The sequence below is a fragment of the Myxocyprinus asiaticus genome, chromosome 35 (assembly GCF_019703515.2).
Source record: "Myxocyprinus asiaticus isolate MX2 ecotype Aquarium Trade chromosome 35, UBuf_Myxa_2, whole genome shotgun sequence".
NCBI lineage: Eukaryota > Metazoa > Chordata > Actinopteri > Cypriniformes > Catostomidae > Myxocyprinus > Myxocyprinus asiaticus.
In genome coordinates this window covers 9,140,999-9,285,177 of record NC_059378.1, presented here as the reverse complement: position 1 = coordinate 9,285,177, position 144,179 = coordinate 9,140,999, and the positions used below count along the sequence as shown (strand labels likewise).

The following is a 144,179-nucleotide window of genomic DNA, read 5'->3' as shown; positions in this document are numbered from 1 at the left end:
TACTTAGCTTTCATGATTAATGCCTTGATGTCTGTTGTCCATTGTGTGACCCCTTCTTTCTTTTTAAATGAAATAGTTTCTTACATGTATTCTTACATTTATTTTCTTAAAATGGTTGAGGTGTCCAATAATAATTATATTATTTTCAAAACCTAAGATTGACAGTATTTTATCATGGAATATTTCTTCCCCCTCAAAGTCCTCAATATAAAAGACAATGAGGTGCAAATCTTTGTAGCCTTTTCATCCTCCAGAGACTCTGGATGCACTGAAAATTTCTAAATTATTAAATGAAAATATTTAAATTGTGCTAATGTATAATACAACAAAGGAATTGAAGTAGGAGCCTCTTCCTGTCACATGTAGATGGAAACACAACACTAAGGTCCCTTTGAATTCACAGAGTTTTGGGGAATGGGGAGACAACCTGCTGCCAAGTTGTTGTCAGCCATCTGTGGTCTATTGTATCTGAATCTGAATGCAAAATTATCAGGTTAAGGAGAGATGCAGGGGTAAGCACTATTTGGGGATCATGCAAAGAGCATTCATAAAATTCTCCTCTCATCTACTGTCAAACTCTGGGTCTTTGACTATGACTCCAGACATCAAAGCCAAGTAGCTCAGTGTGACTTTCAAACACCTCCATATTGTTCAGATATCACATGAATAATCAAGTATGTCTCTGTTATGGTATGTTTGGTTCATTCAGTCTTGCATGGATGACACAAAAGCAGACATTTATGCTTTTATGTTCCATTTAAAGGCCTCTAAGCAATTCTATACTAAATCTAGTTCAATACTCAAATTAGGTTTTGTTTATTTTAAATTTTTTGCTTCAAATAAAATAACAAGGCATGCGCTAAAACCGCTCAGGAAAAACTTGTGCAGCCTTTGCTTTAATGAATGAGAATGGGGCTCATGATTTTGTTTCCCTATAGTCCCTTTATCCACTACTATCAACCTAAATTTTGCACCCCACCACATTCATTCTCGGTACACTACAGTCGTTGCTGGCTGACCTAAATAATTCATGAGATCTGGGAAAGGCAAACCTACATTAGCTTTATGGTACCCATCATGGTATGATACGAAAATCTAGAAAATAAATTCTCCTCTCCACAAACTGTTTCTAGACCATGGCAAAATGAAAAGCATTACCCTGCATTTTCAAAGGTTTTCTCCTCGCCACTTAATTGCTGAAACTGGGCCTCAAAATTGTTTTGTGCACCATTATAGCTTGTCTGAATCAGTGTCAATGTTTAATTGGGTTACACTTTATAATAACATTCATAAAAAATTCATCAAACATTGATATACACTCACTAAACACTTTATTAGGAACACTGTGGTCCTAATAAAGTGCCTGACTTGGTCTTCTGCTGTTGTAGCCTATCCGCCTCAAGGTTCAACGTGTTGTTCATCATGAGATGCTATTCTGCTCACTACAATTGTACAGAGTGGTTATCTGAGTTACCGTAGCCTTTCTGTCAGCTCGAACCAGTCTGGCCATTCTCTGTTGACCTCTCTCATTATCAAGGTGTTTCCGTCTGCAGAACTTCTCCGTTACTATCATAACCTCCGTTCCCTGATGGAGAGTACGAGATGTTGTGTCAATGTAGTGACACTAGGGGTCACCCTTGGGAGCCCCAAACACCTCAGATCTTTGAGAAAAGGCCAATGAGAATTGGCGAGTGGAATTTGCATGCCACTCCCCCAGACATACGGGTATAAAAGAAGCTGGCTCGCAACCACTCATTCAGGTTTTGTGCTGAGGAGCCGAGACAGGGTCCCGGCCATTTCAGCGGGTAGTACAGCATTGTGGCAGGGGGGACACAACGTCTCGTTCCCTCCATCAGGGAATGGAGGTTACGACAGTAACCGAGACGTTCCCCTTCTGTCACTCACTCGATGTTGTGTCGATGTAGTGACACTAGGGGTCCCTATACGAAATGCCACAACTAGCTGAACCGTGTTACATGGACTGCCGGTGCAGGTGCAAGCAAGCTGCTGCGTGCGTAGTAGCAGGTGCACCGGTCTGCACGTAGCCTCCCCCAACTCCCCAAAAAACGTTGTATAGTTCCCCACATCCCTGGGGGGGAAGAGACGTATCTAGTATGGAAGCAGGCTGCACCAGCCGCGGCCTTTTCTCTCTATGTTTTCTTTACACAGAGTATTCAGTTATTTAGCTGGGGCCATTTAACGCTCAATATATGCGCCGGGGAAGGTGTTCTTTTCCTATCCTATTCTTTCAGGGGGAAAAGACCCCACAGAGACCACATCCTGCCTGGAGGAGAGGTAACGTGGCAAGCACGTCATGTGGGCTCAGAGCCGCACATGGAAGAGGCACGGTGGTAGGTCCTGCTTGATAGGGGAGGAGCTCTACAAACATGGTGACTGGGACAGAGAGGGCTCTGTTGAAGGGAGACGCAGGTCTGCCGACAGGGAGACCATACTGCGGAAAATACATCACAGGGGGTTACCGGATTAACCGGCACCTGTGGAGCACCTACCTCAGTAAGGGCATATTAGCACACGTACTGGTTCTGGCTGTGAATTCTTCTGCTGAATTCACGAGCCACAAGGCTAGGAAGGAAGGACATCCAGGGTTCATGGGTTCGTGAACTCGCATGGGAAAAGAAGCGCACATCTTCGCCTCTTTGGAGGGGAAAGGCGCTATATGCAAGCGATACACCCGGCCAGCTGTCCATATTCCCGAACTTACTTGTTCGTACCTGACAGAACACGGGACGTAACCAGCTCAACCCGAAGATTGTAAAATCTTGCAAAGGTATTGGGTGTCGCCCAGCCCGTTGCCCTGCAGATGTCTGCTAGAGAGGTGCCATGGGCCAGTGCCATGAGGATGCCAGACTCCTTGTGGAGTGTGCTTGTATTCCCGAAGGGGTGGGCATGGCCTGGTCCTGGTCCTGGTATGCGATAGCAATGGCATCCACGATCCAGTGGGCAAGCCTCTGTTTGGAGACAGCGTTCCCTTTCTGCTGTCCACCAAAGCAGACAAAGAGCTGCTCAGAGCATCTAAAGCTCTGCGTGCGATCCAAATAGATGCGCAAAGTACGCACCGGACACAGCAACGACAGGGCTGGGTCTGCCTCCTCCTGGGGCAGCGCTTGCAGTTTCACCACCTGATCCCTGAAGGGGGTTGTGGGAACCTTGGGCACATAGCCCGGCCGGGGTCTCAGGATTACGTGAGAGTCACCCGGACCGAACTCCAGGCAGGTATTGCTGACAGAGAATGCTTGCAGGTCCCCGACCCTCTTGATGGAGGTGAGCACAATCAGGAGGGCCATCTTCAAGGAGAGGGCTTTCAACTCAGCTGACTCTAGCAGCTCAAAGGGGGCTCTGCGAAGGAGGACCACGGAGAGATTCCATGAGGGAGACAGGCATGGCCTAGGAGGATTCAGCCTCTGGACGCCTCTCAGGAACCTGATGATCAGGTCGTGCAGGTGTGCCGCTATGGTGGCCACATACACCTTCAAGATGGAGGGGGACAGCCATTCCTCCAGCCTCTCCTGCAGGAAGGAAAGCACTGACCCGACTGCGCATCTCTGAGGGTCTTCAGCTCAGGAAGAACACCAATTCATGTACCGACACCACTTCAGGGTACAAAGCTGCCTCATGGAGGGAGCTCTTGCCTGAGTGATCGTGTCTACCACTGCTGGTGGTAGGCCACTTAGGTCTTCTACGTCCCATCCAAGGGCCAGATGTGGAGGTTCCAGAGGTCTGGGTGCGGGTGCCGGATGGTGCCCCGTCCCTGAGAAAGAAGGTCCTTCCTCAGGGGAATTTGCCAGGGAGGGGCTGTCGCGAGGAGCGTGAGGTCTGAGAACCAAGTCTGGGTGGGCCAATACGGGACCATGAGGGTGACCTGCTCCTCGTCCTCCCTGACCTTGCACAGGGTCTGTGCAAGTAGGCTCACAGGGGGGAATGCATACTTGCGCAGCCCCTGGGGCCAGCTGTGTGCCAGCATGTCTGGGTTGAGGGGGGCCCCCATCGGAAAATACCAGAGCGGGCAGTGGGAGGTTTCTCGGGAGGCAAATAGGTCTACATGTGCTTAGCCGAACTGATTCCAAATCAGCTGGACCACCTGGGGGTGGAGTCTCCACTCTCCCCTGAGCGTCACCTGCCACGACAGCACAGGTTGCTCGGGATGTGAGTGGCCCACAGCGACCTCAGTCGCCGCTGACTCCATAGGAGGAGACGGCGGGCAAGTTGCGATATGCGACGTGAGTGTAAGCCACCTCGTCAGCTCGTCATGCACTTCCGGGAAGAAAGGGACCGGGGGGGGCGTGGCTGTGAGCGCCCCCCAAACCTAGGAACCAATCTTCTAGCCGCGAGGGCTCAGGGGAGGGTGGAAGGTTCCACTCCAACCTGACACACGCGGCAGCCCGGGCAAGCATGGCGGTCATCTCGCTGTCAGCCTCAGACTGGGCGGGCCGACCCGAAGGTGGCAGCCCATTCGAGTCCTCGGCATCTGACATCACCAGTACACTCTCCGATGCAGTGATCAAGCACTCATCCTGCTCCTGAGCTCCGAAAGGGACACTAAGTTGAACCTGAGGCGAGCTGGTCTCCTCTCGGAACTCGCCGGGGCAAACGAGTGTGCTGGGGAATGGGAGCTGTGCCCATTGAAGAATCCAAATCACCTCCAGTGCCAGCCGGGCCGGCCTCGTACCCGGAGGTAGAAGGCTCGGCACGGGGGGCGGCTAGAGTGGCTTTCCCCCGGAAGAAGGAAAGCCACAACCGCAACGTTGCCATGGTCATATTCTCGCAATGGGAACATGAACCATCCACGAATGCTGCCTCAGTGGGATTATGACCCAGACACTTGAGGCAGCGCCCGTGGCCATCGGAAGTGGAGAGATAGCGACCACATCCAGGAATCACACAAAGACGGAAAGGCATCTTGAAAAAGACATGTCTTTAAAAAGACGTTCACATCAATGTGTTTGCTCTAATAGAGAAAATATACTCTTTGCAGGAATATAAACTCTCTTAGTGCTGTCGAAGCGCCCAGGGGCATAATCTGCACAAATCTGTGCAGAAGGAGAGAAAAGCTGCTGGAATGTGCTGTATATCCAACAGCAAACACTTCTTGGGAGGTGAATGGACCGGTAGTGGAAGACAGCTTGCTGACACACAACCGCTCGGCTCCGAAGAAAAAATCTGAATGAGTGGTTGCGAGCCAGCTCCTTTTATACCCGTATGTCCGGGGGAGTGGCATGCAAATTCCACTCCAATTCTCATTGACCTTTTCTCAAAGATCTGAGGTGTTTGGGGCTCCCAAGGGCGACCCCTAGTGTCACTACATCGACACAACGTCGAGTGAGTGACAGAAGGGGAACTGCCACTTACAGGATTTTTTTTGTTTTTGGCACCATTCTGAGTTAACTCTAGAGTCTGTTGTGTGTGAAAATCCCAGGAGATCAGCAGTTACAGAAATACTCAAACCAGCCCATCTAGCACCAACAATCATGTCACAGTTAAAATCACTGAGATCAAATTTTTTCCCCATTCTGATGGTTGGTGTGAACATTAACTGAAGCTCCTGACCTGTATCTGCGTGATTTTATGCATTGCACAGCTGCCACATGATTGGCTGATTAGATAATCACACGAATAAGCAAGTGCACTTGTTTTTCTACTTGTTATTGACTGTAATTTTATATGTTGGAGGTTGACATTTAAAGTAAAAGGGTTGTTGATGTATAAATTTTTTATCAACATCCATATTTTAGATTAAAACCTATATAAGGGAAAGTGTATCTTAGGTCCTGCAACTGGTCACAATTTCTATTAAGTTCTTTTTTAATCACTTTTTGCCTTCGCTAGTTCATTTGAAATGATCCTGCTGTGTGAAAAATGAATCTTTAAATGTACAAATATTCCATGTAGTATCAATTAATGAGTTCATAAAAGCTGCATGCATGATAATTATAAGAGAATCAGTTAAATGTTGTTTAAAATAATTTTAGATTAATAATAGAGTGTCACCACAGGACATGTTAACTTTATAAAAATATTTCATGTCAACTACCCATGTGCACCAGCAAAAAAAAAAAAAAAAAAAAAAAAAGATTCAGCCATTTTCTCTCTGTCTTAAGTAGGTGAGGATGTGTTTGTTGTGGTTTGCCCTTTTTAATTCCAAACATCTAAGAGAGTGCGTATGTGTGGGAGGATGTCTGTGTGCTCACAAAGATGTGTTTGCATATGTGTGAAATTCAAGGGAGGGTATACTTAGTATTTAAAACCTCAATGAGTCAAACTTATAAAACAGATGTTATGCCTGTAAATTCTCCCACTTATCACCTCTATTTACTCTCTCTCTCTCTCTTTCTCTCTCTCTCTCTCTCTCTCTCTCTCTCTATTTGTCACTGTTGCCATATTGGCCTGGTCACCACCCTCTCCCAGTCTAAGAAGAGTCTCGTGAAGCATTATTTGCTCATGGACTAGAGTTCAGTCAGCCAGAAACAGCCAGAATCAAGATGGCAAGACTCCAAATCTCAGCCACCTCCTACGTAAAAAACGGGTATTGCACCTTCCCCTTCTCTGTCTGCTCCCCAATGCTTCCCCCTCCATTTCCCTGCAGCCAAAATTTGGGGGACGAAGGGGGATTTGAAAAGGAATTGGGGCAGATAGATTGTGAAAACCATGACAGCTGGAGCAGACCCTGGGAGGTTCCATCCTGTTAATCTATGCAGTGTTTCACTCACCTAATTGTTCCCATTTCACTCTGAACAGCAACATATATGTTGAAATATTGAATGCGGTGTGAAGCTTCTCTGCCTTTATTGAGCAAGTGCTGTCTTTGGAGGTGGGCTGCTAACCACAAATTGAGTTGGGTACCCACGTGTGGTGTGCCATCACAATGCACGCTGAACTCTCTCTAGCCTACACGGCACACTTCTGCATCATAGTACAGTATGCACTTGTTTTGACTTTTCCATTCCGTTCAAAGCTCATATGAGTTCATAATTTTCCAGCTGCTAATTAGAATAATTTTAGGGAGGGAATAAAGTAAAAAAGACAGGCAAAAATATATATAGAAAATCTTGGTCAAGATAATTATTAATCTGTGGGATTACATCATTCAGTTCAGTGCCGTGATGACCTCACTCATCTCTTTGGACTTACATCAATGCAGCTCTACAAATGTGCTTTTATTTCTTTTATCTTGATGATCTTCATCTATTTGCTGAACAGAGAGACCTAAACAGTCTCAATAAATAGATTCTGTTGCTTGGTTTCTAATGCTGTGCAAGGCACTGGTTAAAACTGCCCACAGAGATTTTTGATTGGTCCAAAATCCAGCTCTACATAACTGTATGTTAAACATCATACATCCTCTTATTGGCTGTGACTGTGTCATATTGCGTAGAAGTTTTCCATTTAGTGTGGACAGACATGTTGCTTATCATTGGAAACTTCTGGTTTGTCGCATCATGCTGCTTTTGAAACATGTCGATTGGTTTATAGTAGTTTGTAGTGATAGTTCAGTCCAACATGATCACAGTGGAAGTCGACATGTTGCTACCGAATGTTTCAGTACCTTGATATCGACCCCATTCTGCCGAGTTACTGACAAGCATCATCTCCTATTAGACACCTTTGCATCAATTTAAATGTGTTAACCTTTTCCTGTGTTTTTACTGAGCAGTGTAGAGACACTGGACAAACATGGGTTCACATAAACAATGATGAATGTGATTCAGAGATTCAGATTCATTTTCCCTCTGATATTAAATTTTTACTCCACTGACGCTTTGGTGTAGGGTTGGGGTTTGGGTTAGGCAGTAGAGTTAATAAAATATGCATTCCTGTTGACTGTATTACATAATCTACAGCTAAAAATACAACTCTCTTTTGGCGCCACTCTGTGGACATTTCACCCTGTAACTGGAGCTCACACTTGTTCATACGTTCAACAAGACTTCTAGCTTTGGCCACTGGGGGCAGTGATTCGAATTTTGGTAAGCACAGACCGACTTTAAATTACACTTTTGGTGTAAATCACTTTTTTCATTTCATTTATGGTGTGTCCAAAGACTCACAACCTCAACCAAGTGTCAATTTAGCAAACCTCAACCCAGACAAATGTATTGGATCAAAGATCAAAACAAATACTCTCCACTGATACAGAAAGGGAGACAGAACAGAACTGAATAATATACATTTAGTTAACCTGCAAAGCCAAAGGTGTTTTTATTTTTTGTTAAAGGTCAGTTTAAAGGTTAGTACAAATCATCAATGTGCTGGTCATCACTTCTTCTTTTTAAATTCATTCTTAAATTGAGTTGGGGGACTGGGTGTTCAGAACTGGTCTAGAAGGGTGAAACAGGGAGTAAAGAAAGGTGAAGGACATGTCCAATCTCTCCAGGCCCTGGTCTGTGTCCATATGCTTAGCAAGGGTCAAGGAATCGGTGACCAGGTTGAAGGTGAGAGGAGAATGAAGGCCAGCGTTACATTACTGAGGCCTAGACTACAGCAAGAGTGCCCTCAGCACTACAGATATCTCAGTCTACTGGAGATTTAATTAACCTTGCATTCCTTTGTCCTTTTGGCAGCTTTATGGTGGGCAGTAGATACAATATCAACTGTATGCTCCAAAAAGGATAGAAAAGAATCGATTAAGTTCTTAGAATATATTTGGAGTATTTGGAAACTTGAATGGATGGCACATTTTCAATATAAGTTAAGCTCAATTGACAGCATTTGTTCCATAATGTTGATTCCCACAAAAGATTAATTGTGTGTGTGTGTGTGTGTGTGTGTGTGTGTGTGTGTGTGTGTGTGTGTGTGTGTGTGTGTGTGTGTGTGCATTTTGGAGCTTCAAAATTTTGGTACCCATTTACTAGTATTCTAAAAATCTTTGCTTGTGTTCATCAGAAGAAAGAAAGTCATACAAATCTGGGATGGCATGAGGGTGAGTAAATGATAAGAGAATTTTCATTTTTGGGTGAACTATCCCTTTAAATGTCCAAATACTTTTTGAAAAGTATTCGGATTCCGTTAATTCCGAAAAGATGTTAATTTAAAGTATAATAGATCTAAAATATGTTCCCACATAGCCTATTATCGTCCCATAAAATAATGTTTTGCAAAGAGTACTAACACAGTCAACGGATATGGTGTAACATTCTAAAAATATGTTGTCGTCTAAAGACACAACATTGTCATAGAAAACCACCTGTTTCCCAGAGAGAGAGAGTTAGAGATAACTCACAGCACCACAGGTGCCAGACACTGTCTGCAATTGATTTCCTGTTTCACAGAGACACAATTTCAAGAATTTCAGAGCTGAAACAAAGTTAACCTATGGTGGGTACTGGATATCTTTTAATCTTATGATTAATCTAACCCAAATTAATCTTATGAGCAGTGGATTTGTTGTTAGTTATGGTGGCTCATGCAATCACAACTAAATTTGCCACATCTAAATCTTAAAAGCACTTCCAGTGCACTATTGATTCAGATCATATGCACTGCTAGACCCTATTTAGGGAGGCATCAGCCTGACAGTAAAAATTTCATCTCAACTCCCTAAAAATCTTTGACTCTGCAATCAGCACGCAAATTTGTGATTGCCTATTTTAAGTTCTTAAACAGTTTAAACACCTGCAGTACTGCACTAGTTTGGAGCGTTAGACTGCTATGGTCTATAGCTCGAGTCAGTAGCATTCGAGTTAAGGAGTGTGGCAGATCACTAACTCTCTTATGAAGGAGGAAGCGGGGGCCAGGTAAACAATCGATGTAAATCTTTAATTTGCAACAGTCACACACACAAGACTGCTGCGTACGTCGCTCTCTCTCCCCACTCCGGCAGTTTGGACTGCCCTGATATTCCTCTCCAGCTCTCACTGCAAACACAAACAGCTGTTAAGAGATGATTTCTAACAGGTGTCAATCCTTACAATTCTCTCTCTCCCGGCCATGCTCTTCACAGACGTTGCTCGGCCATGCCCATATCTCCACAAGGAGCACATCATTAGTTTGACTCATTGAATGAATATGCCCCTGTTTTTACGGAACGTATCCGTTATCAGCGAGGATCAGCAGGATCTGTTAACTGACTGAACGAGAGGAGGCATGTTGTTCGTTCAGTTCGGTAATCTCATTCAACAAGTAGAGAAAGTGCTTCAGCATCTTTATGAACTTTGTGAAGAAGTGATACCGTTTTTAATTTATGTCAATTCAGAGCTTGCAAAGCACTTTGACGACATATACCTAGCTGATATATTTGACAGGTTGTAACATGGTTTAAAATGGGCAAGGAGGGCTTGATGATGGGTCTCCTGGATGCTAGCCAGGGCACGGATGATTTCGCCCAGCGGTGAGGTGTCCATGGCGGCCAGTATTCTTCGCACTCCTGGGTTTCGGCACCAGTGTAAAGGGGTTCCAGAAGGAAGGAAAACGGGAGCCAGGGTTGCAGTCCAAGTAAGTGGGTTTTTCTTTATTTTTCTTGTTTAACTCAAAATTATGCTTTTCAGCCAGACATTTACTTTTCACACACAGCTTCAGTTTAAACAGTTCACATAACTACAGTTCAGCTTCACAGTGTGGCTCAAGGGTGTGTGTGTGTGGCACCAACTCTCTCTCTCCCGGTCTGTCACTCTGGCAGCCTTTTAAAGCCCATCTCCGTTGTCACTGAAACGAGACACAGGTGTTTAATATCAACAATCACCAGGTGATGGCCCTTACCGCTTCCTCTCTCCCCAGTGACAGACACACGACCACGTCCCGCTCCACATAGGTTTAACATGCTCAACACGTCCGTGCAGGGTAGTGATGCAAACCTTCTGCTTCTTGCTGACAAAATCAGTGCTCTTATTTAAAAATTGGAACTCTGGCGTGAACGTCTAAATAAAAATGTCACCATGTTCCCATGCTTTTTCTATTTTACAAAGGAATTAAACAGGTCTCTCCTGTCACACCTGCAATAATTGAGCATTAAATGCACTGAAACAGCAGTTCTGCTCCTATTTCTCAGAGGACTACAGTTCCTTTTTCATGGTTTCAAGATTCATTTATTTGCACAGCCAAAGATCTTACTTTGGGAATGGAAAAACAACTTTTCGAATTAGTAAATGACAGCAGGTTAAAACATCTGTTTGGCACTTGCTTCCTTACCTTGTTTTGGGTGTCATTAATGGGTGAGTATCCTCAGATGTGTTATGCAGCTATAAAATTGCTTTTGCCTTTCGCCTCTACATATTTGTGTGAATCAGAGTTTTTAAAGTTGACGACAATGAAGAAAAGATATCGCAATCATGCACAAGTCGAAGACGATCTCAGACTGTCCCTGACCAATACTGAACCATGGCAATAATTTAAATAAAAACATAGTTTTTTAAACATTTGACTGCATTTGTTCTTGGATGCATTTAATCAAGCATATACAAAAGCAATCATAAATAATGATTTGCCTTCATTAATTAATTGTTCTTTTTCAACAGTTCATTGTTCTTTATTCAAGTTTAAATTCAGATACAATTTCGAGTTCTTATCCAAGTTCTTATTCTTCAAGTTCATAATGCCTCATCCCAAGGACATATTACAGCTATATAACAAACTGCCAGACACATCATCGGAGGTGAGCTTCCCTCCCTCCAGGACATATATACCAGACGGTGTGTGAAAAAAGCTCGGAGGATCATCAGAGACTCCAGCCACCTGAACCATGGGCTGTTCTCACTGCTACCATCAGGCAGGCGGTATCGCAGCATCAGGACCCGCACCAGCCGACTACATGACAGCTTCTTCCCCCAAGCAATCAGACTTCTGAACTCTTGATCTCTCACGATCAAAATACATCAGCACTGCAATTTATTAATCTTATTATCTCACACTGGACTCTCATAAATTATATTCTCTCTTAACAACACACTGGCAACTTACTATCAACCGACAGTCTGAATGTCAATACAGTACAATACAACCTACTGTATATTTTATATATACTATATATACTATTTTTTTTATTGTATAATGTGTATTCTATATTGTGTGTATTGTATACTGTACATTGTATGTTATTATTTGTATATTGTGTTGTGTGTAATTATGTGTATATTAGATTTTAAATTGTGTTGTGTAAATCTGATGTTTATTGTAAATTGGCATATGTCTCATCACTGTCACAACTACTATATTGATCGGAACTGCACCCAAGAATTTCACACACTATTGCACTTGTGTATATGGTTGTGTGACAATAAAAGTGATTTGATTTGATAAAGTATAAAAAAACAACAGTAAAACAATAACAAAAGAAAATATAAAAGAAAACAATATTACTCATAATAACCCATAATAATATAATCCACAATTTTTTTACAGTCACTTTGGGTGGGTGAGGAAGGGGGGCATTTTATGTAGAGCCTTTCTGGGGGGCCTGACTTACTTACTTGGGACCTCATTCCACCCCCTGTACCTAATTTTTCGGAGTTATGCCCACATCTCTTTCGTATTCCTCAACTTTTCTCTTATGAATAGTGTAACAAAAAAATTACCAAAATGACAGACAGTATTTTTTTTAGCATTGCTTAATTACCCAAATTTTATAGGGTCATTAGTGACCCGAGATATGTAATAGTTTCACTTTTTATTTTATTTTTTATTTTTTTGAGCTTCAATAAATCTTATTTTTAAGATTATTTCATATCTATATAAGTTTACTATCACAGAATATATATTTTTTTAGTTTATTACAAGATTAATGAGTACTGTATTCACACAAATGACTACTACACAGCAAAATCCCCAGTGTTAAATGAACACTCTTTGGTGTCTCCACGAGTAGACACACTCTGTGGACTCGTGGAGACACCAAAGAGTGTTAATTTAACATCTGGTATTTTGCTGTGTACGGAATATCACATTGATTTTCTGCACACAGACGGTGAATTATCAGTATACCATATGCGTGGACACATATATAGTATACATACTATTTGTTACTCGAGGTCGCGCAGTTGTTTTAGTGTTAGACCTGATTTACATTTGACATTGCTATTTGATGAAGAAATGTGGAAGTATACAGTAGCAATGAATCCTGTTCTGTGATTTATTGCATCATCTCTTTGATATATGAAAAATATAACATCAAAATATATCAGAATATAATCTATCAGCAATGAGACCAGAGATCCAAGTGCAGAGGCAAAACAAGACTTTATTTAGTAAACTAAGCAGAGCTGGCGGAGAGTCAGGGGGAACTCCAGCACCAACTGCAGCAGGGTGATGGAGAGTGTGTTCTTAGGCTTGTGTGCGTTGTGGTAGTGCGGAGAGCAGAGTCGATGTAGGGCGAAAACCAATGAGGTAACCTCAGGAGAAGAATCAGTGATATCAGAGCAACCGACAGGAAGGTAAGCACAATCCAGGTGCACAAGTGGGGACTGGCAACCAATTCGGAAAACAAGAAACAGGACCGATTAGGGCAGAGAGAGAGCGAGGTGAGTAACTCAACACATAACAACAATCTAGCAAAGAACACAAAAAGGAGTGGGGCATATATAGGCAGAAAGCAAATCACAATCAGGTGCCGCTTGCTCTCTGAAAGTGGAATAATCAGTGTCACCACGAAAACACTCAATGTTCCCATGGCGATGCTGATTCCGCGATCCGAGCAGCACCTGACACACATGAGAAGAAACGTAAACACAGGGGGAACAAACCCGCGGGCTCACCGACCGTGACAATATTCTGTTCTGTTTTTTATTTTTTTTTTAATAATTTTTTTTTAATTGTCTTGAAAATTATTTGAAATTTTTACACTATCTGTGCAATTTGTTTATCCATTTGTTATAGATATTTGTGCCAGGTTGCTAAAGACCCGAGGTATGTAATAATGTTTGGTGAAACACCCATGTATTTAAGGTTTAATTGTCATTTTAACTGTTGTTTTAGGTTTAGGGTGTTATGTTGCCATGGCAACTAAGTTGTCAAATTTAATATAACTACACAAAAAAAGGTTAGTAAGCAATTTTATCACACAAAAATCATGTTAACACTCTTATTGTTTATATCTTGTGGCTATACTCTTGAAACAGTCTATATTTTTATGTTTACAGAGTGCCCCCATTCACTTCCATTGTAAGTGCCTCACTTTAACCCAAATTTTTGCTTTTTTATTTTTTTAAAGAAAACGAGGGACAAGTCGAAATTTGTTTTTGTAGCAATCAACATGAGCTTAACTAGCATTGAACCCAGAATATTCCTTTAAATGTGTCGAGTCAGGTCATTTTTATTTGTATAGCACCTTTCACAACACACATCTTTTCAAAGCAGCTTTACAGAAAATCATGCATTAACAAAAAAATCAAACCATAATATCTATAAAGTCTTAGAGTCATCATTGTGTAGTTTGATTAAATTCGATTATGAAGTTTGTATAAAAATAATAAAATAATAATTGTATTTAGAAACCCAGTGAGCAAGCCGAAGGCGACTTTGGCAAGGAACACAAAACTCTATAAGATGTTGGTTAATGGAGAAAAATAACCTTGGGAGAAACCAGGCTCACTGTGGGGGCCGGTTCCCCTCTGGCTAACAGCATGAATATAATGCCAATATTACTTTTTTATGTACAGTACAAGTCATGGCTTATAATTATTAAACTAAGTAAGTGTTAAGGGTCAGTGTTTAAACAAAGATTTTGTAAGAACTGTAAGAATAATGACTAAAATCTTAGAAGTTTATCCTGGATTAACTGCAGAAGTTCATATAGATGCATTGTCCTTTGTTAGTTGGCTGATGAAGCCTTTTGTTGGCAATTTATTGATAGTCTATGTATTCCATTATAAGAGTGTAGCCCATCATTAGACCAAGGTGATGCAGGCCAGAATCAGTGAGGTGCATCGCAGTTCAGCCGGCCGGTAATTTTGGTGAGGTCTAACCTAAATTCAAGGTTCAGGTAATGGCATATAGAGTATCCCATGTCTTATGGTTGGAATTGGCATCAGTTCATCCTCTGAGGTCCATCGCAATAGACTGAAGTGATGTCTGGCTGGCATCAGCTGCATTTTGTCGTTATCACTCAGAGACACGTAGCAGAAGAGTCCAATACCAAGCAGGAATGGAGCTGGATCCGGCCGGTTCTGGTGACCTCGGGATAGGAGTCCCGAGGTTGAGACAATTATCGGCACCATGAGCAGCAAAAGAAGTTTTGTGACATGTTTTTGGTTAGAGTCCGATGAACAGTGCATGAGGAGTTAGAAAAAGTAAACTTTCAATCATAAAAAACCCATTTATTTTAAAAATAACTAAAAATAGCTACTTCTTAGAATTTCTTTCCAGTATGTGGCGCTGTTCTGAAACTGCTCAGGTAGTATCTGGTCATGATGGTTATCATGCAGGAAAGCGTTCAAGAGTTATAAGCCAAAATAGCCAGTTTTCTATCTCCTGACCAGTAGGGGCAGTGCCTCTAGATGATGCAGGCCAATTTTCATGCAAATTGGACGAACAGTCTAGGAGGAGTTCGAAAAAGTAGGTTTTCAAAACATTTAAAAATGGCGGACAGGAAGTTTGCTCGATCATGACATAATTGGTATCATTGTTCTCGGCATGAACCACGGAATATATCAAGACCATTCTCATGACAGTAGGCAAAAGGAGTCAATAGCTATTAGCATTTATAGAAATAGAATTATAATTTGACCACAAGGTGGCGCTGTCCCGAAACTTTTTCAGTCCCTTCAGAGCATGGTGCCAAAGACACATACCAAGTTTTGTAACGATACACCAAGTCATTCGTAAAATACAGCATTTTATGTCTAAATTCAAAATGGCTGACGTCCAAAATGGCCGACATAGGAATTCTTCATATCGCTGGACTTGATACTAATGAGACCAATTTGATGATTTTATGACAAACTGTTCAGAAGTTATAAGCAAAAATGTGCTTTTTTCATATCTCGTGACCACTAGGTGGCACTGTTCCGAAATTGAGCAGGCACCCTCAAGTCATAGGAGTCATAGGTTTTTCAGAAAATTCTAAATGACGGAAACATTTTCATGACAGAAAATTACGTTATAGGGTGCAATCGAATCATCTTGAGCCAAGGAATCAGAGGAAAACGAATTTCGTTTCTAGGACTCACAGTTCAAAAGTTATTAACATAAACGTGAGTGCAAATTTGGGCAGTTGGTGGTGCTAGAGGGTTTGAGGTAGAGACGCCAAATTTCATAACTTTCCCGCAAGCGGATCTATGGGCTGCCATAGACTCAAGAGCAGAAGAAGAAGAATAATAAGAAAAGTAACGAAAACAATAGGGGTCTTTCGCCCCTTCGGGGCTTGACACCTAATAATATTAGCGTAGATGCCATACTTTTCTTTTTTCTTTTTTTTTTTTTGCAGAGTTATAGATCAATTATTAATGTTTCAGGTTCCAGCAGACCTAACTAAAGCAACCTAATTGTGAGTTGAAGGATAAATTAGGTGTATGCCTGGCTAAATAGATGAGTCTTTAGTCTAGACTTCAACTGAGTGTGTCTGCATCTCAAACAGTGTAAGGGAGACTATTCCATAGTTTAGGAGCCAAATAGGAAAAGGATCTACCTCCTTTTGTGGATTTTGATATTCTAGGAACTATTAACAGGCCATCTTATAGTGCATCTTATAGTGTATCTTACTGTATAGTGTCATCGGTGGCTGAGTCCCCCTAAGATTGAAACCCTAAAATCGGCCATTATTCAGATGTATTTTGTTTTCTTTTAATCATAGCTGGAGTGATGCTGGCCATCTTCAGAGTAATGAATAATTAAAAAACAGCATCAAGCACCCATTTGATGATAAATTATTCATGGATGCATAAAGAATTCGCATTTGATCAATTGTGATTCATATTGTCAACTGAAAGCATTTTAAAGGACACTTTTGCAGAGAGTAAATATGATGAAATGGCATTTTATGTCCCCAGATAAATTGTGCCTATCTTAAATTGCAAAGTTATTTTGTAAAGTTGTTGTGAGTAGGCCAATGTGATGAGCGTCTGTGAGTATCATATGTGTGTAGCAATGAGCTATACATGAAAGAAACTGATTGATTTGAAAGACATTGCAAATCTAAGGTAATTTCATGACAGCCCTGTCATGAAATATTACTGGAAAATAACACTACACAGCCTAAGTGTGATTATGATGTGTGCAAATAACTATCAGTTTGTGCTTGATTCAGCTGTGATATGATAAACCATAATAAACAAACTGTAATGCACAGATGTGTAATATTATAGTTTATTGTAAGAGAGTGATGTCACATGGTAATGTTCAGCCAACTAAACAAATCACAGACATTGCAGCAATAAATACAGACATACAAAATATAATAGCATAGTGTTCCTTAGTGTAAATAACAGTCTGTTTTGGTAACCATTTTTATGTTGCTATTACTTTCATGTGTATTAAATCTGGTTTGGTCTCAGTCTCAATTAGCCTATACATAATATGAACGCTGTAGAGTTCAAACCATATGTGTTTGTATATACCATATGCTCTTACTATATATCTGACTAGATCATCATGAGTGTATAAACTTATCCATATGCAATTCATGTAGTACAAACAACAGTTCTGATCAAAATATCCTGGTTATGTATTGCATATTTACAATATCCCTTCAGTGTGTGTCGACATAACAGGCCAATGTGGCTGGTGTGCTGAGAATAACTTAATAAGTTAAGATTTAGTGACATCTACTGTCCAATACTGAAAATCATTCAGAAGATAATCATAGATGTGCTGGCATTGTGTTTAACAAGTATAACTATTAAAACTCATATGTTTAAGAGTACTGAATTTCAGTGGAGATTATCTTCCTATTTAATTCATGTTCTTATTTTTATACAGTGTCAAGTGAATTAGACAGTACACTTAAGGGAATGAAAAAACAGTTTTAAGCATGATGAATAATAGAACAACATGATGGAGGCTGAGAGAGAAGGCTAAATGAAACAAACTCTCCTTGATATGAAGGGTCTGTTGATTTGTGGAGTGCCACAAAGAACTAAGAAATGCATGAATGAGCACAGTTGGTGCAGAGGAATCAACTGAAATCAAGAGCTATCTAGGGTCTCCCAGAGTGCTTTCTTGGTCTCGATCTCTCTCACGTTCTCCCCCTTTTATTGCCGCAACTACTGAACTGCAGTGTTGCCAGGAAAAGTAGAGCAAGTATGAATTTATCTGGCAAAATAATTATAAAAAAGTCCTTTAATTATATTAGAATACAAATGATGGAGAGAAGGGTGGAAGAGAAAAAACAACACATTTATTTATAGCCACTTGGTTAATGTATAGCTGCAAAGTATTTTGCTATGTGGCTGTAGCATACAGAGGTCTGCTACCTGACCCCAAACTGGATGGTACCCAACAAACTGGTTCAGATCACTTTTTCAAGTAGGGCTATAACTTTGGGTTTGGGCTGGGTTTGTATATTGTTAAAGAATATTAATTAAAGAAATTATTGTTATTATTATAAATATTTGGATAGTATTATATATATATAATGCTATCCAAAAAAAATATATATATTATATATATATATATATATATATATATATATATATATATATATATATATATATATATATATACATACATACACAGTAACGTAACTTGTTTTGCGCCATTCTACTTCCACGAAACTGTGCCGCTGAATCAGTCACACCCCCTCTTTCCAAATCCCACACTCCAAAGATCAAATGAGCTCTATTGAGACCAACACCAAGCAGAAGCAGGTGTCAAAAACAACAGCAGCAAAATAGTGCCCTCAACTGACAACTGTTATTAAAAACGTGGCATAAAAATGGCATTAAACCTCAATAATTTTACTGCAACTACAATACTATGAGAAAGCGCAAAATGATTGACAGACAGAAAGCGCCTGAGACCGCGGCCCACAGACAAATGTTTGTTTGTTGTTATTACAGAGTCTAGAGCTGTCACAGAGACCGGTGAAATACCTCACAACACTTTTTTCAGGATAATTTCCGTCTGCAATAAGTGACCCTGTGTTGAACCCTTTGTTGAACTCCGATTCAAAAAGGCTTTAAGAGTAGCGATATGGCTGGATGAAAATGGAAGAATTATGCAAATTATAATACTATAACTTCACAACTTTGCTTTAGAATGGACTTGTGAAATTTATAGATTTTTTTTTTTTATTATTTGGTCTGTATTTGGTCTGTATTTGAATTTTTTCAATGTCTGTGTTTTTATTTATATTGCCGCTAGCAAGTATGGCAGTTTAGCAGTAGTTTGTTAGTTACAGATGCCTGTGTAGAAATGCATTTTTCGCAGTTAGCCATTATTAATTTAATCTGTGAGTGAAAGTGTCCGATAATAAGGGGTTACTGAGATAAAGTGAGTAGCTGGTCATGTGATCTCAACATGGCGGCCCCTATAAGGCGAACCACTACACATAAAGTAAAGCTACTTATATGGCCGAGTCTTCATCTCATGTGTGTGTACATGACTTTAAACATATTTTTCAAAAGTATTATTCATTTCTTTATGGGTAAAAGTTTTTAAATGAGACTAAAATTACTGAGTGCACCTTTAAAGAGAATAATTCTTTATCTTAATGAAAAACATGGTAAATTGTGTATCTGAAAGTAGATAAAGATGTTTATAATAATGCTGAGGAGAAACATAAATATAACTTAAGAAAATGTGTAATAAATGTGGAATTATGGGACTGACAGGCTCCTGATGTACTCAGCTGCTGTAGGTGCACCAACCACAAATTACCCATCTGAGAGTTTGCTCTGTCATAACACTACATACCACTCTTACAGACTTCATGTAAGAAATGTCTCCATACCTTTGAGTGACAGTGCCATGTCCCCTTACTGTGAGTACAGTCAAGTGTGACCCCAACACTGGGCCCCCCTCAGCCTGTGTTGGACTTCCCCACAGCAGGGGTCCCATTATTGGACTCAGCCAGCCGAGTGTCAGCAGTCCACTCCTAATTCACACCGACAGTGCGTTCACTCACATATTACACGGATACACAGCTCCAGCTGAGGTGGGGGCCAGAGAGACCAAAACATTCGAACAAATCTATAGATTCAGTACATGCAATGTGGAATGAACTCTAGTGTGTGTATGTCTGTGGGCGGGTTTGGGTGGTTTACAAGGACTTTTTTTTTTTTAAATTAAATCAAATCAAATCACTTTTATTGTCACACAACCATATACACAAGTGCAAATTCAAGTTCAAATGGTGTGTGAAATTCTTGGGTGCAGTTCCGAGCAACATAGCAGTTGTGACAGTGATGAGACATATACCAATTTATAATAAACATCAGATTAACACAACACAATTTAAAGTCTAATATACACATAATTACACACAACACAACACAATATACAAATAATAACATACACTGTACAGTATACAATACACACAATATAGATACACATTATTCAATAAAAAAAGTATATATAGTATATATAGAATATACAGTAGGTTGTATTGAACTGTATTGACATTCAGGCTGTCGGTTGATAGTAAGTTGTTAAGAGAGAATATAATATAATAATAATATAATTTATGACAGTCCTGTGTGAGATATAAGAGTAATAAAGTGCAGTGCTGATGTATTTTGATTGTGGGAGATCAAGAGTTCAAAAGTCTGATTGCTTGGGGGAAGAAGCTATCATGAAGTCGGCTGGTGCGGGTCCTGATGCTGCGATACCGCCTGCCTGATGGTAGCAGTGAGAACAGCCCATGGCTCGGGTGGCTGGAGTCTCTGATGATCCTCCAAGCTTTTTTCACACACTGCCTGGTATATATGTCCTGGAGGGAGGGAAGCTCACCTCCGATGATGTGTCTGGCAGTTCGCACCACCCTTTGCAGGGCTTTGCGGTTGTGGGTGGTGCTATTGCCGTACCAGGCAGAGATGTAGCCAGTCAGGATGCTCTCTACAGTGCAGGTGTATAACCGTGTGAGGATGTGGCGGTTCATTCCAAACTTCCTCAGCCATCTCAGGAAGAAGAGGCGCTGATGAGCCTCCTTCACAACGACTTCAGTGTGGATGGACCATGTGAATTCCTCAGTGATGTGGACACCCAGGAACTTGAAGCTGCTGACTCTCTCCACTGGTGCTCCATTGATGGTGATGGGACTGTGTTCTCTGTCTTTTCTTCTGAAGTCCACCTCAAGCTCCTTTGTCTTACTGACATTGAGGGAGAGGTTGTGCTCCTGACACCAGTGTGTCAGAGTGCGCACCTCCTCTCTGTAGGCTGTTTCATCATTGTCAGTGATCAGACCTACCACCGTCGTGTCATCAGCAAACTTAATGATGGCATTGGAGCTATGTGTTGCCACACAGTCATGTGTGTACAAGGAATACAAGAGTGGGCTGAGAACACAGCCCTGTTGGGCTCCAGTGTTGAGTGTCAGTGATGAGGAGATGTTGCTGCCTATTCTAACCACCTGGCATCTGCTTGACAGGAAGTCCAGGATCCAGCTGCACAGCGAGCTGTTTAACCCAGAGCCCGGAGCTTCTCATCAAGCTTGGAGGGCACTATGGTGTTGAATGCTGAGCTGTAGTCTACAAACAGCATTCTCACATGAGTGTTTTTTTTTTCCAGGTGGGAGAGAGCAGTGTGTATTGTAGATGCAATGGCATCATCAGTGGAGCGGTTGTTGCGGTAAGCAAACTGCAATGGGTCTAGTGAGAGAGGCAGCACAGAGCAGATGTAATCTCTGATTAGTCTTTCAAAGCATTTGCTGATGACGGGGGTCAGAGCAACAGGACACCAGTCATTTAAGCAAGTGATTTTGGATTGCTTTGGAACAGGCACAATGGTGGATATTTTGAAGCATGTGGGGACTACAGACAAAGAGAGGGAAAGGTTGAAAATGTCCGTAAAAACACCAGCCAGTTGTTCGCGCACGCTCGATGACGGAATGCCGTCTGGACCCGTGGCTTTGCGGATATTCACCCGTCGGAAGGATCGGGTTACATCTGCTACAGAGACGGAGAGTGAACTAACCTCTGTACCTTCGGCCATGAGAGCTCTCTCCATGAGGGCGGTGTTATTTCCCTCAAAACGAGCATAAAAAGTATTTAGCTCATCCGGGAGAGATGCAGCGGTGTTCAAGGCGGAGTTTTTATTCCCTTTAAAGTCCGTGATGATGTTAATTCCCTGCCACATGCTTCTAGAGTTGGTGGTATTAAACTGTCCTTCAATCTTGCTCCTGTACTGACGTTTTGCTGTTCTGATAGTTTTTCGGAGGGCATAACTGGCTTGTTTATGCTCCTCCGCATTCCCGGAATTAAAAGCGGTGGTCCGCACATTAAGTGCCGCGCGAACATCGCTATTAATCCATGGCTTCTGGTTCGGATAGATCCGTATTGTTCTGGTCAGAACGACATCCTCTAGGCACTTTCTGATGAAACACATTACGCTATCAGCGTAAAGCTCGATGTTATCATCAGAGGTGGACCGGAACATCTCCCAGTCTGTGTGATCAAAACAGTCTTGTAGCGTAGAGTCTGATTGGTCCGACCAGCACTGGATCGTTCTGAGGGTGGGTGCTTCCTGTTTCAGTTTCTGCCTGTAAGCGGGCAGAAGCAGAATGGAAGAGTGGTCCGATTTGGTGGGCGGGGAAGGGATTTATAGGGAGGGAGAGTAGCAATGGTCCAAAACCCGGTCCCCTCGTGTGTTGAAACTTATGTGTTGGTGCTATTTTGGTGCGACTTATTTGAAACTGGCTTTATTAAAGTCCCCGGTCACAATGAACGCAGCCTCAGGGTGCGCAGTTTCCTGCTTGCTTATAATCCCATACAGTTCCTTGAGTGCCCAGTCTGTGTCGGCTTGTGGCGGGATGTACACAGCAGTGATAATGATCGCTGTGAATTCCCTCGGTAGCCAGAATGGTCGAAACAGAAGCATGAGAAATTCCAGATCAGGAGAGCAGAAAGACTTGATAGAATGTACGTTCCTCTGATCACACCAGGATTTGTTGATCAAAAAACATACACCACCACCTCTGCTTTTACCTGAGAGGTCTTTCGCTCTGTCCGCTCAGTGCACGGAGAACCCCGCGGGTTCGATGGCTGAGTCTGGAATCTCCACAGACATCCAAGTTTCCGTTAGGCAGATAATGCAGCAGTCCTTCATCTCTCGTTGGAAAGAGATCCGTGCTTTCAGCTCGCAGAGCTTGTTATCCAGAGACTGAACATTTGCCAGTAGAATACTGGGTAGCGGGGGTCGATTTGCGTGGCGTCTTACTCTGATGAGAACGCCGGCTCTGTTTCCCCGTTTCCTCCTGCGTTTCTGCGGCCAGGCAGCCCAGACAAAGGGCTCCGCTTGCGTGTTTGTAAACAGCTGTTCGGCATTGAGGAATTTGAAGTTCGGTTTACGGTGTGTAATTGCTGAACCAATGTCCAAAAGTGTTTGTCTGTCGTAGACAATAAGGCAGACAACATCCAAGACAAAAACATAAGAATTGTAAACAAAACAAACAAAACACTACCATGTTGTGTCGGAGCTCGCAACGCAGCAGCCATACTCGGCGCCATCTTGAGCATTTTCAGCGCCATTTTAGGTTACAAACTGGTAATTACAAGGCTATCATGCTATAAATGTGGTTTATGAGGACATTTCTAGTGTCCCCATAATTCAAATCACTTTAAAAAACATACTAAATGATGTTTTTTTGAAAATGTAAAAATGCAGAAAGTTTTTTGTGAGGTTTAGGGTTAGGGTTAGGGTTAGGGGATAGAATCTATAGTTCGTACAGTATTAAAATCATTATGTCTATGGAGAGTCCTCATAAGGATAGCCACACCAACATTCTGTGTGTGTGTGTGTGTGTGTGTGTGTGTGTGTGTGGGTTTGGGTGGTTTACGAGTATATGTTTTTAGGTTACAAACTGGTAATTACAAAGGTTACCAATACAAACATTTTTGGTAACACTTTATAATAAGGTTCTATTTTTTAACATTAGTAAATACATTAGGTATCATGAACAGCATTTATTAATCTTTGTTCATTTTGATTTATAAAGATACAAAGAGGGCTCACGTCACCCCATTCTTTATATCACTCCACTGGTTACCTGTATCTGCCCGCATCAAATTTTAAGGATTTGACTCTGGCCTTCAGGACAGCCTGTGGAACAACACCATCTTACTTCAATACACTCCTCCAGGTCTATGTCCCAACTCACTCTTGCAGTCAATGAATGAGCGGCGCCTGGTGGTCCCGTCTCATTGAGGCAGAAAGTCTATTACACGATCATTCACTTTCTCTGTTCCACTTTGGTGGAATGAGCTTCCAACCTCCACACGATATGCTAAAACCATCTCAACATTCAAGAACCAGCTGAAAACACATCAGTTTAGAGAGCAAAAAATATATATTGTCTGTCTCTTTCTTCTACACTAGCTTCTATACTACTCCAGCCACATTGAGAACTTGCCAGTATGATACTGCAGATATTGTTAACTTTTGTACAAGAAATTGAAGTTACTTTGGATAAAAGCATCTGCTAAATGACTGTGATGAGGAGGAGGGCCTGGCCGGGCCATGAGGGTGCACGGCCAGCACTGAGTCAACTAATCAGCAGGAGAGAGAGATAAAGGGGAGCCGGAGACGCCAGTTCGGGAGAGAGAGAGAGAGACACACGCGGCTGCGCTGTGTGTGTGTTTATGTTTGTTTTATGTTGTTTTAAGGTAAGTTACATCATAAAAACTTATGTTGACTGTTCTGCCGGTTCCTGCCTCCTCCTTTGCTCATCCGGAACCCGTTACAATAACAAAATGTAAATGTTATCCGGTGTGCGCAAGTGTTGTGTGCATGACTATTCACGTTTTGACGTCGAAGGCAGAGAATAACACGATAATTACAAATCTCCTGTAAATGCGTTTTTTCTTGCGTTGTCAGATTTTTTATTTTTTTTTTTATCTCTAATTTTGGGTAGTTATCAACGTATTGGTGTGCACACACTCACTGATTCTTTTACCAATAATACCCTTTTTATTTTAAACATGAGCAGTCTGTAACACATTGTTCTGGCTGATAAGAGTGAATAAATTATAAGACATTTTCCCTCCCCAGCATGATCTGTATATAGAAAGTCCCGTCTGGTAGGCAGCGAGGACTTCCCACAGGAGCAAGACTGGCCTGACATGCCTGTTTGTGTTTGTATGCATTTGTATAGGTGTGGAGATAGCAGCCATGCCCTTCTGAGCCTTGCCCTTCTGTCTGCCACTTCCACTTTGACATAGAAACTGTACGAGAGATTATGCCCAGCACTGCTAATCTAGAATAATCCGCAGGGGAGTACTCTGGTTACGAGAACGGCTACTGAGTGATACTAAAACAGAGCATCAAAAAAGTCCCATTGAGCCAAACAGCAATGCAAATCCTCCTGGCAACCCAATAAACACTTTTTCTCGAAGTCTTGTTTAAAGAGTATTAGTGGAATGTTTGTTGTGTTTGTGGGTTTATAGGCCCTACTAGGGGCAGATTGTCAACTTTGAAATCCTCCCAAATAAAAGGGGTCACATATGGTTTGAAACTGCAATCACTGAGCAGTGAGTGTGTGTGTGTTTGTGTGTGTGTGTCACAGACGTGTGCGGCAGCTCATGGCTCAAATTGTTTGTGTGTCTATTATGTGCATTTGAGTGTATTAAGCATTCATGTTTATGATGGTGGATATATGCCATCATTTTGCTCCATATCTTGAAGACCCCCAACAGAGGGCTGACAGCCATGGCAACAATTAGAGGCAATTACAGACAGGACAGTTTTATAGATCCTTAGCAGGGCAAAGAGTTGATTTACCGTAACTGGGCGAGGTGAAGTGTATCCTATCCTTCACTGACATCTGAAACTGTACTCAAGAGAAGTGGTTCTCCTCTTGTGTACTATATTTCTGTGCAATTGGACAATTAAGTACCTCTTAACTTCCCTTTCACTCCCCACCTCCTGTGTTTCATTTTCTGAGAAGCAATTATGTCCTTTCTTTTCACATGGCCGATTATCAGTGCAGTCCATTAAAATCAGATTTGCATAATATAGCATGCACTGTAGCATCAAGATGAAATAACACATTAATCAAGCAGACTTAATCAAGGTATCACTGAAGAGGAGGATATGTGACTTTCACTTAAAAATACATACAGTATCATACTGTTTTCTGTAAGACAAAGTAATCATTTAAGACAGTAAAAGGCCATCTGAGGTCCACGTGTTCTGGGTGGCATTAGGTGGGTCGTAATTTCCAAGTGTGCACCCTTGATTGTCGCCCTACATGTTTGCTGGCTGTCCTTGGTTCTTGGCAACCGGCAGTGGAGCCAGATGTACATGGATGACCCTGATCCATATGTGTTCCTGAGGATTAGGGTCAGCTGTTTAAGATTCAGAACCAGACTGCCGTTCTCTCTCACCTTCATATGGCCTGTGAAAGGGAAAAGGGGAGAAGGGTCTTTTGGCTTGGGTCAAGTCAGGATGAAATGTCACATTGTAGCTTCTGAATTAAAGAAATATTCCAGTTTCAATAAGTTAAGCTCAATAGACAGTATTTGTGGTATAATATTGATTAGCACAAAAAAAAAATTTGACTCATCCTTCATTTTTCTTTATGAACAAAGAAAAACAATCTGGGTTACAGAGTGGAATTTACAAGTGAATGGGGCGAATCCGTAAACCTTAAGCTATACTTACTGTTTCAAAAGTATAGTCATAAGACATAATATGTATGTTAACATGATTTTAGTGTGATAAAATCACTTACTAATCTTATCTGGTTTACAGCTCAAATAATAGGATACACAAGTTTTAACATAAGAATTATTGCATTTGCTTTTATAAAATTATAAGCTTCACATTTCTGCCTTTAAACCTTCCAAAAATTGGCCCAATTCACTTCCATTGTAAGTGTGTCATGGAAATACAACGAATACGGTGAGATGTGGTTCAATCCAATTGCAGAGATTTTATTGACAGCAGCACAGAAATCACACATCAAAAAAAGTTTCAGCACAGAAACACAAATGGGAAATGAAGAAATGATAATACACACAACGAAGAACACAGTTCACATGACAGATGATGAAGGTAATAATCCACAAAGTTGACAAATAATAATAATCCACAAAGATGGTGAGGATAATAATCCACAATGAGAATACTGAAGCTGAATAGCAAACAGTATGGTCTGACGAGACTAGACAAAGACCAAGTGACAAGTGGAGCGTATCAATAGAGTCCAGGTTGAATGTAAACATGTGTGAGTGATAATGAGTTCACTGAAACCATTAGAACGAGGGAGAGTTAGAATGGGTGATGGCAGATGATGGGGAGACCGACAGAGGCATAACAATACCCCCCCCCACGGCCGCTTCAGAGGCATGGAACACCCGACGTCGAGGCCGGCCATGTCCACGGGGAGCTGGGCGGTCAGGGTGATCCCTGTGAAAATCTGCAAGGAGAGTCGGATCAAAGATGTTGTTCCTAGACACCCACAACTGCTCCTCAGGATCGTATCCTTCCCAGTCAATGAGGTATTCCAGCTTCCCCAGGTGGCGTCGAGTGTCCAAGATGGCTCGGTCTAGCGGTGGAGGAGGTTCACAAACCCCATCGGTCTCTGCAAGAGAGGGTGAAAGAGATTGTAGGTGAGGTTTTAAAAGTAATACATGAAAGGTAGGCGCAATATGATATTGTGGTGGGAGTTGGTTCTTCTGGCAGTATGTTCATAGGAATCTGCTAATCTCCTGGATCTTACTCTCTGTCTGTCCGTTAGTTTGAGGATGGTAGCCAGAGGATAGACTGATGGAGACACTCAGGAGACTGAAGAAGGCCTTCCACACCCTTGAGGTGAACTGTGGACCCCGGTCTGATACGATGTCCTCTGGGATTCCGTAATTTCGAAGGCAGTCTCGAAGGCAGTAGGTAGCTCTTTTAGAGGGATCAGACGGCATGCTTTTGAGAAATGGTCCACAGCCACTAGTATACAGGTATACCCCTTTGAGGGGGGAAGGTCCGTCATGAAGTCGACTCCCAGATGAGACCATGGTAATTGAGGTATCGGTAATGGAAATAATTTACCAACTGGGAGAAGACAGGGGACTTTGGACGTCACACAGTCCGGGCAAGCTCGAAAATAGTTGGTGATGTCCTGAGGAAGATGAGGCCACCAATACCGGTTTCTAACTAGTGCAGCCGTCTGGTTGACTCCTGGGTGTCCAGATCCAGGAGATGAGTGGAGCCATTCCAGGAGCTGATGACGGAGAGATGAAAGGATGTAGATGTGATCGGAAGGACAGTTGATGAGAGCAGGGTAGTCGGTGGTGGCCTGAGCGATCTATTGTTCCATATCCCAGGAGATGGGGCTGATGAGCACAGATGATGGAAGGATGGGTTTAGGAGGAGATTAAGTCGGTTCAGGAGAGTAGAGCTTGGACAAAGCATCGGCCTTAGTATTCTTTGATCCCGGCTTGTAGGTGACTGTGAACTGAAACCTGGTGAAGAAGAGGGCCCATCTAGCCTGACGAGAATTAAGTCTCTTTGCGGATCGAAGGTATTCCAAGATACGGTGGTCAGTGATAACCTGGAATGGGAAGCGAGCCTCCTCAAGCCAGTGACGCCATTCCTCAAGTGCCACCTTTATGGCCAATAGCTCCCTGTTTCCAACATCATAGTTTTGTTCGGCCGATGACATCTTGGAGAAGAAGACACAGGGATGGAGTTTAGGGGGTGTGCCTTGTCTCTGGGAGAGGATGGCTCCGATTCCAGTAATTTATGCGTCGACTTCAACCACAAACGGAAGGTCCGGATTGGGGTGCTTTAGGATTGCAGCAGTCGTAAAGGCTGTCTTGAGGCTTTGAAAGGCCTGGATGGCTTGAGGGTCCCTGTGAATAGTTTTGGGTTTGTTCCTCATCAGGTTGGTGAGTGGGGCACCTACTGTGCTTAAAGCTCTGATGAACCGACGATAGAAGTTGGCAAACTCAAGGAAATGCTGCAACTCCTTCAAGGTATATGGTTGAGGCCAGGTGGTAATGGCTTGTACTTTTGCCAAGTCCATTTAGACTCCCTCTGAGCTAATGAATTACCCCAGGAAGTGAATGGAGGTTTGATGTAACTGGCATTTCTCGGCCTTGAGGTACAGACGGTGTTCTTGAAGGCATTGCAGGACCAGTCTTACATGATGATTAGCCGAAAATATCAGGATGTCATTGATGTAACCGATGACAAAACGATGGAGATAACCCCTGAACACTTCATTCATGTAGGACTGGAAGACTGAGGGGGCATTGACCAGACCATATGGCATGATGCAATATTCATAATGACCGGTAGATGTAATAAATGCGGTCTTCCATTCGTCCCCCTCACAAATGTGCTCGTGCTCCGTAGGTCCAGTTTGGAGAACATGTTAGCCTCTCTCAGTAGCTTGAGTGCCGTGGGTACCAAGGGAAGAGGGTACTTGAACTTGATGGTTATTTCATTCAGAGCATGGTTGTCGATACACGGTTGGAGCCCTGTGTCCTTCTTGGCCACGAAGAAGAAGCTGGAAGCAGCTGGTGAGGTAGAAGGATGAATATAGCCTTGCCACAGAGCCTCTTCGAAGTACTCCTCCATCGCTTGCTGTTCAGTTAGTGACTGCAGGTAGATCCATGCCCGGGGAAGAGGAGCACCAGGTAGCAGATTGATGGCACAGTCTCAGGGTCGATGTGGAGTAAGTTGAGAAGCCTTCTGTGGACTGAACACATCTCGGAACACTTCATGCTCAGGTGGAAGGTTGGTGTTGCTGGTGGTGGGATTTCGATTGATGTAGAAAGGCAAGGCAAGGAGGGCTCTGACCAGATAACAACGTCAGTGTGTGGAGAGTGAACAGGTAAGGAAAGGCAGTGCTTTAATGATTGCTCCAGGCCACCAGTTACCTTTGAGACAATGAGATGGCTGGATCATGATGTACAAGCCAAGTACTACAGAGGTGGAATATTCCAGTACCATCAGTGATGCCCTCTCTAGATGGAGCGCACCTGGAGAGTGATGGGTTCAGTATGGTGAGGGATCTGGCCAGAACCGATGGGTTGCCCCACTACTGAGTGAATGGGTAATGGTGTGGAGCTACGGATCACCCGAATGTTAAGGTGGATGATGAGGGACCGGGAGATGAAGTGCCTAGCCGAGCCTGAGTCCAAGCATGCATTAACACAAAGAGATTGTTGAGAGGTAGAAATCAACAGATTCAGGTGGAATGATTGAGTTATGACAGTAATGCATTGAATGGAACTTAACCTCAGTCTCGGTGGTCAGACAGGGCAAGAAGGCATCAGGTGCTCCACCGCTCCACAATAAAGGCACAGGTGATTTTCTTGACTCCTCCTCCTTTCTGCTGGCGTGAGATGGGCGGAGCCAAGCTGCATAGGCTTGAGCGGGAAACTGGACCTCCTTGGTTTATTGTTGCGTAGCCCCCTGTGGTGCTCTCCCATTCAGTAGCGAGACGATGTATGCAATCTTCGTTCGATCACTGATGAATCGGTTGGGTTGCATCTCAAACACCAATGAACATTGAAGCAGGAAGCCACCACACTCTTCCGCAGTGCCTGAGTAACTGGATGGGTTCGCCAGAGGAGTACAAGGAGGAGGAGCATCAGGAAGTTCCGGAATGGCTGGCGGGACAGGAGCAGGTGCTCTCGGAGCTGCCACCGTGGCTGCAGTGGCACCGGATGGTGAGAGAGAAGGCATAGACATTGTTCGCAGCACAGCATCGAGAGCACTCCGAATCTGATGTAGCGCATCCTCATGGTGTTTCAAAGCCTGGTCTTGTGCGGCGATACTTTGCTGGAGCCGATCAAGTACAGCTGGATCCATCTTGTACCGGTCTAGTCTTCTGTCAAGGAAAGACAACGAACACAGTGAGATGTGGTTGAATCTAATTGCAGGGACTTTATTGACAGCAGCACAAAAATCAGCAAACACAAATGGGAAACTAAGAAATGATAATCCACACAATGAAGAAAACAGTTCACACAACTGATGATGATGGTAATAATCCACTATGCTGACAAATAATAATAATCCACAAAGATGGCGAGGATAATAATCCACAATAAGAATACTGAAGCTGAATAGCAAACAGTATGGTCTGACGAGACTAGACAAAGTCCAAGTGACTAGTGGAGCGTATAAATAGAGTCTATTAATATATTAATATAATGCATTATATTAATGCATTTAATTAAAAACTTTTGCTATTAAACTTAGGGAAAATACTGAATGTCATTGCTCCCGTGCTGGGTTTTTTTTATGCACTTCGCAGATGACAAGTTGTCTTTTACTGCTCTCAGTGGTGCCTTTTTTTTTCCTCGTGATATCAAATCATCTTAATTTATTTTTCTTAATAGGAAAGCTATTTCACTATACATAGAACATTTTTGTACATAAATAAAACAAACAGACTAATAAGATAAGTAATATAAGATAAGATATAAAAATAATATAAGATACATGTTAACGTGAACATTACTACACTCAGTCATTACCTATACAATGCTTAACAGTTTATTTTGTATAAGGTTATGTTTGTATTGCCGTTTTACTGTTAATTAATAGAACAGTTAATCAAACCTATTAACTGAAATAAATATTTATCTATACTCGATAAAATCCTCAATAAAATCACAGTATGCCCACCTCTTCAGTCACTAGTACACAAATGGGTGCAAGTGATAATGAGTTCATTGAAAACATTAGAATGAGGGAGAGTTAGAACGGGTGATGGCAGATGATGGGGAGACCAATAGAGTCGTGACAAAGTGCCTCACTGTAACCATATTTTATAGATGAGTCAAAATACATTTTTGTGGTAATCAACATTAAGCCACAAATGCTGTCGATTGAGCTTAACTTGTATTGAAACCGTTTATTCCTTTAAGATATTATTTCGAACCAAAAATTTGATTGATTTAACAAACAAAAGAAACAGCACCAGATAAAACTCTAAAACAGATTTGATATTTTTTCATATAAACATACACAATAAAAAGTTAAAATGTGCCATAGTTTCTAAGCTCTACCTTATCTGACCTTTTAAAATGACTTTACTTGGTGTGACCTAATGTATCCCAGTTGATTTAGTTGTTACCACATTAAGCACACTTTTAGGTTACCTGACAGAATTTATTTTTTATTTTTATTTTTGTATTTTTTTACAGTGTAGACATTACAGTGATACTAAAGTACTGCTCAACACTATAATATTACAGATGTAATGTACACTAGTAATCTCATAATGTACTGCTTACTGGAAAGTGAGATTCCTATGTCAGTTTTTAAAGTGAAGTAAAAAGCTTTGTTACATTAAGGAGCTACCTTGCAACATAATCACATGGGAAGCTGACATGCTGCTTCTGAATGTTCATGTACACTAAAATCACCCCCATTCTGCTGAATTACTGACAAGCACCATCCCCCATCAGATAAATAAAATATGCATTCCTGTTGACTGTACTGCATCATTTACAATTCAAATCACTTTTGGCGCCACTCTGTGGACATTTCACACATTCACGCGATGCACATACGTTCAACAACACTTCCAACTTTGGCCACTGGGGGGGCAGTGATTCGAATTTCTGTAAGCTCAGACCGATTTCAGCGGCAGAACTTTTGACCTCCTGTCACCAAATTTACAGTGTGATCAGTTTGACCCTTAAAAATGGCATTGTTCATTTCAACCTAATTAAGTCTGGTTAATTTATTTAATCAAATTTTTTAACAGTGCATAAAAAACACTTAATCTGTGTGGTATTGTTATGTATTCTAACCTTTTCCTGCCATGTCGGCTCATAAAAGCAGCTAAGATACAATGAATGAAAAGAGAAGAAAGGTCAGGGTTAGGATAAGGACTCCACAAGTCACAAGTTTCCCAGAAGGTTCACTAAACTCCAATTACTGCACACCTCCCATGACCAACCCATTTTGAGCACATAGAGTGAGTATTGTGGAGCACGTGAAATGCCTCGCGCATAAGAAATGCCTGGCACGTTCCAAAGCACAGTGCATTTATTTTAGTAGATAATGCAGGCTCTGATGGCTTCTTTTCCATGTTTTAGCCATTTAGGATGCATTAATATGACATTTAAGTTAAGTTGATACTTTTTTATAAAAAAAAAATAAATGTAAAATTGTTTTTAAAAAAAATACATTTGTCTTATGTTTATTGCATAGAATACATTAATAATTACCGAATTGGGCAATTAGATTCCAGTGGGTGAAATCACATGTGCCTCATAAGCCACCGATTACTTCTGAGCAGATGGAGCAAGAGAAAGAGAAGGAGAGATGAACAGGGTATGCTTGGCATTTGACATTGTTAATGTAGTTACAGAAAGACGAGTACTCTCTCTCTCTCTCTCTCTCTCTCTCTCTCTCTCTCTTTCTCTCTTTCTGTCTATCTGTCTTCCTCTCTGATTACATTGTGTATCTCACATGAGCCCAGTTAGATTTGACCCGTTATGCAAGTTTGACCATGTCTTCTTGGGACAAAAGGTTTTCACATCTCTGAGAACTATCTACTCTGATAGTAAATTGCATTGTCAGACTGCTGGTATGTGAGAGAGCAATGGCAAAAATGTCAATATTATAGCCTAGAGCTGAATGTTCCCTTTGGAAGAGTTTCTACTATAGATGGAGTTTTAGTAGGAATTGCCACAGTAAATTTACAGGATTGAGACAATTCTAAAAATCAAACTGCTGGAATAAGTCATGGTCAGGAGCTTCAGTTAATGTTCACATCAACCATCAGAATGGGGAAAAAATGTGATCTCAGTGATTTCGACCTTGGCATGATTGTTGGTGCCAGACGGGCTGGTTTGAGTATTTCTATATCTGCTGATCTCCTGGGATTTTCACGCACAACAATCTCTAGAGTTTACTCAGAATGGTGCCAAAAACAAACAACATCCAGTGAGCGGCAGTTCTGCAGATGGAAATGCCTTGTTGATGAGAGCGGTCAACGGAGAATGACCAGACTGGTTCGAGCTGACAGAAAGGCTACGGTAACTCAGATATCCGCTCTGTATAATTGTAGTGAGCAGAATAGCATCTCAGAATGCACAACACGTCAAACCTTGAGGTGGATGGGCTACAATAGCAGACTATGTCGGGCACTTTATTAGGACCTTAGTGTTCCTAATAAAGTGATCAGTGAGTGTATTTTATATATATAAAATATGGGTCTGTTGAATGCTTCTGATTGGTTGACAGATGTTCTAAGGTATGTAATTATTTTTCAAGTAAACACACGGCTGTGAAGTAGTCCCAGGTCTTGACTGCATAACGGTTCCATATCACTTCACCAAATTATTTCAGTTATTTCAAAGAGCCCTACAGGCTACCACAACAAAATTACCAATTAAAACTAAGACATTGGTTAAGTACGTCGGATAAGAATGACAAACAATGTCTATAATATCCTACATTTATTTAAATTTCGGTTGAAAAGCTCCCTCGTCTCCCCCGCACTAACACACATTCACACACATGCATACGTACGCTCATGCTCACACACACACACACACATTGAGACTCGTGTCGTGACCAACAAATAGAGCCTCACCCCCCACGACTTGATCAATACAACAGTTTCTGTTATCCAAAATAACTTTAAATATGTGAAACTTTTTATGTTTCAATGTATTTTGCCCTAATCAGCCTCACATATCTATAATGGAAAGCACCACGCTACTCCTCCCCCCACCTCCTCTCTCTCTCTTTCTCTCTCTCGCTCGCACACACACACACACTCACACACACACACACACATGCACACATACACACACACACACAAACACACACTACCTTGTTACTCCAATGCTGAAAAGCAGTGCATCCTCCAGTGCTAGTTCTAAAGTGACATTTTCGAACTGAATGAAGCAATGAAGGCTTCAGCTGTATCAGAGCTAGATACACTTGATCAATAAAACTTCTATATTATCTGAAATATCTGTGGGAAACACCCTCAACCCCCCTCCCCCTCTCTTAAACACTCACACACATGGACACATATACATATATGCATTTCGCACACACTTACTCATGAGCGAAAAACAGAGCCATCATGTCAGCGCACACCTGCATCTTAGTAGGGCTGAAAACAGTTGTTAAGGTTTACAACAGAAATATGGCGACAGAAATATGAGATAAAATGTCTTGAGGTGCAACAGTTATGACTCGCAGCAGAGTTACCACCTCTGGTGTGCATTATTTTTCAATTATTCAGCGGTCCGTCATCAATTATTCCTTATATATACAGTTTATATATATATATATATATATATATATATATATATATATATATATATAATTTTAGCCATTTTAAGTGATGTTAACCACCAACAGATCTCTATTGATGAATAGACTCTTATTTCATGGCTCTCTGAAATACTTCATTTTGATTGGTCAGTTGTTGAATTCTGTGGTTAAATATTTTTGTAACTGAACCACTAAACTGTATAATCAACTGTTGTCCCAAGCCGCTGATTTCCTACATAGCTGTGCTTTTTTTAAAGTATGTATCTTTTTACATTTCGTGGTCTATTTCTTTTCACATAATAAAATATAAATCTCTGTTTTATGTCCATTTATTTAGCTAGTAAGAGGTCATGTAATAAGCGGCACAATGCTTACTGATGCTCCCACGTCAGGGTTTATTTTGTGATAATGACCAGCTGACTGTACATTATCACTTATATGTGAGATGTTAAGTTAATATGATGGATTTGTTGTCTGGTTTTAAATTATTATTTTGTTTTAACAATAGAGATCATGTCACAAAAAACAGAGCAGGTATGGGAATCACCATTAGAGATGGATCTATTCTGTTTATTTACAGTTATTTTGAGTTGTCTGTCCCAAATATTGCCATCTATAATATTGAGTATAAAGTCTTTCAGCACTTTTCAACTTTGGTCCAGGATCCCATAAATCCACAAGACTGCATTTATACTTTTGAAATGGTTTTACATGGCTTTGGATTTGGATCTAAAAGCAGAAAATTGCTTGCAATCAAACTAACCTTGTGAGGTACACAAATTGAATTTTTCTGGTCCCATGCTTTGGATTTAAGGGGGAAACAGTACCCCAGGTAATGGGCTTCACATGTTTCTGATCCTATGGCAGAACTCAAGATCGCCACATTGGCAGCTTCAATTGGAAATTTTATGGTGCAACATACTTTAAGGAACATCTAAGATCCTGCAGTATTTTTAATGAAAAGAGTTTTCAAACTGTTTATCACTGTGTCAAATAGCAGTTTAGACATATTGTAGGTTTTGCGGAAAATGAGTGTGTCTAATTTTTATTAGTTATCTTATATAATCTCTAGTGACATGGTATTATGGATTTATGCATTTTTTTATTTTATTTACAAAAATTTTCAGAGTTTACAGACTTGCCTAAAACACATGCAAAAACATTATGTAATGTCACAATTCTTTATGAATATCAGGTCTAGATACTCTTGTGGGGTTGGTTTTAAAAGCTTACTTCCCACAAATCTGATTGAAAGTTCAGTTTGCCTCTGATATTTAAACTCTGACTCACCTACAAATTACAAGGCATTTCATTGGCATGACTAACTGTAACATTGAGTTGTAACCAATCAGAGTGTTTGTGTGTGTTAGTGAGGTCAGGCATTGGGTATACTTAAATCAACAGGAGAGAGCTGCTCTCATTCACATATTGCTCAAGTTCAGGATCACACTATAGTTTTCGGTGTTAAACTTTCTTCAAGACAAACACAACATCAACCAAACCATGCATAGTAAAGATCAAATCTGGTAAGTTATGTTTTTTTTTTTTTCTATCTTAAGGTTGAGATTATACATTTTGGGTGTGCATGAAAAAAAACGTTTTCTTCTTCTTCTTCTTTTTAAGACTACAAAAATATAAATCATGGTTAAAACATTAGCTCTGTTTCAGACTGCTGTTCTATAAAGTGTTCTTAAAATGAGCAAAATCACATTTTTGTATGTAAATCTGTTTTCATTTTAACAGTATGAAACATTCAAACATTCTTTGAGCAAAAGATAGTAAGCAAAGAAATATGGTTTTTAAATCAATCATACCAGCATTAAATAGCACAGTGTGAACTATCTCTTTAACATCACAATAGTCATAAAATAGGGTAAGATAGTTATTTCAAAATGGTACTATTGCATTGTTAAAAAGGTTGTCCACAGTGTTCTTCAGATGAATGAGTTGCAGTCATATCTGATAGGATTATACACAGCCAGTCTCTTTTTTTTTTTTTTTTTTTTTGTAATTGATGCACTAAATTCCACAATTACCTACAATGAAAATAGCCTTTAAGTTTAATAAAGAAGTTTTTCTCGTCAACAGCTTTGAGGACTACCAGAGAACTGCAGACTGGCTTCTGTCCCAGACACATCACAGACCAAAAGTAGCCATCATCTGTGGATCTGGACTTGGCATGCTGGCAGACGCAATCAAGTGCCAAGACTCATTCAAATACTCTGACATCCCTGGCTTTCCTCAAAGCACAGGTGAGACACATCAGACCTTGCAACTCTAAAATTTGCCATTGTAACTGAACATCATATTATGATTATTTCAGAACTGCTGTTATGTAACATGTAGTGAGGCTTGTATATGTCCTGACTGTATGTTTGTACGTGAATGTAAACAGTGAAGGGCCATGCTGGAAGGCTGATTTTCGGGGAGCTTAAAGGGAAGACTTGCGTGTGCATGCAGGGCCGATTCCACATGTATGAGGGACATTCACTGTGCAAGGTTAGTCCTTTTAAAACCAACGATGTGCCTCGCATCTTTCACATGAATTAGGCAATATGATTTTATTAGTTTTTCACTTCAATTCACTTTGATTATTATATATCATTCTTGACATTTTAATGTCGTATTAAAGGGATAGTTCTCCCAAAAATAAAAGTTCTGTCATTTACTCACTGTGGCATGGGGGACGTGGTCTCTCTGAGGGAGAGAGAGAGCGCGGTAAGGCTCGTCACCTGGTTCATAATTATCTCTAACACCTGTCTCTCATTATAGTGATGGCAGAGGGAGACTTGAAAAGGCACACCAGAGCATCAGAGAGAGAGAAAGACCGACACATGACCACGCCCCCATGCCACACTCACTCTCATGTTGTTCCAAACCTGTAGGAACGCAAAAAATATGTTAGGCAGAATGTTAGCCTCATCACCATTCACTTTCATTGTATATTTTATTTTAGTATACAATTAAAGTGAATAGTGACAGGCTGTCATTCTGCCTAACATCTCCTTTAGTCTTCCACATTGGAAAGAAAGTCATATGGGTTTGGTATAACATGAGGGTGAGTAAATGGTGACAGAATTTTCATTTTTGGGTGAACTATCCCTTTAAAGGAATATTCTGGGTTCAATACAAGTTATGTTCGAAGTTCATTACCACAAAAATTTATTTCGATTTTCTTTAAAAAGAGCATTATTTGGGATACAGTGAGGCACTTACAATGCAAGTGAATGGGGCCAATCCATAAACGTTAAAATACTCACTATTTCAGAAGTATAGCCACAACGACAGTAAAAACTTTACAGCTCAACACTACTATGAGTTTAACAGAATAATTAATGTAAATGTTTTTATAAAATTATAAGTGTCACATTTCTGCTTTTAAACCCTACAAACATTGACCCTATTTACTTTCATTGTGAGTGTCTCACTGTAACCTCAATTTTTGCTTCTTCTTTTTTTTTTTTTATGAAAAGGAGGGACGAGTCAAAATTATTTTTGGGTGGTTATCAATATTCTACCGCAAATGCTGTTGACTGAAAAAAACTTGTATTGAACATGGAATATTCCTTTAAGAAAAAAATATTTCTTGGCAGTTTCATCATGTGTCATAATAGAATTACATTACATTCCAAGAGTACATATAATGTGATGATAGAAGAAGGGAATTCTATTTTCTTTTTGGATGCCAAAACTGGAAGAATGCATTCACTCCTGATCATCCTGATCTAAATCACATGCTGTAATGCTAGAGCACAATTTACCAGTCAGTGAATCTTTTGTCTGGTTTACATAACACAGGGTTAGACTAACATAGCTCTTTGGCAATACGCCTGTACAGTTCAGCAGCAAGCTTATGAAGTTTATAATAATGTAAGTGCTGGTTGTTTTAAAATGGATTAACAGATTACTACAGAATTTGCCCTGATTTTCTGTTTGTGTTCCTCAGGTCACTTTTCCAGTAAGAGTGTTTAAGCTTCTGGGTGTCGACACCTTGATTGTCACTAATGCTGCTGGATCTTTAGCAGACAATTATAGCTGTGGTGATATTATGATCATCCGTGACCATATAAACTTTCCTGGACTCGCTGGACTGAATCCACTGAATGGACCTAATGATGATAAGTGAGTATCAATCTACAGGAAAGCCTTACAGTAATAGTTCACCCAAAAATGAAAATTCTCTCATGATTTACTCACCCTCATGCCATCTCAGATGTGTATGACTTTCTTTCTTCTGCTGAACACAAATGAAGATTTTTTGAAGAATATTTCAGCTCTGTAGGTCCTCACAATGCAAGTGAATGGGTACCAAAATTTTGAAGCTCCAAAATGCATATAAAGGCAGCATAAAAGTAATCCATAAGACTCCAGTGGTTAAATACATATCTTCAGAAGGGATATAAGTGTGGGTGAGAAACAGATCAATATTTAAGTTTTTACTATAAATTCTCCTTCCTGCCCAATCGACAAAAACAAAAGAAGAAGAATGTGAAAGTAAAAGTGGAGATTTAAAGTAAAAAAGGACTTAAATATTGATCTGTTTCTTACCCACATTTATCATATCACTTCTGAAGATATAGATTTAACCACTGCAGTCTTATGGATTACTTTAAAACTGCCTTTATGTCCTTTTGGAGCTTCACATTTTTGGTACCCATTCACTTGCATTGTTTGTACCTACAGAGCTGAAATATTCTTCTTAAAAAACATTTTTTGTGTTCTGCTGAAGAAAGAAAGTCATACACATCTGGGATGGCATGGAGGTGAGTAAATGATGAGAGAATTGTCATTTTTGGGTTAACTATCCCTATAATGTGAGCATACGTGTATTTCAAAGGAAACAATTAAATGTATTGTACTACAAGCTCCCATTTAAAGTAAACATTTAAAATAAAAGAAATTATGTAAAGAATAAGTAGGAAAGAAAAATATATAGTTTTATATATAGTTATATAGGGGTATGTCTGAGGAAAAAAATTTGAGTGGTATGAATATTAACAAAAATGTTAAGGCTGTTATGTATGTAAGTGGATGGTGCTATTGCAATGAGCCTGTGGGTAACACCATACATACCTAGAATAACCAGTACAATGAACGTAATTGTCTGTTCGTTGCTTCCAAGGTTTGGTCCTCGGTTTCCTCCTATGTCTGGAGTCTATGACAAAGGCCTGCGGAAGATGGCGTTTGACATCTGTAAGAGCATGGGCGTCTCCCAGTATGTCCGAGAGGGCGTGTATTGCATGGTGGGAGGGCCCAACTTTGAGAGCATAGCTGAAGCCCGCCTTTTGCACAGACTAGGAGTGGATGCAGTTGGTGAGCATTACGTCTCATTTTGAAAAATCATTGCAATTCAGACAGTATCCTTTTTGTTTGCTTTAACATGATTTTCAAGCAGCTCAAGTAGTAATTTAGCTGTATAGTGTACCTTACTGCAACACTTTTAGATTTAAAGGGATAGTTTACCCAAAAATGAAAATGCTGTTATCATTTACTCACCGTCATGTTGTTCCAAACCTGTATGACTTTCTTTCTTCAGTGGAACACAAAAGAACATGTTAGAATTTTCATTTTTAGGTCAACTGTTCCTCAAATAAGGAGTAATATTGTGGGATAACCAGACTTAATTATTCATTAATTTGCATTTAAAGGTATGAGTACTGCACCAGAAGTGCTGGTTGCCAGTCACTGTGGCATGAGAGTCTTTGGTCTTTCCCTCATCACTAATAAAGTGGTGAAAAGCTACGAGGACAATGAGACTGTCAATCATGAAGCCGTGCTGGAGGTGAGCAAAATGCGCTCAGAGACACTGCAGGCACTCGTCACAGAGCTTGTCAGCAGCATGGACATCAATAACAACACTGCGTGATGACATCAGCACTGTTACTGTTAATCAAAACCTCATCCAGAAATATCTGCAGCTGCCATGATTACTTTTTCAGTTGCTCATACTTGTACGTGTAACTATTGAACATCCATGTCAGTAATAAATATATTTGACATGTTTTCAGTTACTTCAGGGTTATGATATTTGTTGTAATCCTGGAAATGATTCTGTTCAGTGGTGCCATAGCAACAAATGTAAAAACAATGGGCCAAAAACTGACTCTTCAATATACTTCTTAATTTTTGTTTTTTGTTTTGTTTGTATTTTTTTTTTTTCATTCAGAGCCTGTAAATGTATATTCATAATAACAATATAATAAGAGCTTATAATGTGGGAAATTTAAATGTTTTAAAATGTTGCACAGTATTTTCATTCATCATACAATTTAATATAATTCTTGATGTTAATATTTTGATAATAAAGTATGATATATTGTATATCATTCCTTTATGCTATTTATGCTATCTTATATTTTATGTTTGGGTTGTACATCGCCACTGAATCAAGAACTTTTTGTATAACCTGCTCTCTTCTCTAAGACCAACACATAATCTCAACTACAATGCAACAATAACAATAAAAGTATTTATTAAAAATAGTATTTTGCAATGGATTATTTCTTCGTTCATATTGATAAAATCCCATCAACGTTTTATAGAGATTAAATATATACGTTTAGAAATTAATTATAGATATTTCTAGTTAAACATGGCAAATAGTACAGCTATTTTAGCAGAAAACAGTAAAGTTGTTCCATTCATTGCCGCGCATGCTCATCATGTCCACTAGATGGCAGCAGATTATTGTTTACGGACGCGCGCCTCCGGTTGCCATGACAAACTCGAACTCTGTGTGTTTTGGAGCGGAGGGAAATGTTTTGTTTTGAGAAGAGACAAAAACGACATTATGAATTTACGTCAAGAGATGTTCAACTTTTATCCAGTGGTATGATTAATTGTGTTTATGATTGATTTGTTTTGATGTAAATAGATTGTTAGGTTGACTTAAATCTTCTTCCATTAATGAATATTGCTTTTTTGCAAGTAATACAGCTGCAGTTTGATCAATGACGTGACGCACTTTTTTTGTCCGGATCTATTAAGGTCAAATTAAAAAATACACTAAAAATGCACACACACACACACACGCACGCGCGCACACACAAAGAAAACAATAACTACTTAAAGGGACATTTCATCCAAAAAAAAAAAAAAAAAAAAATAAGTCATTGTTTACTCACCTCTGTGTTGTTATAACCCTATATGACTTTCTTTCTTTTTCTTAACACAAAGGGAGAAATTGTGAAAAAATATTGTGCTCAGTGATGTCATACAATGGCTGTCTCATTTGGAAGGCTGCGTCCTCTGGAGGTCGCATTTCTCAGCCGCACACGTCATGGAGGCTGTCTAGTTTCAGAAAAGCTTTGAATGCTACCTTCTTTCACGGGAATTCGGAGGATGCATGAGGTGTATCCTTCTTGGGCACTCACAACCCACAATTCTTTGCTTCAACGGAAATGTCAAAAAAAAAAATAATAATGCCAATTTGCCCCTAAACATGATGTTCAAACATTTGTCCTGCGAAGGCCATCTCGTTTAAACGAGATTTGTTTAAAGGAGGACGCTCGGTATACTGCAGCCTTCAAAGGACGCGTCCTACCTAGCACGCAGCCTTCGAAAGGAGACACAGCCAATGGCAATTTATGGTGACCACCTCGTCAAGCTTCAAAAGATCGCAAAAGTAACATTCAGAAGTCTAAGGGGCCGTTTACATGACAACGTTTTCAACTGAAAACGGAAAACGTTTTGGCTGTTCATTTACACGACAACTGCGTTTTGGGGCCTGAAAACGCACATTTTTGAAAACGGGTTTCAAAGTGCAAGTTTTTGAAAATGATTCCGTTATCGTCTCCGTGTAAACATACAAAAACGTGAATTTGTGAAAACGATGACGTCATGCACATGCGTATTACGTGTTCAGTCTATAGGCATGCCCGCAAGTACTTCAAAACAACGCGTGAGACATTCAAAACTACAATGGCGGACTACAGGACTGTGTTTGTGCTGCTCAAGATTTTGAGTTTATTGACGCTTCTCCAGCAAAGTAATTGTAGTAATAAAGCAACCTCATCATCCGTCCAGACAAAATTGCTCGATGCTTTCGACATACATTGTTTGTATTCACCGCTCTGTGGAAGAATGCTAATGTGTGCTCCAACTCCAACTACTGGCCTGGCATGCATAATACAGCCTTTTTAGTCGTTTTCGCGGATCCGTGTGAACGGGGATCGTTTTGACATCGTTGTCTTCTGTACGTGAAACTTTTAACAAACGCAAAGGAAAAACTTTTCCGTTTTTAGTACATCGTTGTCATGTAAACATACCCTAATAAATTATTCCATGAGACTCATGATTGTTATGAAAGTATACAATGAGATTTGGTGAGAAACAACCCGAAATCTAATGTATTATTTAGTGAAAATGTTCACTGACTGTTGATCTCCTGTGCACGTTCATGATAGGGCATGAGAGTAACAGTTCACACAGCCCCCTCACAACATTGGGGCGTTCAAGCGAAAACTCAGTTGTTTATCTAAAAACAGGTCCGTCAAAGCGAAAGTGACAACAGAACACAACACAGTTGCACACAAAATAGAGAACAGAACTTACTAAACATGTCTGAAGAGTGTGTAGTCGAAGAACAGATGCATTTCTATGCCCAGCTGTATTTTTTTTTTTTTTTTAAGTTTTTGGACTGGCGACAGTTCACAAATGTTTCCTTTGTGTTAAGAAAGAGAAAGTCATAAAGGATTATAGTTATAGTATGGGGGTGTGGCATAAGTAGTTTGGAATAATCTTTTATTATTATTATTTATTTAAAAAAATAAGCAGTGAAACAAAAAACTTTTGTCGACCAAATCAAAGTCAAATGGTGTAACCGACATGCTGGTAGACATTTTGAACACCCCTTTAGACACTATGGTTACACCACTTGACATTTTTAAAGTCATTAAATCCATTGTTTCATAGAAAAAGCTTACAAAACACTATAAATGTTTTTCAGAAATGTATGAAACCAACATGGACACAAATATTACCTTTCTGAAACTAGACACATGTGTTTTAAATTAGATTTTTAAAAGATTTTCATTTGTAAATGGACCATTTATGTTTAAGGATTACAGCAAATGGGAGCGAAGGCCAAAACGGAAGCATCAGCCCTGGGCATCTAAGCAAGACAGTGGAACTACTGTAATCAGACAATTTCCGACTGTAACATCAGGCAAGACATAAACATAGCTAAGCATCAAAGTAATGCTGTTAAACATATGTTAGTGTAGTCACTCAAACTGTGTGGCTTTTATGCTTGAAACTGTAATCCCTAATTTATGATCTCCATACAGGAACATCTCAATGGAATACTGTCCACTATGATTCCACAACATTACCCAAACTCTCTGGAAGGAGAACAACTGTAAAAGTGGAACAGGAACATACTAAGGACAATTTCAAAGCACTGAAGGTTTTTTACTTAAAAACAAGAAAGTAGACTTTCACATTCACTTGACTTTGGTAAGGTACAGTTACCATGTCTTGAATTCCACCATGTCTTGAATTCCACTGCAATCTGTGTTGTAGTTACTCATCACATCCACAAAAGAAGCCATAAAAGTCCTAGAGGAGCACTGTGAACATCTTAAAGAGAGGAACCTGCAGATAGCCAAGACCATCATTGATACAGAGAGAAGCTCATTCTCCAGAGCCAAAGAACTGCTCATCCAGCAAGTACAAATGGGGGTGAGACAAATTACTTTACAGTGGGGTCCAAAATCTGAGACCACAATGAAAATCTGAGTTATTTAAAAATGTAAGACAAAGAAAAGTTATGATACAAAATGAAGAAATATTTCAGATTTTGCACAATTTCTAGGTCACTAATGAAATGTTAGCAAATTCGTGACATTGACCTTTGTGCAAGAGGTAATATTTTCAAGCACACATTTTCAAATCATGCTGAATAACATGGGTCAAAAGGGTTTTGTGGAGTCCATGCCAGCTCAAGTGCATGCTGGCATTACAAAATAAATAAAGAGGGATACTAAATACTAAGAAGTTCTGAAATTCGTGTTCAATGTTCAATTTTCTCAAATTGTTATGTATATATATATAAATTTGTAATTAAAAAAAAGCTCAATAAAAGCATTTTCACTATTAGTCTCAAGATTTGTAGATGCCACTTTATGCAAAGAGCACTGAACTCATAAATTTCACAAATCATTGAGAACCCCTAACCAGTGAAATATATCTTATGTTCTTTTATAGAGATCAGTGGCATTCTTTAAACAATGGAGTGGCAGTCAGATTAGAAATATCAAAGCAGAGCTGACAGATATACAGGAAGCATCACAGAAACATCTCCATGGTTAGTTTACACATACTGTTCATTAACCATGTTTGACCTCTTGATCAGGATTTAATTTTGTTTAATGCAAATTATAGCTGCCACAGCTCGCTGTTCATTAATGGTAGTAAGAAAACAAGGAATTCCAGTTGGCTGTTGTATCTTCTGTTAACGCAGATTTGCAGGAGCAGTTGGATATAGTGACATCAAAGGTGGTGAAGGCAAAGAAAGAGCTGCACACTCTGAAGACATACAAAGATATGGAGTACCCAGTCAAGGCCTTGCAAATTGCAGACATGGAAAGTGAGCTGAATAAACTGAGGGAGAAGAAGCAGGTAATCCATACTGAAATCTTACATACACTCACTGAGCACTTTATTAGGAACACTTTGCTCCTAATAAAGTGCCAGACATGGTCTTCTGCTGTTGTTGCCCATCTGCGTTAAGGTTCGACGTGTTGTGCATTCTCAGATGCCCACTACAATTGTACAGAGTTGTTATCTGAGTTACTGCAGCCTTTCTGTCAGCTCGAACCAATTTGGCCATTCTCTTTTGACCTCTTTCATCAACAAGGTGTTTCCGTCCATGCCACTCACTGGATGTTTTTTGTTTTTGGTACCATTCTGAGTAAACTCTTGAGACTGTTGTGCATGAAAATCCCAGGAGATCAGCAGTTACAGAAATACTCAAACCAGCCTGTCTGGTTCCAACAATCATGCCACGGTCGAAATCACTGAGATCACATTTTTTCCCATTCTGATGGTTGATGTGAACATTAACTGAAGCTTCTGACCCATATCTGCATGATTTTATGCACTGCACTGCTGCCACACGATTGGTTGATTAGATAATCACATGAATAAGTAGGTGTACAGGTGTTCCCAATAAAGTGCCGAGTGAGTGTATATGGTCATCTAAATACAAATACAGTATATACAATTATAGTTCATATACTGTATTTGGGCATGTATATGTATGCCCATATTTCAAATTTCCACTGTTATTTGGGAAAATATATGTTATATACTGTATATGAAAATGGCCATTTCTGTAGTATTTTAAAATATACAGTATGTTGCATATATGTACAAGTCCAGTATAACCTTTTTATGTCAGTGAAAGCCATACACTAACATATAGACATACACTATATACACTCAAAAAATTTTTTTTAAAGATTTACGCATTTCAATTTCATATAAAAAATCCACCAAATTGAATTGAGTAGTCTTTAACAAAATAATATATATATATATATATATATATATATATATATATATATATATATATATATAACTATTTTTATTAATTTAATTTAGTTAAAAATTACATAATTCAATTTGAAATGTAAAAATCATAGACTAACGTAGTTTTTGACTGTGTTTAGCATTTAACCTCATATAACCTTTTTATGTCAGTGAAAGCCATACACTAACATATAGACATACACTATATACACTCAAAAAATTTTTTTTAAAGATTTACGCATTTCAATTTCATATAAAAAATCCACCAAATTGAATTGAGTAGTCTTTAACAAAATAATATATATATATATATATATATATATATATATATATATATATATATATATAAAACTATTTTTATTAATTTAATTTAGTTAAAAATTACATAATTCAATTTGAAATGTAAAAATCATAGACTAACGTAGTTTTTGACTGTGTTTAGCATTTATTATTTATTAATTTATACAAAAAAATACAATTGTTCATTGTTAGTTCATGAATAATGTTCATGAATAATGTTAACGTATACAACTTTTAATTTTAAGAATGTATTATTTTATGTTGAAATTAATAAATGCTGTAAAAGAACTGTTTATTGTTAGGTTTTTTTGTAAAATGTTAATGAATAAAACATTATATTATGTGTTACAAACGAAAGCTGAAATTTATGCTGATAGATGGGAAAAGAGCATAAGGTAATCATAGGTAAATCTCAGAAAATCCTTTATTTATTCAAAAGACATGTGGCCACCTCACATGGTCCCAGCTCTCTTTAGACCTCTTTAATGTTCAATTTCTTTTCTTCTCTTGTAATTCTCAGGTTGAGCAGAAGGATGTGACTTTGCTGTTTAAAAAAGAGATGGCAAATTTGGAGAGATGTCAACGCCAAAGAGAGCAGGCAGTACTGTCTGCCATTGCTGAGGTAATCAGCACTTTAAAGCTTAATTTGTCTGTTTGTTGATTCATTTGAATAATACTTAACTTCAGGAGCATTAAAAATCTTCTCTTTATGGTTTGATTTTCAGAAACATGAATCTCTCATCCCTCCCATTATCAAACTGATGGCCTCTCATAACCACACATTAAGGGAAGAGATTCACATGTACAGAAAGGTGATAAGTAGAATTAATTAATTGATTTATAAATCAAAGTCTTGCTTTCCATTCTGTCAACCAAAAGGTTGATGGTTGTTCTTGGTCTACATTTTTGTATAAATCTGATTTAATCTGCTTTAAGGAGATAATGGAGTTGAGACAGAAGACCAAAGAGCTAATGAAAAGTATTCAGGAACTGAAACTATCAAGACCGAACTTGAGGAGAGAGATCTTTCCAGATGTTTTCCTGAAATCAGATAAGTTAGTTGATTACATTTAGTTATTGAGGCAAACAGCTTCCTTGCCACAAACACAGAAAAGAGTTTAAATGTTCAGGCAGTAATGCAAAAATGTTACCCAAGCTCTTCAGTTTAAGCGTGCATTCATATGTTATAAAATAACTGCAGTTGCACAGAAACATTCGTATAAATTTGGCCACTTGAAAGGAAGTCCACTAAACCCCTCAAAATGTCTAACAGTGTTAGTATGACCTGACTCCTCTCGTAAACAGATATAGAACAGCAACACTCCGAAAATGTAACTTTCAAGAGCCTTCTTTATAGGTGCAATATGTAAAAAATTTCATGTAATTTTAGCCCTTTTTTTGCCAATGTGTGAACGGCTTGTAACGCAACTTAAAAAAATGAGCCCTTCCCGGACTTCCTAGCTGTAGACTGATTTTCATGCGAAGGGAGCGGGTCGCTTTTGCCGGGAAAATCAAAAGGATGTGACATTTATGCGCACTCCCGAGAGCCTTGCCTCAGAGAGTAATAGCTTCTCTTCCGCTATTCAACAGCGACAACAAACTGCAACAATAGGTAACGTTATCTTAGAGAAGGAATCCAGCAAACGGCCGGCTCCCAGCACAACATCGACTCCTACACAAACTCTGAGTAAGCCAAAAAAAAAAAAAAACATTTATCGTCTGAATCCCGTCTGGCTAAGTGGGAATGTGATCGTGGTTGAGCGAAAACTACAGTGAACATCAGCAGGGCATTTGATTCCTAGTGGGACCTTCGTTCAGTTTTGGGGATCAAAACCGACCCTGAATTGGCGTTCTTCTTATTGGACAGGTAAGCTTACATAACTGCAAAGCATGTGAAATATAGTGCCATAAGGATTGATCTGTGTAATTTTAGCTAACTTGATCTTGCCTGCACAGTAACTGTCATAAACAATGTTAATCTGTCATTATTCAGCAAGGTAAACTACAATAACACATGAAAAGATAATGCAAAAAGACCCATTCATTAGTGTAACGTAACTTGGTTATACAGAAAATATATACATTCTATTATTATAAAACAATAGCGCATCGATATATAAAAATGACAGTTGTGATGGAATCACATCAATACTGAATTGTGTCAACATATTTATAATGTACAGTCTATTTTATAAACAGCTACTGTCATCATCCACCAAATTTAGCTAACAGCTATTGATAAAGCTGGCTAGCTAGCTAACGCTGACATAGGCTATCGTATAAATGCAGTCAATGTATCATGCAAAGAAAAGTGATTACTTCAAACTACAGTCTCGCATAGTCAGACCTATATCCACACTTTGTTTTAGTCAAATATAATATGCAGTCTCAAAGTTTGTTGTAAAACAATCATAACTGTGTAATTTTAATTATGCTACCTCATCTGTCAGCATGATGCCGGTGAATCACATTCAGTCTCTTTGTACCTTACGTCATTGTTTTGGTCGATGCTCGCTCGCTCACGTCACTATGGAGTGTGTGCCTGAGCACGAGCAACAGGTAGCTGGCTGCAGTTCACTTAACAGCCACAGGTGTCATTAATAACAAGGGTTTCTGAATCTCACATGCTGCACCTTAAGTCGTTTCCAAACATTGTACTGATGGCACACAATCAATGATAGTTCAAATTCAATATTAGTTATTCAGAAACATTCACAACATGCATTGTGAAACAATTTCACTATGCAGATATGCCTAATGACTAGCACTTTCACTATCCTCACTATCTTGAAGAGCTTTTTTTAGAGATGTCACCACAAGTATTCCCATAGAAAAGTGTTCCTATGTTCACGTATAGTTTTCCCGTAGACTGGTAGAGCATGGTGCTAACAATGTAAAGGTTGGGGGTTTGATTCCCAGGGATTATACTTACTGATAAAAATGCATAAATTGAATGCACTGTAAGTTGCTTTGGATAAAAGTGTCAGCCAAATGCATAAATGTAAATGTAAAGTTGCTCCAGCTTTGCAAATAAGAGGAAAAACAATTAAATACACTCACAGAGCACTTTATTAGGAACACTGTGGTCCTAATAAAATGCCTGACGTGGTCTTCTGCTGTTGTAGCCCATCCACCTCAAGGTTCGACATGTTGTGCATTCTGAGATGCTATTCTGCTCACTACAATTGTACATAGTTATCTGAGTTACCGTAGCCTTTCTGTCAGCTCAAACCAGTCTAGCTCTCTCCTCAACAAGGTGTTTCCATCTGCAGACCTGCCGCTCACTGGATATTTTTTGTTTTCACCATCATTCTGAGTAAACTCGAGAGACTGTTGTGCGTGAAAATCCCAGGAGATCAGCAGTTACAGAAATACTCATACCAGCCTGTCTGGCACCAACAATCATGCCACGGTCAAAATCACTGAAATGAAATTTTTTCCCTATTCTGATGGTTGATGTGATCATTAACTGAAGCTCCTGACCCATGTCTGCATGATTTTATGCATTGCACTGCTGCCACATGATTGGCTGATTAGATAATTGCATGAAAAAGTAGGTGTACATGTGTTCCTTATAAAGTTCTCAGTGAGTGTATATGATTACAATGGAAATCAGTTTTTAAAAAGCTTTGATACATAAAGGAGCTACCTTGCAACATAATCACACGGGAAGTTGACATGTTGCTTCCAAATGTTCATGTACCCTGAAATCAACCCCATTCAGCTGAATTACTAACAAGCACCATCCCATATCATTCATTTTTGCAACAATTTAAGAGTGAACACATTTCAGTCTGGCACTACTAATGGCACGATGAGCGAGCAACCACCGAGACATTGGTTCTAGTTCAGTGGGAACCAGAAAGTAATTGATTTCACAGAAACAATGGTGAGAGCGATACTGAGGATGCATTTTCACTCTAAAATCGCATTTTTACTCCACTGACGTTTAGGTTTAGGGTTGGGGTTATGGTGTAGGGTCAATTAAATATACATACCATTTGACTGTATTAAATCATTTGCAACTAAACATATAATACGCTTTTGGTGCAAGTCTGGACATTTCACTCGGAAAATGGAGCTAACACGTGCCCATATGTTCAATGACACTTCCAGCTTCAGTGATTAGAATTTTGGTAAGTGCATACCGATTTCAGTAGCAAAACTTTAAAATGTTGCAGAATTCACAGTGTGATCAGTGTGGACAAATTGCTGGTAGGTTAGGAATTGTAGCCGCTCTACTTTCAAACAAAGGCATGGTTTGGAAAAAAGTATTGGGCTATCGGAGATAGTGTTATGTTACACATTTTTGGATGAAGAAATGAAGAACAAAAGAATGCATCACATTCATGGAATCTCCGGCATTCATTAAAGGTTAATGAAGGTTTCACATTTCCCACCAGTCTGTTCCAAAACACTTTGACATTTTCCTCTCCATGGCAATCAGTCATATCTCCAAAACAATCAGACACTTTATTCCAGTGATTTGCATGCACAACATCTAACACCCATGGGACCTGTTATCACAGTTAAGATTTATTCATTTGGGCCTTCGGTCCTTTAGTGTTTTGGTCTAGGGGACAAGGATGTGGAAAACAACCAAAAACATTTAGGGTTTTCACATATCATGTCACACTGGTTTTATGAGTGCCGAATTGTAAAGGTTTCCATTAAATGGAGATAATACTAAACAGATCTGGGATTTCCTGCTCTGCTCGTGACAGGGACATGGGTTTAGTATCTGCAGATGTCTTGAGCCCCAGCAGAGAAAGTTCTCATGTTTCCTGTCTTAAACAAACTGTCTCAGGCTGTGGTGACCATGTTTAATGGCAGATGTTCCATAAGGAGTTTTGATTGCATCCTGATTTACAGACACCCTAGCCACAGCTGTTAGACTGTTAGCCATAACTGCCTATGTGCAGACAACACCCCCCCCCCCCAAAGGAGAAACTTTGCTTATTCAAAACTGGCAAGTTTGTTTCTTTTTCATTATATTGTGCAGCTCTTTGTTCTCAAGCAGGCAAACAACTGTCATAAAGTTTATCCTAACTTAATTGTTTATTTTGTATCAAAGTACATCACTCCATTGATAATTATAAAGTGTTCACAATATGCAATATGTATTTTGGGCCTTGGCACACAAATGCCTCTGATTAGTTTGGAGGTTGATTGTGAAAAGTGAAGAACTTTTATCATAATACTAGAATTATTCTGAAGTCTAAATGTTAAAGGCAGGATATTTGATATGTCTTATAAGTTATTTTGAGTAAGTCTTACTTCTAAATTGTTACAACATAAAACCATAGTTTTGCCACATTTCTGAGGTTGTATAATTGTTTTGTACTGTTACAGTCACTGTTTTCTCTACATTTTAGGTGTAGTCCAGATATGGATGTCCATCTCAATATACCACAAGAGGATTTACTCCCCATATAGCCCCGTGTCAAAGGCATTACCTTTTTAATTCCTCGCTTGAGCTGCTGTATATTTAAGTAAACTGAATGGAACCACTTCATTAAATCATTTAACTCTGAGCAATTTTATTTATTTATTTTATTTTTTTCAAATCTTCACTTTCTTTGTTTATTTGTTTTTTATGTTTTATAAGCGGGACCCTCTTTATTAAAAAAAAAGTATAACTTTTTAAAAAACATGACATATTACAAATGACAGTAATACATGTGCCATAATTGCATATGCCAACTGCATATCAGTTTAATGCTGTGGTATCACATATTACACAAGCTATGTTATGCAAAAATGACCACATTTATTTGGGCAAGCACGATTAGAATAAAAAGTGAGTTTTTCTTCCACAAAAGCCACAACATTAAAACCACCTGCCTAATATTGTGTAGGTCCCCTTTGTGCTGCCAAAACAGCACCAACTCGCATCTCAGAATAGCATTCTGAGATTATATTCTTCTCACTTCAATTGTACAGAGTGGTTATCTGAGTTACCGTAGACTTTCTGTCAGCTTAAACCAGTCTGGCCATTCTCTGTTGACCTCTCTCATCAACAAGGCGTTTCCTTCCACAGAACTGCCACTCACTGGATGTTTTTGGTTTTTGGCACCATTCTGAGTAAACTCTAGAGACTGTTGTGCGTGAAAATCCCAGGAGATCAGCAGTTACAGAAATACTCAAACCAGCCCATCTGGCACCAAAAATCATGCCACGGTCAAAATCACTGAGATCACATTTTTCCCCCATTCTGATGGTTGATGTGAACATTAACTGAAGCTCCTGACCCGTATCTGCATGGTTTATGCACTGCACTGCTGCCACACGATTGGCTGATTAGATAATCACATGGATGATTGTTGGTGCCAGATGGGCTGGTCTGAGTATTTCTGTAACTGCTGATCTCCTGGGATTTTCACGCATAACACTCTCTAGTATTTACATCCAGTGAGTGGCACTTCTGTGGACAGAAATGCATTGTTGATGAGAGAGGTCAACAGAGAATGGCCAGACTGGTTTGAACTGACAAAGTCTACAGTAACTCAGATAACCGCTCTGTACAATTGTGGTGAGGAGAATATCATCTCAGAATGAAATGTGTTATGTTTTGGTGGCATGAGGGGGACCTACACAATATTAGGCAGGTGGTTTTGATTGGTATATATATTAAACCACTGGAGTCGTATGGATTACCTTTATGCTGCCTTTACGTGGTTTTTGGAGCTTCAATGTTCTGGCCACCATTCACTTGCATTAAAAGTACATACAGAGCTGAGATATTCTTCTAAAAACTCTTTGTTTTTGTTCAGCAGAACAAAGAAAGTGATGGCATGAGAGTGAGTAAACGATGAGAGAATTTTCATTTTTGGGTGAACTATTCCCTTTAATATGTGCATTTTATAACCTTTCAGATTAATTCTAGAGCAACAATTTTTTATTAAATACGGTATTAAACTATTTATAATACTTAGTATTTTTGCAAAGTGCATAGCGTAAGTGCAATTGCACAGTTTCAGTCTGGGTATAGTCAGCAAGTAAGTTTTATGACAGTTAATCATGCTTGAAAGTGTCAATCCTCAACATATTTCACTGCTTCATTTTATGGCTATATATGACTTTGTTTATGTTGTAAATGGAGCATTTCTAAGTCTTTTGTATTTTTGTATTTTTAATTTGATTTTTTAAACAGTAGTTTTGTGACGATGTAATTGACTGAAGTGTGGGAACAAGGCTTGGTCTGTAAACAGTTATGAATTTCAGCACCCCAGTGTAAGGGTGACTGGTTTGATTACTTCTGTTGTTTCAGTTGGAAAAGATTCAGCTGAGTCTCAAATAACTGCAAATTCCTGGTAAAAACGGCAAGATCTGTGCAGTGAATCTTTTCTCTGTTTAATTATAAAGAGGATTTGGAATTCTTCATTTCTGTATTCTTTATTTTTTCAATAATTAAACTTAAAAAATAAAAAACAAAAATAGCCTACTAAATAGATGCAATAAAGTTACAACATTCACTAGAATATTGCGCAAGCACAAATAAAAGAAACAGCTATGTTTGTCCCCCCAAAAAAAAATAAACAAAAAGAGAAGCATTTATAGCTGAATCAGAATTTGTTTTCTTGTGGTTTCGCATTGCATGACTTTCCAGTGATGACATCTTTATAGCAAGATGCGCTCAACAGTTGTGTTTATATCAAAGGCATGTGACTAATGAAAAACTGATAAGAAAATATATCTTAGCACAGCATTAAGCAGGAAATGACAGAAGATCTACGTCATGTAGTTGAAGTGGGACGGTGCTAAAAAGAGACATTATAACTTTTCGTGGCCCTGTGTGATGTTAAAAGACGCTCGTAGAGGACCCACGAGACTTACAGTCCATTTGTTGAGCTGTGTTTATGAGTCATGTGAGTAATATAAACAGAAGGCACGTTTCGCCGCTCCACGCGCACTGGGCTTGAACAGAGTTGGCAACAGGAGCCCACCTGTGTTTGATCACAAAGACAGGGTACATGCAACTTCAGAGGTGACGCTCAAAGTCTAGAAGTCGCGATTTGGACGCCTTAAAATTGCTTGTGATAAGATAAAGGTGAGTGAAAGGTCACAGACTTGAACTCACCGATATTTTTCCAAGCGCGTGAGGACGTCTCACTGCGCGCGCGATGGGACAAGTTAGACCACTGAATGGGTGACAGCTCGCGAGATGAGTAAGAGAAATCCTTGACTCCACTCTTGAATTTTTAAAAGCGTTGTGGATCTCAGCTGGCTGTTGCTATGACTGCAGCGGTGTAGCGTTTCTGGTCAGGCTGGACCTCAAGCAAACTCCACTGCCCCCTAACTGATTGATTCTCTGGCCAGGAGGAAAGTCCAGTTACAGTTCACAGTAGCTTTAAACTTTATTCCATTTGCTGATGTGATCCTCTATGCTTTGGAGATTAAGCAACAGAAGTAAAGCTTTAAAAGGCATGGTTGTGAGTACACTTCAAATTCTATTGTTTATTATTGCATGCATATAGAGTATATATATATATATACATATATATATATATATATATATATATATATATATATACACACACACATATAATGCATGCACGTATTTGATGTACACTGCCAGTCAAAGGTTTGGACACACTTTGACTGAATTTATATTTCTTATTATATTAACCCTCCTATTGCGCTCGGGTAATTTTTGACCCGGTAGAGGTAAATCATAATTTTTAAATACCACATAATTTTTCGTACGTAAACCAAACTTTGTGACTTTGTCAAGACTACCAAAATGAGCATAATTAAGTTTCAGATTTTTAGAAGAAATTATTTAAGAGATATAGCATCTTGTGGGCATCAACTGTGGCTTTACACATGATATTATGCAGATATTTTTGCACATTTATGAATTAAGTTTTTATTAAAAAAAAAATAAAAAAAACGTACATACATATTAACCTCTTTCACATACTCTCTCACACACTTTCTCAAAATGGGACTGCATCTTGTTTACAAACATACAGTAAGCTCATCCCCCCCCCCCCCCCTCCCCCCCCATGATCAATGGGAACATGCAAAAGCTTCAGGCTGCAACACCCAACCAGCTATGTGTTGTATAGTTGTTTTGATGTTGTTTGGTTGGGGGGAAAAATAGGTTTAGTTGTTTTTCAGCAGTAATGAGTAATTAATTAATATGGAAGTTAATATGAGAAATACTAGAAATTCTCACTTTTAATATTTTTATATAATTTAATGCAGAATTATATTCAGAAATGTCATTTAAACCTTGATAAACAATACATCTTCACATGTATCCCACTGGTTTAATTGTAATTAATGTATATTTTAAAATGTTAAAGAATTTATACATTTTTTAATTAAAAAAAAAAAACTGACATTATACATAATAACATTTATATTTTTCAGTTAACATGCCAAAAATATAGATCTTTTTACATGTATGAACAGCTAAGAAGTTAACAATGAGCTACAATATGGTTTTTGATTAAAACAATTGGATTATGAATGTTTTATAAGCTTAAAACCCACCGGGTCAAACTGACCCGTGGATGCAAAAGGAGGGTTAAAAACCTTTTGAAAAGAAAGGCTTATGCTTAAATGCTTAAAACATTTGAAAAATTTTACAGACTCCTTCAATACTGTTTAAAAAGCATCTCAGGTGGCACCTTATGAATTTGGCACCTTATGAAGAATGTTCAGTGTTTGCAGAACTGTAATCTGCACACCCTGTAAAAGAGGGTGGCTACATTGAAATATGTAAAATATTAGATGGTTTTGATTTGTTTAACATTTTTGGTCATTACATAATAACCATAATTCCATTTGTGCTATTGTATATTTTTATTTACTATTAATAAAAATAAAAAAATAAAAAAAATAATAATAAATAATGAGTTAGTGCGTTCAAACTTTTGACCAATAGTGTATGTGCAATGACTTAAAACTATTGAATAACAATGCATTAAATACAGGGCAAGTGTGAGAAAATGACAAAAAGTGCTCAGTGAATTTTTGTTTCCGTCATAACAACAGGCACACCTACGTTTATAAGATGACGCTCAACACACAGAAAGAGGGAAAGGAACCACTGAGGAGAAGAGCAAGCACTCCCATACCCTCCTCTCGTCAAGCGGGCCGGGGAGACAGAGACCCCTCGACTGATCCGTATCACCCTCCGCTCGCCCAGTCTGCCTCATACCACCCCGGAGACAAGAGCATCCACTCACGGGCCAACTGGTCTTCAGACTCGGAATCGGACAGCTCTGGAGCAGAGTGTCTTTATCGTGTGGTTTTGTTGGGGGACCACGGAGTGGGAAAGTCAAGCCTTGCCAACATTTTTGCTGGAATACAGGAGAAGGATGCCCACAAACACATTGGAGGTTTAAAGTTTATTTTAATAAATGTTATGCTTAATATGAACATCTGTTCTTTGGACAACACCATGTTTTTTTTTATGCTTTTGTCTGATACACGTATCTAAAATGAGTTTTGTTGATAGCCATTCATTTGACTTATCAACTTAATGTTGTTGCAACATTTTTTTAGTGCAAAATAGCTGTCACGCAGCACTATGTAAGCTTGTATCATTACAGTACCTCAAATAACCTTGACTAAACTGATAGGTCTGCCTGATTGATTGTGTTCACAAACTGTCACGCGTCACCATTGATCCTGAAACATTAATTGTATGGCAGTATTGATTAATATATCATTCAGAGCAAACAGTACATACAGTACATTGATTTGTGTACCAGGTTTTGTCTGGAGCATTGTGGCCTGTTTTAAGCACAGACTTTCAGCATTAAATGTTAAATTTTTATACCATCTATTTTATCTTGCTGGTACTGTATATGTTCATCAATTTATTTCTTGGTGGCCCAAGTGTGTGACAATCCATTTTGACTGACATTGTAAACTGACTTGTTTCCATCAGAGACCTTTGTGCCTTCTGCTAAACTTTCATTCTAACCATTGAAATGGCTTTAGTAGGCAGTACACAAATGAGTGTGGCTCCGTAATGCTTTGAACCATGCCAAGTACCTTTATGAAAGCAGTAGATATATGTCCGCAAGTGGGGAACTGTTGACCTTCATGTTGTTGTTTGTGTCTAATGGCATGTGACTTTTATGTCTCATGGCAATTTGGCTTTGTCCAAAGCAGAACATCATGCTGTAAAATCATTTAATTGACAGCCTGATGTCTTTTTATTGATCATTGTATCAGTGCAGACATATTAGTGGGCTATTCTTCTGTTGCAAAACAAAAGCCTTTTGAATATTTTTGGCGTGTCCTTAATGCATTAAGTTGCATGACTTGGTTTGCCACAAACTATTGTCAAGGTATAATCACCTCAGCAGATTGTAGACAAAGGAAGAACTATTCCATTTGTGTTCTTAGCAGGTGCTTTCTAATTAAAGTGTCTTACAATATTAATATACAGGCATTGATCAATATTTGTAGTTTATTAAAACCCTGAAAAATCTGAATATTCTTGATGAGAAGGCATTGAATAACCAGATTTAGAGAGATGTTGTTAAGAAATGTTTTGTTATTTCTTTTTTCGATACTGTCATATCAGCTCTATTGAAAACCCTCTTTAAAATATATTTTCATTTTACCTTGACTAGATTTGCCTAAGTGACATATTTGTTTTGAATGCTTTGCAATTGCATTGAAATTAAATTATTTTACTTACCATAGAAATAAATTAATAAATAATCATATCAAACTGTAAAGATAAATTGTGCATTGGACCTAGGTGGTTGAGCTCACCTCTTAACTTTCCAGTAAACTCTGTAGGGTGTTTCTCAATTATAATTTAGATTTGACATAATATGCTGGTTACAGTAAACTGCTTATACTGTAAATACAAAAATATGTAGGTGTAGGTCTTCACAATGCAAGTGAATGGTGGCCAGAACTTTGGAGGTCCATAAAGCATATAAAGGCAGCATAAAAGTAATCCATATGACTCCAGTTGTTAAATCCATGTCTTTAGAAGTGATATGATCAGTGTGGGTGAGAAACAGATCAATATTTAAGTCCTTTTTGCCTCAAATCTCCACTTTCACTTTCACATTCTTCTTTTTTTTTTTTTTTTAGCGGTGAACGATTCACATTCTTAGTGCATAACGCCACCAGCTGGGCAGGGGTAGAATTTATAGTAAAAAAGGACTTAAATGTTGATCTGTTTCTCACCCACATCTATCATATTGCTTCTGAAGACATGGATTTAACCACTGGAGTCGTATTGATTATTTTTATGCTGCCTTTACGTGCTTTTTGGACCTTCAAAGTTCTGGCCACCATTTACTTGCAATGTATGGACCTACAGAGCTTTTTTTAATCTTCGTTTGTGTTCAGCAGAAGAAAGAAAGTCATACACATCTGGGGAGTAAATGATGAGAGAATTAAAATTTTGGGGTAAACTAACCCTTAAACATTTGGATGTTAAGTGACTTGAAGTTTTGAAGTTGAGTAAGGACGCTGTTATTCTTCTTTCTTGAATTCACACGTTTCAAGTCATGGCCAAGTGTGTCATTAAGTGCTATAAATCTTGTAGAGGTCTTGAAAAGTGTCGACTAGATTTAAACTGGAAAAATGAGACGCAGTCTGTTTTGCACAAGAGCAAAGTGTGTTTTTATCTTCGTGTCAAACTAGCTACGCGGTCAGTTTTTAAGCACGGCTCAGTGCTATTCCCCTCCACATTCGGTTTTCACACTTGTGATTATAAAAAACATAGCAGTGCTTTTAGATAAACACATTAATGCCAGCATAATGAAAATGCCATTTCTGTAGCATCTACCCTTTGCAGTTTTGTTATGAAAGTCTGTATACTATCACTGTTTCACTTGCCTTTTTCTCTATTTTATATGTCAAATTGATGTGAAGTGTTTTGAAAGTTACTTGATTTGATTACAAATGTTGAAGCAAACTTGTGTGTTTCTATAGAGGACACGTATGAAAGAAACCTTACAGTGGATGGGGAGGAGACGACCCTAGTTGTGATGGACACATGGGAAACAGAAAAACAGGTATGTAAACATCATATATCAAAATGTCTCAACATATTTACAGTGACCCCAAAAATAATTTGGATAATATAGGACACTTAAGTCATACTTAAGAATGTATAAATTGAACTGCATTAGATAAAAAAGGTTTCCTTGTAGAACAACCACAGGTGTAGTTCATCACATTAACTATGTATAGGTTCCAGTATGTTATTATTATGCTTGTGCTATGTTTCTTTAAAATAAATGACACTTTGTTTAATATTTTGTTATGTAATGTAAAGGCATTCATCCATTTTTATGTTGAGTTAAAGGAATATTTAAAGCAGTTGATATTTAAAAAAAAAAAAAAAATCTTTAAAAATGGTAGACTTAAGAAAATTCAAACCAGTTTGGGATTTAATAACAAAACACTGAAATTCATGTAATTATGTTAGTATGAATGCTAAACATAGGCTTAAAGGGATAGTTCCATCATTTACCCACCCTCATGCCATCCCAGATTCTTTCTTTTGCTGAACACAAATGAGGATTTTTAGAAGAATATCTCAGCTCTGTAGGTCCATACAATGAGTGCATAAAAAGCACATAAAGGCAGCATTATAGTAATCCATACGACTCTAGTGGTTAAATCCATGTCTTCTGAAGTGATAAGTGTGGGTGAGAAACAGATCTCCACTTTCAAACAGCCCTCTTAAGCGCTCTTCACACCTAAGAGTTCAATTCGCATTCTTCATGCATATCGCCACCTACTGAGCAGGGAGTAGAATTTATAGTAAAAAAAAAAGGACTTAATATTGATCCGTTTCTCACTTACACCTACTGTATCATATCGCTTCTGAAGACATGGATTTAACCACTGGAGTCGTATGGATTACTTTTATGCTGCCTTAATATGCTTTTTTGAGCTTCAGAGTTTTGTACCCTGTTGACATGGATTGTGAGGACCTACAGAGCTGAAATTCTTCTAAAAATCTTTGTTTGTGTTCAGCAGAAGAAAGAAACACATTTGGGATGGCATGAGGGTGAGTAAATGATTAAATGATGAGAGAAGCTTTTAAGTTTACAATCACTTTTTAGGGCCAGTCTATTTATAAGCAGTTGACTGTAACCAGCATCAGCAATATAAGCTACTCACTGAACTAAGTGTGAAGAAAGTTTGAAGGCTAGGATTGCATGTGTCTGCCAGCTACAAGTTTGTGCTCTGAGCTGCAAACACAAGCCCCACCTACAGGGCCACAACGCCCTTTGCGCAGTGTTGTGGAAAAAGATGGCACTCAGTGCCAGTGGCCAAACTCCACTGACAATAAGTGATGCCCTGCAGAGAGCATCCCCAGCTGGCCCCTGCTGTTGACCACACAGCCAAGTACACTGATCACTTTGGGGCCTAATTACACGGCTATCAGTGACTCTCTTCTGTGATGTCTGTCTGGAAACAAGGCTTTGTTGGACTCAAGAATTGTTTACAAAGATAAGGAATTCTGTTCTTACAAATGAGTGGGAATTTTTCTTTTGTTTTTTTCAATGCAGAGTACTTTCTTCAGGCTTAGCTTTGAATTGTCTGTCAGTCATCCCTAGTGCATGCATGTGTACACTTGCTGAAGAGTGTAATTTCCATGCCGCTTGTGCCACCAAACAGAATTCCAAAAATAATAGTTTTCAAACAGATTCCAGAAAACTCCCTCCCTCTTACATTGGTTGGACAAACAGATAGTCCCACACCAAACTCACACCATTGATTGAGCCAATGGTGCTGTGTCAGGCTGGACGGGGCACTCAAACAAACAGGAATGTTTTGATAGTGCCACAGAGATTACACCTAATCAACCTAAAAATGGCTTCTTATAAGCCGATGACTCTGCACATTAAGCTGTGATACGAGAGCAGCTTTTATGCACATTTCTGGTCCTACTGTGCTTTATTCATAAGTGCACATCATTCCAAAGAAACAAATTTGCATCCCCTCTGGAATGACTTTCTTTTTAGGTTTACATCACCAAGCCCTCTTACTTCTTCAACCCCTCCCCTTCAACCATAGATCACTTTTCATAATTCAAGCTATTCCTGATTGACAAAATCAAGTCCCGTCACATTGAAGAAGTAAAATGGGTTGCAAATGTTTCATGTTGACTTCAAAGTGTTTAAATCTTCTTTTTTTTTTTGTAACTCTAATCCATAGGAGGAAGATGAGAAGTGGGTGCAGGATTACTGCATGCAGGTGGGCAATGCTTACATCATTGTTTACTCCATCACTGACCGCAGCAGCTTCGAGAGCGCCTCAGAGTTGCGAATCCAGTTGCGACGTATCCGGCAGGCTGAAAACATTCCCATCATCCTTGTGGGCAACAAAAGTGACTTAGTGCGCTCTCGAGAGGTGGCAGTAGAAGGTGAGGGAACCGTCCTGATTCTTATCAATTGCATACTTGCAGTGTGATGTTATATGTCGCAGTGTAACTTATGAATGCACGATTGTTTGTACGCTGCAGATAGCTTTGTGACTGGCTGTTATGATGTGATGTAAGGCTAATGCAATAAGTATGATGAAGGTCAGACCAATAATTTCACACAATCCTGGTATTCTGTGTTAGAGGGTCGGGCTTGCGCAGTGGTGTTCGACTGCAAGTTCATAGAAACCTCCGCTTCTCTTCACCACAATGTTCATGAGCTCTTTGAAGGCATCGTGAGGCAGATCCGACTGCGGCGAGATAGCAAAGAGATCAACGAGCGCCGACGCTCTGTCTACAAGCGACAAGAAAGCATCACCAAGAAGGCCAGACGCTTCCTGGATCGACTGGTGGCCAAGAACAATAAAAAGATGGCCCTGAAAGTGCGCTCCAAGTCCTGCCATGACCTCACAGTGCTGTGATCCAACAGTTGCATAAGTTGTCTACTTCCATTCCTTGAACTTTGGGTCATCTGTTTCTTCATGTTTCATGTAAGCACAAGAAAAGTTTTGGTCTTTCAAGTATGTCCACTTTTGAATACATTTAGTTTTTTCTATTTTTGTTGTTATTTATTTGTCAAAATATTACAAAATGGAATATTGACATTTTTTAGTGATTCCTTGTTCTGCAATTTAATAGATCAGATGCTTCATGGGTGTTTGGTTTATTACTGTATATCATCAAACAAATGGACTTGAACATTTATGAACATTTTTATCAATGTTTGCCTTATCAGACTGAATAAGACTAGTTAGAATTAACAAGCAATATTTATTATTCTGTGTTGTTTATACAGTTTTTCTTAAAGAGCAATTATTTCATCTTGTTTTTGTTTTTCTGCAAAGGAAGTACTTTTTGTAGCCTGCAAGTTATTTGCTATGACAAATGCACAGCCCATTAGAAAAAGTAAAGGAAAAACAGCAAATACTGCTATTAATATTTTATTCTAATAAAGCTAAAATAGTATATACATGCCAATCATCATTTAAAAAGAGCATGTGAATATCCTCCTTAAAGGAATAGTTCACCCAAAAATTAAAATTCTCTCATGCCATCCCAGATGTGTATGACTGACTTTATTCTGCAGATCACAAACTGAGATTTTTAGAAGAATATTTCACCTCTGTAGGTACATTCAATGCAAATGAATGGTGACCAGAACTTTCAAGCTCCAAAAATCACATAAAGGCAGCATAAAAGTAATCCATGAGAAACAGATCAATATTTAAATTATTTTTTACTAGAAATCTCCACTTTCACTTACTTAATGTGGACCTACAGAGCTGAAATATTATTCTAAAAATATTTGTTTGTGTTCTGCAGAACACAGCAAAATCCTCTGTGTTAAATTCACACTCCTTGGTGATGTCACGAGTCCACAAGAGTGTTAAAAACTAACCCTAAACAGTGTTGAATCTGTGTTGTGTTGAATGCTGAATTGGCCAAACAGTTAATGAGATCAAGTAGATACACTCCCTGAGTGATGATTGATCATTAGTGATGACACCTGCTGTTAACAAGCAGTCAGCTGAAGGAAAAAGGAACAGCAAGAACAGGAAAACAAGAGAACAAACCAACAGACACCACAGCAATTGAGAAAAGAATTGAGAAATGTTAAGAAATGTGGGTTATTTTGTTTGGAAGAAAATCACTTTACTATTAAACAAAGTTCAAGTGTCTAACCAAAGTGAACACTAATCACCGTAATGGTGACTTTAAATGAAACAAAATGACATCTGCAACACTAAATAGCGACAACCCTCTATTAATTCTCAATAAAGAACTTTTGCACACATATAAAAACAAAATAACCCACATTTCTTAAGCATCCTCACATGACCTATTAAGAGACTGTTGTCCAATAATCTATTTTATTTGCAGTTGATGTATATCTCAGTTAGACAGATTCAATTGCTGTGGTGTCTGTTGGTTTGTTCTCTTGTTTTCCTGTTCTTGCTGTTCCTCTTTCCTTCAGTAGACTGCTTGTTAACAGCAGGTGTCATCACTAATGATCAATCATCACTCAGGGAGTGTATCTACTTTATCTCATTAACTGTTTGGCCAATTCAACATTCAACACAACACTGCTCAGAATTGTAGTGTGTACTTGTGGAGACACTAAGGAGTGTTAATTTAACACTGGGGATTCTGCTATAAAGAAAGTCATATACATCTGGGATGGCATGAAGATGAGTAAATGATGAGAGAATTTGAATTTTTGGGTGAACCTAAGTTTACTAAATAATAGGATTTTGTATGTTATAGTTTCAAGCATAAGGTTTATAATTGAAGAATTTGCTCAAGTTCCATTGCCTCACCATAAACCTGGTACTATTATTTTTACAATAATGAAGGGTTCAGATGTCCAGTTTGAGTGGTTGCCATCCTCAACACCCTGCTATTGTCCTTGTTCTCAGATACAGTCCAGTGGCTCAGAGGACTTCCCCACAACAATATGGAAACAATCATTGAAATCCAATCACTGAAACAATGTTCAAAAAGGATTACAATGAAAGGCCATGATCAGGCCCACAGAGTCTTTTTGTGTGATGAAAGTTTAGTACTCCACTCTGTGCTAGTAAACAGATTATTTTTCTCAAATGATAAAGATATCATTTCAAAGAACGCTCTCAGTGAATGGGTCAGAGTTCCCAGTTATCTAAGGTCTACTACCTCTTTTGAAAACCATCACGCTCCCTCAGATTATCCCTACTCCACCTGAGTTAAAGGAATTTTCCAGGTTAAGCTCAATCGGCAGCATTTGTGGCATAACATTGATTACCACAAAAATTAATTTTGACTCGTCAGTCCTTTTAAAAAAAAAAAATCAAAAATTGAAGTTACAGCCAATTTTTGGAGGGTTTAAAGACAGAAATGTGAAGCTTATAACTTTATAAAAGTACTTTCATTCTTCTGTTAAAACTCGTGTATTATTTGAGCTGTAACGTTCTTTAAATCGTCATTTTTACAGTAATTTTAGGGTTTGTTGACATTACATCATCATGGCAATGAAGTTGTAAAATTGGCTATAACAAACAGAAAAGGTTTGTAAGCGATTTTTATTGCACTAAAGCCATTTTAACACAAATATTGTTTACATTTTGTGGATATACTTTTGAAACAGTGAGTATTTTACTTCCATTGTAAGTGCCTTATTGGAATGCAAATTTTTGCTGGGCAAGTTAAAATATATTTTTGTAGTAATCAATATTATGCAACTAATGTTGTCGATTGAGTTGAACTTTTATTGAACCTGAAATATTCCTTTAAGGCTGAAGTGTGTGATTTCTGCACCACCAGCATAACTAAATGGAATTACAAAAATAATCACTGTTTTCAAACAGATTTCAGAAGACTCCCACCGCCCTCGATTTGTTGTTCAAACCGATAATCCTGCACCAAATGCACGCTGTTAATGTTGCTGGACTGGCCGCTAAAAAAACAGAAGCGAATGGAACTTACAATGGAAGTGAATGAGGCCAGTCCATAAACTGTAAAATACACACTGTAACATACTTGTAACTTTGGATATAACTTTAAAGTTGTTTAAATAATAATTTTTACATTTGTTTTAGAATTTGTTGACTACATCGTCATGAAAACAGTTGTAAAATTGGCTATAACTTTACACAGAAAGGGTTAGAAAGTGATTTTATCACTCTAAAATCAAGTTAACATGCATATTGTTTACGTCTTGTGTCTTTTAAACATACTTTTAAAACAGTGAGTATTTTAATGTTTATGGATTTGCCCCATACACTTCCATTGTAAATGCCCACTGTAACCCAGATTTGTGCTTTTTTTAATGAAAAGGAGGGGCAAGTAAAAACATTTTTTGTGGTAATCAACATTATGCTACAAATGCTGTCGATTGAGCTCAACCTGTATTTAACCCAGAATATTCCTTTAACACCCAATAGTTGCTTTCTTGTCCATGTGGTTGAATGAGAATTTTGATCTGCATGGGAAGAACATGCACTGGGGTGACCACTGTTCAGCACCAGGACAAGCAGGGGGCCAAAACTGCAATTAGGCCAGCCAGAGTGCTGCGCCTGGGTCAGCTCTTTCCACCAGCCCTCTTGTCACCACTTGAGTGGGGGAGGGGACATGGCTTGCTGGCTGGGAGCTCAGTGCATTGATTTAGTCTGGGTAATGGAAAGAATGCACCACTCCACACTGAACATTTCCCCCCACTAATACAGCTTACACACGTACACGCAGATCACATGCAAATACTCATCTTTGTTTTCTTTCTATTCTGTGCATCTAATAGCAATCTTTGCTCATACGTATATAGTTAATGATTGGAAAAGCCAACCAACATTTGGTACCATCTTCAGTTCAGATGTGCTGTTCACTAAACAGCTTTGAACTATGATTCATCTCCAGAGCTATTTTACAAAGTAACAATTAACGTCGTCTTCAAATACCCAGCAGGTATGTTTGTGGTCGAAACACATGCAAGGTTGTTTCTTCTTTTCATAAAAAGTGGAATACAAGTTTTCTCCAAATAACAAAAATAGCTGTATTAAGTGTTTGACATGAGATTAAAGGGGACTAATTTACCAGAGCCATGCAGTAAAAGCTAACACAACAAAGAGTAAGAGAGCGAGAGAGAGAGAGCATAATGGAAAAAGGGAATAAGGCCAAGGAGGTGGCAGTGCATACAGGAAGATGAATGGTCCTGTACTGGTCGCACTGACTGGTTCTTGTAATGTGTCAGGAATCTGGCGTCCGCCAGATGTGTGTCAAGTTCATACTGTGGAAAGCCTCTGGAGAAATTTACATTTGGCTGCACTCTGCTGCAAAGAGAGCTAATTACGGAAAGTTGGCAGCCAGCAGAACATCAAGCAAGCTGTGGCAAGAGTCAATGGAAAGAATGAGATTAAACCAAGAAAAATGTGGGGTCATATTTTTTTATTTATTTTTTTGTAAACAAATAGTGTATCTTAGTATAGAATAGTTTCGTTGTACAGTTTTATGTGATATGAGTGGTATGTGTAAAACCATAGGCCTACTATATTTGTTTTTATGTTAGCATAGTTGAGTAAAACCAGGTCAGTTTGAGGATTTTTTTTTTCATAGATTTTAATATTCTGTAGAGAGATAATATTTCTCGATAAGGTTAACTCTCCTCATTGTATATTTTTCTCTCAGTCTGTACCCCCACGTTTACTTTACGGATTTGTGCCTTAAAGATCACATTATTCCAGACCGTTAGGAGTCAAAAGCTTCCACATAAAAAATAAAAATAAAAAAACTGTTGAGAGACAGATAGAAAGATAGTCAGTCAGTCTATCTATCTATCTATCTATCTATCTATCTCTGTCTCTCAACAGTTTTAGATAGATAGATAGATGCTATTATAGGCCTATATGCAGTATTATGACATCATATTAAGTCCTATCTTCCACATCAATAAACATTTGAGACAGACAGATAGATACTATTATAGGCCTATATGCAGTATTATGACATCATATTAAGTCCTAACTTCCACATCAATAAACATTTGAGACAGACAGACAGACAGACAGACAGACAGAAAGATAGATAGATAGATAGATAGATAGATAGATAGATAGATAGATACTATTATAGGCCTATATGCAGTATTATGACATCATATTAAGTCCTATCTTCCACATCAATAAACATTTGAGACAGACAGACAGACAGAGAGCCAGATAGATAGATAGATAGATAGATAGATAGATAGATAGATAGATAGATCCTATTATTGGCCTATATGCAGTATTATGACATCATATTAAGTCCTATCTTCCACATCAATAACCATTTGAGACAGACAGACAGACAGAGAGCCAGATAGATAGATAGATAGATAGATAGATAGATCCTATTATTGGCCTATATGCAGTATTATGACATCATATTAAGTCCTGTCTTCCACATCAATAAACTTCTGAAATACAGACAGATAGATAGATAGATAGATAGATAGATAGATAGATAGAAATGTCATTATGTAAACACGAGTTCCCTCTGGTGGACGGTCCCGCGCATGTCCTCTTATGCAACACGAAGGAGACGTGCACGTGCGTGAGCTGTTTGCCGTCAGCAGTCAGCTTTTCGTTTATAATCGTGACACACGCCTTGTGAGTAGTTTGTTAAAACGTGTACGTTTGGACAACATTCACGTGTTTTTGGCTTGTGTAGGTTCGTTCACATTAATCGATTGAGGTAGTAATTGAAGCAGAAGCGGAGAGTAGACCCGGTTTTTACTGTCCGTGTTTTTGGGAGTCAGGACTTGTAAATCTCTGTAGGCCGCAGTGTCTGAGGTAAGACGGAAAAGGCTAATTGCTACTTACTGCTTGCTATATTTTTAGAATAGTATAACCAGTATTAGCGTTTTATGTGTCACGGGGTTATTGTTGTTATTAAATGCGTTTAATCTTTGTATTTGTGAGATTTAGGGTAGATAACTGCAGCATGTTTGCAAAGACGAAGCTACTTTAGCCAGTTAGCTTCTAAGCTAACAAAGCAAGTTGAAGAATTCTGAACTGAAAGTGTTTAATATCTGGACGAGGTTCAGTGAGATGGATTTATACGGTTGCTATAAGTGCTCAGGGGGTCTAAAGTTATTCGAAATATATAAATAACGAGAATGTTTGAGATGGTGTGTAACATGGAGAACAAGTCAGGAAGCTAAAGTTAAACGTGCGATTTCCTGAACACGTCCAGTCAGAAATACGTCCCGAGTTAAGAGTTTTATTTTCCTGTTTTGGCATGTAATTCAGATAAATGTAGTTTTAATTACGGATATATTTTCAATGCATCCGTTTTCAAATCAAGACTTATTATCTTGTTTTCCTCGCCTGCAGATCAGCATCAACATGGCCGATGATTTGGACATTGAAGCGATGCTGGAGGCTCCATACAGAAAGGTGGGAGTTTATGCAAGTAAATAAACTCGCTCAGGAAACTGTATAGCTTTCATTTGAAACTGCTAACCTGTGTTTTCTCTAAGTCTTTTATTGTCAGTTCAATAACTTTAATGTTTCTGTCATAGTGGTTTCAATGAATAAATTGCCCATCTATCTCTTTTTGTAGACTTGCCTATATCTCACCTCTACTCCCATGAATTCCAGTGTGAACTGTCAAAAAAATGAAGGTAGTAATTGCCCAATATATTAATGTACTGTGGTACCCTTGGTTGAAATACATAGGCAGAATGATTTAGGTACCGCCAAAATAAATACAGTGGATGCACATAAGAGCTGGTATGAACTCTGTGTAGACTTTACTCATATTGTATGCATGGTATTCTTAGCTCCATATTTGTCATTAGAAGTTTCCCTCCTAAATGGGCATCACTGGATTGCATGACTTTAATAGAAATGTATTGTAGTCAACCACTAAAATATATTGGCCTAAAATGTCATAACTTTCAGTGCAGAAATCCTGGAGTTGACATATCCAAGCAAATTGACATTTTTTTCTTAAACTCTTTACACCGCTTAAATTGAGATAAGCTATTCAACTTGTAGACCAAGCATATCTTTTGTCATCTTTTGGGGAAAAATAGTATTTATGTTGAAATTAATGCATGCTGCTGACATATTTATATTTATATATTGATATTTCTGCGGACTTACAAGTAGAAAATGATGGGGCTCAGCATATAGATGACATAGCGTTCACCATAGCATAAAATATCTTGTAAACAATATAGCCTCTTTTAAACAGATGCTGCTCATTGGGTATATTTAAAGAACAACTCAACTTTAGATGGTCTGTGGGAGTCGCTATTACTAAGCCGTGTGAATCCCTGTTTGCTTCAGGGCGAGATGTGTGACTGAGGTGGCATCGAGCTCTTTCAATCCACGAAGGCAAACGGGGTGAAGATCACTGGAATGGCATCCACCACTGGAGCTCGTTTAGTGGCTGGCTGCTTGCATTGCCACTTTGGGTCTTAGGCTCAGATAGCCTTGGTACTGAATCTGTTGGGCTGCTTATTGAATGAACACTCTCTAAAAATGCTATTTTACACACCCGGCATAGCACTAGCACTTGACCTATTGGCCGTATTACCCAAGTAATACAAGCACTAGTATGGAAGAACGACGATGGCAGCCATGTGGTTGGTTTCTTTCTAAAGGTCCCTCTTGTATTTGTCGTCCTCCCACACAAACCCTGTAATTAACTCATATTTAATGATCATATCATATTCTCTTTTGTTCCCATCCCTTCTTTATCCTTACGACTTGAAATGTTTCGCCGTCCTCCTCATGCTGTCTTCTATCGACCCTGCTTAGGATGACAACAAGTCCTTAAGTACCAATGGCCACGAAGAACGGAGCAAGAAGTAAGTGTTTAGTCTTCACACTATTTAACTTCCTAAGTTACATTTTTATTTAATCTGTTAGAAGTACATTTCATAATGTCTGAATTTTTTTCTTGCATAGAACTTTCTCCTAATATTATACCGTCCTTAATGTCAATGTAGTTCTGAAGTAACTTAACTTTTGAATTGGAAGGAAAAAGAAGAGCAGGACTCGCAGCAGAAGCAAAAGCAGGGAGCGGAAAAGAAGCAGGAGCCGCGACCATAAGAAGAGTCATGACCGCAGAAGGAGCCGCAGCAGAGACCGGAAACGTAGCCGCAGCAAGGAGAGACGCCGTTCCAGGAGCAAGGAGCGTGGTGGACGCTACAAAGCTCCTTTGTACGTTAGCCGTCTTTGGTTTTAATTGTCTTGTCAGATAGGTTTAAGATTTTCATGTTTTTCAAAAATATTGTTCTTTGCATGTGACTCTTACTATAGTGAGCACGTTAACCTGAAGTATAAGGTTTCCGCAGTGCTCTTGATGAGTGAAAATGTCTGAGTATTACCAAGTATGGAAAGAGGTTTAGTTGCGGTCTCAATTTATATGTCTGTTGTGAATCATCAGAGAAGTGATGACGATCCCCCAAAACAAGGCATTTGTTGTAATGTATACAACAATTACCATTGTGTTCCCCATTGAAGCTTGCAGTATATATTTAGCATTAGCAGTAGAGTGATAGTAGTAGCTACTGAGATTACAAACCTTGAAAACCTTGTTTTTAAATCACAGTTCTGGGCTGAAATTTAACGGTGGTCCCAGGGGGAAGACTGGCCCACCACCTGCCATCAAACTAAGGTTTCTATGATACTATTTTTGTTGTGTGTGTGTGTGGGTTGTTGCTTGTCCTGTGTATGAGTCAGAAGTGGAAAATCTTTGCAGAAACACTCACAGAAATTCTCTTTCACAGCCGTAGAAGATCTAGAAGTCGCAGTCCTTTCAAGAAAGACAAAAGTCCTATAAGGTAAGCTTGTTTCAGCCTTGAAGACTACATATTTTCCCCCAACTTAATCTTTGCTGATTGTAGTTATTCATGGTTTGTTGCCTTTTTCCAACAGACAGCCAATTGATAATCTCACCCCAGAGGAAAGGGATGCACGCACCGTGTTCTGCATGCAGCTGGCAGCCAGAATCCGACCACGAGACCTTGAGGAATTCTTCTCTGCAGTGGGAAAAGTCTGTGTTTGCACATCTTTGGCATTCTATAATGTTATTTGATTTAGTTGTGGGCTGCTTGATTAGTTCTAATAGTTGACAAATCCATTGACATTTTGTTTTGGAAAATACTTCTGTTGCCCACCCTGCATAGGATTTGTGGCACTGCTAATAACATGGATGCCCGCTAATTCCTTCTGTACTCTTTGAAAGGTAAGAGATGTGCGAATCATCTCTGACCGAAACTCCAGAAGATCCAAAGGAATTGCTTACATTGAGTTTGTGGATTCCACCTCTGTACCCTTGGCAATCGGCCTTTCTGGACAAAGACTTCTTGGAGTACCAATCATTGTCCAGGCTTCACAGGTATTTTATACACATGGGCAAACAAAGTGGAAACATTTTCATAATCAGTAAAAAAAAAAGTTGTGAAGCAACTTCTGTATTTTGATCACCAGGCTGAAAAGAACAGAGCAGCTGCAATGGCCAACAACTTGCAGAAGGGCAGTTCTGGACCTATGAGACTGTATGTTGGCTCATTGCATTTCAACATCACAGAGGACATGCTCAGAGGGATCTTTGAACCATTTGGAAGGGTAAATGGAGACATTTTTTTTTTTTTTATCACTTAGATCTAGCTGATTGTAGGTCGGCAATGGGTCTTTTTTATATATGTTTGTGTTGTTGTTTTTTTTTTTTGTTTTTTTAGATTGATAGTATTCAACTGATGATGGATAGTGAAACAGGAAGATCCAAAGGATATGGCTTTATCACAGTAAGTTGTGTGGACAACCTCAATCAGTCCTTTTTAAACAGCAATAGTATCATCCTGATTTTGAAGCTTTGCCACTAAAATTACAAGGTATAAAGTTTTCTAGGGCTGCCCCCGACCAAAGATTTTCCTAGTCGACTAGTAGGCATTCATTTAAGCCATTAGTCGACTAGTCGCACGCTTATGATATTAAAGTACTTAAATATATATATTTTTGTGGGCATCAGAAAATGGTTTGAGTTCCAGGGCTGAGAAACAATGTTAAGTTGCATTGCTAACATTGTTCTACATTGAGCTTTTAAAATATACATTTTACAAGCGCACGCACGAAGCTAGCCGCAGTGACAAAAGCAAAAGCTGTAATGATCCTAAATGTGTTGGGAAAAACCAGCAAGGAGACTGTCTGAACATTTTGTTAATTTAGAGAGAGAAATGCACATTAGGGTTGTGCCGACAGACAATGATCTCGGGGATTGATGATGGTCAGAGTGATCTTTAAGAGCTGATGCCTTTTGATATCAAGATGATATTTGGCTAGTTTTCTTTAGTTATTAAATTATTATTATTAGGCTATTATCAAATTAATATTACAAATAATTTGCCCGTAGAGAGACAGACACGCGCTTGAAGAAACACTTTATTATATTATTAAGAAGAGATGACAGAAAAGCCGTTATGCGCATATATATGACGTGCTTATAAGGATGCGTGCAGTCTCGTGGAACATGCACATCTAAAAGGTTCTCACTCTTTGTTTCTGTATTCGGAGAATTTTTTTTTTTATTTTTTTTGCAAGAACAGTATCATCTATGAGTGCTGCAAATGACCTCAGACATCTCAGCTCAGGAGATGCTTTGAGTTCAGTTTACTTTATTTCCACAGAGCAGTTCATTGTGAACGCAACTCTGCAGCCTCTCTGTGATTAAATCATAAAATAATACAAAAACACGTTCACCTTGAACCATGGTTTATATTTCAGTGATCATCATCATTATAATTATTATTTTTACATTTATAATTGTTTTTGTCTTCATTTGTGTAAGTAATTTTCTGCCATGATGTTTAGACGGATGCTTGCCTGATGGTAAATGGAAAGGTGCTACTTATATATATTCTTTTATTACTTCATTATTTTAGTTGCTTTTTCGTTTCGTTTGGAGTGCAGTTTGAATTTAGAAATGCATTTAATTTAAGTTTAGTTTTTTTAATTAATACATTTTCAATGCAAAATCACTAAAGTAAGAATATTCACCGATCCCTCAGCCCCGGGGTTTCCGATGTAATTGGATATTGCTATATATACAGGTGCATCTCAATAAATTAGAATGTCGTGGAAAAGTTCATTTATTTCAGTAATTCAACTCAAATTGTGAAACTCGTGTATTAAATAAATTCAACGCACACAGACTGAAGTAGTTTAAGTCTTTGGTTCTTTTAATTGTGATGATTTTGGCTCACATTTAACAAAAACCCACCAATTCACTATCTCAAAAAATTAGAATATGGTGACATGCCAATCAGCTAATCAACTCAAAACACCTGCAAAGGTTTCCTGAGCCTTCAAAATGGTCTCTCAGTTTGGTTCACTAGGCTACACAATCATGGGGAAGACTGCTGATCTGACAGTTGTCCAGAAGACAATCACTGACACCCTTCACAAGGAGGGTAAGCCACAAACATTCATTGCCAAAGAAGCTGGCTGTTCACAGAGTGCTGTATCCAAGCATGTTAACAGAAAGTTGAGTGGAAGGAAAAAGTGTGGAAGAAAAAGATGCACAACCAACCGAGAGAACCGCAGCCTTATGAGGATTGTCAAGCAAAATCGATTCAAGAATTTGGGTGAACTTCACAAGGAATGGACTGAGGCTGGGGTCAAGGCATCAAGAGCCACCACACACAGACGTGTCAAGCAATTTGGCTACAGTTGTCGTATTCCTCTTGTTAAGCCACTCCTGAACCACAGACAACGTCAGAGGCGTCTTACCTGGGCTAAGGAGAAGAAGAACTGGACTGTTGCCCAGTGGTCCAAAGTCCTCTTTTCAGATGAGAGCAAGTTTTGTATTTCATTTGGAAACCAAGGTCCTAGAGTCTGGAGGAAGGGTGGAGAAGCTCATAGCCCAAGTCGCTTGAAGTCCAGTGTTAAGTTTCCACAGTCTGTGATAATTTGGGGTGCAATGTCATCTGCTGGTGTTGGTCCATTGTGTTTTTTGAAAACCAAAGTCACTGCACCCGTTTTCCAAGAAATTTTGGAGCACTTCCATCTGCTGACCAGCTTTTTAAAGATGCTGATTTCATTTTCCAGCAGGATTTGGCACCTGCCCACACTGCCAAAAGCACCAAAAGTTGGTTAAATGACCATGGTGTTGGTGTGCTTGACTGGCCAGCAAACTCACCAGACCTGAACCCCATAGAGAATCTATGGGGTATTGTCAAGAGGAAAATGAGAAACAAGAGACCAAAAAATGCAGATGAGCTGAAGGCCACTGTCAAAGAAACCTGGGCTTCCATACCACCTCAGCAGTGCCACAAACTGATCACCTCCATGCCACGCCGAATTGAGGCAGTAATTAAAGCAAAAGGAGCCCCTACCAAGTATTGAGTACATATACAGTAAATGAACATACTTTCCAGAAGGCCAACAATTCACTAAAAATGTTTTTTTTATTGGTCTTATGATGTATTCTAATTTTTTGAGATAGTGAATTGGTGGGTTTTTGTTAAATGTGAGCCAAAATCATCACAATTAAAAGAACCAAAGACTTAAACTACTTCAGTCTGTGTGCATTGAATTTATTTAATACACGAGTTTCACAATTTGAGTTGAATTACTGAAATAAATGAACTTTTCCACGACATTCTAATTTATTGAGATGCACCTGTATATATATATATATATATATATGTATATATATATATATGTATATATATATATATATATATATATATATATATATGTATATATATGTGTGTGTGTGTGTGTGTGTGTGTGTGTATATATATATATATATATATATATATATATATATATATATATATCGTGAAGGAGGGAACAAAACTAATTTTATTCACACACATGTAGTTTCCCAGATAACGAAATACTCGACCGGTAGAGAATGCACAGTTGAAGTTGGTTCTTTGCCAGAGAGATGTTGACAACTGTTGTAAAGCCATCTTTCAAAAAGTTGAACACACATTTTAATTTCCTTTTTTTTTTTTTTTTTTTTTCAGTTTCATTTGAATTTTTAGTTAAAATAAATAAAAAATAAAGTTTTAAGTTTGAAATCAAGGTGTCTTGCTTTATTGTGTAGGCTTAACCCTAACTCTGCTTAATGAAAATTACCACCTAGCATGAAACCAGCGGTAATTCGTCATTTTTATGTGGAGTATTTTCTGTGACCAACCGATCAATCAAAACTTCGTCAACCAAGACTCTTCTCATCGACTAACCTTTGGTCAACTATCAGGGGGCAGCCCTATAGTTTTCTGACATAAAAGGAGAAGGTTAGTTATGTATCTGCTCGAGCTTATTAGCTTTCGTCTTTTTCTACAGTTTGCTGATGCCGAATGTGCTAAGAAGGCTCTGGAACAGCTTAATGGCTTTGAGTTGGCTGGAAGACCAATGAAAGTGGGACATGTGACAGAGCGAACAGATGCCTCCACTGCCAGCTCCTTCCTGGACAATGATGAATTGGAAAGGACCGGCATTGATCTGGGAACCACTGGAAGGCTTCAACTCATGGCCAGACTAGCTGAAGGTAAGGATTTACTTGCCACATCTGCAAATATAGCTTTCCTACTGTTATAAAGTAAGCACTTAAAGCCATAGGTTTGAATATTGTCACTGCTGGTATCATTTTGATGGAATACAAACTTTTTTTTTTTGTAAGGTACTGGTCTACAGATTCCACCCGCTGCACAGCAGGCTCTTCAGATGAGTGGCTCCATGGTAGCCATGGCTGCAGCTACTGGTGATTTCCTTAACTTTGGGTTCAATAAATGTACCTTGATTTAATAAATGTTCCTTGCATTGATTTAATAGTCCATGGGGTTTGCAATTTAACTTTCTTTTCTTTTTTTAAGCTGCTATGAACCCTGGACTGAGTTTTAACATTAATGTGCCCACAAACCAAGCTTTGAATCTACCGTCTCAACCAATTGCAACACACTGCTTCCAGCTCTCCAATATGTTCAATCCAAACTCGTAAGTAACAGGAGAAATTGGCATGCACTCTTAAAGGAAACTGTGTTTGAGCTGTTTATGACTTGTTGAATTTTAATCATTTGTGTTTATCCTGGTAGAGAAAATGATATGGGCTGGGAAGTTGAAATTCAGGATGATGTCATTGAAGAGTGTAACAAACATGGTGGAGTCATACACATATATGTGGACAAGAAATCTGCGGAAGTATGAGTCTGCCTTGAACATATTGTCATTCATCACCACAATGAATGTGGAGTTTATGCACTCTTATTTAATCTTAAACCTTTGTCTTCATCCTGTCAGGGAAATGTCTATGTGAAGTGTCCCACCATTCCTGCTGCCATGGCTGCAGTCAGTGCATTACATGGACGCTGGTTTGGAGGTAAGAGAAGATGCACTATTTGGAAGAGTTTCGCACAAGGCCTGTCTTTGTGCTAAATGGAGTATAGTGTTAATTTTCATTTAGTAAATCTGCTTGTTCATTTTCTTGTTATTCTACCATTACAAGATGTATTATCAGGGTTCCCATGGTCTTGGAAAACCTGCAAAAGTCATGGACATTTTTTGGTGAACATTTTTCTAGTTACGTTCTGCTCTAAAATATTTCATTGGCTAGATATTGGTCTTGTGTAGAGTAAAAACCTGTTTGTACGCCAAAGTAACGTCTGATTTGTTAGCAAATTATTCTTTTGAGTTGGATCTTTAATGAATCGGTCAAATCACTTCACAAATTGATCTGAATGATTCATTAGCAAATCGTTCATAATGGAGTCTAATTTTTTTTTCTCACATTTGGATATGGAGGATTCATTAGTGAAATGATCAGCAAAATTAGTCAAATTAGTTTGTTTTCTTCCCCTTATCCATTAATCCTAATCCTTATCACAAATGAACAGAAAAGTCATGGAAATCCATTAGTCAAAAGTGGGAACCCTTTATTATGGTCTGATGTCTCATTGATTTTATATTTTTACAGGTAAAATGATCACAGCGGCTTATGTCCCTCTTCCCACATATCACAACCTTTTCCCAGAGTCAGTGCAAGCCACACAGCTTCTTATGCCCAGCCGCCGGTGATCCCTTACCCCTGAACACTTTTCCAGCCATTCTCTTTTTAACTTTTGGACAACAATACCAGTTCTGCAAGCTGTGGCACAGTTGTTTTGTTTCCTTTTAAGTTGGTTACAAAGCCAGTAAGGTAAAAAAAAAAAAGATGTACTTGCATAGTGTCCTTACAGGTCTTTTCAGGCATTGAGAGATGTTCTGTGGTTTAAAAAAACCTTTCCTATGTACAGCCTACTTATTGAATTTTGCCTCTTGAACTTTTTTTCTTCCACATTTATTGTCTTTGTGATATATCTGATTGGCATGTTTCCCACTTTAAGAAGTGTACAATTAGCCACATACAAAATATAAATAAGCCTTAAATAAATTGAAACCCTGCAATTTTGATCAAATACACAACATATTGGATTTTTTGGCTCTATGAGCTGTGGGAACTAAATCGCTGACAAATATCTTTTGTGTTCATCTAGAGACCATAAGGTTTAACAGCATCTTGTTTTTCTAATCAAGATTTGATTTTGTAAAGTCCTTGAAAGTTAATTTCAAATAAAGCCAAAATACTGGGGGAAAAAACAAAAAATTGTTTGATTTGAACCGTTCAATTTGTGGATTCTTATGCTAAAAGGAAAACAAACGGCCACAGCAAAAGGTTATTTCTGTCCTTTTTGTTGCTCAAGTCATCAATCCTTGTTGGGTGAAATGAGAAAAAGTAATGTCACTTATGTCTCTGTTTTGGCAAAATAAGCACAGGGACTTAACTAGCTTGAGGAGACTGAAGTTTCCTTAAAGATTAAGCTGAGTAATTTTCACAATCAGTACAAATTGGGTCAAATGGTGCACAAAAAAACATTCAAACAATCATTATTTGTTCTGTAATAAAGTATGGTAAATTCCTTGAGTTTTTTGTGATTAGAGTTTTCAGATTAGCTTCAAGTAGCTGAACTATTAAAGTGGATGACTAGGATTGTTATATGATCTCTGTACAATCTTGCCAAATCTTGGGGCAGGCTGAGCATTATGACTAAGCGTTTAGGTTCAGTAGAACTACAGCCATCACTACACAGAGTGTGGCGGATCAGATGAGTAGCACTGTTCTCATCCTCCAAAGCAGAGAGTGCTCTACTCTTTCTCTCCTGCTGTAGTCTATGCATCTGTCCCACTGTAAAATATAGTCCAGAAACCGGCTTATTCCATTGGAGTTTAGACAGGGAATCCCTTAAGACTTGCACATCAGTTTCCAGAGACCATCTGTTGCTAGAATCAAGAATTTGTCTTGGTCTCAATTTGTGGTATGTGATTTCTGGCTCTGCTGTGAGGTATGGTGGTGTGGTAGTTTGGTGGCAGCATTTTTGCATGTTCATTGCCAATCAATAACTCTGGACGTGCCTCAGATGCGATTCAAGAGCTCACTGCTCCATTTGAATTTAATGTCCCCAAAGGCCCTGAAAAGAATTAGTAGCCCCAGTAGCCTGTCAAGTTTATCCACTGCCTTTTGTTCAAAAGCAGGGTGTTCAGTGAGAACCCGTTGCATCTTGTCTGGGTTGTGGGTACTGTGATCATTGGTAATAGTGAGAGCTAACCATCTTCCATCATCCCCTTGGACACCAAGCACTGTTCTGCTGTCTCCCAGATTGCCCACATTGAAGATCTTCTCTGTCCACATGAGCCACACAAGCTGTGCAACCGGATAAGGCCACTCTGAGAGGTGTGAAATGGGCAAAAGGAACCCCAAAGTCCATCTGGGCCTCTAAGGAAATGTCATTATTGAGTTTCTTGAAAGCATTTATTAAAGCTGTTTGTATATCACTGTCCTCATCTTCATGGAGATCTATCCACTCCTGCCAGTATGTCCTCAGACTATGGAAGTATAGTTTGCCAGAGTCTGTGCTAACATAATCATTTGGGTGCTTGTGCCATTGTAGCACTGGGATTACAGGACGTTCACTCTCCACAGCCTCTTCTGTCAACGTCTTCAATGGAAGTAGAGACCCTGTATGGCCATCAAACACTCCAAAGAGCATGTCCCAGCTATGCCAGCATGTTGCAGCACTTCGACGGTCTTCACTTGGGAAGTTTGATATTAAGATATTATCAAATCCTTTCAAGGACACATTATACCGTACATTCTAACCATTTACTTTTAAACTATATTCATTAGCTTTTAAGACATGGTTTATTTGTGGGAGAGACATCTGGGTTGCTTTAGCATTGTTTTTTCTTTTGTAATTGAGTGTCATTGATGTATTAATAGTGCATGCTGTAAATACAGAGGAATGCAATTGTCTTGTTAAACACAGTGGTTTTTATTCAGAGTTAAATACACCTGCATTAGTATTACTACTCTCCATCTATGCACTGTCCACTAGGTGGTACTCAATGTTTCCTACTCTAGATGCTCAGAGAAGTTATGAATGGATTAAGCACCTGTATAAAAAAAGAAAAGAAAATTAAAAATGCATGTAATGTGTGAACAGTATTTCATAAATGACACCAATCAGTTACTGTATTAAAATAAATATTCCGGGTTTATTACAAGCTGAGCTGAATCGATCAAATCTGTGGCATAATGCTGATTACCAATTTTTTTAAATTTTTTTTTAGATTTGTATCCCCCTTTAAAACAAAGCAAAAATCTGGGTTACAGTGAGGCACTTACAATGGAAGTGAATGGGAGCCAATTGTATGCGTTAAAATACTGTTTCAAAAGTATAGCCACAAGACGTAAACAATATGTGTGTTAACATGATTTAACTGACAAAATCACGTTCTAACCTTTTCTGTGTAAAGTTATATCCTATCTTAAAACTTTGTTGCCATGACGATGTAACATTAAACCATGTAATCCCGCTAAAACGATGATTTAAACAACTTTACAGCTCATAATAAACGAGTTTTAACAAGAATTCATATAAATGCTTTTATAATTTTATAAGCTTCACTTCCATTGTAAGTTCCTCAATGTAACCTCGATTTGATCCTTTTTTTTTTTTTTTTTTTTTTTTTTTTTTTTTTTTAAGAAAAGGAGGGACGAGTCCAAATAGATTTTTTTTCAAATAGACATTATACAAATAGGCTGTCGATTGAGCTCAACTTGATTTAAATCCAGAATATTCCTTTAAAGAGACAAACATGTATGCAGGTTAACAGATTGAATCAGCTGTACAGTACAGCATCAGTAACTAAACAACTGAATTAAAAGCAAAGATTAAATAATTCCTTATCAAGAAACATTTAGAGATGGAATAATGTACCTTTAAGTGATATAGCTGATCTGAATATTTTTTTTTTCCAAGACTTCATATATTTCACTGACCCACTTCCTTATCTTCACATGCTGTTTTCAAGTTATGTACAAGTAAAGGGAAAGTACAAAGTCGTTTTACTGGCAGCTTACTGAGATTTTGGAATAGATATAAGCCACGGTTTAAACATATTTATGTGTTGTGACAGGAGCTACGAAAACCTAAAGTTGTCGACTTCTTCATTAAATAGCTCTGTATTTTCCTTATTTAATTATATATAAATATTGCAAAGGGCAAATGCATCCATTACAGAACAGCATTGCATTGGCGCATATTCTGGAGCTCACTTTCTCAGCCTAAATTTCCTAAAAAAAATTCTCATTTATTTTCTCCATATGGATGTTCTAAAGGATTAACCAACCAGCTCCGAGGTAAATCACATGATTAAAACCTTGATTTTGAAGCAAACATGCATATGAAAATCGGACAAAAAGACAAAAATAGAGTGAACTACAATCCCATGAAGCATTGCAAATCATGTAATTGAATAAAAAATGATGGTAAATATAAACTATTGATTTAAAGTTGTCATTATAAGTATAGAATCAATATATTGAAATGATATTGTAAATATCTAGAGATATATGCAAGCATATACGTATTTTGAGTGCAGGCAGACAGACAGACTCGATTGCGTCATTCACCGTGCGTCGTCACTGCCACAGTGGGCTCTTTTGCCGCAGCTGATTGGTTGATTTTCTGCTTCAGAATCATGGGTAGTGTAGTTCTTCACAAGGTAGTCCACTAGTAAACACGATTAAAAAAATTAAGTTGAATAAAACGCGGCCTGGTGGCTGCAACAAAAGCATATGCCATCAATTAACATCCTCGTAGCTCACGGTAGGTCTCTCTTTAACGGTTTATAATTCATCTTTAAAAACCAATTCGCCTTTGGAAAAAATTTATTAGCTTCTTACTTCTGGAACCAAAGAACCAGCCCCTTTTATTTCTTTAGCCAATCAATTTCGTCAACGTCTTGAAAAACCCGCCCACAAGGCAAACAGATAACCATTGAGAATTTAAATAACAGAAACGTCCCACCCACTCTCCTTGTGTAAGCATTGCTAAAAAGTGTTATGAAGGCTGATGACATTTGCGTTCTCTGGCTTTAGTTAGCATGCTGTCTCCTCTAAAGGCGCCCGAATAATTCAATCATTTGTTGAGGATTAAAGTTAAAGCGAAGGTTTTATAAAAAGCGATTATTGACATTCTGTTGAGGCGAACACTTTAATTGCACAAACATGATGAACAGGACATTAGCAAGGAAACTTCTAGGCTCCATGTGTGGGATCTCCAGCCCTCGACTGAGCTACGCTCAAACAGCCGTGAACGCTGTGCAGGGACAGAAAGGTACAGGACTATTAAATCTCATTGTTTAGAGAGTAATAAACGAAGTTAGCATGTGTATTCTGGGACGCTTCGCTAACATGGGTGTTAGCACACTAGCTTGACTTTGACATATATATATATATATATATATATATATATATATATATATATATATATATATATATATTATATAATGGCTCTATTCTCAGTCACCATAACTTTATAGCTCTCAAGTTGCAGTGAGTGTAAATAAACATACCGATATTACTTCCTCCACAGAGCTGATCAAAAGTAGGGAACTGGAAAAGGATGAGCTCAGACCTCTGTATATGGATTTTCAGGCCACCACACCCATGGTACCCATCTGCTGTTTTTCTCATAATTATACTCCTGCCATTTAGTTAAATTGAAGTAATTACACTCCTGAATCTAGTGCATGTGTCCATGAGAACATTTCTAAAACGTTTGAATGTCAATGTTTTCATTAAACAATGTTGTTGACTCAACAGGACCCTAGGGTTTTGGATGCCATGCTACCCTATCAAGTGAATTACTACGGTAACCCACATTCCAGGACTCATGCTTACGGATGGGAGAGTGAGAGCGCCATGGAAAAAGCAAGAAAAGTATAAGACTTTATCCTCTATCAAACTGTACTTTTTACTTGTTTACTTGGTTTCAGAGTCCTGCATGAGACTGAAATAATGCCGAGATCGCTTTATGTCAAAGCATACTATTTTGTTAAAGCCAAAAATGTTCTGTTTACTCTGTCCTCTTCAGCAAGTAGCAGATCTTATTGGTGCTGACCAGAGAGAGATTGTGTTTACCAGTGGTGCGACCGAGTCCAACAATATGTCAATCAAAGTAAGGATCTCATTACTCTGAAGCAAGATTAGGATTATGAGAAAGTGGGACGCTGGGATTTTAGACACAAATGTCATGACATATCCTAAAATATACAAATAAATAAAGTGCACAGCACAATATTTTTGGGTTCTGTGAGATTCTGTAACCATTCATTGAGAAGAACTTAAAGGGATATTTCACCCAAAAATGAAAATTCTCTCATCATTTACTCACCTCCATGCCATCCCAGATGTGTCTGACTTTCTTCTGTTGAACACAAACACATTTTTAGAAGAATATCTCAGCTCTGTAAGTCCATACAGTGCAAGTGAATGGTGGCCAGAACTTTGAAGCTCCAAAAAGCATATAAAGGCAGCATTAAAATAATCCATATGACTCCAATTGTTAAATCCATGTCTTCAGAAGCCATCCGATCAGTTTTGGATGAGACCAGAGCAAACTATAACTCCTTTTTCACAATAAATCTTGACATAAGCAGTCTCCTTGGCAACCATGATTTCAAGTTTGATTACATTTCCTAGTGCCATCTAGCACTCTGCATGTGTCAAGTGCTAGGAAGTGTAATCAAGCTTGAAATCATGATTGTGCCTAGAGACTGCAATGGCAAGATGCACAGTGAAAAAAGGAGTTATATTTTGGTCTGTTCTCACCCAAATATGATTGGATCACTTCAGATGACAGATTTAACCACTGGAGTCATATGGATTACTTTTATGTTGCTTTTATGTACTTTTTGGATCTTCAAATTTCTGGCCACCATTCATTTGCATTGTATGGACCTACAGAGCCGAGATATTCCTCTAAAACTCTTTGTTTGTGTTCCGGAAAAGAAAGAAAGTCATACATAATTGGGATGGAATGAGGGTGCCATTTAGTTAAATTGCACTGATGAGAGAATTTTTATTTTGGGTGAACTATTCCTTTAAAATCTTTTGGTTATTATTCATGTTTAGGGTGTTGCCCGGTTTTATAAGGCTAAGAAAAAGCACATCATCACCACACAGACCGAACACAAGTGTGTGCTGGATTCTTGCCGTGTTCTGGAGGCAGAGGGTTTTGATGTAACCTATTTACCTGTGAAAAGTAATGGGCTCATTGACTTAAAGGTAAGCTGTCTTAAAAAAGAGCGTGAGAGAGATCAGTGGGGGGGTTTAAAAATATGTAATGCATTTTTATCCTGTCAGAATGTACCCTTACAGAGCAGCTTTATTGCTTAATTCTTTATTACTTTTGAGCGTCATTGGTTGTTTTTTTTTCCATTACATAATGATGTTATTGTATTGAGAATTTTGTTTTATAATTCACTTTCTCAGCAATTAGAGGAAACAATCCGTCCTGATACAAGCTTGGTGTCAGTCATGACTGTCAACAATGAGATTGGTGTCAAACAACCAATCAAAGACATAGGTAATGTTCATTATCAACATCATTCTCTAAACTTATAATTGTCTCTCTTGATTGCATTCATCCCTTGATTGCATTCATGCCTATGCTCTTCTTAATTTTTTCAGGTCATCTGTGTAGATCCAAGAATGTGTTCTTCCACACCGATGCTGCCCAGGCTGCTGGAAAGATTCCCATTGATGTCAGTGACTGGAAAGTGGATCTGATGTCCATAAGTGCCCATAAGATCTACGGGCCCAAAGGTTTATATATTATAGCAAAATTTTGTTAGACAATGGTTATATTATGTGATGTGAAAATACCATAAAGTTGTTGCCGTTTTATCAGGAGTTGGGGCTTTGTATGTCAGGAGAAGGCCCAGAGTTCGTATTGAGCCTTTGCAGAATGGAGGTGGTCAGGAAAGGGGCCTACGTTCAGGTACTGTGCCCACACCTCTAGCAGTGGGCCTCGGAGCTGCCTGTGAGATCGCCCAGCAAGAGATGGAGGTAGAGCTGTAAAAAGTGAACTGTTTGAGTAAAAATGCATTTTCACGGCTAGTCTTGCTGTCATTGTAAATTTGTATGCAGGAAAGTTCAAAATCGGTTAAGGCAAGTTTTGTTTCGGTTCCTGTTTTTGTCCCTCCCCCTATTTTTAGTATGATCACAAGCATGTGGCGATGCTTGCGAATCGCCTCATTCAGAAGATCATGTCTGAGATGGCTGATGTTATGTTGAATGGAGACCCAGAGCAGAGGTACCCAGGTGAGATGCAGCTTTACAGAGATCAAATCTAGTCTAAAGGCATCTTTACACTGATTTAAAGTTAAGGTTGCTCTGGGTGGGCTCTGTGCCTGCTCAAAATTTAGGTGTGAAGATGTAATGCAGCACAAAAGCCAGACTAAAGAACGCCTGCTCTGATCCACCTCAGCCCCTAGAATCAAAAGTGGTTCTGAAGCTGCTTTGGTTTCTGTGTAAACGAAATGCAGCTTCAGAGCAGCCTTAAACTTTGTTGTTCATTTTAGAATTTATAAATTATAAAATGTCTGAATATAATAAATTATAAATGTAAATATGAAATTATATAGTCATAATTTTATGTTTAAAACATGAATTTCATAATATTTAATTGTGCAGTTCTAATTTCTGTGTATATTTTCACCTTTGTGCAGCATAAAACAGTCTGTGTAAATGCACCTTTTCGTGGTATATATGTCGCTTCAGATTAGGGTTGGAAACCGAGGACTGGTTCTAATTGGCCCCTTTTCCACATACAGTCCTGGTACTTTACCCTTAGGAACTTTCTAGATGAGAACTCTTGAAGGGATAGTTCACCCAAAAATGAAAATTTTTAAAAGAATATCTGAGCTCTGTAGGTCCATACAGTGCAAGTGAATGGTGACAAAAACTCTGAAGCTCCAAAAAGCACATTAAGGTATCTTAAAAGTAATCCATACGACTCCAGTGGCTTAATCCATGTCTTCTGAAGTAATCCAATTGGTTTTGGGTGATAACAGACCAAAATATTACTCTGTTTTCACAATAAATCTTGACATCAGCAGTCTCCTTGGCGATTATGATTTCAAGCTCGATTACATTTCCTAGGGCCATCTAGTGCACTGAACTAGAAAGTGTAATCGAGCTTTAAATCATGATTGTGCCTAGAGACTGCAATGGCAAGATCTACAGTTAAAAAGGAGTTTTAAATTTTGGTCTGTTCTCACCCAAAATTGATTAGATCGCTTCAGAAGACATGGATTAAACAACTGGAGTCATATGAATTACTTACATGCTACATTTATGTGTTTTTTGGAGCTTCAAAGTTTTGGCCACTCTTTACTTGCATTGTATGGACCTACGGAGCAGAGATATTTTTCTGAAAATCTTTGTTATCTGCAGAAGAATGTTATACACATCTAGGATGGCATGAGGGTGAGTAAATTATGAGAGAATTTTCATTATAGGTGGATTATTTCTTTAAGATGAACCGCAGACCCGAGGAGACTTTTATCTCTTGCATTCGAGCACACAAAAGTAACCCTCTAGGTGACATCATCTAGTGTCAACCGTTTTTCTTCTGACGTTGTTTGCACCTGGATCGGAGCTACACTTTTGTTAGGGCTGTTTTACACAAACTGTGTCCTCAGGTTACTTTCTAGTCTTTACACTGGGCACGTACTTGCGTACGCCACGTGGTGCAGCAGCCTTGAAGCTTAAGTTGACTTCCAATTGTTACGTGACATGTTTTTTATTTGTATTTTTTTAGGTTGCATTAATTTATCATTTGCCTACGTTGAGGGGGAGAGTCTGTTGATGGCCCTAAAAGATGTTGCGCTTTCATCGGGAAGGTCAGTTAGAAATTGAAAGTAAATAGAACCTTATATAAAGACTTCCTAGATGCACTGACTTGAGTTTATTCTTATTGCAGTGCCTGCACTTCTGCTTCCTTGGAGCCCTCATATGTACTCAGGGCAATGGGAACAGATGAGGACTTGGCACACTCTTCTATTAGGTTTGTTGTTATAGAATGTCAGTCTATCTTTTCCCAGGCCGTGCTCATCACGTTACCTCTCTGCAGTCCTGTGTTGTGTAATAGAGACCTCATGTTCAGATTTTATCAAGTCTCAATGCAGAAATTTCCTGTTTAAACCATGGCCACACAAAATGAATCCATCTAATGGCAAGTTAAACCATTCAAATGATGCAGTGGCTGATGTTTTTCTCAGGTTTGGAATCGGAAGATTTACTACAGAGGAGGAAGTAGACTACACAGCGGAGAAGTGCATTCAGCAGGTCAAACGGCTAAGAGAGATGAGGTGAGTCATTTCACACTTGTTTTGAATAAATCGTCTGCCTCTTGGTGGAAAAATGTGAAATGCTATGACATTGAACATTTGTGTCATTGTCTTACATTCTTTTAGTCCTTTATGGGAGATGGTTCAGGAGGGCATTGATCTTAAGAGCATCAAATGGACCCAGCATTGAATTGTCTTCAACGGCAAAGAGTATGAAGCCCTGCTGCGGTGTGAATGATTGTTTTGTACAGCTTGATTTGACAGCCATACCAGGACTTCTTAGAACTTCTTGTTCGCTCAAAAAACACGCACAGTTTTATTTCACCATTCACAGGAATTGCTGAGGATATGTATTTTGTAAATTTCTATAACTGTTTTTGAATTTTCTGAGAGCGTTATGGATTGTTTGTTATTCCAGTTACATAGTTACTCTCTGTTTAGTCTGTGGAACTAAATCTCTCACAGTGTGTTTCTGTAGACACGTCTTAACGTAAACATGCACTGTTTTTTTTGTGAGCACATCACAATATACCATGAAACATTTTATGATACACATTGCATCATATTGTCTCCAACTGTGACCAGCATTTGTAATTTCAGTAATCAGTTATGCTTTGTTCAAAGAGGTGCAGTTTATGGATAGTTTATAAATCATGCACATAACATCAGGAGAGAAACCGTAAATAGTTTGCAGAAGAATGTGTCTATGACGTACGTTACATGTGTTGCTTATATGCCGTGTTTTTGCTTATAACTTTAGAGAAAATAAACAGAACATAAAATATCACATATTATTATTTAGAGGAGGTGATTATCTTCAAAACGAGCCCACACGTGATGTAATCGGATGCATAGATCATTAGATAATCCACAATAAGCACATTGTGCATTTAGCACATAATGTGCTATCTGGCTAAAAACACGTTAGCTTTCCTGGATCAGATGACTTAATCGGAAATTATGTAATATGTTGCCCAGCATCATGGAACGTTAAACCAATCATATTAGGATTTAGATCGTTTCAACCAGAGGTGGAGTCATCCAAATATGGGCAGAGAGGATCGTTCGCTCTAATTACATATGGCCACCAGATGGTGCCAAATATGTGACAGACTCAGTGACACAGAATGGAACTGAATGAATCTTGTTACTCATGCCTACATGCTTTGGAGAGAAAGCATACCATTAGTCATTGTATTTGCATGTGTAATTAGTACGTACTATCATGATTTTATTTCTTTGGAGAGGCTTTTGGACACTAGGATAAAGTATATTTGTAATGCTATAACTTTTGCTTTGTCGTATCAACACAAAACTTTACTAAGTTAAAGGTGACATGATTGGGAACAAAACAAAAGCAGTTTTTGTTTTTTTTGGTGGTACCTTGTTTACACCCTGAGATATAATGTAAAAACGTTCAAGTAAAATCATTTTTGGCTCAAGCTTTTTTGTGATTTTTCAGCAGTTTCTTAGGGTGTCTCAGAATGTATCATAACCTATATCACAATAAAAAAAAAATTGTGAAAAGTTTTCTTTAAAATGATACCAAACTTTTGTCCACCCTTGTTTGAATTTTTTGGTCAAGTTATAAGAATGTAATTTTGGGTATGCAGAAACACCCTCAGAGCTTAAAGGGTTAAATTCACCTGTCCATTAAGATGGATCTTACATAAGAAATTAATTATGATTTTGTCTAGTATGCCTTGCTTGTCTTCCACAATTGCAGTTTACAGCTTCTGATGTAGCTGTTATTGTAAAACTATTGTTTTATTAGGCTATATTTTTATGTAATATCAATAAACATCCAAACCAAATATTTTTTTTATTGGATTTTTCAGATGAAACAAATATTAAGTTATGTTGGTACTAGCCTACAAATGAAACTGAGCAGACAACTTTATTTTGGTAAGTTTTACTGACAGATGGACAAACCAAAAAAAAACTACCTTTAACAGAAAACCCACAAACTCAAAAGTGCTAAGTGTAATTTATATTATACATAACTACAAAAAGGCATGAGCAGAAGCTTTGTACATATCTTTTATACAATTATATATTTTCATATATACAATTAAAATCAACAATGTACAACGATTTCCCCCAAATCTTCCAAAGAGAGAAAAATAGACAATGCATCTGATAATGATCCACACGGTTTCACAATAAAAGTGCCTTTTTCTTGAGCTGAGTTTTTAATGTGTTACATACTACACATACAGTAGCGCACACAGTCATTATCCTTACTAATCTTCCTTCATTTAGTTCCTTTAAACTTCATCAGCAACTTAATTTCTGATTAACATGTTACCAGTACCAGATATCACATCATACAACTGACACATTATCCCAGGGGCAAGAGACTCCATAGGACTTACAGACAATATTTCAGAACATCTTATGAATATACAAATAATTTTAGATTTGTGTCAATTTGTTTTGCACATACACACATAAGTGCTTGTTCTTGGACTTACTCTGATATCCAGAAGCTTTGGAGCTTTGTTTTTTTTTGTTGTTTTTTTTATAACTTGAAAAAAATCTAGCTAGTGCATCATAGCCAAGGGAGCCACTCTACCATATTTCAAACATATTAATAATTGGAAACATGTCCAAAATGATCAATTCCTCCTATATTTGTCACCATCCCAGACAGCTTTGTAGTGCACAAGAGATTTAAGCATTAATCATGTCAAGAGCATCATAAAATGGAACTACAATATAAAGATTGGTTTTAAATAGAGATCTTAAAAGGAACAAATACAACATGAAAATACTTTTTGGACTGTGATTTCCTAGTGTTCAGCAGCCTGGAATGACTAACAGCTCCTGACCAGCACAAGGCATCATCTGATTGTCTTTACTTTTTGAATGTGTGCAACAGCAATGGTATTGTTGGAGATTCCTTTATATACCGAGATACTAACCTTCACAGCTTAACCATAGGAGAGAGTGTAAAGGTTGAGAGAGACTGGATCACGTGAGTCTTCCAAGCCAATCAACCGCGTTCAGAGTGTTACGACAGTAAGTCACTGTTTGCGGATACCATACAAACGAATGGGGAGAGCCGTAAACTGACACCTACCTGTCGCAAAATGGTCTGACTTCTCTTATAAAATAGCAATTTTATCGTAGTAAACTCCACACAGAGTTCACTTCAAAAGAACTGTTTAGTGTAAAACATTTGTTTCCCTTTTTGTTGTCGAACTTCCTGATTTATATAGGAATTTGCCCTCTGCTCAACACATGACTAGTTGGTGAAAGCTTACCATGTATTCTTTATGGCACCGGCTGCATCTTTAAATACACATCAAGGCAACAGAGGGGCTGTGAGAGGTTACAGAATGCGTTTCAGTGTACTGTTCTGATCTCACCAGATGATCACATTATATCCACAAAGAACTCACAAGGGTTGCCCATTGCATGCTGGAAGGACTGGTGACTGGCAGTGAGTTCAGGAGGTATGGCCCCTAGCTCCCTTACTGGTGGGGCCCCTGGGGGGGTGCTGCTGATTGCCCCTTTAGGAGTCAATCTGGCCAGGCTGTAGGGAGGAGGCAAGCCTGGGGGTCCGTAAGAGGAAGCATGACTCCGTTCGCTTAGTGCACAAGAGTTGTGGCCGTACTTGGAACTGTATGAAAAGGATGCACGGCTATGTTGGGAGGGAACCCGGGAATGGGTGTGGCTATGTCCAGAGTGGGCGTGGCTGTGAGATGACACAGCATGGCTACGGTGACTCAACTGGCTGGCTGAATGTTCACCCCGCCTTCCACCTGCACGATTGCCTGAATCCGATTTGCTGTCGCCGCTGCCCGCTGACTTCCGGTCCTTGTCCCTTGGCAGGGGCCGCTGGCTCCTCCCAACACTTGGGTTGGAACTACTGCTTTGACTTCCTGCAAAAGAAATAACAAGAGCTTTTACATCCATATATATTGAGAACAAACCGTGAAATAAACTAATGTAGTTACACCCATTTTTCAGCCATCTTGGTTCCGGAAGTGTTTTTCACCATTCATTTTTTCCATAGGGATTTCATAAAATCCTTCATAAAAGAGTTCTAAGCCATGAACTAAACTAACCAGCTGCGAGGTGAATCAAAACATAAACTTTGATTTGAAGCAAAAACTATTTTGAAAATCTGACAAAAAGAGGAAGGTACAAGACTGGGTAACGTTTTTCATGAGGCAATTAACTACAATCCCATTCTCTGATTGGGGGATATTCCTCTGCTGGATCATGGGTAGTGTAGTTCTACACCAGGAATTTGTTTGAAGATGAAACAATGCGGATGAGAAATTACAATAAAACAAAAAATCAGAACAGTCAGAAGGAACAGTTTGTTTATGGAATGGAACTTATTTTCTCACTAAAGCTGCGTTTGGGCATAAGCTTTCTACGGCAAGCACAGAAGGGATAAATATTCAATCACACACATACACAGGGCAAACTCATGAGAGGTGAAAAAGGTGCGAGTCATAGCAGGTGTTCCAGATGTACATTTTTAGTTGATTTGTTTGTTGTATTGAAAGCTTTAAGTGTTTAAAACTCTTTCAAGTGATTTCAATAAGGAAAATGTAGAACATTTTACCAAACAATTTGGGAAAAATAGCTTCAGAAAAGGTGATTAGTTCAAAGTGAGCAGTCTGCATCCCTGTAATTCAGTCTTGTACCATTATATATCTTCACACGGCACTTCTGTTGTTATTTTGCCAATCTCCACATGAGAGGGAAGCGGAGAGAAAGTCAGAGGGAGCCTCTATGTCTGTCATCTCCCCACCATTCTAAATTGGTGTGCGTGTTACAGACCTCTGACAGAAGAGAAAAAGACCTCAAGCACAACAGTCGGTAGGAGTCACACCCTCAGCCAAAATCAAGTTCTTCTGAGCCAACTAGCGAGATGCCGGCTTTAATATACTGTCAAGAGAAGGATTTTAGACCAATGAGTTTATTTGTGGACAGGGATGTCCAGCACGACATTGCAGAAATAGAAACCAAGTCAAAGATAGAATACACTTTTGCTCGTCACGTCACAACTGTTTAGGATAAAAACTCTGATTAACATGGAAAAGATACCTTTTATCACGTCTCACGGCATCATCGCGTCTGGTTAGGGCAATGTTTTTGGGATGCACCAAAATTTCGGCCGAAAATCTGAACAGAAACTGTTCCATAAATAGATCCGATAACAGAAACATTTACATGGATAAAGGTGCGTGTATGTACATGAAATGATCCAGGCTAAATCGGATATAATGTAAATGCTGTCTGATAATGATAATGAAGTCTAGCCGGAAAAGAGATTACGTTTATAGTTGACAAGACTATGGATTAAAAACAATATCATAACCTCCCACACATGCATGCAACAGATCCACAAATGCACACGGGAATCCAGAAATACACTCTGTCTCCTCATTCTTCATGCTGGGACTGCAGGGACTGATGGCTTCAACAGAAGCCTATAGCATTAATCAACAACTTCGAAGCTCACAGTAGGTATGTCTTTAAAAATATATAAGTTGCCGTTAAAAGTAAATGAGTATATGGAGAAAATGAATGGGATTTTTACTTCCGGAACCCGACTTTAGTGCTCTATTTTCTAAAGCTAGCTGCACAAGGTGGAAAATAAACAAAATTCACATTCATTGATGCACTTGGTATGACAATAGAACCTAAATGTAATAATTATCCTCAGCCTCTCACAAACCCCTAGAGCAAATCAGCACTTTCAACAATGAAACTAACAGTTAATGAGGTTGCAGTTAATGAAACCCTAATATTCCGTCTCCTTGGGTTAGTATCAGTTCTCTATAATGACACAATATTATACATCTTTTTAAGATTACTTGATTCCTTCATGCCACGATCCATGTTTTAAAGAGCATGATAAAAGCATGATGAAAAATGACACCAATTAAAGAGCTGATGAAATACATGTATCAGATCTGCAACTGAATGATATGGCCCTGCAGCAAAAATGGCAATAATGCAAATGAGAAGATGAGGTGCTCTATCCTCAATTTATAAACAATGCCACTTCAAACAAAAGCCAGATCATTTAACGTTCCAGTTTTTTGTTTTCACAAGGAATGGCAAAGCGTTATACATACACATATGGAATCTAAATCGATATTGTTGTGTGCATTCCCAGTCCAATGTGTATGCATTTATGTGTGTCTGTGCTTCAAACCACTTATTCCACAACACAAGACCAAAACATGCTGAGAAATAGACAAGAGGTGAGGCAGCAGGACAAATCCAGAGCAACAGACATACCCAAGCCATGAAGGGGGGCATGGCCGTAAGAGAGAGAGAAAGGAAGAGAGAGAGAGAAAGAGGGAGAGACGAAGGGAGGCTACCTTACCGGACACCCCAGAGTTGTGTCTACCTCCTCCATCAGTCTGCTATTGCCCAGCAGAAATGACAGGAAACAACACAGTTACACAAGCCTGTGTCTGTCTGTCTGTCTTACAACCAGAAGCCTTACAAGGCACAATTTATCCTCACAGCCTGCATGCCCCACTGCTGTTCCAATTTCTTAACAACTACTTGTTTGATATAGTAGTGGATATGTATATGTAAAAATAATGTGGTCATATAAGATATTTATTTACAAGTTTTGGTGATATGTTCAAAGTAATGTATTTTTTTATGTATTTTTTTGGGGGGTGGGTTCTCCTCTTTTCTCCCCAATTTTGGCATGCCCAATTCCCAATGCACTCTAGGTCCTCATGGTGGCATAGTGACTCTCCTCAATCCGGGTGGTGGGGGATGAATCTCAGTTGCCTCCGCGCCTGAGACCATCAATCCACGCATCTTGTCACGTGGCTTGTTGAGCGCATTACCGTGGAGATGTAACGCGTGTGGAGGCTCGCACTATTCTCCACGGCATGCACGGACAACTCACCACAGGCCCCACCGAGAGCAAGAACCACATTATAGCTACCACGAGGAGGTTAACCCAACGTGACTCTACTCAACCTAGCAACCGGGCCAATTGGTTGCTTAGGAAGCCTGACTGGAGTCACTCAGCACGCCCTGGATTCGAACTTGCGACTGCAGGTGTGGTAGTCAGCGTCTTTACTTGCTGAGCTACCCAGGCCCCCCTCAAAGTAACTTACTGAAATATAGTGATAAGTAATAAACATACACTGAAATTACTGTATGAAATCCATATTTATTGATCCATATTTATGCATTTTACTTTGTTTAACTGCTTTTTGGGCCTTTCCATGTACTTCAGCAAACATTCCACACAACAACGCATCCAAACCTTCACTCAAGATGTCAGCCTTTCAAGATGACATTGAAAAACAGACTGCTGCATTGCTTTCCTGACACCTGAGCTAGTTATTTCCAGAAAAATGCATGACATGATCAACAGGTAATGCAATATTGTTAAGCAGGGATGAAGATGGAGTGCAATGAATCAGAGTTCAAAGCTGAAAGCAATAGAAAAAAATACTAGCAATGCAGTTAAAATCGTGAAATGAACTGATGTCACATGTGAATGAATTAAATGTGGCCAGAAATGATAAAAACAAAGAACTGAGAAAAGCCTGAAAGGTTTATTCACTTATTACACACTTATAACCAACAGAAACCCCCTTATTGCACATATTTTGTGGACAATTATTCGATAAAATAACATTCTTGTGCAGAGATAGCAGGATACATGAATGTTTTAAATCATGCATTTTATTCACTGAGTGGCATTAGCCATTTCATAAAGTATATCTTTCAACTTAATAAATAAAAACTATTTTAAGCTGAGAATGTATTTCAAAAGCTCTTTTTCTGAGCCTGTTAATTTGAATGTCTTAAAGGAATATTCGGGGTTCAAGTTAAGCTCAACTGACAGCATTTGTGGCTTAATATTTAGTACCACAAAAATTTATTTTGACTTGCCCCTCCTTTTCATTAAAAAAGCAAAAATTTGGGTTTCATTGACTATGTTTACATGGACACCAGAAAGGAAGTTATTGTGAGAATGCAGCGTTCTGGTTTACATACACTCTATAAGCGGCGTACTCTTTACTCCTGTATATATGCGGCTTGGTCAGTAAGCAGCTTTCTCCACAGCAACGTAATTTCCCAGTGACAGTTGTGTAAATACCAAACATGGTATCTGAGGATAACTTCACTATTTTATACTCTGTTGCTTCTCTTGATTTCCAGATATTCCAGAGTTTTTGCTGTGTTTGTTTCCTTACCTTTTTATCATGACCTGCAGTGGAATTGTGCTACAATAGTGGGGTTTCGCTTTACGTAAAATTCCGGGATTCCCTTAATGTACCAGCGCATATACTCAAAAGTGAGGGACCTCCGATATTTTACAGCGGTGTTTATAAATGGGTATACTTTACAGTTGAAGTCAGAAGTTTACATACACCTTAGCCAAATGCATTTAAACTCAGTTTTTTTGACATTTAATCGTAGAAAACATTTCCTGTCTTAGGCCAGTTAGGATCACTACTATATTTTAAGAATCTGAAATGTCAGAATAATAGTAGAGAGAATGATTTATTTCAGCTTTTATTTCTTTCATCATATTCCCAGTGGGTCAGAAGTTGACATACACTTTGTTAGTATTTGGTAGCATTGCCTTTAAATTGTTTAACTTGGGTCAAACATTTTGGGTAGCTTTCCACAAGCTTCTCACAATAAGTTGCTGGAATTTTGGCCCATTCCTCCAGACAGAACTGGTGTAACTGAGTCAGGTTTGTAGGCCTCCTTGCTCACACACGCTTTTTCAGTTCATCGGATTGAGGTCAGGGCTTGGGGGTCATTGTCCATACGGAAGACTAATTTGCGACTGAGCTTTAACTTTCTGGCTGATGTCTTGAGATGTTGTTTCAATATATCCACATAATTTTCCTTCCTCATAATGCCATGTATTTTGTGAAGTGCACCAGTCCCTCCTGCAGCAAAGCACTCCCACAACATGATGCTGCCACCCCCATGCTTCACGGTTGGGATGGTGTTCTTCGGCTTGCAAGCCTCACCCTTTTTTCTTCAAACATAACGATGGTCATTATGGCCAAACAGTTCAATTTTTGTTTCATCAGACCAGAGGACATTTCTCCAAAATGTAAGATCTTTGTCCCCATGTGCACTTGCAAACTGTAGTCTGGCTATTTTATGGTGGTTTTGGAGCAGTGGCTTCTTCCATGCTGAGCATCCTTTCAGGTTATGTCGATATAGGATTCGTTTTACTGTGGATATAGATACTTGTCTACCTGTTTCCTCCAGCATCTTCATTTGCACTTTTTGCACCAAACTACATTCATCTCTAGGAGACAGAATGCGTCTCCATCCTGAGTGGTATGATGGCTGCGTAGTCCCGTTGTGTTTATACTTGTGAATATTGTTTGTACAGATGAATGTGGTACCTTCAGGTGTTTGGAAATTGCTCCAAAGGATGAACTAGACTTGTGGAGGTCCACAATTTGTTTTCTGAGGTATTGGCTGATTTCTTTTGATTTTCCCATGATGCCAAGCAAAGAGGCACTGTTTGAAAGTAGGCCTTAAAATACATCCACAGGTACACCTCCAATTGACTCCAATTAGCCTATCAGAAGCTAACTGGCTAATTGCCTAAAGGCAATCATTTTCTGGAATTTTTCAAGATGCTTAAAGGCACAGTTAACTTAGTGTATGTAAACTTTTGACCCACTGGAATTGTGATATAGTCAATTAAAAGTGAAAAAATCTGTCTGTAAACAATTGTTGGAAAAATTACTCATGTCATGCACAAAGTAGATGTCCTAAACGACTTGCCAAAACTATAGTTTGCCAATATGAAATCTGTGGATGGTTAAAAAATTAGTTTTAATTTCTTCAATCTAAGTGTATGTAAACTTCTGACTTCAACTGTATGTGCTTTTCCCACTGTACTCCCAGAAATGTTTTCTTGGGCTCCATCCTATGAAGTTTGTTTCAGTCTGTTCCATGAAAATGTGCACTCATCAAAAACATGTTAGAATGACGCTTATGTTTTTCATGGCCACATAAGCAGCTTTCTCCATGGAAAACCTAGGTGCATTAAACCGCTTTCTCTTAATCCCTTAAACGGCGTAAGGAAATCAGCATTCTCGTTTACATGACGTTTCAGAATGCTGCTTTCTGCAAAAACACTGGAATAACCTGCTTACTTAAGTGCATGTAAATGTGGTCAGTGAGTCACTTACAATGGAAGTGAATGGGTCCAATCCGTAAATGTTAAAACACTCACTATTTTAAAAGTACAACAACAAGACATTAATAATAAGCATTAACATGATTTTAGAGTGATAAAATCACTTACTAACCTTTTCTGTGTAAAGTTATAGCCAATTCATTGCCATGATGATGTAATGACAACAAACCCTAAAACAACTGTAAAAATGATTTAATAACTTTTCGGCTCAAATAATACAGTACATGAGTTTTAACAGAATAATTAAATGTAAGTGCTTTTATAAAATTATAAGCTTCATATTTCTGCATTTAAACCCAAGAAAAATTGGCCCCATTTACTTCCATTGTAAGTGCCTCACTCTAACCTAAATTTTTACCTTTTTTTAAAGAAAAAGATGGAGGAGTCAGAATAATTTTTTGTGGTAATCAACACTATGCCACAAATGCTGTCAATTGAGCTTAACTTGTACTGAACCCAGAATAAGTTGTGAATATCATTTTCCCACTCACCCTCACTGTGCTGGATTCCTGCACTGCCACTGTGGAAGCTGTGGCAGGGGTCGGAATATACTGGAGGGAATCCAGAAAGTGCTGTGGAGAAGGGTGGGTAAGGAAAGGGCTGGCCACCCATAGGCCAAGGGTTAGCGGAAGGCGGGGGAAGAAGGGCCAATGTATCCTGCTCTGAACCACCACCGCGTGAACCCTCATTCAAGTTTAGAGTAGCCATATCTGAAAGGAGAGACTGAAATAATTAACAGATGGAACTGGAAAAGAAGGGTGTACCTTAACAATATGAGTGTAGTAAATTAAATGCACATAGCAAACTAAAATAATTAGGATATAAGCAAACATTCTGTTTAGCCTAAATGGATAACTACATGGATGTGTATGCTGAGAAAGGAAAAGTTGCAATATGTTTGTACTTTGGCAGAGATCTCCAAATGTGTAGTAGCACTGTTCAGAGAAGGTAATCTTGTTCACGGTGTGTCTGAGATAGTTGTGCTTCAGAAGACTGCTAGCATATTTCCTGGCATCCCGCCGGTCTTTGAATCCTTCGACCCGCGAGTACAGCCAGTCAACTACATCACCTCCTGAGACACACACAACACACAAACATGTTTTAAACATTCTAAAAGAATAGTTCCGGTCTAAGATGCGGACATAAAAACATCTCACCTATAACAGCATTAGCAATGGTAATCTTCAGCCACATTCTGTCTCTTATTTCTAGTCCTGAGTCTGGGAGCTGCATCATCTTTACAATAGTGGCCATGTCTGTCTTTCCCACTGAAAGAGGGAGATCATCAAACCCTGTGAAGAGCACAAGCACAACAGGATGGTAAGGGAAATGCCTTGCAACAAAGAAGATGCTGTCACCTGACAGAAGGAAGACTGTACCATTTTGTGGGTAAGATCCAGTTAGTGCAGTAGTGTGGGAAATCCATGCTGCAGGGTCAATGGGCCTAACCGGTTCAGCTTTGGAAAAGAAAGAAAAAAAAAACAAGAAAAAAAAAAAACAAGGAGAGAATGAATACATGTCAAAATAAGCAGAATAAACCACACCAGTAAAGTTAATGTTTTATGTGCACCATTCACAATATTAAACGAGGAACAAAGGCAGTGAAATGTTTTGTCTACCAGACGCCCCAATGACTGTGCATCAGAAGAAAACATTCTATGTAAAAAAAAAAAAAAAGTTTAAATTTAGAAGTAAAGAATTATGTTCTAAGAATTCAATAAATACATCACATCCAGTACAGCAGTAGTATGCAAGTTGTCTAAATGTCCAAAGGCGCATTGAATGTGCACGAATGATAAGCAGTGTTAACTGAACGTGCGAATGTATGAGCAAAAACCATTAACAGTCAACAGGGATGTGTGTGCAAAATGGTATATAGCCAGTATCTTGTGTGCATCTTTCTATACTGTCTGGACCAAAAAAAAGTTGCATACTCTAATATTTCGTTGTACCGCCTTTAGCTTTGATTACAGCACGCATTCATTGTGGCATTGTTTTGACAACCTTATGCAACGTCACAACATTTATTTCTGTCAAGAGTTGCATTAATGTTTGGCCGAGAACTTGTATTGACAACGGGAGAGTAAAACCACTTCGTGAAGTCTTCTACAGAACATCCAAAAGACTTTCAATGGGGTTAAGGTCAGGACTCTGTGGTGGCCAATTCATGTGTGAAAATGGATCCTCATGCTTCCTGAACCACTCTTTCACAATTTGAGCCTGAAGAATCTTGGCATTGTCTACCTGGAATATGCCCGTGCCGTCAGGGATGAAAAAATCCATTGATGGGATAACATGGTCATTCAGTGCATTCAGCTAGTCAGCTGACTTCATTTTATTGCTACATAACATTGCTGAGCCTAAACCTGACCAACTGAAGCAACCCCAGATCATAACAGAGTGTGCAGTACAGTGGGCATTATGCATAACGGGTGCATCGCTTCAAGCACTTCCCTTCTTACCTTGCTGGCAAAGCAAGGTAAGAAGCCCATCACTTTGGAATAGGGTAAATCTGGACTCATCAGACCACATGACCTTTTTCCATTGCTCCACAGTCCAATCTTTATGCTCCCTAGCAAACTGAAGTCATTTTTTTTACGATTAGCCTCACTAACAAGTGGCTTTCTTGTGGCCACACAGCAGTTTAGTACCAATCCTGTAAGTTCTCGTCGCATTGTGCATGTGGAAATGCTCTTACGTTCACTATTAAACATAGCTGTGAGTTCTACTGTCAATTTTTACGATGTGACTTCAAGCATTTTAGTGATCTCCGATCACGTTCATTCAAGATTTTTTTCCAACCACATTTTTTTCTGTGAAGCTGACGGTTCACCAATATCCTTCCAGGTTTTAATAATGCGTTGGATAGTTCATGACCCAATTCCAGTGATTTCAGCGATCTCCTAAGATGTTTTCTTTGCTTGATGCAGGCCAATAATTTTCCCCTTCTGAAACACTGTAACATCTTTTCCACGACCACGGGATACGTCTTCTGACATGGTTGTTTAAGAAATTAGAAGCTACACACTACATCAATTACGGTTAAAAGAACTGTTGCCAGCTGAAACAAATTAATCAATGCAGTAATGATCCAATCATAGACTCTAAAGTATCTGCTTATTTAAATCCAAACGGTGAATTTTTTTTTTTGGCCAGGCATTGTAAGAGTAAGAAACAGAGATAGAATATGTCAGAGAGAGTTTTTTTGCATACTCACCTCTGGGTATCGTAAAGTAACTGCGAGGAGAAGGGTCCCAGCATTTGGCAACAGTGAGACCAATAGGGCTACAGAAGACAAGTACAAAGGTCAGCTAAAACACATTTAAACCTTAGCAAATGTTACTTTTCTGTGCAATTTAGATATCTACCTCCTATCCATCCTTACCCATTCTTTGAGACAATCTCTCTGAGGATCCTCACAGCATCATCATTGCTCATGTTTTCAAAGTTAACATCGTTTACCTGCAAGTCAAATGCGTCACACCAAGATATTAACATCTCAGCAAAATCAGACCCTCTGACATTATCTTTCATTTACACATAGAATAACTAAAATTAGAGACTAAAATTACTGTAACAAGCCAGTGTGGAATAGGGCTGGGAGATATGCAAGAAATATGTTTATGATATTTTCATTTAAAAAAAAAAAAAAAAAAAATATATATATATATCACGATATCCGATTACTTCGTCAACCCCCCGGCCGAGGGATTGGTGAATATTCTTGCTTTAATAATTTTGTATAAGAATTAAATTCATTCATTGAAACATGAAAAACTTAAACCAAAAGGTATTTCTAAATTCAAACTGCACTTCAAATGAAACAAAAAAGCAATTAAAATAACTAAGTGGTCAAAAAATCTTATATAACCACCCTTCCATTGGCAGTCACGCAAATATTCGTCTACAACAGTTAAAAAATTACTAATAAAAAATAAGACTGAAACACAATTATAACTGTAAACATAATAATAATAACGATGGTAATAATAATAATTGAAATATAAATCAATTTTAGGTTCAAGGTTAACTTGTTTATGTTGTATACACATGTATAGGCTTTAAAGTGAACCTGCAGAGTTGTGTTCACAAAGCACGTTAAGCATGAACTGCTTTGTGAAAATAAAGCAAACTAAATTTCAGGCACCTCCAGAGATGGTCTGAGGTTATTTGCAGCATTCTCAAAGATGACACTATTCTTACAAACAGTTTTCAGATGACTGAAACAGAAAAGAAAGAGAAAGAACTCTTAACATGTGCGTGTTCCACAAGTAATTTCATACCCTTGGCTAGTATTTAATATATTTGGCGACTTCCCAGCTCCATGGTTTTATAATTCCCCAATATTGTAGATCAGTGGTTCCCAACCCTGTTCCTGAAGGCCCCCCAACACTGCATGTTTTGTATATCTCCCTTTTCTGGCACACCCAATTTAGGTCTTGTTGTCACCACTAATGAGCTGATGAGTTGAATCAGGTGTTTGATTAGGGAGATATCCAAAATGTGTAGTGTTGGGGGGCCTCCAGGAACAGGGTTGGGAACCACTGTTGTAGATCATCGTCTGTTAATGTCGCAATCGGCATCGGGATATTTGTCAGATATCGTCGATATCCGATAACATTGTCCTATCGCCCAGCCCTAGTGTGGGATACTCATACCAGACTATTTGGGACTTTTGGTTTTCCTACTATAAAACAGACAAGACATGATAGCTCAACCTCCACAGGGTATATAAACCCAACCGAATATTATACCTGAGCTAAAAAGACCTTTATGGTAACGGTCATAATTTCAGTCTGCCACTGTGCCATAAAGTTTGAGCCTAATCCACCACCATTACTGTAATCTGCCACTCAATGGGGATAAGCAGCTGCTGAAGGCATTTAATGGTTTGTCCTCGAATCTGGAGACAATCATTAATGCCGCAGAATGCAGAGGCCAAATTCCCATCCTAAAAAACTGATGTAAATACAAGCCGCATGTCCCTACAGTGTTTATCGCTTTAATACACCACAGTAGCTTCCAGTGGTCAATCCACCATATTATATTTATCTGCTTTGCGACCAAGGAGTGAGCAGCAGTACATGCATCTTTTATTACCCTAAAAACTGAGCTAGTAATGATTTGTTCTTCAAACCAGGCTTCTGACTATTTTAACAAAGTACATGTAGTTAGGGGATGCTAAAATCATTTTAAAATCTAGAGAGGGAGCAACATCTAGCTGTGCTACTTTGTCAAAACCCAAGCAAATAATAGTGTAAAATAAATGGAACCTAACTTCAATCTGCACTTAGTTTATATTGCTTTAATGGTGTTTTTGGTCCTTTTTGGAGCTTGAAAGATCTGGTCACTGAGAACTATCGTTGTATGGAAAAGAGCTGCCTGAAGATTCCTCAAATATTCTCCTGTGCTCCAAGGAAAAAAATAACAGTAAACTGGTTTGGAACGACATGAGGGTGAGTAAATTATTGAAGATTTCATTGTGGGTGAACTATTCCTATTATAGAATTTTCATAAACATAAGTATCATTCCAGATGCTGTACAGCCTACCTGTAACAGCATGTCTCCTGGCTCTATCCTCCCGTCTGCTGCCACAGCTCCTCCCTTCATTATAGAGCCAATGTAGATACCACCATCTCCTCTATCGTTACTCTGGCCCACTATACTGATGCCAAGAAAGTTATACTTCTCTGTGAAAAAGAGAGATAAAAGAAGGAAATGAAGAACTTGTGCTCTACTGTATGTGAATAAGTGCAATTTAATGGGTAGCTGATCTTACCCATATTAAGTGTAACCGTGATGATACTGAGGCTCATGGTTGAATCTGTGATACTGCTAAAGGAAGAGGACTGTGGAAACCACAAAAAACAGAACATATTTCACATGGACACCTCTTGGCAATACTTTCAAAATCTTATATCACAGCACAGAGAACAATTGTACTTGTCAGGGTAACAGTATTTTTGCAAGACATTCAATTAAAAAAAGGTTTATATATTAAATATATCAACCCTAGAATGCATATGTGGGACAAAAATTGCACTGCTGTCTAATTTTTGACTATAATTTCAACATTCAGGTATTCCTCAATTAAGGTATGTCTGACCATATGAACTGACTTTTTTAAATATTTAACTGAATTATTTTTTTTAAATAATTATTATAAGAGAATGTGCATCCCCTAGAATACTATGTAGGTCCTCTATGACCCCTACTGTATGTGTTTACTATTGTGTTCAAAACATTATTCATGTAATTCATTGATTTTTGTCAGATTGTATTTATTACGTATTTAAATATGTTAAATACCATGTTCACTTTCATATTTATGCGTCGTATACAAGTATAGCAAATTGTCATTCATCCGACGCTTTTATACAAAGTGCATGACATTAAACCCCATGGAGCAACCTGAGGATAGATGCCTAGTTAACAGCAAGAGCACAATGGTAATAGCTCCAGGACCACGTCTTCGGATGTTTGAACCTGCAACGTTTCTCAGTACACCTTACCACTTGCCAAACAACAAATATAGCTACATAAAGTATACAGCCTTTTTTCCACTGTCACCCAAAAGTCCAACTGCATTTTTTATGTGAGTGAGACTCTTCAGAATTAAATATATATATATATATATATATATATATATATACACACACACACACACACACAGTTGAAGTCAGAATCACTACATTTTAAGAATGTGAAATGTCAGAATAATTGTAGAGAGAATGATGTATCTTTTATTTCTTTCATCACATTCCCAGTTTGTCAGAAGTTTACATAGCCTACACTTTGTTAGTATTTGGTAGCATTGCCTGTAAATTGTTTAACTTGGGTCAAACGTTTTGGGAAGCCTTCCACAAGCTTCTCACAATAAGTTGCTGGAATTTTGGCCCATTGCTCTAGACAGAACTGGTGTAACTGAGTCAGGTTTGTAGGCCTCCTTGCCCACAAATGTTCTATCAGATTGAGGTCAGGGCTTTGTAACGGATTTGTGAATACCCTGACTTTGTTGTCCTTAAGCCATTTTGCCACAACTTTGGAGGTATGCTTGGGGGCACTGTCCATACGGAAGACCCATTTGCGACCGGGCTTTAACTTCCTGGCTGATGTCTTGAGATGTTGCTTCAATATATCCACATAATTTTCTTTCCTCATGATGCCATCTATTTTGTGAAGTCCACCAGTCCCTCCTGCAGCAAAGCACCCCCACAACATGATGCTGCCATCCCCTTGCTTCACAGTTGGGATGGTGTTCTTTGGCAAGCCTCACCCTTTTCCTCCAAACATAACGATGTTCATTATGGCCAAACAGTTAAATTTTTGTTTCATTAGACCAGAGGACGTTTCTCCAAAAAGTAAGATCTTTGTTCCCATGTGCACTTGCAAACTGTAGTCTGGCTTTTTTATGGCGGTTTTGGAGCAGTGGCTTGTTCCTTGCTGAGCAGTCTTTCAGGTTATGTCAATATAGGACTCGTTTTATTGTGGATATACACTATATTGCCAAAAGTATTCGCTCATCTGCCTTTAGACGCATATGAACTTAAGTGACATCCCATTCTTAATCCATAGGGTTTAATATGACATTGGCCCACCTTTTGCAGCTATAACAGATTCAACTCTTCTGGGAAGGCTTTCCACAAGGTTTAGGAGTGTGTTTATGGGAATTTTTGACCATTCTTCCAGAAGCGCATTTGTGAGGTCAGACACTGATGTTGGACGAGAAGGCCTGGCTTGCAGTCTTCGCTCTAATTCATCCCAAAGGTGCTCTATCGGGTTGAGGTCAGGACTCTGTGCAGGCCAGTCAAGTTCTTCCACACCAAACTCGCTCATCCATGTCTTTATAGACCTTGCTTTGTGCACTGGTGCGCAGTCATGTTGGAACAGGAAGGGGCCATCCCTAAACTGTTCCCACAAAGTTGGGAGCATGGAATTGTCCAAAATCTCTTGGTATGCTGAAGCATTCAGAGTTCCTTTCACTGGAACTAAGGGGCCAAGCCCAGCTCCTGAAAAACAACCCCACACCATAATACCCCCTCCACCAAACTTCACAGTTGACACAATGCAGTCAGACAAGTACCGTTCTCCTGGCAACCGCCAAACCCAGACTCGTCCATTAGATTGCCAGATGGAGAAGCATGATTCGTCACTCCAGAGAACGCTTCTCCACTGCTCTAGAGTCCAGTGGTGGTGTGCTTTACACCACTGCATCCGACACTTTGCATTGCACTTGGTGATGTATGGCTTGGATGCAGCTGCTCGGCCATGGAAACCCATTCCATGATGCTCTCTACGCACTGTTCTTGAGCTAATCTGAAGGCCACATGAACTTTGGAGGTCTGTAGCGATTGACTCTGCAGAAAGTTGGCGACCTCTGCGCACTATGCGCCTCAGCATCCGCTGACACCGCTCTGTCATTTTACGTGGCCTACCACATCGTGGCTGAGTTGCTGTCATTCCCAATCGCTTCCACATTGTTATAATACCACTGACAGTTGACTGTGGAATATTTAGTAGCGAGGAAATTTCACGACTGGACTTGTTGCACAGGTGGCATCCTATCAAAGTACCACGCTGGAATTCACTGAGCTCCTGAGAGCGGCCCATTCTTTCACAAATGTTTGTAGAAGCAGTCTGCATGCCTAGGTGCTTCATTTTATACACCTGTGGCCATGGAAGTGATTGGAACACCTGAATTCAATTATTTGGATGGGTGAGCGAATACTTTTGGCAATATAGTGTAGATACTTGTCTAACTGTTTCCTCCAGCATCTTCACAAGGTCCTTTGCTGTTGTTCTGGGATTAACTTTTCACACCAAACTACGTTCATCTCTAAGAGACAGAATGCATTTCCTTCCTGAGCGGTATGATGGCTGCGTGGTCCCATGGTGTTTATCCTTGCGTACTATTGTTTGTACAGATGAACATGGTACCTTCTGGCTTTTGGAAATTGCTCCCAAGGATGAACCAGACTTGTGGAGGTCCACAAATGTTTTTCTGATGTCTTGGCTGATTTCTTTTGATTTTCCCTTAATGTCAAGTAAAGAGGCACTGAGTTTGAAGGTAGGCCTTAAAATATATCCACAGGTACACCTCCAATTCAGTACACCTCCTAACAGAAGCTAATTGGCTAATTGTCTAAAAGGCTTGACATAATTTTCTGGAATTTTCCAAGCTGCTTAAAAGCACAGTTAACTTAGTGTATGTAAATTTGTGACCCACTGGAATTGTGATATAGTCAAATCAAAAAAATAAAATCAAATCACTTTTATTGTCACACAAATGATATACACAAGTGCAATAGTGTGTGAAATTCTTGGGTGCAGTTCTGAGCAACATAGCAGTCATGACAGTGATGAGACATATACCAATTTACAATAAACATCAGATTTACACAACACAATTTAAAATCTAATATACACATAATTACACAGAACACAATATACAAATAATAACATACAATGTACAGTATACAATACACACAATATAGAATACACATTATACAATAAAAAAAATTATATATATAGTATATATAAAATGTACAGTAGGTTGTATTGTACTGTACATTCAGGCTGTCGGTTGATAGTCAGTTGCCAGTGTGTTGTTAAGAGAGAATATAATTTATGACAGTCCAATGTGAGACAATAAGATTAATAAAGTGCAGTGCTGATGTATTTTGATAGTGAGAGATCAAGAGTTCAAAAGTCTGATTGCTTGGGGGAAGAAGCTGTCATGTAGTCGGCTGGTGCGGGTCCTGATGCTGCGATACCGCCTGCCTGATGGTAGCAGAGAGAGCAGCCCATGGCTCGGGTGGCTGGAGTCTCTGATGATCCTCTGAGCTTTTTTCACACACCACCTGGTATATATGTCCTGGAGAGAGGGAAGCTCACCTCCGATGATGTAACTGGCAGTTCGCACCACCCTTTGCAGAGCTTTGCGGTTGTGGGCGGTGCTATTGCCGTACCAGGCGGAGATGCAGCCAGTCAGGATGCTCTCTACAGTGCTGGTGTAGAACTGTGTGAGGATGTGGCGGTTCATTCCAAAATTCCTCAGCCGTCTCAGGAAGAAGAGGCGCTAATGAGCCTTCTTCACAACAGCCTCAGTGTGGACAGACCATGTGAGTTCCTCAGTGATGTGGACACCAAGGAACTTGAAGCTGCTGACTCTTTCCACTGGTGCTCCATTGATGGTGATGGGGCTGTGTTCTCTTTCTCTTCTACTGAAGTCCACCACAAGCTCCTTTGTCTTGCTGACGTTGAGGGAGAGGTTGTGCTCATGACACCAGCGTGTCAGAGTGTGCACCTCCTCTCTGTAGGCTGTTTCATCACTGCCAGTGATCAGACCTACCACCGTCGTATCATTAGCAAACTTAATGATGGCATTGGAGCTATGTGTTGCCACACAATCATGTGTGTACAGAATACAGGGGTGGGCTGAGAACACAGCCTTGTGGGGCTCCAGAGTTGAGGGTCAGTGATGAGGAGATGTTACTGCCCATTCTAACCACCTGGCATCTGCTTGACAGGAAGTCCAGGATCCAGCTGCACAGCGAGCTTTTTAAGCCCAGAGCCCGGAGTTTCACATCAAGCTTGGAGGGAACAATGGTGTTGAATGCTGAGCTGTAGTCTACAAACAGCATTCTCACATAAGTATTCCTTTTTTCCAGGTGGGAAAGAGCAGTGTGTAGTGTTGATGCAATGGCATCATCAGTGGAGCGGTTGTTGCAGTAAGCAAACTGCAATGGGTCCAGTGAGGGAGGCAGCACAGAGCAGCATTTGCTGCTGATGGGGGTCAGAGCAACAGGACTCCAGTCATTTAAACAAGTGATTTTCATTTGCTTTGGTACAGGCACAATGGTGGATGTTTTGAAGCATGTGGGGACCACAGACAAGGAAAGGGAAAGGTTGAAAATGTCCGTAAAAACACCAGCCAGTTAGTTCACGCACGCTCTGAAGACGCGGCCCGGAATGCCGTATGGACCTGCGGCTTTATGGATATTCACCCGTCAGAAGGATCGGGTTACATCCGCTACAGAGACGGAGAGTGAACTAACCTCTGTAGCTTCAGCTGCAAGAGCTCTCTCCATGAGGGCAGTGTTATTTCCCTTGAAACGAGCATAAAAATTATTTAGCTCATCCGGAGTTTTTATTCCCTTTAAAGTCTGTGATGATATTAATTCCCTGCCACATGCTTCTAGAGTTGGTGGTGTTAAACTGTCCTTCAATCTTGTTCCTGTACTGGCGTTTTGATGCTCTGATAGTTTTGCGGAGGGCATAACTGGCTTGTTTATGCTCCTCCGCATTCCCAGAATTAAAAGCGGAGATCCGCGCATCAAGTGCAGCGTGAATATCGCTGTTAATCCAAGGTTTCTGGTTGGGGTAGATCCGTTGTTGTGGTGGGATGTACACAGCTATGATAATGACCGCTGTGAATTCCCTCGGTAGCCAGAATGGTCGACACAGAAGCATGAGAAATTCCAGATCAGGAGAGCAGAAAGACTTGATAGAATGTATGTTCCTCTGATCACACCAGGATTTGTCGATCATAAAACATACACCACCACATCTGCTTTTACCTGAGAGGTCTTTCGCTCTGTCCGCTCGGTGCACGGAGAATCCCGCGGGTTCGATGGCTGAGTCTGGAATCTCCGCAAACATCCAAGTTTCTGTAAGGCGGATAATGCAGCAGTCCCTCGTTTTATCGTTGGAAAGAGATCCGTGCTCTCAGCTCGCAAAGCTTGTTGTCCAGAGACTGAAAATTTGCCAGTAGAATACTGGGTAGCGGGGGTCGATTTGTGCGACGTCTTACTCTACATCTTACCGGCTCTATTTCCCCTTTTCCTTCTGCGTTTCCGCGGCCGGGCTGCCCAGACAAAGGGCTCCGCTGTCGTGTTTGTAAACAGCGGGTCGGCATTGAGGAATTTGAAGTCCAGTTTACGGTGTGCAATTGCAGAACCAATGTCCAAAAGTGTTTGTCTGTCGTAGACAATAAGGCAGACAACATCCAAGACAAAAAAACTTAAGAATTGTAAACAAAACAAACAAAAAACTACAATGTTGTATCGGAGCTCGCAACGCAGCAGCCATACTCAGAGCCACCTTGAGTTCACTTATATGTCAATATAGTCAATTAAAAGTGAAACAATTTGTCTGTAAACAATTGTTGGAAAGATTATTCGTGTGATGCACAAAGTAGATGTCCTAAACGACTTGCCAAAACTATAGTTTGCTAATATGAAATCTGTGGAGTGGTTAAAATTTTTTTTTTTTAATGACTTCAACCTAAATCTGTAGAGTGGTTAAGAGAATGTCCTCTGGTCTGATGAAACAAAAATTGAACTGTTTGGCCATAATGACCATCGTTATGTTTTGGAGGAAAAAGGGTGAAGCTTGCAAGCCGAAGAACACCATCCAATCCGTGAAGCATGGGGGTAGTATCATCATACTGTGGGGGTGCTTTGCTGCAGGAGAGACTGGTGCACTTCACAAAATAGATGGCAAGATGAGGATGGAAATTTATGTGGATATATTGAAGCAACATCTCAAGACATCAGCCAGGAAGTTAAAGCAAATGGGTCTTCCAAATGAACAATGACCCCAAGCATACCTCCAAAGTTGTGGCAAAATGACTTAAGGACAACAAAGTCAAGGTATTGGGGTGGACATCACAAAGCCCTGACCTCAATCCGATAGAAAATTTGTGGAGAACTGAAAAAGTGTGTGCGAGCAAGGAGGCCTACAAACCTGACTCAGTTACACCAGTTCTGTCTGGAGGAATGGGCCAAAATTCCAGCAACTTATTGTGAGAAGTTTGTGGAAGGCTTCCCAAAATATTTGACCCAAGTTAAACAATTTAAAGGCAATGCTACCAAATATTAACAAAGTGTATGTATATCTCTTACCCACTGGGAATGTGATGGAAGAAATAAAAGCTGAAATAAATCATTCTCTCTACTATTATTCTGACATTTCACATTCTTAAAATAAAGAAGTGATCCTAACTGACTTAAGACAGGGAATGTTTTCTACAATTAAATGCCAGGAATTGTGAAAAACTGAGTTTAAATGTATTAGGCTAAGGTTTATGTAAACTTCTGACTTCAACTGTGTGTGTGTATATATATATATATATATATATATATATATATATATATATATATATATATATATATATATACACACACACACACACACACACACACACACACACACACACACACACTTGCGTCCAAAAGTTTGGAATAATGAACAGATTTTGCTCTTATGTAAAGAAATTGGTACTTTTATTCACCAAAGTGGCATTCAACTGATCACAATGTATAGTCAGGACATTAATAACGTGAAAAATTACTATTACAATTTGAATTTGTTTTCCAGAACTTCTTAAACTACTTCAAAGAGTTCTCATCAAAAAATCCTCCACGTGCAGCAATGACAGCTTTGCAGATCCTTGACATTCTAGCTGTCAATTTGTCCAGATACTCAGGTGACATTTCACCCCACACTTCCTGTAGCACTTGCCATAGATGTGGCTGTCTTGTCAAGCACTTCTCACGCACCTTACAGTCTAGCTGATTCCACAAATGCTCAATGGGGTTAAGATCCATAACACTCTTTTCCAATTATCTGTTGTCCAATGTCTGTGTTTCTTTGCCCACTCCAACCTTTTCTTTTTTTTGTTTTGTTTCTAAAGTGGCTTTTTCTTTGCAATTCTTCCCATAAGGCCTGCACCCCTGAGTCTTCTCTTTACTGTTGTACATGAAACTGGTGTTGAGAGGGTAGAATTAAATGAAGCTGTCAGCTGTGGCGTCTATTTCTCAGATGTGTGAGGCGTCTATTTCTCAAACTAGAGACTCTTGATGTACTTATCCTCTTGTTTAGTTGTACATCTGGCCTTCCACATCTCTTTCTGTCCTTGTTAGAGCCAGTTGTCCTTTGTCTTTGAAGACTGTAGTGTACACCTTTGTATGAAATCTTCAGTTTTTTGGAAATTTCAAGCATTGTATAGCCTTTATTCCTCAAAACAATGATTCACTGATGAGTTTCTAGAGAAAGCTGTTCCTTTTTTGCCATTTTTGACCTAATATTGACCTTAAGACATGCCAGTCTATTTTATACTGTGGCAATTCAAAAACAAACAAAGACAATGTTAAGCTTCATTTAACAAACCAAATAGTTTTCAGCAGTGTTTGATATAATGGCAAGTGATTTTCTAGTACCAAATTAGCAATTTAGCATGATTACTCAAGGATAAGGTGTTGGAGTGATGGCTGATGGAAATGGGGCCTGTCTAGATTTGATCAAAAATGACTTTTTTCAAATAATGATGGTGTTGTTTTTTACATTAGTAATGTCCTGACTATACTTTGTGATCAGCTGAATGCCACTTTGGTGAATTAAATTAACAATTTCCTTCCGAAACAGCAAAATCTACATTATTCCAAACTTTTGGCTGCTAGTATATATATATATATATCAACTATTTAAAATAGAAATTATTAATAAAATTATCATTACAGTTAATTTTACTTGAAAAAAATTGTATATTTAAATAAGAAATAATTCATTTTATAAAGCATCTAGATATCATCTGGGTCTTTTTTAAACAAACCTACATATGCATTTAAGGGGGGTAAAGTTGCATATGCATTATAGGGTTAAAGTACATTTCTATCGTTCTCCCAGCACTACTCTAATATACACTCACTGAGCACTTTATTAGGAACACCTGTACACCTACTTATTAATGCGATTATCTAAGCAGCCAATCATGTGGCAGCAGTGCAATGCATTAAATCGCGCAGATACAGGTCAGGAGCTTCAGTTAATGTTCACATCAACCATCAGAATGGGGAAAAAAATGTGATCTCAGTGATTTGGACTGTGGCATGATTGTTGGTGCCAGACGGGCTGGTTTGAGTATTTCTGTAACTACTGATCTCCTGGGACTTTCACACACAACAGTCTCTAGAGTTTACTCAGAATGGTGCCAAAAACAAAAAACATCCAGTGAGTGGCAGTTTCTGCAGACAGAAATGTCTTGTTGATGAGAGAGGTCAACGGAGAATACCCAGACTGGTTCGAGCTCACAGAAAGGCTGCGGTAACTTAGATAACCACTCTGTACAATTGTAGTGAGCAGAACAGCATCTCAGAATGCACAACATGTCAAACCTTGAGGCGGATAGGCTACAACAGCAGAAGACCACATCGGCACTTTATTAGGACCACAGTGTTCCTAATAAAGTGCTCAGCGAGTGTACACACACAAGTCTCACTCGGTCAATTTTGGCCACTTTGTGTTGCCGCCGTCTGCGCTTGTGTCTCTTCATTAACTGAGAAGAGGAGCTCTGCTCTGTGGAACTGCTCAGTCTGAGAGAGACAAACCAACACATTTAGCATATGCAGGGACATAGAAGAATAGATTGATTATTAAATATACAGTTGCATACTAAGAGCCAAATTAGGCTGATTTAAAGGATTAGTTCATCCAAAAATACAAAATCGGAATCATTCACTCACCCTCGTGTTGTTTCAAACCTGTATGACTTACTTTCTTCTGATGAACACAAAAGGAGATGTTAGGCAGAGGGTAGCCTCAGTCACCATTCACTTTCTTCGCATCTTTCTTTACATACATGTACAATGAAAGTGAATGGTGACTAAAGCTTTCATTCTGCCTAGCATCTCCTTTTTGTGTTTTGTCACAGAAGAAAAAAGTAATACAGGTTTGGAACCACATGAGGGGAAGTAAATGATGACAGAATTTTCATTTTTGGATGAACTATGTCAAACATGCCAATGAGTTTTTGTCTTTAATCATTCAAACCTGCTAGCATTCTCATCCTCCTCGCTGTCAATGAAGGAGCTTGACTCCAGCTCACTGCTCATCATGGAGGCGCTTTCACAGCCCATGGCTGTGTCCCTCACCATCCGCTCAGCTTTAGAATGACTGTTCACACGTGAGACTGAGGACAAGAACCATTCACACAGTGAGGCTTATCAAAGCACTGCAAAAACAAATAAGTTCCAATGAAGATGTCAAAATACAGTATGTGAATAAATTCATGGCTTCATCACACCTTGAGCGACAATCAGGTCTACTCAGACAAATTGCTATATAAGAACTTAAAAAGACAAGACACATACATTGTTTTGGGTGTGGCTGTGCCTCAGGGTAGCATCGGATTGGCTGGAAGGCTCTGGTGAGGCGTCTCAGAGAGCCGGGCTTTGTGTATTGCCTCTGTTGGAACCCGAAACACTCCAGGAGAGTTGTGTTGTCCATAATTCTTCCACTGGGCAGATTTTGCTCCCTCATACTGTTACTGTGTCTATCGGAAATGCTCACTCACATGCATGTCTTTTGATTTTTTAATGCCACACATGGAACGTGCTCCTGTCTCCAGTAAATCAGTACAAGTCTGATTGACAGAAGATTGAAGAAGAGTGGAGGGTCATGATGAACAGTGATGAAAAGATATGGAGAAAAATAATGAGTGACATTGAGGTGGAAAATGCACAATGAGAGTAAAGGAGAACAAAATATGTTTGATTTATATTCTGTGTTTATTAACAGAAATGTCCATACAACTGATCTGCACAGGCTACAAATGGAGAGCTCGCAAGACATAAAAGATGGCAATATAGCTTATTATAATTATATACATCCACACAGAGAGCAAATTAGGCAATCCATTACTGAAATGGAAACAGAAACCTCGATACATCACCCCTATTTGTGTAAAAAGCCAGTATAAACCTAGCCTTAAGATATTTGGATACAGTGGCATCCAAAAGTCTGAGTCCATTTTGGAAATCTGGAATTAAATATCTAATATAAAAATGTTAAACAAAGAAACTCTGACTTAACAAAACAAGTCTTAACATTCTGCACTATTTCTAATTCCAGGCTATAAAAAAATCTAAATAAATAAGCATTTTCATTAGTGTTCTCAGTTCACTCTTTTGGACTCCATATAACATGATTAGAAGGATAATAGAGCCTAACAATAGATCAATTACATGTAAAATGGTATAATTAGATCACAATAATTTTTTGGAACCAAAGAGTGCTAAAATGTTTATGAAATATAAATCTGAACGGTATGAGATATAAATGTAATCTAAAGTGCAAAGTGATGGATTTAGGCTAGATTATATCCTAGAACTTGTGTCAATCTTTTCAGTATCAGCTTTATAAAAAACTGTGCAAAAACTATATGTAAAATATGAAAAATGTTAAATATATAGGCAATTGATTTTTTTTTAATGTTAAATGTGTGTAGTAATTCTGATGTAAAATCACCTCAAATCTAATTTCACTGCCAATAACAACTGCGCTCTTGCTGTAAATAATGGTAGTGTAATCAGTTGTTTTTCTTTTATTTACTATCGCTTTTCACTTCACTCATCCAGCCCAAAATTAGTTTCAATGATGAATATATATCTGAAAAATATGATTAAAGCAACGCTACCATATAAATGGCAAACATATGGAAGAAAAACAAGATAATTTTCAGTATTTTATGTAGATAAAATCAAGTAACCTTACCTCATAAAACGGTAAATGCAGAAGAGCTGCTCTCCGTCGTTGCACACAAATAAACTACTACACACAGAACTCCCATAGGAGCGCGCAATATGAATTTATTACCCGCCTCCTCTGCTCGTTAAGCACGCACGGCAATTCATCACAACAGCAGCGCGTGGACAATGAGCGCGTGACCATGTGGATTTTCACATGTGCAGCAAGAATATGACACGCAATAATCATCATTTGCATTATAATTTACGCGCAATGTTCGCTAGCAGCTAGATGATGAGTACAGCCCATTCACAAACCCTCTGCTAGGTGACAAAGGCCTCGGGACAGAAAATTGATGATAAAATATAAGCTATCTTTTCAGAATAGTGAGGTTATACAGGCTGTATGTTGTATGTAAAATGGAAAATAATGAAATGTGATTGCATCTAACATTTAGTTAACAAACAGCAAATAAAACCACATCTACAAGCCATTTTAGCAACAGCAGGGTGCAAAAGTTTGAGACCATTAGTGAAAATGCTTCTTTTTTGCGTTTGTCTAATTTAATATAAAAGTAGGCTACATTATTAAACAGAAATGGCTTACTGTATCACTGCTCACAGATCAATGTCACAAATTTACATACGTCTTATAAGTGACCTTGATATAATGCAGAATCTTAAGCCTATAACGCTGTCACGTATGATTCACAACGTTTGAGGACTCCAGTTTCACTCTCTGTTCAAGCTGGCGAGCCAAACAAACTATGGTATGTAAGTTTCACAGGTTTATGGCACCATCTAGTGGTTATTTGTGAAAAAAGTGGTTTCAATGTTTATACCGATCTATTTAAAATGGTGTTGGACTTGCGTGAAAGTGACTCTTATGTTGGGATAAAATACATCTTATTTTAATAAAGTAAAAGTGACAGTAATGGTTATATTGTTACTGATATTTTAAAATATGTATTTGCTGAATATAAGCAACTTGTGCTTGTTAAAAAAACTTTAAAATCCATGTATCAAATATGAAACAACAGGCTTTTGAGGCCTATCTCTCAATCACCATTACATTCCATTCATGCCCACCACAAAAAATATTTTTTTTATTATTTTTTTTTAAACCACAGAGCTTGAATAATTTAGACATTTTATAAGATATATTCAGGGTTGGGGAGTAATGGAATACATGTAATGGGATTACGTATTTAAAATACAAAATACAAGTAACTGTATTCCACTACAGTTACAATTTAAATCATTGGTAATTAGAATACAGTTACATTCAAAAAGTATTTTGATTACTGAAGAGATTACTTTGCATTTTATTGTCATTTGTTTCATTTAATATTTAGTCCTTTCAGATGGAAAACATTTATACATATAAATGATGCGATACAAAGTGCATTTGTACAGCGGTGAAACACTTTCTTATGATGTGTTACATTCATACCAGCAGACAGAGAAGTACGTTTGAAGTAAGTTTGGAGCAGAAGAAATAGAAATAAACCTTGTGTAAATTGTCAGCTTTACGCTAAGCTAAAATGCTATTTCTAGCCATTTTACATGCACGTTACCAGACACGATCATATTTTTTTTTATCAAGAAAATTCACGATGGATCATAATTTCTTTTTTTCTAGTAAGACCTTTGATATTAGGGCAAAAATCGTGTTCTTGATAATAATTTTTGTATTTGTTTTCCTGTAAAAATATCTAAAAATCCTTAAAACAAGATCAATTTGATTTATCTTGTTTTAGAAACAACACTGAATAAGATATTTCGGTTTTCCAGAGAATGTATTTTTAACATGTGTATTTTATCTTACTGTACTGGCAGAGTTTTTATAGTCAAAACAAGTGAAAAAATCTACCAGTGCAGAAGAAGTAACCCAAAGTATTTAGAATACATTACTGACCTTGAATAATCTAATGGAATACATTACAAATTAAAGCATGTATTCTGTAATCTGTAGTGGAATACATTTCAAAAGTAACCCTCCCAACCCTGGATATATTTAAAGTGTGAACTAATATTTCTGTGTATTTTCATATATGCAGCCTGCTCTGTCATTATAAAGATCTCATTATTTACATTACAAGCTATTATGATGCCATCTTACCACAAGTTCCTGAGACCCAGTGAAAAAAGATTCACATTTTGCCTTTGTTAAATGTCAAAATAGTGTTTGGTGCATAAAATACATATGATAAAAATTGTTTATTGAAAAAAGAATATTTTATTCATATTGTATGGGATGAGCTGAATTGAACTGTGATACATTTCAATCCATATTTATAGACCAAGCAGAGTAAGTCTTCATGGCCAAACTCTCAAACATTTGGTATCTCTGAAAAGCCCAGGAAGTCCTCTGAGTCCTCCAGGGTTTCCAAACTTTGACAAGTGAATTTTCATGACTTTTTCAGTCATTCATTATTACTGGATAAAGATTTTAAAAAATGATTTCATAAAGATCACCCTCACAAAGATACATTTCTAAATGATGACATATTTTAGTTTGGAGCATAGCTAGATAAATTGATATTCACAACAGAAATTTCTGATTTTATTCATTTCTTTTCAGGCCTGCAGATCTTCATTTAAAAAATCCCTGATATTTCCAGGTTCTCCATGACTGTGGAAACCCTAAATATAAATATTAGCTTATAATTCACCAAGACTATTCTTAGTTTTTCCCAAAGGGAGTATGTTGTACACCTTATATTTGTCTCTCCATTCCGTCCTATTATTCTTAACTCAGAGCTGTCACCACTGACAATGTCTCCAGACTGGCCACCTAATTAAACCACACTGATTAATGATCACTGAGATTCAATGGGCCGACAGAGAAAAGCCAGTGCTACCATCACACACAGATAAATGACTGTGAGAGTTCTATGTGTGTTTGTGTGTGAGAGAGCATCTGTTTTGTTAGGGAGAGGACTATACAAAGTAGGAGACAGGAAGGGTGTGTTGTGTTGTCCAGTGAACGACTGATGTTGTAAATAAATACATACTAATTGTAAATTGTGTATGTGTTTCAATCTGGATTTGATGTTTGCACAGTTATGCATTGTACCAATAATCAATTAAAGGAAGATCAAATAGAAAACATAAAAAAGAGAGCGTGTATAAGGAGTATGTCTAGCAAACATTTAAATGAGATATTAAATAAAGATCACAGAAAAAAAGTCTTTCAAATCTCCTGTGGTATGTAATCAAGCATAAATTAAGACTTTATGTTGGTAAATGTACAGCAGAGATGTGCATATGTACACACAAATATGTAGACACCAATAAACATATAAAATGCAGGCTGAACAAACATTTGTCATACTCAGGGTGGGATCAAGCCACAATTCTATCCAGTTTGTGAAAGAATGACAAAAATACAGTGCCTTGTGTGACAGGTATTTGGTCAACTATGTAAAAGTGTTCAGATTAGGTTCCCTGCAATCTTTTGGTTAAGAAATGTTGAATATATTTACTTAGCTACACTCACATTCTTCTCTCCTCCCTCTGGTCCTTTCTCGCTCCCGCTCTCGACGGTGGTGGAGAACACACTTGCTTAAAGTCTCTGTGTCCATCCCATCTCTGCTGTTCACTGCATTAGCACTGCAGCACACACACACGAAACATATGCACAATGAGCTCATATCATATATCATCTGACAATCTCAAAGATAAAAGTCTCAGCAAGAGCAGTGCAATACAATGCTATACATCATTCAACTTACAGCTCATTCTGGCTTGAGATTTTCAATCCTGTTTATATACACATCCAATGTATGAACGCTATATGCAAGCAATTAATTCCTGACTCACAGAATGGAATTTCTATTAAGTGAATGTAAGGTGACATTGAACAGTGTGTCCTGACATGCCCTGAGATTAAATATTTTAGCTTTTGTGAGAGGACAAGAGATATATATATATGAGATGAGAGAGAGAGAGAGAGAGAGAGAGAGAGAGAGAGAGAGAATACTCTGTGAATAATGGTAATGAAGCATATCGGTTTATGAATTACACCCCTGGGGCAGGCAAGTGTGTGTCTTTGTGCATGTACAGTACAAGTATGTAAGGTGAGAAATGTATTCCACCTTCACTAAGAAACACTGCTAACACACAAAACACATGCACACCAGTATTAATATAGAAAAGGTGCCCTTTAGAGAGCTAGCATGTATCATCACCCCTGAATATCTATATCTATATATTAAAAGTGAGTCCACCAAATTGGACACATAGAAATTCCATGATAAATCAGATTTAAGAGACAAAATATTAATGAAGCTGTGAACAATCCTTCAGTTCTTTCAATGTTTGATAATGCAAGTCTTTACAAAATTAAAAATATTTACTTAATTTGTATTTAATATTTAGGAATATTCCAAGTTAAGCTCAATCGACACCCTTTGTGGCATAATGCTGATTACCACAAAAATACATTTCAATTTGTTCCTCCTTTTCTTAAACAAAATAAAGAAATAAAAAATATGGGATACAGTGAGGCACTAACATCGGAAGTGAATGGGGCCAATCCGTAAACATTTTAAAAGCCACAAGACAATATGCGTGTTAACAGGATTTTAGTGTGATAAAATCACTTGCTAAACTTTTTTTTGTGTAGTTATATTCAGTTTTACAACTGCATTGCCATGACGACTAGTTTAATACATTAAAATGGCCATAAAAACAATGATTTGAACAACTTTACAGCTCTAATAATACACAAGTTTTAACAGAAAAATTTATGTATTTCTTTTATAAAATTATAAGCTTCACATTTCAAGTTGATTTTTTTTTCTTCTGTGGAAATCTGCATTATGCTACAAATACTGTTGACTGAGCTTAACTAAACCCGTAATATTCCTTTAATACATTTTAATGAACAATTACAACATTGTATTATTCTGATGTGCACCACATAAAAACAACATTAAATGTGTTGCAAAATGTGTAATCAGTGAAGCAGGTTTGATCAGAAAATCCAATTTAAGAAATTGGTGGAGTTCAGGGTGCCCACTTGTCTGTGTGGGCGCCTCGTGCTGCCACCGCAAGATGTCACTCTGGGCAGCTGACCACAACTTCCTTCAACATTTGTGTCTTACACTTTCTAGATGATTTAACCCAGTAAGGGAGCAATAGCCAAAAGGATTTGCTCTCTTTCTCAGCGGCTTTACTGTTGACATTCCTATTTTCACAATATTAACATGCATGCAGAGTGATCAGAGAGATGCGCCTGTGTGGGAGTAAAAATTTCATCTAATGTAAAAAAGGTACGAAGGTGTATCAAGTGTAAAGCATGTGTATATTTATATGTATGTAAGTGTATCCACATGTGCAGGTTAATACATGTGACTCCATGTAAGAGGAGTTAATCGCTAATATGAGTGTGTTTGTGTGCACTCATGAGATAACCGGCACATCTGGTACACAATATAAATGAAGTATTTGGCGGATGAGCATGACACAAAATGACGTCATTAAGTGCGATTAACTTTTAAATAACTATTGTGCAGAAAATGTTAAAAAGTAATTTTTTTACCAACAAAAGCTTGACGGCGGTCCTTCCGGGTACCTTTGGCACACAAGAAAAGAACTGCAATGGGCACTTTGGGCGAAAATGCCACCGCAGTGTATAGGCTACACTTTGGGAATAAAAGTAATGTAATACTTCTAAAATTATGTCTTTGCATTTATTTTGACTGTAATAAGTAACTTGTTCAATCGAAACCGGCTGTTATTAAGTTTGAATATTGAATATGATGATACTGAAGTCCAGTTTTATTATTTACTGTGTGTACAGGTAGACAAATAATTTTAGTAAAGATGTATACTGCATGTCTCGTGGCAGTTTTTATTTTAATATGCCACCCTTCACAGGCTTAAGAAGTGTGTTAAACATGTGAGGATATGGACTCATAAATTAATCATACATGGGTATTTAACCAAAGTTAAACAATCTACAAATATTTCATCACTGTAAACCATAAATATCCATTTATATTAACTTTTGTTAACAAAAACAAACATTATTACATTAAACTGTAGTGCTGCCCATATTCACCATTCAAATCTGCTGCTCAAGAGAACCCAGAGACGTGGTTGCCTGCTGTGTCAGTCACAGTAATCTCATCTATACAAAATATGTTACACAGCATAAACTAAAGAAAAAGGGTGTGTTCTTTTCCTTTAGCTTGTGCTGTGTAATACATTTTGCAATTGTATACTAAAATCGATGTTTATCTGCTGGACAAAGTTTGGATTTGTCATTAATGAGAGAAACAGAACTAGATTTTTTATTTTTATTTTTGTCTGAAGAAAATGTGAGTGGTGCTTGCAGAAGTTACTACCATGATGCTAGTGTGTTGTGGGTTGCTCAAGTGTTCTGAGTGTTTTCTGCACATTGCTAGGGTGTTCTGGGTGGTTGCTAGGTGCTTTTTTTCCTGGCCCAGATCAAAACAGCCCACCCTTAAGCCTCTATTATATTCTGGTCCATTGCAAAAATGTGTTATGCACGAAAGTTTACTACTCAGGGTCAGGGGTTTGTCCAAATCCCTAACCATAACTATAAGCAAAAATAATAGTGATGACTGCCTTAGCACCACTAATTGTATAACTGTAATATAATGATACATACTATTTCTCATATCAAACGGAACTTAATCCAAAGGCAATAAACAGCATTCTGATCTCTGATTTGTACGTGATCCCTCACCAACATACCAGAGAATGAGGCTTATGAGTTTTTACAAGCATACTCACTGGAATGAGGGGGGTCTGGAGTCTCCGATGCCTCCCGTTCTCTCCAGCGGAGGGGGCAACTCAGTATGACTGTCGGTACACACTGATATTCCATCAGTGTGGGAGCTCTCAGCCAATACAAGCTGGACAACCACACCCAAACACAGACACACGTTAACTTGGGAGACAAATATGGATACATCGAAACCTGTATCAAAACACCAATCAAAATTCACTACATATGACTAATTACTAATCTAAAATTGTAATCAGATTACTGACTTTACTGATTACAAAAAAGTAAAGGTAATCACATTTAAAAAAATCTAAATAATGTCTATTTTTACTCCTTGTTCATCGACCCATGGGGGGGGGCACACTCTTAAGCTTTCACAAAACACAAACAGATGTACAGTGGAACCTTTTGGAATTACCTGCATTTATGTATAAATCTTAAAATTTGGTTTGATCCTTCTCTAAGTTACAATAATGAACAAACACAATCTGTTTTAACTAATAACACACAAATTATTGTATTGTTCTTGTACATATTGAATACACCATTCAAACATTTACAGTGTAGGATGGAAAAAGTATGTGAACACCTAGGGCAATTATGTCAACAAAAGCTAATTAGAGGGGCGTAAAAGATGCTGGCTACCACCCCTGGAGTTCGCTAGTTCCCTAGTTCGAATCCCAGGGCATGCTGAGTGACTCCAGCCAGGTCTCCTAAGCAACCAAATTGGCCCGGTTGCTAGGGAGGGTAGAGTCAAATGGAGTAACCTCCTCGTGGTCGCTATAATGTGGTTCGTTCTCAGTGGGGTGCGTGGTGAGTTGAGCGTGGTTGCCGCGGTGGATGCCATGAAGCCTCCACATGCGCTATGTCTTCGTGGCAATGCGCGCAACAAGCCACGTGATAAGATGTGCGGGTTGACGGAGGCAACTGAGATTCGTCCTCCGCCACCCGGACCGAGGCGAATCACTATGCGACCACGAGGACTTAAAAGCGCATTGGGAATTGGGCATTCCAAATTGGGAGAGAAAGGGGAGAAAATCCACAAAAAAAAAAAAAACCAAAAAAAAAAAAAACCAAACAAAAGCTAATTAGAGTCAGGAATTGGCAAACCTGGCATCCAATCAATGAAATGAGATTGGAGGTGTGGGTTAGAGCTACTCATAAAAAGCACTCTAACATTTTGAGTTTGGTATTCACAAGAAGCTTCTGCTGACGTGGACCATGCATCGCAAAAAAGAGATCTCAGAAGACCTACGATCAAGAATTGTTGCTTTGCATAAAGCTGGAAATGGTTACAAAGTTATCTGGAAGAGCTGGAAAAATCTGTCCGCAGACAAATTGTGTACAAATGGAGATGATTTAGTACTGTGTCTGCTCTACCAAAAAGTGGCCATCCAGTCAAGATGACTCAAAGGGCACCCCGCAGAATGCTCAGTGAGGTTAAAAAAACATCAAGTGACAGCTAAAGTCTTGAAGGATTCATTTGAACTGGTTAACATCTCTGTTCATGATTCTACTATCCAGAAAACATTAAAAAGGCATGGTGTACATGGAAGGACACCATGAAGGAAGCCCCTGCTTTTCAACAAAAACATTTCTGTGCACCTGAAGTTTGCCAAAGACCACCCTGACACTCCACAACACTAGTGGGTAAATGTTTTGTGGACTGATTAAACTAAGGCTGAATTGTCTGGGAAGATCACGCAACATTACATATGGTGTTAAAAGGGCACCGCATACAAACATGAAAACATAATTCCAACAGTGAAGTACGGTGGAGGAAGTATTATGATTTGGGGCTGCTTTGGGGCCTGGACCACTAGCCAGAATTCCCAAGTTTATCAAGATATCCTACAGGATAATGTCAGGGTGGCTGTGCACCAGCTGATGCTCAGTAGAAGTTGTGTGACAGAGCAGGATAATGACCCTAAACATCGAAGTAAATCCAAAAAAGAATGGCTTCAAAAAAAGAAAATCCACCTTTTGGAATGGCCCAGTCAGAGCCCAGATCTTAACCCAATAGAGATGCTGTGGCATGACCTCTAGAGAGCCGTTCACACCAGATATTGTAAGAATATGGCTGAGCTGAAGCAGTTATTAAAGGAAGAGTGGTCCAAAGTTCCTTCTGAACGTTGTGCAGGTCTAATCCGCAGCTACCGGAAACGCTTGGTTGAGATTACTGCTGCCAAAGGAGGATTGGCCCGGTAATAAAGTCAAGGGTTCATTAACTTTTTCCACAGCTCTGAATGTTAAATGGGATGTGTTCAATAAAGTGTTGTTAGCTTAAAGTGCTGTAAGCAATTTTTTTCATGGAAAGGTATGCAAAAAAAATGTATTACTCCCTGAAAGATATTAATTAATTAAGTGTCGTGAGATATCTCACCAGTCAGTTTTCTGCCATTTTGCTCATAACAGTTGTCAGATGAGGGCACTATTTTTCTACTGTTGTTTTTGACAACCGTTTATGCTCGTGTCGGCCTCAGTAAAGCTCATTTGGTATCTTTGGAGTGCTAGGTTTTGGAAAAAGGGCTTGGCTAATCCATTAGTGGAAATTCTTAAGCACATTGTGTCTGTCTACACTTGTGACTTTGATGAACATGAGATCATATTTTATGATTTACCAATTAATACATAAAACCAGTTTATTCCAAAGGGGTCACATACTTTTTCTTACCACTGTACATAATTAATGCAATTCATGTTTTAAATGTATTCTACATATATAATATTATTTTAGAAATGTGTAACCCAAGTAATTAAAAGCAATTCACTTAATTGAAAGTCAGTAGCTGTAATATTATTACAAGAATTTGAAATTAGCTACACTATCTTTAGTACTAACAAAGTAATTAGATTACAGTAATTAGATTACACTCATCACTAACTACTAATAACATCAAATACGGGACACTACAGTTGATCTCCAAGGCATCATAAATTATATATATTTTTTTATTACTTTTACAAGTAGCAGCTCTATGCAGTTGTATGAGTGAGTATGTTTATATGGGCAGTTATAATTGAGCTAGTCTTAATCTCTCTCTCCAAGTATACATGACACAATGCGCAATCTAATCGCCAAAGAAAGGTTGACCTTTTGCGTCATAGTAGCACGTCAAAGTCAGCTGCAGCAGACCCACGCAACAGCCGCAACAACATGGAAATGTTTACATTCTTTTCTTACATTTACATGCCGATTTTTGTGCAGATCAGATGTGCATTATCTGTTGTGTTTATGGTGATGTCTGAAGACAGAAGATTACATGATTTGCTCCTGGATTGTTCTTAATATACGAGCTCTGCTTTGCTTCACTTGGACATTATCCTTATGAACTGTGTAAAGCGATAAAGTCTTTGAAGGGAATAGGGCATAGGGATGATCATTTCCACCTGCCCCCCCTCCCCCCGGAATCTACGCCCCTGTACGTAACTGATCTACAATCGCATTATCTACGTCTGTTAGTTGGATTAAAAAAAAAACCAACAGGTAAGATTTGGTTGGACTTGCGCGTTTAAATTACACTTTAAAAAGATGAATTATTGCTTTTAAGGAGAAATCAGACTTTTAAGGAGCATGTAAACGCATGATTGCGCAGAATTAAATTTTTTAACAAGAATGAGCACATTAACACATATCGGACCTGATACAGTCACCAGTTTTGGTATCAGTCAATCCATCCCTTGTTTGCTTTTTAAATATTTTGGCTACTATGATTTTACTTTCAGGTACCATGTTTACATTCCAAAGATTTCACCTCCCAAATCAGTGCAGAAAATGCAAAAAACTACAACAAAAACAAAACAAACCTTTTTTTTTTTTTTCAGCAGATTACACATGGGCCTTCATATAACCAAATATACAAAATTATACAATACACAAAGGTCTCAAAGGAATTAAATAAAAAATGACATCCACGATGTAGGATGTTATGGGCAGCAGAATTAACAATTTCTATGCAGAACGATTTAAATCCAGGATTTACACTGTTATTTCCTTACCAGTTATTAAAACTAAGACACAGAGATGCCCCCGAAATTCCTCAACATCATAAATTTAAGTCTCTGCCCTGCTGACGCCCAACAGTCTACCAAAACCGGGCATAAATGAGCTAGAGGTCTGAAAAGAGTCCATAAAAGCTGCTCTGTTGAGTGTCAACTGTCTTCCAGAACAAAAGAACAATTTTAACTCTCTCAGCTGAAGGAACAACCTTCCCCCAAAACCCCACTCAGAAACAGTCTTTGTCCTTCGATTTAACCAATTTGCTATACTTAGAAAATAGACTAATAAGGGAGCATGAGAAATTTTCTGTGGAAGCATGACTGTCACATGCTAAGAAACTCTGTACAAGACAAGAGAAAACTGTCTTTGGAAGGATCCCTTTGGAAACTCTCTTTAACCGGACCAAAACTAGTGTTTTTCTATCATCTCCAAAGGCACAAAACTAACTTTTCTTGAGTTTTTACAATGCATATACATGTATTATGAACTATTACACTATCAAAAGGCTAAATCATCATTGTATCATCATTCTACACTGCACAATGCACTATTTGTATAAATGTCTATTTTTGATAGTAAAAATGTATCTTACACAAATGATTATAGCCTGATGTAACCTTTAAAATATGTGTAGTGGCTTGTAATCACTTTTATAACTGATAAATTGGTGATTATGAATTTTAATCTTGTATTATCCATGTTGAAATAGTTAGTTAACTATTTTTCAGAGCAAATGAATCATGTCTGGTATGTAAGATTTTTGCCTTTACATGATGAGAGCAATGGGTGAATTCATTTTGTTGTTATAATTTGTTTTAAGATATAAAATGTATGAGTAAAACGTACTTTTTCGAGCGGGAATTTTAAGAGGCCTTTACACAAAGGATTGTAAATCAACTTTGAAAAGGAAGGAAATAAGTGATCATGTGACATCGTAAAGACACTGGCTCAAGACACCTTTGGGGTTCGGCCAAGCTCAACTCAACAAAACCTCCCTGCCTAGGACACTCTCTCTCTTGCTCTTCTCTTAGCCCTACTTCGGCGTCCCTCTGCCCAAGTTCCTCACAACGTAGAGTTCAGGAACGCTCAGAACGCAAATTTCCGAGGCGTTCTTCTCTCTTCTCGGCGCTAAGACTCACACACGTGACGGGAGTTGCAAGTCTCCCTTGCGGGAGGCCTTGCTATCATTCCTGCACCGAACTACCCGGCGTCCACGATCTTAACAGAGGTCCAAAACATCGACGGAACGACCACAACTTTCTACGGACCCTGCCAAAGAACCATAGCAACACAAGGAAACGCAATGAAATGCAAGTACACCTCCAGACTTTTGCTAGAAAGTGCTGGTGATTTATTTAAATATTTTGGGTAACCCGATTGCAAATCGAGGTATACTAAATGAAGTATCGATGGTTCAGGGCATGGTCTATAGACTCCATAAAGTAAAAATTTCTCTGTTACAGATCATTTCCATTCACTTTCTGTTACAGTTTACTCACCAACCTGGTTTATGTTTATCTATGTGTGTTAGTTTAATGTTGTAGATTAGAAATAAAGTCTTGTTTGTATTCAAAGAGGATTCGACTGTGGTATATTTTGATAAATAATCTTATCAATTGATTCTTAAAGGTCTATGCTCCATGCTTGAACAATATTTCAACATATTTGTGATATTATTTTCAATGGCCATCAGAATAGTATTACTCTAAAGAGTTCACAGATGTGTCATATCAACTCAGCATGGCCGAGTGATCAGACGCACACCTTAATTCTTTCAATATTCCCCGAATTAATCATAATTCCCTTCTTGAGCTAAAATTCCTCATATATGCATTGTGAGCAGATACAACAAGCCTGTTGTATTACATATTTAATGGTGAATTTTTATTCAGATTTCTAATCTGATCATTTATGATTTATCCTTCATATAATGGTAGTCGAACACGGCCAATATTCCTAAACTACTTTACATATAAATTCCTACATATTATTAGTGATGAATGCTGGCAGTTGTAAATATACCCTGCCACAAAGTCGCTAATTTCCTACAAGTACAATGCACTTTCCTGAATTATGCATTCCACTTTAAAGTCAGTCCAACTTCAAACTTAATTAGTGTAATGATCAGTAAACAGAAAAGTGATGTGCAGTATACAGTGCAGGTGCTACGTCTTTATGACATATGAATGCATGACTGCCTGCTTCTTCCACTCTGATTCAGATGTTACATAAGGCAGAGGTTATTGCAGCTCACCCATGACACCACTCTCCCATTGAAACAAGGCAATTTGGTGTTATCGTCCGAGACTTCCTCTTTGACAACCCTGCAGGGACAGAGAAAGACAGAGACAAGTTCAATTAATAAAGTAAAAATGGACATGTGTTTGTCTGAAACTGTGCTAAATCTGTTTTGCTTGTTGCATATACTGTATCAATGGTACATTCATGTATTTGTCAACCACTATGTGCTAACAAATGAGGGCCTATATAGCATCATACTGTGTGATGCACAGTTCAGTGGTGTAGAGTAAGTACAAATACTTCAGTACTGCACTTAAGTAGCTGTTTTCAAAATGTGTACTTGCTTATTTAAATTTGTTGCAACTTTTACTTTGCTACATTTTTTAGTCAAACAAATACTTTTAACTCTGAAACAGACCCTCTCGTTACTTGTTACCTGGATGAAAAAAGTTAGTTTTATTATTTGCCAAATGACAGCAGTAATGCAGTACTATATCACTGTATATAAGCCACAGAATACGGGGAACACAGAAACAATGGAGGACTCTTCTAAGATGCTATGGAATAATGTCAGTAGGTGTTTTTTTACCACATGATTTTACTCTATTCATGAATGAAGATGAAAGGAAAACCGGGTGCCTCGTGCTTTTGGTTCTTTCTACAGGACAGGTAGCACTGAGTATTGACTCAATTTGGTACCCGCACGCTGTTTCGGCTGCTTTCAAACTTTCACATGTGTGCGTATGACTGCATGTACTGTAAAGAACGCTCATGTCAAGTTGCCACCTGTCCAGGATTTCCTGGGATCATCCCGGTTTTTGGCCGTCTGTCCTGGAAAAATGTAATTCCATTCACAAAATGTCCTGCTATTTGAAAATTTTGAAGACTGATCAAACATCCTCTTCCAAATCTTTATAAAGTCCGATTCATTTCAGTGAATCGGTTCGTTTGGATGATTCATGTATGTGAAGCTCTCCTAAACTGTCCTCTCCCTCTCATATAAAGCATTGGGAATTTCGATTCATTTTAGTGAATCGTTTTGTTCATAGGATTCATATACATGAACCATATTAAAGGACGATTTATTTGAGTTTCAAGCAGAATACCCTACGCATTATTTCACTTCTTATTTGTTGCTGAATATTTATTTAAATGCCGCTGTTCACTACTGTTTTCAATTATTTTGTTTACATGACTGTTTACATGTATTTACACTGGTGAATCTGTTCAAATGCTGTTTAATACTGACAATTATATTTCGTAATAAAAGTAATTATAAAGTGTAGTTAGGCCCTATTGTTAATAGCTTGTAGTGTAATAACTATTTTAAAAGAGTAGCTTCAACTCAAAAATGCTCAAGGACAGAATAAGTAAATATGTTGAATTTGAACATAATAAAATTACTGACATTATTGTTTAAATTACATTCTGTTCATGTTCATTTCCATAAACTATAGCTTATTTTCTCAATAATATGCCCAGTCTTATCTACCTGCGACTCCGCTTTAATTATTGTATACTGAACTATGTATATTTATTTTTTAATATGCATTTCAGCAAAAAATAAATAAATCAAATCAAATATGCACTGCACATAGAGATTATGGCACATGCTAATGGGCATCTCAGGTCCCTAGATAGCCTTAAAAAAAATAAAACAACTCAAGTAAAACAAGCATTTGAAAATTGAAGAGAAAATATGAACTATAAAATTGTATCCAACATTACCTATATGAGACTCAATTATACGGCTTTGAAAATAACGACATGAATGGGTCGCATTTTATAAGATTTTGAAGATTTTGATATTGAATTTGTAGTACTTTTACTGTTTGATACTTAAAGTAATTTTAAAATCAGTTACTTTTGACTTCTCACCTTAAGTAATACCTAAGCACTATATTTGTGTGGTATCTGTACTTTTATTTAAGTATGGAAATGTTGTACTTTTTCCACCACTGGGATGCATAACATGCTATAATCCTTGTTTAGACTGTCTATGCTGAATGCAAACTGTCACAATGGGTTTCGAATGGTGAACATTTGGTGACAATCTTTCTCTGTTTTTGACCAATTATACACCGATAATCAAAAGGTCTGAGATTAATTACTACTTGAGATAATTTATCATTGTTCGAAAATATGAAATCTAAAGTAATTTTCTGTAATTCTGTTTAGTTTTGTTTGTATTGTAGTGCACATTTTTAGTTTAGTATTAGTTTTTGAAAACTCTTGAGTTTTTGGCATCATAGTTTTAGATAATCATAATAACCTTGAACCCACATCACTAATGGACAACTGAGTGTTTGATTCTAGATCATTCATTAACTACAAAAAGTGTAAATTAGCATATGTCGCCCTCTACCATATCAAGCACGTGTATGTGCTAGAAAGAACTGTGTAAGAGGGAGAAAAGTGTGCGTGTGTATTTAAAGGAGAGGTCAATGAAGACGTCAGAGTTTGTGTAAAGCTCATCTGTATACTTTGCAATGGAAATTCTCCAGAACTCCTGAATTTTACAGAAAAAACACCCCAACTCAAGAATCCTATCTTATCTGTTTATTAACAATGGTGATTTCAGTTAGGATCTCAACAGGACAAAAGACTTAAGATAGAAAATTTCTGTAATATGGCCCCTGATCTTGTGACAAAGCAAAGCATTGTGATAAAGTACATGACATTTGTCAGAAAATGGAACAATGGAAGAGTAATTTCATATCAATGACAGTTCATCTTTTCACCACATGGATGTCTTATACAAATTGTGACAATCCCTGTGATTATTTGAATTATTCATTTAACATACACTTTTATCCAAATGAGAATTATGCAAGCAGAACTGATTAATTCATGGAAGAAAACAATACAAGTAGTGTTCCCATTCCAAATTTCAATTGAGTACTAAAATATAGGGGTGGGTAAAAATTAGGGATGTGCACGAGTAGTCGAATACTTGAGTATTCGTTCTGCAATAATTATTCAAATAGTAAAAATACTATTCGAATTTCACAAACTAAAACTGGCAGTTATAACAGAATGCACTGGGTGGCGCTATTGAGTGTGGACACAAGTTGATCACATTTGATGAGCAAACCGGTCTGTCAGTACATTTAGATGGACACCAAAAAAGCGGGAGAGAGAATGTGGCTTACTGCGAGAAAGCTGGGTTCCTGTTTAAACGTACTGGATAAGCGGTGTACATTTTACTCTCATATATGTGCAGCTCATCAGAAAGCAGCATCCCCGTAGCAACGTAATCCCCGCGACGCTTCTGTAAACAACAAACATGGCATCCGAGGAAGACTTTGCTAGCTGAGGTAAGGGACATTCCAACATTTAAACTGTATAAATGAGTATAGTTTACTGAGCATCTGGATATGCTTGTTTTTCTCAACAAAAATATGAGATACAATATAAACATAACTATTATATGCCGAGCATAGTTTATAGTATAGCAATGTTAATTGCGTCAGTCTACTTTATTAGCGGTTTCTTTTTCTTCGCTTTGCTTGAGCTTAAATGCTTTCATTCTGTACTTTTTTTGTTTTCACGCATTGCTTGTTTAAAATATATATATATAAAAACAAAAAACAGGACATAATATAAGCTTGTTTTGGATATAATTAGAAGCTTGTTTTTTTTTTTTAATGGTGACAAACTTTATGACAAAAAAATTATTTTACAATGTCTCTTTCTCATTAATTACCTTCATTTAAATAATAGAATATTCGAATATTCGTTTTTTATGAGCTTAAATATTCAAATACCAAATTATTGATGAATGCCCATCCCCCCTTTTTGGGGTGATTTTTCCCCTTTTTCTCCCAATTTGGAATGCCCAATTCCCAAGTCCTCGTGGTCGCATAGTGATTCGCCTCAGTGCAGGTGGCGGAGGACGAATCCCAGTTGCCTCCGCGTCTGAGACAGTCAACCCGCGCATCTTATCACGTGGCTTGTTGAGCGCGTTGCCACGGAGACATAGCGCGTGTGGAGGCTTCACGCCATCCACCGCGGCAACCACGCTCAATTCACCATGCGCCCCACCGAGAACAAACCACATTATAGCGACCACGAGGAGGTTACCCCATGTGACTCTACCCTCCCTAGCAACCGGGCCAATTTGATTGCTTAGGAGACCTGGCTGGAGTCACTCAGCACGCCCTGGGATTCGAACTAGCGAACTCCAGGGGTGGTAGCCAGCGTATTTTACCACTGAGCTACCCAGGCCCCTAATGCACTGCAATTCTTAAATACCAAGATAGATCTTTTTTTCTTCACGCAAACCTCTACTATAATGAGAGGAAATTGCTCACATTCGCAGCCAAATTTCACACTATGCGACTAAAATGTGTATATTTGGCAGCTGGCTGGTAAATGTTTACATTTCACTCACCAGTAATTGTGTAGTATAGTGGTGCAGTATTCAGCAGCAAGATCCTTTCACTGTGTGTTGAGAGTAAATGTTGTTCTGTGTAATGTGTGTCCAAAGATGAGATCTATGTGACCCATTTGGGTCAGTCCATCTCAAGTGGTCCATTACAGGTTGCTTGACCATTTTTAATTTTCCTAAAAAAAAAATTAGTGTTTACCTATGTATTGGTATTGCAAAACCACCAGTTTTTTATTTTTATTTTACTCGGTTTAACCATGACTGCCATCTTTGTGTCATGGCACACAACAGATTTTGGTTATACAGCTGTTTATGGAAGCCTCAATATCTCGGCTCAGGATGGTCCTAGCTCCTTGAAACAAAAACTGATCTCTAGAGCACATTACAAGGTACATGTAAAAACATTTTGCACATTCTTGTTCCTTAGACTTAGAACTTAAGTCCTAAAGTAATGCTCAAGATTGCTCAAAGTTCCACTTTTAGAGTCAATTTATAATGGGAAGGGTTCGAGTCTTAATTTTTTTTTTTAGGGGGTACCTAGGTAAGTATAGTGTGCATGTAGAACATTTCAGGTTTGAGACTTCTCTTATTTAATTTTATGAGGGCGAGAAAGTGCAATTTTTAAAATTCCACTCACTTTTGGGTTAAATATCTCTGTTGGGGGACCAGATACGAACATTACATTTTCACAGAAATAAGTCCAAAAATTTTTAGTTTGAGATTCCACTGGTTACATAGCTAGGGCTAGTCTGGGGAAAAGCCTACTTTGATCATGCATTTTGAGAAATTAACAGATGGAATATAAGCATAACAAATAACAAAAATGAACAGTATTGTACATGTTTACATGTACATGTTTTATTAGAAGCTGTGAGATTTCCTCACTCAGTCTCTCTGAAATGTTGTGGGAGCATCCGGTGACAGTAACAGTGATGATTGCGAATGATACATGCATACTTGATTCCAATTTAAGGCTTTTTTCTTTTTGTTTATTTGCACACTGAATTGTGATTGGTCTTATCTTCTTTGCATATTTAACCATTTATTAACACTGCACAGTGAAGTACAGTTGATTCTTGCAGCTGACACAAAAAAACGAGATTGGTGCGAAGCGTCATGACAACGACAAAGCAGCCCTGATGCAGCATTTACTGCAAGTTTTTTAAGTGCAATAAGGCTTTGAGTCAATTAAAGGGGAAGTTCACCCAGAAAGGAAATTCTGTCATCATTTACTCACCCTCATGTTGTTCCGAACACATATGACTTCCTTCTGCAGAACACAAAAGACGATGTTAGGTAGAATGTTAGCCTCAGTCACAATTAACTTTCATTTTATGAAGAAAAAAAAAAAGATTCTAACAACAACAACAAAAAAAAAAAGAATCTAACATTCTGCCTAACATCATCTTTCTGCAGCAGGTCCTATTGTTTAATTAGGCCTGCTTCCACTACCCCACACCCAAGAAACCAGTTTCAGCCACCAGGAGTGACATATTGGACAAGACCAGTCTTTTCAGAAGCAGGGTCCTTTAATTACACATGATAGCCATTAGTGTGTCAGACCGGTGTTTTTTATTTAAAACACTATTTTAAAACTTGTTCCAAAGGCAGTATATCCTGTGTGAATGGCTCCTAACTCATTATGTGCTGCCTGCTCTCCAGGGTTGGGGAGTAACGGAATGCATGTAACAGGATTACGTATTTAAAATACAAAATATTAGTAACTGTATTCCACTACAGTTACAATTTAAATCATTGGTAATCAGAATACAGTTACATTCAAAAAGTATTTTGATTACTGAAGAGATTACTTTGCATTTTATTGTCATTTGTTTCATTTAATATTTGGTCCTTTCAGATGGAAAACATTTATACATATAAATGATGCGATCCAAAGTGCATTTGAACAGCGGTAAAACACTTTCTTATGATGTGTTACATTCATACGAGCAGACAGAGAAGTAAGTTTGAAGTAAGTTTGGAGCACAAGAAATAGAAATAAACCTTGTGTAAATTGTCAGCTTTACGCTAAACTAAAATGCTATTTCTAGCCATTTTACATGCACACGTTACCAGGCACGATCATATTTTTTTTTATCAAGAAAATTCACGTTAGATCATAATTTCTTTTTTTCTAGTAAGACATTTGATATTAGGGCAAAAATTGTATTCTTGATAATTTTTTTTATTGTTTTCCTGTAAAAAATATCTAAAGATCCTTAAAACAAGATCAGTTTGATTGATCTTGTTTTAGAAACAACACTGCATAAGATATTTAGGTTTTTCAGAGAATGTATTTTTAACGTGTATTTTGTCTTTATAGTCAAAACAAGTGAAAAAATCTACCAGTGCTGAAGAAGTAATCCTAAGTATTTAGAATACGTTACTGACCTTGAGTAATCTAACGGAATACATTACAAATTACAGCATGTATTCTGTAGTGGAATACATTTCAAAAGTAACCCTCCCAACCCTGCTGCTCTCTATATGTGTTGTTTAGTGAGGCACAAAACACTTTTTTTTATTTTTTATTAAACACACTAAAGTAATGTTAAATTGATATCTCTATAAGATAGAAACATTTATGACTATAGAACTATTAATTATAAAAAAAGAAGAAAATAATTGAATACATTACGCAAACAGAATTTCTACAAATGCACGGTAGAAAATAACAAACAGAGATTTAACCCATTTATTATTTGATGTTGTACACTGCAGCAACTACAAGGTATTTTACGAACACAGAAATACAAAACAACTGAAAAGTGTACAGAAATGTACAATGTTGCAGTATTGTAAATTTAAGATTAAACACCAGTCTACAAAAAAATAAAAAAAAATAAAACATTAACATTTATAATGTGTTCTGGAAATTAAAGAGCTTTAAACAGTTCTTTAAAAAAATAATTGTACTTGAATGTTTTCAGTTCATTGGAAATTCTATTGCAATTATTTAAAATCCCTTTCTTTTCATTAGTAACCGTTCTAATTGACAGATCCCAACCATAAAGGTCCAACAGAGTCTACAACTAAATATATAGCATACATTTTAGCCAAGCTTTACATTTACCTAACTTAACAGTTTCAGCCATCTTTATAAGGTCTGGAAGACTTGCTTTTTAGAGACAATCCATCTTCAGACAAACTAGGCAATAAAAGAAACTAACTTCAATAAATTCTCTTGTTGCGGTACTTCAGCAGGTTTTTGGGTCTCTCTTTACCACTATCAGAGTTTTCACACTTTCGGACCAATCAATTTCCCTTACTTTCAGTCATTTGTGATTATTGGATAAAAAAAATTAAAAAAATCATTTAATAGAGATTGCACTCACAAATTGCAGTTTCTAGCCAACCAATTTGTTTAGAACTGATCGTAATTGGAAAAATTTATATTCACTAATTACATTTTTCATTATCTTTCCAGGCCTGGAAATCACCTTTTTAAAATTCCCTGGTATTTCCAGGCAAGTCACGGCTGGAAACAGAGAAAGTCCAGTCTTTCCTCACATGGCCTGGCCTCCCAAGTCCCATTTGTTACAGAAAGGGCACCACAATGATTAGGAATGGGGCACTGTTGCTGTCCATCATCTGTCCAGTTCTCATACTTTAAACTATCCCCATACACCCAGAACCAACTACCTGCCAGAAAGCGCAGCCCAATCCATACATAATCATTCTGGTCATGTTCAATTTTTCTCTGGGCTACCTGCTGTTCTGCGGATGACTCTAGACTCACCAAGTCCACATATGTTTCTCTGCAGTACTCCAAGGCCTCCTCCCATGATTTGGGTTCTGACACCAGGATCATGGAGCGTACTGTGGCCAAACAAAAAAAAGGGAGTGGCTCTGTACAGGGTTCATCGAACCATTCACCATCCATCGATGCTGCACAACTTTGAACACCGTTTATGGGTTTGTTCCAGAAATTTTCATCATCTGGCTGCATGCTGTGCCAATTTCGAATGTTTGAATTGCTGTTAGCCCAACACCAAGGCTCATTAAACAACCCAATCCAAAAGTAAAGATCATCCAAAAAGGATCCGTAGATTCCATGGATATACGCCACCAGTGCAGTGATTTCTTCTTGGGTTTTCACCATGACTAGGGTCATATTCAACAGCTTGCAGTGGGTCTGAGATTCATTCCAGGTTTTCGTCTCATTGACCAGCATGAATTCAAGGCTACTGTTAATTTTTCTGATGCATACGAATGGGTGTTTCTCAAAACAAATACGGTCATACCAGAAGCCTCTCCAATCTATCATAGCACAATAGAAGGTGGTGTACCAGTTGGAGTATGTAAGGGGATCGCTGTTCGCCCATGTCCAGGTATCTTTCAAATGGCCATCTGTAAATTTAGTCAGCCCGATCCAGGCAAAACCATTTGGTACCAAAGCACTGATATTGGTGTTATTTACTGCATTATGTATAATCGCAAAACCATCATGCTGCGAATTACAATGCATTTTTGCTTCTAACCAAGTCTCATCATTAACTTGTAATTTCCATAGTCCCGTATCTAGATGGCACACAAAGTTGAATGCTTCATTACATGACTTGTCATACCAAAATCCGTTCCTGTGTATTGTGGCACAGTTTCCAGGTTTATACCAGTTGAAATAATTTGCTCTGGTTTTATCTACCCAATACCACACTGGATTCCCCCTATAAAGTCCGATCCAAGAGAGCTGTTTGGCAGAACCGGAGAGATTCTTCAGATCATTCACATCTAAGACTCTAAAGAATTCCGCACGATGATTATTGCAATATGTCCTTGCTTCATACCACGACAACTTCTTTTCCACATAGACGTAGTCCTTTACTATTCTTGGTATAGGTTCATCGGCAAACGCATGGAGCACCAGCAGCAGGAAGCTAAGAAGTCCAAACTTCTCCATGATAAGATAGTCAAGTTGACTGTTACAAGAACTTATGTCATGTTATACTTGTCTTGAGAGTCATTTGCATGGCTTCTAAGAAAGAACCAGCCAAGACACAAAGCAGTCTAATCAAATAAGTGGCGTGCAATGAAGAAACGCCTGGATATTTTAGTTTTCCACTTCATGCACAAATATTTAAGCAAAATTAATACACACTGAAAAGAAGGGGAAAATTATGAAATTGTAGACTATTACCTTGTTGACACTTGACGGCTAGAGTGTATTAGTAGAAATATATGACTTTAATAAACAACTTTCTGTCAAAGCAAATGGTATTCAAATGAAGGAGACATTCAAAAACATTGAATCTTAGTTTTCCAACCAAACTAAACCACACCACACCATAAAGATCTACTAAGAAAGAAAAAAACAAAAATGTTTGCTGTTTTTTATATACATCTTCTACCTCAATAATTGTGTTTGTGAACTTAACATCATATTCCCTTTGAGCACAAGCCCCAAATGACATTTTCAAAATAAAATGGTTTTAATTCAAGATACTTTTGAACTAATCCCATAAACCGGGCAAAATAGTTTGTCCAAGAGTCAGAAATAAAGTAATAAAGAAAAATGATTAGAAATGTAGTGATCAGCAATTAATTTGCAAAAATATTTTATGAAAAATACTGTATATGACACTGTCCTTGCCAAGGTATAGAAACACAGGAAGTAAAGCCACCAGTCTGGCCATGCAGTTAAAATCTGAGAATGACAACTCTAATGTTTTATGAAACACTTTCTAAAATCAAGACTTAGTAGTTCCAAAAGCCAACAGGTAACCTGGTTATATAGGCCAACCCAAAGTCACTCGATTCTTATGACTGATATGTCTCCACTCCACAAATTTTTCCCATGTGAGATTTAACAATAATTTTCTTTTGTCTTTTCTGAATGAAAAGTCCCACATTTATTTCAATAGTTTAGATGAGCTTAGATGTTCACTAACCAGCATTATAACTTGCAGCATACACATAGAATTCAACTTATGTGCAGTCACATATATCAGGTATTTTACAACAGCTTCGAATTTGGCTCATCCAATTAGGATTTGGAGTCTATCTATTATATTAGTTTTACTGTTTTGAGGCTAGTGTTAGTTATATATAATATGAAGCTGTTTTTGCTCCAACTAGGATTGCAATATAAAGAAAGCAGTATACAAAGAGAGTAGTGTGTGTACAAAGAGAAAAATACATAGGGTCCAGCACAGTTTTACAAAAGCATAAAAAGTCAAAACTCAACATAAACAAGAACAGAATCCATACTGCAATTTCAGTTACCAAATAATGCTGATGAAAAGGTTGAGATTTGGCCATTTTTAAATTGAAAATCAGTTCAACATTATCATGTTTAATAATAGGATTTCAGAAAAAAAGAAAAAAATACCAACCTCAGTCTGAAGCCAGCACTGCAAGTAAAGACATAGACTAATGAGTAATAATCGACCACTTATAAAATAGTTTGTGAGCTAATGGCCTTAGGAAGGATCTAATGGTGTGTTTGTTATTAAATAGCCTAAGGCCACCGTCCTTGAAGTGACTCTCTATCCAGACCTGAGTACATTGGTTTTAAAGCTGCACTATGATTTCTTTTTCATTTACACTTTAAAAAAGTTCATTGTTGAGTGAGTACACAAAAAATGGTGTTCAAAACCCTGGTCTTGTCTTATCCTAATTCACTACGGTAAGCCTACAATAATGATTTTTATTTAGAGACGTCAGGCCGGATTTTGCGCGAAATCGCAGGCTTACATCATCGTTCGTCCTTGCGTGTTTACATCATGTCCGTAAGCTCAGAAAAGAAGGTCTGGCTGTGCTGCATGTGTGTGCCGGCTGGGGAAGCTATGGCTGTCCAGTCAGTCACTGTTTGGCGAAGTTGTGTACTTGCTATAATGCTTGGATATGTATTTTGGTTTTTAGGGTTGTTGAAGCTTATATTATCATGCTTTAATGAATCGAACATTACTCATGTGTTTACCGATCACATTGTGTGTAACAGGCTATGTTTTCCGGTGAAGTTACTGTAACATGTTTACTAATATTCATGACTTCTGAGAATTTTATAATATGGCTGCAGTTTGAGATTCCCTGAGTGATGTGTGTGTGCCGCTGTTTTCTCATTTCTTTTCCACCAGTCACAGAAATGCACAAGTTGTTGTATCACTTTTCATTGCCCTTTTAGCAGATGGTCTGTTGTCCAAATTATTGTCCAATTTAAAACTGCATCTAAAAGCCACTATAGGAACAAGGTAATGTATGCTCATCTCAATTTGTTTATAAATGTACTGATTTCATGGCACAGTAATTTACATACTAATTTGTTTAGTGTGCAACTATCTCTCTATTATAACTTTACCTCCAAATAAATTATTAAAGAAATTGTTAACTAACTTTCCATCCACTTTTTGCACTGTTCTGTTATCAATGAAGTGAAAATGTGTAAAAAAAAAAAAAAAAAAAAATAATAATAATTTTTTTGAAAAAACTGCTGTCTCCTACTCATTTTCATTCAAATAGCCTTTTACAGATAAAATGGTGTGCGTCATGATGTCATTCTTAAAAAAACACTTTGTCACATACGTTTTGGTTTAGTGCAAAAGAAATCTGCCCTTGAGGCATTTGCATGAAATGGAGAGTATTGAGAATTTTTTGAATCTGGTCAGTTTACTGTAATTTTAATTTCACATAACTGCAATAGTAGGAAATATCAAGACGGCATTGAAATGGAGAAGCTCGTCTCTATCTGGGATTATTAGAATAAATTGATTGGAATACCTGGCAAAATACAACAGAACTGTTGGCATTAGTGAGCCTGTAATCCTTATCCTATATTACAATCTTGAATTAAAAAGATGGACAACGCGTTCACATTATGTAATTTTGCTTGTCCCTGCAGAAAATATGTTGTGAAATGTGGAGCTGCGGTGTCCGAACAACACATAAAAACTTCAGCACTACTCTTCACTTTGCTCAAATCAAAAAGTTATATGTGCTTGTGTTCTAATACAATTTTTCAAATAAAAATAAAAGACGCTCATTTATTTTTCTTCTACGTGTGTAAATAACACTCGATAGCATGGAATGACTGAGACAAACATGCATTAGTCCATATACACGTCAGCCAGCATTATCTGCAGTTGTTTTTTCAAAGAGATGATGAAATTTACATTAAAATCTGTCCACCTCTTCCAACAAATAAAGCCATCAAAACATGGAATGTTTGAATTAATTTAAATGTCTTTATATAACTTTTGGTATAATATGACCCCATATAGATCTGTTATTTATGACTTTGTTTATCTGTCTCTGTACACCTGTGATTTATTTTTCTACATTTGTCAATCACTCCCTCCATACCTCCATATCCCTTTTCTCTTATTTTTATCTGTGTATTCATTATTTTTGCAGTTTTTTTTAATCACATTGGTGCTGAATGCTATTTCTGTTATTGCAATACAATAAAAAAGAAGCACGTTTTTTTCTGGTGTCTTCTCGTTGGCACTTGGAGAACTCAAACAACCATAAATAATGAGCTTAAGGGCCGGTCAGTGCAGTTTCACTATTTTTTTACCAGCATGTAAATCGAATGGGATTTATATAAAATGGGTTATTTTTACCAGGAGTTTTGGTAAAAGACGTCATAATATTTACCGGCGCATGAACGCACAGTCCATAAAAGGTCTGGAAAAAAATTACATCAAGAATAAAGGTAATGTAATTGTCTTTAATGAAATTAAGGAAAACTTGAGACTCCTTATCAGTCCACATGTGCCTCTCCACTATGCTGTTTGTTGTGAGGACAGATGTGATGTAAATTCTGTCTTCTAAATTGTTTGCATTAATGCCATTTTTTTTTTTTTTTTTGCCAAAAAGTGTTTCCAAACTAGTTTTTCATAACATTTGACATATTGACATAGGATTTCTGCACTAAAGTTAAATAAAAACATATTATGTTGACACTTGTGAAATGTTATCGATAATTTGCGTTTCTATCGGCTATATCGGTAAACATTTTTATGCGCTAATTTTTTTTTTTTCACAAAAACAATCCTTGGATGGAAACCAATTATTGTTATATTATTGTTATATTGCATATTATTTTCTTATATTGCAGTCTTATTTTTTGCAGTGCATAGAGATCTATGGAAGTATTACGTTCACTTGCATTGTCCACTTAAGCCAAGCTGATTGGCTGGTCTTAGCTGGTTAAAGTTAAGAAGTGCCCAAACCCCTCTAAAACCAGCCAACTGACTAGCCTGACCAGGCTGGGCAACCAGCTAAGACCAGCCAACCAGCTCAAGCTGGTTTAAGCTGGTTTTTATTTCTTTTTCAACAGGGCATACAGTTTTTAGACAGCATAGGTGCTAAAATGCTGTCTGGTACATTTTGAGAAGCTTTCACACTGTAAACTAAGCCCCAAAAAGATCAAAATGTCCTTTCTTAACCAGTGTTTACATTGTGTTGGCATTATGAGGACAATGTCAAGATAAATGTCTTTTTGAATGACATGTTTAGGTGGAAAAAAAAATTCTGTGTTACAACATCTAGACACATTTAATTGTTGAGGTTTATGAAACAACATTTAATAAACTAAGAGAAGATAAAGTCAGAATATGCTGTAATTTAGATATTAAGGAGCACCAGCCAATGCAAGAATGTGTCAATGTTCTTTATGACGGAGAATGTATACAGTATGTAACCTCTTTGCCAAAGGTCAAACTTCGGTTAATACGCAACAAACCAAGCAGGTGTTCAGTTCAGTATGCAAATAAAAGAAACAGAACGAAGTACAGTATGTGTATATGTTATATTCAGCAGCTCCAGTGCTAAGTGCATTTCTGATAACTGTCTTTCTGATGCTGATCTCACAAAGGAGGCGATGAAACATAGATCATGAGAGGCGGGTGCTAATATGATGACAGCTTCATTTGCACAGTGCCAAAATAGAGGAATCAGTCTTCAGGTACATTCTATATTGTATTGCTGCATACACAGAATGGCAATGCATGAGATTATTCCATCATCAAAGCAGACTTACCCAAAATCTTGATCCATTGATTTAAAGAAGTATTTGTAGCTGTTGACCGGGCGGTTGCTGAGGACATTTTTGAAATCTGCCAACGTTACCTTCTCAGGTGCCAATGACAATTTCACCAAATAAGGAGTTTCCTCCTCGTCTATATGGTAAATAATTTTAGTCTCCGCCATGAGAATATGGTGAGAACAATTGCCGGAGAACAGCACGTGTTTCTGATGCTGTCTATGCAAAACGTGTGGCGACAATAAATAATATGGCAAGAATAATGGACGCTAACTTAATAAAATCACGCATTTTGCGTGATTAAAGATATAGATATAAATGAACCGCCTTTCTGACGCTACGGATAAGAGCACAGGCATTATGGAGGCCTGATAGATTTATCAATGACAGATCAGTGTGCAGATATTCTGCTGCCTGTGAAACTTCTTCTGTAGGTTTACTGGCGGGCTGCAAACCAACTACACAGGTGCATGCCGCCACCTACTGTGCTGAAGTGTGACAATGATGAAGTCTAGGAATAAAAGGATGATTTCCTATATTCTCTGTTTAAGACAAGAATTTCTAAAGAATCTCAATATTGCTTTTACTGTTTTACCAGTTCCTGATCTAATATTTAAAATATTGCACAGAGTATATTCTGTACATCCTGAAGCTTGTAGTTCTCTTATAAGTTCAATTCTTTCCTGTTCATATTTGATACATTTAATTAAAACATGTTCAGCTTCCTGGCAGATTCCATTTCCTGGCATGTATCACGTAAACCTGTGTTATGTTTGCCCATGATGTGAAGTGTTGCATTAAGTTTAGTGTGACCCATCCTTAAGCGTGTGAGCATGACATGCTCCCAGTGTTGGGTAAGTTACTCTAAAAAAGTAACTAATTACTAACTACTAATTACATCTTCTACAGTGTAATTAGATTACTGTACTAATTACTCTGTCTGAAAAGTAATTGCATTACTTATTACTAATTACTTTCTAAAACCCTTATCAACCTCGACCAGATGAAAATACAAGGATAGACATGAAACTGTTTTTTTTGTTTGTTTTTTTCTCTCCCCAATTTGGAATGCCCAAATCCCAATGCGCTCTCAGTCCTCGTGGTGGCGTAGTGACTCGCCTCAATCCGGGTGGCGGAGGACGAATCTCAGTTGCCTCCATGTCTGAGACCGTAAATCCACGCATCTCATCACGTGGCTTGTTGAGCGCGTTACCGCGGAGACATAGCACGTGTGGAGGCTACACGCTATTCTCCGTGGCATTCACGCACAAATCACCACGCGCCCCACCGAGAGCCAGAACCACATTATAGCGACCACGAGGAGGT

At 38.4% G+C, this 144,179-nt stretch overlaps 6 protein-coding genes and 1 pseudogene across 15 annotated transcripts; 5 read left to right on the top strand and 2 right to left on the bottom strand.

The window, feature by feature from the left end:
• The first annotated feature begins 36,718 nt into the window (after window positions 1-36,718).
• Window positions 36,719-41,736, top strand: LOC127426349 (purine nucleoside phosphorylase-like). The gene is made up of 6 exons (XM_051673105.1): window positions 36,719-36,815; window positions 37,378-37,541; window positions 37,685-37,788; window positions 39,236-39,411; window positions 40,412-40,602; window positions 40,938-41,736. The coding sequence occupies exons 1-6, from the start codon at window positions 36,793-36,795 to the stop codon at window positions 41,153-41,155; spliced, it is 876 nt and encodes a 291-aa protein (XP_051529065.1). The 5' UTR covers window positions 36,719-36,792; the 3' UTR covers window positions 41,156-41,736.
• Window positions 41,737-44,596: 2,860 nt separating this feature from the next.
• On the top strand, window positions 44,597-52,954 carry c35h20orf96 (chromosome 35 C20orf96 homolog; the record flags this gene model as incomplete). The annotated part of the gene is made up of 8 exons (XM_051673116.1): window positions 44,597-44,695; window positions 44,812-44,970; window positions 45,496-45,595; window positions 45,752-45,909; window positions 47,642-47,743; window positions 47,847-47,933; window positions 48,058-48,176; window positions 52,497-52,954. Coding segments are annotated over 8 exons (885 nt in total), but the record flags the coding sequence as incomplete, so codon positions are not given.
• Window positions 52,955-54,888: 1,934 nt separating this feature from the next.
• On the top strand, window positions 54,889-63,496 carry LOC127426345 (GTP-binding protein REM 1-like). The gene is made up of 5 exons (XM_051673100.1): window positions 54,889-55,553; window positions 57,127-57,473; window positions 60,046-60,128; window positions 62,287-62,494; window positions 62,696-63,496. The coding sequence occupies exons 2-5, from the start codon at window positions 57,146-57,148 to the stop codon at window positions 62,971-62,973; spliced, it is 897 nt and encodes a 298-aa protein (XP_051529060.1). The 5' UTR covers window positions 54,889-55,553; window positions 57,127-57,145; the 3' UTR covers window positions 62,974-63,496.
• A 5,091-nt stretch (window positions 63,497-68,587) lies between these two features.
• On the top strand, window positions 68,588-78,667 carry LOC127426301 (RNA-binding protein 39-like). Of its 5 annotated transcripts, none has more exons than XM_051673026.1 (17): window positions 68,588-68,853; window positions 69,397-69,459; window positions 69,626-69,686; window positions 70,831-70,880; window positions 71,053-71,235; window positions 71,627-71,692; window positions 71,805-71,858; window positions 71,953-72,070; window positions 72,263-72,415; window positions 72,508-72,645; window positions 72,759-72,824; window positions 76,372-76,576; window positions 76,709-76,789; window positions 76,902-77,022; window positions 77,121-77,226; window positions 77,326-77,404; window positions 77,999-78,667. In XM_051673026.1, exons 3-17 carry the CDS (start codon window positions 69,681-69,683, stop codon window positions 78,097-78,099), a joined length of 1,527 nt encoding a protein of 508 aa, XP_051528986.1. In that variant the 5' UTR covers window positions 68,588-68,853; window positions 69,397-69,459; window positions 69,626-69,680; the 3' UTR covers window positions 78,100-78,667. The 5 variants fall into 5 exon arrangements, with proteins under 5 accessions (XP_051528986.1, XP_051528983.1, XP_051528988.1 ...); XM_051673027.1 differs by having other exon boundaries at window positions 68,594-68,670; XM_051673023.1 differs by lacking the exon at window positions 69,626-69,686.
• A 193-nt stretch (window positions 78,668-78,860) lies between these two features.
• Window positions 78,861-82,103, bottom strand: LOC127425850 (pyruvate dehydrogenase [acetyl-transferring]-phosphatase 1, mitochondrial-like; annotated as a pseudogene).
• A 323-nt stretch (window positions 82,104-82,426) lies between these two features.
• LOC127426374 (cysteine desulfurase, mitochondrial-like) lies at window positions 82,427-89,201 on the top strand. 2 transcript variants are annotated; one of them, XM_051673156.1, is made up of 13 exons: window positions 82,428-82,739; window positions 82,998-83,074; window positions 83,228-83,344; window positions 83,499-83,582; window positions 84,539-84,691; window positions 84,899-84,992; window positions 85,097-85,231; window positions 85,317-85,474; window positions 85,624-85,729; window positions 87,231-87,312; window positions 87,393-87,476; window positions 87,691-87,780; window positions 87,886-89,201. In XM_051673156.1, exons 1-13 carry the CDS (start codon window positions 82,631-82,633, stop codon window positions 87,947-87,949), a joined length of 1,353 nt encoding a protein of 450 aa, XP_051529116.1. In that variant the 5' UTR covers window positions 82,428-82,630; the 3' UTR covers window positions 87,950-89,201. The 2 variants fall into 2 exon arrangements, with proteins under 2 accessions (XP_051529117.1, XP_051529116.1); XM_051673157.1 differs by lacking the exon at window positions 84,539-84,691 and having other exon boundaries at window positions 82,427-82,739.
• A 140-nt stretch (window positions 89,202-89,341) lies between these two features.
• On the bottom strand, window positions 89,342-143,264 carry LOC127426369 (segment polarity protein dishevelled homolog DVL-1-like). Of its 5 annotated transcripts, XM_051673143.1 has the most exons (15): window positions 142,851-143,264; window positions 128,495-128,564; window positions 122,246-122,367; window positions 118,980-119,092; window positions 113,784-113,922; window positions 113,233-113,326; window positions 103,732-103,801; window positions 103,503-103,642; window positions 101,337-101,413; window positions 101,169-101,236; window positions 99,331-99,408; window positions 99,109-99,243; window positions 98,856-99,023; window positions 98,443-98,661; window positions 89,342-91,646 (listed from the first exon to the last, which is right to left on the bottom strand). In XM_051673143.1, exons 1-15 carry the CDS (start codon window positions 143,018-143,020, stop codon window positions 91,138-91,140), a joined length of 2,172 nt encoding a protein of 723 aa, XP_051529103.1. In that variant the 5' UTR covers window positions 143,021-143,264; the 3' UTR covers window positions 89,342-91,137. The 5 variants fall into 5 exon arrangements, with proteins under 5 accessions (XP_051529103.1, XP_051529102.1, XP_051529105.1 ...); XM_051673142.1 differs by having other exon boundaries at window positions 99,109-99,408; XM_051673146.1 differs by lacking the exon at window positions 89,342-91,646 and adding an exon at window positions 91,697-94,157 and having other exon boundaries at window positions 99,109-99,408.
• Between the last annotated feature and the right edge of the window lie 915 nt (window positions 143,265-144,179).

Bases quoted from the DNA above. Each gene is read 5' to 3' on its own strand.
- LOC127426349 (XM_051673105.1), top strand. From the start codon at position 36,793: ATGCATAGTAAAGATCAAATCTG. The intron at 37,789-39,235 runs GTTAGTCCTTTT...TGTGTTCCTCAG, and splicing joins AGGGACATTCACTGTGCAAG to GTCACTTTTCCAGTAAGAGT. The intron at 39,412-40,411 runs GTGAGTATCAAT...GTTGCTTCCAAG, and splicing joins AATGGACCTAATGATGATAA to GTTTGGTCCTCGGTTTCCTC.
- LOC127426345 (XM_051673100.1), top strand. From the start codon at position 57,146: ATGACGCTCAACACACAGAAAGAGGGAAAGGAACCACTGAGGAGAAGA. The intron at 57,474-60,045 runs GTTTAAAGTTTA...GTGTTTCTATAG, and splicing joins TGCCCACAAACACATTGGAG to AGGACACGTATGAAAGAAAC. The intron at 60,129-62,286 runs GTATGTAAACAT...TCTAATCCATAG, and splicing joins CATGGGAAACAGAAAAACAG to GAGGAAGATGAGAAGTGGGT.
- LOC127426301 (XM_051673023.1), top strand. From the start codon at position 69,409: ATGGCCGATGATTTGGACATTGAAGCGATGCTGGAGGCTCCATACAGA. The intron at 71,693-71,804 runs GTTTCTATGATA...TCTCTTTCACAG, and splicing joins CCACCTGCCATCAAACTAAG to CCGTAGAAGATCTAGAAGTC. The intron at 77,023-77,120 runs GTAAGTAACAGG...TTATCCTGGTAG, and splicing joins AATATGTTCAATCCAAACTC to AGAAAATGATATGGGCTGGG.
- LOC127426374 (XM_051673156.1), top strand. From the start codon at position 82,631: ATGATGAACAGGACATTAGCAAGGAAACTTCTAGGCTCCATGTGTGGG. The intron at 85,730-87,230 runs GTGAGATGCAGC...GTATTTTTTTAG, and splicing joins CCCAGAGCAGAGGTACCCAG to GTTGCATTAATTTATCATTT. The intron at 87,477-87,690 runs GTTTGTTGTTAT...TGTTTTTCTCAG, and splicing joins TTGGCACACTCTTCTATTAG to GTTTGGAATCGGAAGATTTA.
- LOC127426369 (XM_051673142.1), bottom strand. From the start codon at position 143,020: ATGGCGGAGACTAAAATTATTTACCATATAGACGAGGAGGAAACTCCT. The intron at 101,414-103,502 runs GTAGGCTGTACA...TTTGACTTGCAG, and splicing joins CAGGAGACATGCTGTTACAG to GTAAACGATGTTAACTTTGA. The intron at 91,647-98,442 runs GTGAGTGGGAAA...TTTCTTTTGCAG, and splicing joins AGGAATCCAGCACAGTGAGG to GAAGTCAAAGCAGTAGTTCC.